At 39.5% G+C, this 144,179-nt stretch overlaps 1 protein-coding gene across 5 annotated transcripts; it reads right to left on the bottom strand.

Moving 5' to 3' along the window:
- Positions 1-40,955: 40,955 nt before the first annotated feature.
- LOC128640002 (membrane-spanning 4-domains subfamily A member 15-like) lies at positions 40,956-82,748 on the bottom strand. Of its 5 annotated transcripts, none has more exons than XM_053692293.1 (7): positions 82,625-82,748; positions 82,331-82,484; positions 81,527-81,646; positions 68,148-68,204; positions 55,549-55,689; positions 55,152-55,274; positions 40,956-46,139 (listed from the first exon to the last, which is right to left on the bottom strand). In XM_053692293.1, the coding sequence occupies exons 2-7, from the start codon at positions 82,475-82,477 to the stop codon at positions 46,005-46,007; spliced, it is 723 nt and encodes a 240-aa protein (XP_053548268.1). In that variant the 5' UTR covers positions 82,478-82,484; positions 82,625-82,748; the 3' UTR covers positions 40,956-46,004. The 5 variants fall into 5 exon arrangements, with proteins under 5 accessions (XP_053548268.1, XP_053548271.1, XP_053548270.1 ...); XM_053692296.1 differs by having other exon boundaries at positions 40,956-46,136; XM_053692295.1 differs by having other exon boundaries at positions 82,621-82,719.
- Between the last annotated feature and the right edge of the window lie 61,431 nt (positions 82,749-144,179).

The raw sequence follows: 144,179 nt of genomic DNA, 5'->3' as shown, positions 1-144,179 counted from the left end.
TATACTTCAGATTGCTGTATGTAAATATTTGTGCTCAAATTGTATTTTATAGATCATATAATATTATGATCTTAGACTGTTGTTGGAGCTAACTTGATTACATCTACAGCAGCCTCCGGCCTCTGTTCTATGTAACATGAGGAGAATACCCTGAAGCACCGCCTCCACTCCTCAAATGTATCTGGGCGCTGGATCTTTTTTGGTCCAGTCCCATCCTCACTACGCTCCTTGTCGTGCTGCGCTTCCAGCGACAGCTCAAACATATTAACATACTTGTGATCTCAAATTTTTTGCACCATCTTGGGCTTGAGATGCACATGCAAACAGTGAATCTTACAGGGGTAAGAGTCCCCCTGCAGAGCCACCTTCCTAGCGTTAACGGGAATGTCCTGTGGCTGTGCTACACTCTCCCCTCCCGCAGCGCTGCCCGTGGAGGCCGCCGCTGTGCTCTGCCCTGCCGGCAGCAAAGACCGATCCGTGGTGCCTAAACCTTTAGCCTGATTACGCTCTTCCACCAGCAGCTTTAACATTTTGAACATGCGGCGCTGCCCCTTGTTATTTAGCCCTCATTTCCTCCCCCCATCTGAGTCTGAATCAGTGCTGTAGTCAGTGTCAATGGTGTGTGACAAATTAAGTTAATTTCTCTCACCAACTGCAGATGTGGAAGGCATTGATGTTCCGGGTGCAGCTCCCGCTTTTCCTCCACCTGTAGGTTGAACTGATGTTCCAGCTCCTGCTGTGCTAGAGATCTCCGCCCCTGGCGCTGCAGCCATTGTATCCTGTGGGGGAGAAACAAACAAGAGGGGAGTATCCAGGCCTGCCACATGACCCCCTTGACTGCCGCCCCTAACTGGGGTAGAAGTACTGACCCCAGCCCTAATCGGGACCCCTCTAGCCCCTTCGCCATCCATATCACCACTCCATTCATTCAATGACCCTGCGACAGTGGCTGAGGCCCTGGCTCTGCGTTCCCTAACTATGTTCGCGCTCTGGGCACCTGTAGCCATAGCCCTTGAGGCCCCTTGCACCCCTGCATCTCCTTGCTGCAATGTCTCCCCCTGCGTGCCTTCCGCAAACACATTCTCTCCCAGCTGGGGCACATAAGTGTTACTTGCGCCCCCCCTGTTTGCCCACTGGCACCCCATCAATGAACTTCAAGCTCTCCCATATGCCTGCCTGGTAACTTTGGTCCCCAATAGCCTCCCCCTTTGCAAGCCGCGCCCCCTTTGCAGTGTTGTGGCCCTGATCACCAGGCCCGATGCCGCAGAGTGTTGCGCAGCGGAGCTGAGCCGGCTGGGTACTCCCCCCTCACCGGTGGAGAGTACCTGGCTAGGCCTCTTCCTGGCCCCAGGAATGCGTCCTAACGCTCCCTGTTCTGGCCGTCTGACTGCCCCCTAAGTGACGTCACGTGTGGCATGAGATGGACCGGAAGTAGGCGCGGCAGATGCAAGGCCGCAACCGGAGCCTGCACTGGAAGTAGCAGGCTCCGACTGAGCCACCAATGAAGGAATCGGGGAGGTAAGTGGGTTACGACCCGTAGCCCCACGTTAGCGGCATACTGCGCTACCAATGCAGCATCCGGACTGGGCCTGAGAGGCCCAGCCGGATGATGGGACACGCTAGGCCCTGGCCAATGCGAGGCACTAGGCCCAGACTGATAAGGGGTGCTAGGCCCCGCAACTACTTGGGGTATTACTGGTGGGTTAGGAGGGGCGCTAGGCCCCGCTTCCACCCTTGCTACAACCAGAGGCAAAACGGCAGCCGTAAGTGCCCTAAACAGGCCCACCACGGCCGCCGCCGCCTCCTGAGACATCCTGGAGGCTGTGAGAGCCCCCAGGCCTGCCTCCAATGCTAAATCCAAATTGGAGGGGCCCAAACTCCCAGCATCCGCCTGTCCTGCAACCATATCAGTACCAGGCCCGGCGGATGCAGTCTCTGAGGCTGGAGAACTGGGTACTGTATCACTGGGTGGGATAACAGATAATACAGGCCTGGTTTCTGCGTGTCATGTTACCACTCCTTATGCCTGCCCAGTTGACTCTCTATAAATACTCACCTCAGTCTCCTCTTCTTTGCTTGTTAATTTTGCTCATCCTAGCCTGAGACTCTCAGTCTCGCTACGCTGAAATCTCTGACAAGTCTTCTGCTGAGACGCTCTGACGTCATCAGCTACAGCCGAGTTTGTCTCCTCTCCCTCAGCCCTGACTGCACGCTTCCTGCTCGCTCCTGCTCTTCAACCATTGTCAGGTCTCTCTGCTCACCGCATCTTCCTAATTTCTACCAACAATATTATTTACTTGCCTGCACTACAGTGGAACTTTACTAAAAGGTACCTTATTAACAAACATTGTTATATATTTAACGGACTTTTGGCTATCAACATTAGAGCTCTTATTTTTTCTACTTTCATATTTTTATTTGTTACATTAGGGTACTCTGTTTATTATTTTTGATTTATATAGGATTTTACTAATATGTTGGGTGATAAGACTCTTACTTAACATTAGAATTCCTTTATTATATTAACTACAGTGCTTAAATACCTTGACCTTAGCTGTGGTTCTGGTTAAAGGCAACTGTTACACACCTTTTTCTCTGCTTCAGCCTGAGGTAGTTCAGCAGCTGAGTTGTCTGCATCTCCTTTTTTCAGAATATTCTACTTGGAATATTACATATTAACAAGCCTAAAATGCAAGTGGACCCAGCTGAACTCGCTCATGCAGTTTATACTTTATCCCAAAAAGTTGATAATATAAGTCAAAGTCTCAGGGAGACTCAATTAGAAATACAGAATGTAAGAGCTTTTGTAACTCAGGAGATTGCTAATAAAATGTCTGCTACTACACCTGAACCACAGCTTTTACACCCTGACATTTTTTCTGGTGATAGATCTAAGTATAGGGAGTTCAAAAACGCCTGTCTCCTCCTTTTTTCCCTAAAACCAAAAACATATAGTACTGAGAAACAGAAGGTTTTAACTATCATAACCTATTTAAGGGGAGAGCCCCGTGCCTGAGCTGATAGTTATTTTGAATCACAAGATCCAATACTAAATAATTTCCAGGTCTTTTTTGATGCATTATCAGCATTGTATGAGGATCCTTATAGACAGGTCACAGCTGAAAAAGCTCTAAGAACCAAACCAAAAACATATAGTACTGAGAAACAGAAGGTTTTAACTATCATAACCTATTTAAGGGGAGAGCCCCGTGCCTGAGCTGATAGTTATTTTGAATCACAAGATCCAATACTAAATAATTTCCAGGTCTTTTTTGATGCATTATCAGCATTGTATGAGGATCCTTATAGACAGGTCACAGCTGAAAAAGCTCTAAGAAATTTAAAACAAGCTAAAAGACCTGTGGAGGACTTTATTACTGAGTTCAAAAGATATGCTAGGGATTCTGAATGGAACGAAGTCTCACTAAGAAATCAATTTCGTTTAGGCTTAAATAAATCCCTAAAGGATGAAATAGCTAGGTTAGACTTACCAGTTTCCCTAGAAGCTCTTTATGATTTAACAATAAAATTAGATAGGAGATATAGGGAGAGAAGAGTAGAGAAATTCTCTTATGAGTCATCTAGTAAAAGATACAGCAATACTCCCCCCAACCCTACTCCAGCTATAACTCCTGAAACACCTATGGATTTGGGAGTAATACGAGGACCCTTATCTCAAGAGGAAAAGAATAGGAGGAGATTGAATCGTCTCTGCATGTACTGTGGTTCTAAGGAACATATTCTGAGAGACTGCCCAATTCTACTAAAACAGAAGTCAGTTAAAACCATCACTACTAATTCAGCTGTTTGCACTTCTCTTTCAGATCAGATGTTTATAAAACTACCTCTATCTTTGCAGTGGGATCAAAGACATCTGAATATTGAGGCCATCGTGGATACTGGGGCAACTGGTTGTTATATAGACATAAGTTTAATTGAAAAAAAAGAAATACCACTACCCAAGTACTTCATCCTGTGGCTTTTTTCTCAAGAGTTCTTTCAGCCACTGAGATGAATTATTCAGTAGGGGAAAAAGAACTCCTCTCTATAAAAACCTCTTTTGAACAATGGAGGCATTTGCTAGAAGGTACTACTGACCCAGTTTTAATCTATTCTGACCATAAAAATTTACAATACTTGCAATCTTGTAAAACACTGTCCGCCCGACAGGTTAGGTGGAGTATTTTCTTCTCTCGGTTCAACTTTGTAATTTGTTATAGACCAGGAAGAAATAATGGTAAGGCAGATGCTCTTTCCAGGTTGCCTGATAAACCCACCTACGTTCAATCACTCCAACATATCATTCCAGAGAATTGTTTCTTAGGTATTTCACAACTTACACCTATGCATCTGTTACACCAAGATGCTAACGGTATTCTTCTATATAACAGCCAGATTTATATTCCAAAATCTTGTAGACCTGCTGTTCTTCAGATGGTACATGATTCCACTTTAGCAGGCCATTTAGGAGTGACTAAAACTTTATCTCTACTGAAGAGATCTTTCTGGTGGCCCACATGTAATAAGGATGTTAAAACCTACATCTCTTCTTGTACCACATGTGCAACATCAAAATATTCAAGAGGTAAACCTTATGGATTGTTATTATCTCTTCCGGTTCCCAGTAAACCATGGTCAAACATATCAATGGATTATATTGTGGATTTACCTAAATCCTTCAATTATACTACCATATTAGTAGTAGTAGACCAGTTTTCCAAGATGGCTCATTTCATTCCTTGCATCTCATTACCCACAGCAAAACAAACTAGTTATCTTTTGATAAAAGAAGACTCTGCTACCTTTCATTCCCCAAAACAGACCAACACTAGCATACACACACTAACATATACAGACACCAAGAGATACTAACACAGATAAAAACTAACACACACAAACAGACACTAACATAGACACATATATTAACACATACACACATAGACATACAAACACAGACACACTAAGATAGAAACACACACATGCAGACACACAGAGACACTAACACAGACCTATACACACAAACAACATACATACATAGGTATACAAACAAATACAGAAACACAGACACAAACAGTGCACACATACTCACTGGGACCCTAACACAGACACACACACTACACATACACACATACAGACTAACACATGCACACATACAGACACACACATAGGTACACATACACATATACATACACGCTCCAGTGATGGCTAGTTTTGAACTCCTAGTGAATTTATCTTATTGCTGGAGCACGTAGTGACCTTACACATCTTTAACAGGATTTGGCCCCTGAAATGCTGTGTATTATGATTCAGCAATATAAATAGCTCTTCAGCAGAATGCCTGAGCTGAAGTAGATTCCAATTTATTTAGCAACATAATAAACATACTCAGTTCTCAATACTTTAAGGGGATTTACTACAAACTTCTAAGATTTGTTTTAATATTTTTTTTAATTTTTTTATTTGTTTATTAAAATGATGACCAGTTTCTTTCAAATTATTAAAGATGCAGGAAACCTAATTTTTTTTTTCCTTTATCATGCAGTGTTCAGAATTTAGTAGCCGTTGCAAAAATCTTGTAGCCTGGTATTTTTGTGTGTGTGTGTATATATATATATATATATATATATATATATATATATATATATATAGGGGGGTAGTTATCAAGCCGTCAACCTCAAATACGCTGGAATTCCGCAGCGTATTTGTGGCGAGGCTGATTCGCCTTAGTTATCAAAGGCTCGAGACCAGCAAAAGTAGAATTTTGTGACGTAAGCTTCGATCTGCCGGACTCAGTCCGACACAGATCGATTCTTACGTCACTCCAGATGTTCCGCACACAAGTGCGGCACATTCTCACTACTTTTGCTAGTTATCAAATGACTAGTCCCTTTCTCTGACTGTTTGGTGTCCCGAAACGTCACAAATAAATTCTTTTTTTCACAGATGACTGAAGCCCAGTGAGTGCTTATTCTACTTTTGAGACTATGGGGGGTAGTTATCAAGCCATCTACTTTTCTGACTTCGCCGGCCAAATACGCCCGCCTAAGCTCGCCTACCTTCGCCGCCGCGGACCTTGAATACGTTCGCCTAAGTTATCAAAAAAAGCTGTCAAAAAGCCGCGGGGCGATGAGCAGCGGACTGTGAGACTTATCACTCATCCGATCTCGCTGCCCTTCGGCTTTTTCCCAGCTTTATTGCTAGCCTGTCACTAAGCACCCACACTAAACTACACTGTTCTATCCCTATACCGGCGCCCCCGGAGCCCCCCGCAACTCAATAAAGTTACTAACCCCTAAACCGCCGCTCCTAGACCCTGCCGCAACTCTTATAAATGTATTAACCCCTAAACAGCCGCTCCTAGACCCTGCCGCAACTCTTATAAATGTATTAACCCCTAAACCGCCGCTCCCGGACACCGCTGCCACCTACAGTATACCTAGTAACCCCTATCCTGCCCCCCTACACCGTCGCTCTCTATAATAAAGTTATTAACCCCTATCCTGCTTATCCCGCACCTCTCCGCAACTAAATAAATAGTTTAACCCCTAAACCGCCGCTCCCTGAACCCGCCGCAACCTATATTAAACCTATTAACCCCTATCCTGCCCCCCCTACACCGTCGTCACCTATAATAAATTTATTAACCCCTATCCATACACACACGGACATGCACATACACACATTAACATTTGAATTATGCTTTCACAATTCTGCATACAGAAGATTTGTGTGCATCTAACTACATTTGAAAATAGAAGTGAATTTAAATGTGTATTAACATTGTGTGCTCTATCTGAATCATACAAGTTTAATTTTGACTTCCCTATCACTTTAAATTACTTATCAAAGGATAGGTCCTTGGAGTGTAAAACATATTTGCCTAACAAAATGACACAATGCTTTTTAATTATTCAGATCTTTTGTAATGCAGTGATTTAATTTGTATATGTGGATGTATAAATATATAATGAGGGTGGTGTCCCTTTAAGAGCTAATATTTAAACCCTGGAGCAAACTTAGATATATTTTATGGTTTTGTTTAAAGGGACAGTCAAGTTAAAAAAAAACTTTCATGTTTCAAATAAGGCATGTAATTTTAAACAACTTTCCAATTTACTTTTATAATTAATTTAGCTTTGTTATCTTGGTATTCTTAGTAGAAAGCTAAACCTAGGAAGGCTCATATGATAATTTCTAAGCCATTGAAGGCCGCCTCTTATCACATGCTTTTGTATTTGATTTTCACAACAGGGGAGAGCTAGTTCCTGTAAACCATATAGATAACATTGTGAGCATGCCTGTGAATTGTGGCAGACACTGCACTAATTGGCTAAAATGAAAGTCAGTAGATAATAAATAAAATGTCATGTGATCAGGGGGCTGTCAGAAGATGTTAAGATACAAGTTTATCACAGAGGTAAAATGTATATTAATATAACCGTGGTGGCTGTGCAAAACTGGGGAATGGGTAATAAAATGATTATCTATATTTTAAAACAACAAAAATTCTGGTGTTGACTGTCCCTTTAATTGGTAAAATAAAGGCACTTTTTACTTATACAGGCTGCTCCTACAGAGCAATCTGTCACAATCATCATTGTAATGGAGCTTTCAGATTTGCAGAAACATATGTGCATTTTACTTGTTTTTATTAAGCAGTGCTACAATAATAAATGTAGTTTTAGTTTTTTATAATAATAAATTATTTTACCTTCATTAACTTTTTAGTGGGTCAAAGCAACACTTTAAGCTTACATATAAGCCCGAGTTGTATCAAAATACTTAGTGAAAAAATATGTTGTTAGGTGTTCATACAGACTGTTATGCACACACTTCAAGGCTGTGACACACTGCAAGCGATGCGGCACATCGCTTCTGAAGTTCAAATATTTCATCTCTGAGCACTCAGCTACACGACCTGACGCAGCAGAGTGCTCAGAGATAAAAAGGCAGGACACACTGAGCTCGCACAACCGCATCTACACGCTGCGCGCCGCTACGCTTGTAGTGTGTCACGGCATTTAGTAGTCACTGCCTGCCCTTCTGATGATGTCGGCTGGGCCACGGACCCTGGGCAAGCTAAACGTAAGCCTAATCAATATTCAATTAAATAGCCTCTGCGCTAGCGTATGAAGCTTAGTAAGGACAGTAACAATATCTCAAGGAAGAGTGCAACAAGAACTAGGCAGGTAGGGTGCTCTGGCTCACGGCTTACTCAGATTAAATTGATATAGAGTTTTCCACCGCGGACCGGGCTGTGTTGAGAGACTGTCGCTGTCCTTACTAAGCTTCATTCACTAGCACAGAGGCTATTTAATTAAATATTGATAAGGCTTACATTTAGCACAACAGCACAGGTTGCCCAGGGTCCGTGGTCCAGCCGACATCATCACAAGGGCAGGCAGTGACTACTGAAGTGTGTGAATGACAGTCTGCAGTTAATTAACACCTAACAGCATAGGTTTTTTCACAGTACTCCAGCACCGGATGCACCTTCCTGGGCTCACAGTAGTTTTTACAACACAGTGAGTGGAAGAGACGAGAATGACTGAGATTAGAGTTGCTACCAGCACTACCTCCGCATGCAAAGAGACTCGCTTTCACGCTTTTAGCACCCCCCTGTGATCACATGCTTGAGTGGAGCCAAGTGCAGACTCCCTTGTGCAAATGTCACGTGATTGACATTACATTAAGCTGGAGGACCCAATAGGTTTTAAAAAACAAACAAAAAAACAGTGCAACGGCACATGGGTCTGGGGCAATGCGGGACAGACAACACTCTCACTAGGACAGGGGGACAGACCCCTCATTTCGGGACTGCCCTGCAAAAATCGGGACAGTTTAGGGAGGGTATGGGTTTGGCCTAATACTGAGCTACATTCCCTATGAACTCTTGGATGTATTCTATCTGGTCATAAAGTGTTATTTTAAAATGCCCAGTTATCATCTAGAATCAATCAAGTTATTGTATAGACTTGGAAGTACTATTTTGCTGTATTGTTTCTCCTATTGTTCCCCCTCTTGTGTATACATAAATAAGACATTTATTTAGCACCTCAACCTTTAACTTCTACACAGTAGATGAGGTGGAAAAACCTATACAACCTCAGCCTATACAAATCTAATATACTTACAAAAAAGTTCCAGTTGAGCTTAAATTAATCCCATTAAAAGGTGACCCATTTAGCACAAGCAATCATATCTCTGAATTCTGTTACAGCACAAGAACAATGGCACTACTCAGGTTTTTCATCAATCAATCAAAATCATATGGGAGTATGAAATACTGGATCCCCCAATTAATAAAGAGGAAATGGTGCTGATGCATCAATAAGTAATATGAACACAAAAAAGGAGAGACACAAAGAGTCAGTGTGCCAGTCCTCGCCAAGTATGCACATATAGCACTCTAGGCCCTAACTATAGGGCAGGGAAAATCCTCAAAGGTTTAATAAAATTTAACTTTTATTAATAATCTATAAAAAAGGTAGATAAACAACACACAAATTAAAAATGTCACAGACACTGGTTAGCATAGTTAATAGATAATAAAGGGATAACAATTTAAACGGACACTGAACCCAATTTTTTTCTTTTGGGATTCAGATAGAGCATGAAATTTAAAGCAACTTTCTAATTTACTCCTATTATCAAATGTTGTTCATTCTCTTGGTATCTTTATTTGAAATGCAAGAATGTAAGTTTAGATGCCGGCCCATTTTTGTTGAACAACTTGGGTTGTTCTTTCTGATTGGTGGATAAATTCATTCACCAATAAAAAAGTGCTGTCCAGAGTTCTAAACCAATAAAAAAGCTTAGATGCCCTATTTTTTTCAAATAAAGATAGCAAGAGAGCGAAGAAAAATTTATTATAGGAGTAAATTAGAAAGTTGCTTAAAATTGCATGCTCTATCTAAATCACAAAAGAAAAAAATTGGGTTCAGTGTCCATTTAAGTATGTCTGGCCTCAAGATAACCTGAATGAATGTGATCCCTCAACGTAAAGGATATATATAGTTGCTCTCTATATCCCAAATCTAGGATATTAATCAACCACTGTAGTATATAGGTTCAAATAGTAGTGTACTCCACATGTGTCACCTCAGATCCTGGTAATCCTGATGAGGTCCACCCATCTATGCACAGATCAATGGACTATTGGTAGTTCATAAGGGGATAGGAAACCAAAACTTAATCAATTATTTTATAGGATCTATATGATGAGGTGAAAACTTGAGTCTCAACCCTGTAAATTCTCCAAATAACAGAGAATATAATAGCTCCTACACTGTTGTCAATAAATTCATGTTGTGCTGCAGTTGCAATCAATGCACGGCCACTCTCACTTGTGTGCATAAATGTGAGCAGCTTCTGCTGCATATGGGAAAAGCAGGACCAGCACACACTTGACCAAATGTCCTGTATAGCTTAAATCGAATGGAGTGTGGTGCACACCTGAAGGACCTCCCTTTCCAAGGTCCTGTAACATGCAACAAAAAAGAACACTGTGGTGGCACTCAAAATATGGCTACAGTGCCTTTATTAAACTGAGCAACGTTTCGGGGCTCCTGCCCCTTTATCAAGCTTGATAAAGGGGCAGGAGCCCCGAAACGTTGCTCAGTTTAACCCCTTAACGACATACGTCGTACAGGGTACGTCTTGCACAAACTGGTCTTTAAAGACCAGCGACGTACCCTGTACAACGTTGGGGTTGAAAGCGGCTGGAAGCGATCCTGATCGCTTCCAGCCGCTTTCCGGTTATTGCAGTGATGCCTCGATATCAAGGCATCACTGCAATAAAATTTTTCCCCATCCGATGCAGAGAGAGCCACTCTGTGGCCCTCTCTGCACCGGACATCGATGGGTGCAATCGTTGGTCAGTGGGAGCCGACGTGGGAGGCGGGTGGGCGGCCATCGATGGATTGCTAAGTGCAGTGGTGGGCGGGATCGTGGGCGGGGTAGCTGGGGGGTGCGCACGGACGCAGGCACGTGCACGGGGGAGGCGGGAGGGCGCCTGCACGGGGAGGGAGCGGGTGGGAACCATTACACTATGGAACAGTTTGTTAAAATTTAGAGGGAGAGAGGGGGAATAAAAATTTATTATAAATAATCGAAGTGATCAGGGGGTGGGGGTTTAGTCTTTGGGGAGGGAAGCTACACTACAGAAAAGTGGGGAAATAAATAAAAAATATTTTTTTTTGTAAACTGGGTACTGGCAGACAGCTGCCAGTACCCAAGATGGCTCCCAATAATGTAGAGGGGGAGGGTTAGAGAGCTGTTTGGGGGGGGATCAGGGAGGTTTGGGGCTAAGGGGGATCCTACACAGCAGCTTTACCTTTTATTTTAGTACTGGCAGACTTTCTGCCAGTGCTTAAGATGGAGGGGACAATTGTGGGGTGGGGGAGGGAAGAGAGGGATCAGGGGGTCTGATGTGTCAGGTGGGAGGCTGATCTCTACACTAAAGCTAAAATTAACCCTGCAAGCTCCCTACAAGATCCCTAATTAACCCCTTCACTGCTAGACATAATACAAGTGTGGTGAGCAGTGGCATTTAGCGACCTTCTAATTACCAAAAAGCATCACCAAAGCCATATATGTCTGCTATTTCTGAACAAAGGGGATCCCAGAGAAGCATTTACAACCATTTGTGCCATAATTGCACAAGCTGTTTGTAAATAATTTCAGTGAGAAACCTAAAATTGCGAAACATTTTAATTTTTTTTAAAAATTTGATCGCATTTGGCGGTGAAATTGTGTCATTAAATATACCAAAATGGGCCTAGATCAATACTTTGGGTTGTCTACTACACTACACTGAGCTGTTTGGGGGGGATCAGGGAGGTTTGGGGCTAAGGGGGATCCTACACAGCAGCTTTACCTTTTATTTTAGTACTGGCAGACTTTCTGCCAGTGCTTAAGATGGAGGGGACAATTGTGGGGTGGGGGAGGGAAGAGAGCTGATTGGGAGGGATCAGGGGGTCTGATGTGTCAGGTGGGAGGCTGATCTCTACACTAAAGCTAAAATTAACCCTACAAGCTCCCTACATGCTCCCTAATTAACCCCTTCACTGCTGGGCATAAAACACGTGTGGTGCGCAGTGGCATTTAGCAGCCTTCTAATTACCAAAAAAAAACGCCAAAGCCATATAAGTCTGCTATTTCTGAACAAAGGGGATCACAGAGAAGCATTTACAACCATTTATGCCATAATTGCATAAGTTGTTTGTAAATAATTTCTGTGAGAAACCTAAAGTTTGTGAAAAAAATTGTGAAAAAGTGAACAATTTTTTTTTATTTGATCGCATTTGGCGGTGAAATGGTGGCATGAAATATACCAAAATGGGCCTAGATCAATACTTTGGGATGTCTTCTAAAAAAAAAATATACATGTCAAGGGATATTCAGGGATTCCTGACAGATATCAGGGTTCCAATGTAACTAGTGCTCATTTTGAAAAAAAGTGGTTTTGAAATAGCAAAGTGCTACTTGTATTTATTGCCCTATAACATGCAAAAAAAAGCAAAGAACATGTTAACATTGGGTATTTCTAAACTCAGAACAAAATTTAGAAACTATTTAGAATCGTTGTTGTTGGTGGTTGTAGATGTGTAACAGATTTTGGGGGTCAAAGTTATAAAAAGTGTGTTTTTTTCAATTTTTTCCTCATATTTTATAATATTTTTAATAGTAAATTATAAGATACTAGTACTAAAGCCCGTGTACACGGGCCATTTTTTTCAGAACAGCGGTCCCACCCCTTGCTCTCTCCCCCCTTTCTTTTGCTCTCTCTTCCCCCCTCTCTTTTGCTTTCTTTCCCCCTCTCTTTTGCTTTCTCTCCCCCCTCTCCTTTGTTCTCTCTCTCCCCTCTTTTGCTCTCTCTCTCCCCTCTTTTGCTCTCTCTCTCCCCTCTTTGGCTGTCTCCATCCTTTCTTTTGCTCTCTCTCCCCCCCTCTTTGGCTCTCCCCCCCCCCTCTTTGGCTCTCCCCCCCCCTCTTTGGCTCCCCCCCCCTCTTTGGCTCCCCCCCCCCTCTTTGGCTCTCTCCCCTCTTTTGCTCTCTCTCCTCTTTGGCTCTCTCTCTCCCCTCTTTGGCTCCCCCCCCCTTTGGCTCTCTCTCCCCCCTCTTTGGCTCTCTCTCCCCCCTCTTTGGCTCTCTCTCCCCCCTCTTTGGCTCTCTCTCCTCTTTGGCTCACTCTCTCCCCCCTCTTTGGGTCTCCCCTCCCCTTTGGCTCCCCCCTCCCCTTTGGCTCCCCCCCTCTTTGGCTCTCCCCCCCCCCTCTTTTGCTCTCCCCTCCCCTCTTTGGCTCTCTCCCCCCTCTTTTGTTCTCTCCCCCCCTCTTTGGCTCTCTCCCCCCCTCTTTGGCTCTCCCCCCCCTCTTTGGCTCTGCCCCCCCCCCTCTTTGGCTCTCTCTCCCCCCTCTTTGTCTCTCTCTTTGGCTCTCTTTCCTCTTTGGCTCTCTCTCTCCCCCCTCTTTGGCTCTCCCCCCCTTTAGCTCTCTCCCCCCCCCCCTTTGGCTCTCTCCCCCCCCCCCTCTTTGGCTCTCTCTCCCCCCTCTTTGGCTCTCTCTCCTTTTTGGCTCTTTTTCCTCTTTGGCTCTCTCTCTCCCCCCTCTTTGGCTCTCCCCCCCTTCTCTTTGGCTCTCCCCCCCTTCTCTTTGGCTCTCCCCCCCTTCTCTTTGGCTCTCTTCCCCCCCTTCTCTTTGGCTCTCTCTCCCCCCCTTCTCTTTGGCTCTCTCTCCCCCCCTTCTCTTTGGCTCTCTGCCCCCCCCTTCTCTTTGGCTCTCTGCCCCCCCTTCTCTTTGGCTCTCTGCCCCCCCTTCTCTTTGGCTCTCTGCCCCCCCTTCTCTTTGGCTCTCTGCCCCCCCCTTCTCTTTGGCTCTCTGCCCCCCCCTTCTCTTTGGCTCTCTGCCCCCCCCCTTCTCTTTGGCTCTCTGCCCCCCCCCTTCTCTTTGGCTCTCTGCCCCCCCCTTCTCTTTGGCTCTCTGCCCCCCCTTTCTCTTTGGCTCTCTGCCCCCCCTTCTCTTTGGCTCTCTGCCCCCCCCGCCTTCTCTTTGGCTCTCTGCCCCCCCCTTCTCTTTGGCTCTCTGCCCCCCCCTTCTCTTTGGCTCTCTGCCCCCCCCTTCTCTTTGGCTCTCTGCCCCCCCCTTCTCTTTGGCTCTCTGCCCCCCCCTTCTCTTTGGCTCTCTGCCCCCCCTTCTCTTTGGCTCTCTGCCCCCCCCCCCTTCTCTTTGGCTCTCTGCCCCCCCCCTTCTCTTTGGCTCTCTGCCCCCCCCCTTCTCTTTGGCTCTCTGCCCCCCCCTTCTCTTTGGGTCTCTGCCCCCCCCTTCTCTTTGGCTCTCTGCCCCCCCCCCTTCTCTTTGGCTCTCTGCCCCCCCCCCTTCTCTTTGGCTCTCTGCCCCCCCCCCCTTCTCTTTGGCTCTCTGCCCCCCCCTTCTCTTTGGCTCTCTGCCCCCCCTTCTCTTTGGCTCTCTGCTCCCCCCCCCTTCTCTTTGGCTCTCTGCCCCCCCCTTCTCTTTGGCTCTCTGCCCCCCCCCCTTCTCTTTGGCTCTCTGCCCCCCCCTTCTCTTTGGCTCTCTGCCCCCCCTTCTCTTTGGCTCTCTGCCCCCCCTTCTCTTTGGCTCTCTGCCCCCCCTTCTCTTTGGCTCTCTGCCCCCCCTTCTCTTTGGCTCTCTGCCCCCCCCTTCCATTTGGCTCTCTGCCCCCCCCTTCTCTTTGGCTCTCTGCCCCCCCCTTCTCTTTGGCTCTCTGCCCCCCCTTCTCTTTGGCTCTCTGCCCCCCCCTTCTCTTTGGCTCTCTGCCCCCCCTTCTCTTTGGCTCTCTGCCCCCCCCCCCCCTTCTCTTTGGCTCTCTGCCCCCCCCTTCTCTTTGGCTCTCTGCCCCCCCTTCTCTTTGGCTCTCTGCCTCCCCCCTTCTCTTTGGCTCTCTGCCTCCCCCCTTCTCTTTGGCTCTCTGCCCCCCCCCTTCTCTTTGGCTCTCTGCCCCCCCCTTCTCTTTGGCTCTCTGCCCCCCCTTCTCTTTGGCTCTCTGCCCCCCCCCTCCTGCTCCCTCTCTGGCTCTGTCTTCGCGGGACCCCGCCCGGCCACGCCCCATCGTGGCAACACCCGCCCGGCCACGCCCCTCACGACGCTCCCGTCGGCCACAAACAGCTGTGAGGTCTGGGGAGCGCGTTGCCGCTTCTCACGCAGCAGACCTCACAGCTGTTGAGTAGCTCGCGCTCCCTATCTCACAGCTGCTTGTATGCTGTGTAGCGCTCCCAATCTGTCAGCTGTCAGCTATGCCGAGGTGCGCGAGAATAGAATCTAAGGCCAAGTGTTTGTCTGTACTGCGCATGACGGCTTCAGACAAACACTTGTCTTTTATAATATAGGATTATGAAAATAATGGTATCTTTAGAAAGTCAATTTAATGGCGAGAAAAACGGTATATAATATGTGTGGGTACAGTAAATGAGTAAGAGGAAAATTACAGCTAAACACAAACACCGCAGAAATGTAAAATTAGCCCTGGTCCTTAAGGGAAAGAAATTGAAAAATGGCCTTGTCCTTAAGGGGTTAATAAAGGCACTGTTGCCATATTTTGAGTGCCACCTGAGTGTTCTTTTTTAGCTACTGCTGCATAGATATAATACGTTAGATGCTAAAGACTGTTAACAACCTATAACACTTGACCTTCTTCCTGTGTAATTACAGCAGATTTAAAAATATATATGGCAGCTGAAAATCTGGATATTATACATAAATATATGCAGGGTTTTTCAAGCACCTGTAAATCAGTGCTTGCATAAGGGATTAAAGGCTTACCCGGTCGCTCCCAGGGAGGAGAGGACACATAACCTCTAGACCTTATAACTATTATTTAACTTAACAGACCCCCAAAAGGGGGCCAACCCTTAAATAAAGACAGACGCTCAGTTTGGGAAAAAATTGGACCATCACTGGTCCCCTTTATTAACATAATAAATTAGTGCAGAAACAACTGACAGGCTATAAACGGATGGTGGCAAATAAGAAGCTAAGACCAACCCCGGACTGAAGAGGTAAGCGGCCCGATGTAGACAAGGCAGAGAAGAAATCTTCTCGGGCGGAGATGATACTAGGGGTGTTCCAAGTTCTTCTGGCCTACCTACCCCAGAGTGAGGGGCACTCCAGTTAACTGAAGTAATCGGCCCCACCCTCATCCACCTGGCCATCACTCCCCCCATTCAACCACTCTATTCGCTCCTGGCCGCTACCTCCCGCAGTTAGGGTGCTAATAGGACCTACCATCCAGTAGGCTCTGAGACCACCAGGCCGCTTAAGCCGGCTAGTTCTCAGAGGGAGGTCAAAACTACAGCTATGGGCTTACGTACACTAGGACACCTATCCCTGTTTCCGCCATAGCACCCTACCTACCGTACTCTTCTCATGCTGCCACAATAGGGAGGGAGGGAGGGCAACTTGACAGCTTCTTGTCCAGGATCAAACAGGAACAGGAACTGCAAACACCAGCATATGAAAGGTAAGTTACTCCCTGTCCCAGCAACATTGTTGCAACTCATAACACTCCACTCCACCTTCCCTCTCCCAGACAGCCTTAACCCTTATGACTCTGCAAGCCTATTTGGCTCTACACTTACTTAAGGGATTAAAGGCTTACCCAGTCGCTCCCAGGGAGGAGAGGACACATAACCTCTAGACCTTATAACTATTATTTAACTTAACAGACCCCCAAAAGGGGGCCAACCCTTAAATAAAGACAGACGCCCATTTTGGGAAAAATTTATTAACATAATAAATTAGTGCAGAAATAACCGACAGAAATCTTTTTGGGTGGAGATGCTACTAGGGGTGTTCCAAGTTCTTCTGGCCTACCTACCCAAGAGGGAGGGGCACTCCAGTTAACTGAAGTAATCGGCCCCACCCTCATCAGCCTGGCCATCACTCCCCCCGTTCAACCACTCCATTCGCTCCTGGCCGCTACCTCCCGCCACAAGGGATAGCATCTCAGGTATCACTTGCCGCCACCTACCCGACCTGACTTACAGGAAGGGAGCGAGAGCTCTAGTCAAATTGCCTAAGAATAAGTCTAAACCCTTGTCAGTTAGGTGAACCCCATCAGGCCTTGTCGGCCGTTATGGCTTCGTACCACAAAGCCCTGGGAACCAGTGACGGACACCCCCACATCCCGCTTAAGCTTCTTCTGAACTCTATAGGCTGCCCCTGAGGATGTCATGTAATGCCATTGACGTCTAGCTATAACATTTGACCACCCAATTATAACCCCGGGGATCCAAGCCCTAACCCAACCTAAGTCGGACTGGATGATCTTCGTGATCTCTAGTGAAGGGATAGCCCCCATGTCATTCCTCCCCAGGTGTATGATGATAATGTGGGGTTTACCCCAGCATTTGTGGGCATCGGTCAGGACCCCAGGGAGCTGGGCCAGCACATACCCCTGAAACCTAACCAACGGATGGACGCCCTGGATGTGGGAAACCCCAATTCTGCCTAATGGATGAAAGAGTGGCCGACGATCCAAACTCTTGATGCTGCTTTGCGATTACCTAGAAAACAAACAAATTCACATGTCATATTAACAGTGTATAAGCTGAAAACAAATAACCCCCAGACCAAAAAGACAAGCGCCATTATTATTGCTCGACTAAGAGCCGCCCTCTAATGGGCGAATATACAGCTTATAATGGTTTAATGGTTGGAGCGCCACCTCCCCAATTGTTTGATAGTATGTGGTTCCGCACCTTAGAGAGCGGCATTAGTCGCTGCCCCAATCCTAAATGAATGTGGAGAGATTTTTGAGGGGTCCAGGCCAGACCTCTCAGCCGATTGTGCTAAAACCTTGCGGAATTGAAAAACAGAGAGAGCCGTGCCATTTTCATGCACTAAAAACTGTCCCCTTATTTCGGCCTCTGTTGTAGATATGCCACTAGCACGGCCAAAGGGCAGCAAGAATCCCCTTGCGCCGGGAACGTGAGCAATACGCCTCTGGACTCCTGGTCAGTTTTTAACCGAGGAATGAAAAGCAAAACTGACGATGGATAAATTCTGACGTGGTCGAATTGCACCCCTTTATTCTGGTGTTTTTTAGAAGGGGATACCAATTCGTTAATACGTAGAGCTCCTGCAAAGGCCAATGTAAAGGCCGCCTTAAAAAGCAAAACTTCAGGTAAAATCGCTACCAGCCTCTCAAGCCGGTCTCGTGTTATGGGCTCCCTAGTATCACGCTTGTTACACTGCTCATGACCCCACCCTTTAATCATCTGTTTAATAAAAAAGGACCGAGTAGGATCCTTGTTCCCGAGGATTTTAAAGAAAAAGGAAAGTGCTGCTATCCGGAACTGGACTGCGCCCTTGCGAAAACCTGCCTCCCCCATACACACTAACCACTCGCACAACATCACCTGAGAGTAAATTGAAGAATCTGCCCCTCGAGCTTTGCAAAATTGGTCCAATTCCTTCCAAAGCCTAACGTAATTTCGCTAAGTTGTTGGGGCGAGTGAGGAGCGGACCAAGGGCAATAAGGAGTGCCAGGATCCACCAGCTGCCAAAGAAAGCTGGGACACATTAGCCCGTATTTGGCCGTCTGCGGCACCAGTTTTCTAAAAGTCACCCAGTCAAACCTGGACAAGGCATCAGCTAGAACATTATTTACCCCTGGGACATGGCTTGCCTGAAAGTGAATGTTAAGTTGAAGACATTTTAAAACCAAGTGCCGCAACAGCCGCACCACGGTTACAGAGGAAGCAGAAAGCTTGTTAATAGAGTGAACCACACTCATGTTGTCTGTCCAAAAAACCACTGACTTGTTCTGCAACCTCTGACCCCAAAGCTCGACAGCTACGACAATTGGAAATAATTCCGGTAGTGTGAGGTTCCTCGTGAGGCCGGATAAGATCCAATTATGAGGCCACGGCCCTGCGCACCACTCCCCTTGGAAATAAGCCCCATAACCCTGAGAACCTGCTGCGTCAGTAAACAAATGCAGGATCTGGCTGTATACAGGATTATCTCTCCACACACTAACCTTCAACCATGTCAGTGGTTACAGCTATTCTGTCTGATACACTTGGGTTACCTTTAAGGCGTTGTTCTAATCTCCTATTAAATACCCTACCCATGGGAATGACCCTGCCCGCAAAGTTTAACAAGCCTAGAAGGGATTGAAGCTGTTTCAAAGATAAGTATTTTTTGGATATGGCCGCACGAACCGACTCCAACATCGCCTGCACTTTGTCTATGGGTAGCCAACATACCATATCCAAAGTATCAATCTCTATGCCCAGGAAGATTAACTTAGTACAGGGGCACTGGGTTTTTTCCTCAGCCAGAGGAACCCCAAGCTGTGCCATGAGGGCCCTCATCTCCGTCATGAGCTGGCTACACGTGTCTGTCCCTTACTCCCCTACCAAGAGAAAATCGTCTAGGTAATGTGCTATGCGATCAAATCCCACTAGTTTGGCCACTGCCCAGTGCAAGAATGTACTAAAACATTCGAACAGAGAGCAGGAGATAGCACAACCCATAGGTAAACAATGGTCAACATAAAAACAACCTTCAAATTTACAACCTATAAGGGGGAATGACCTAGGATGCAGGGGCAACAGACGGAAAGCAGCCTCAATATTCAGTTTCGCCAACAATACACCTCTACCTGCCCCACAAACTAAGTCAAGGGCCTTATCAAACGACTGATAATGGACAGAGCTAAGGTCAGGATCAATAGCATCATTGACTGAGTTCCCTTTGGGGTAGGAGAGGTGATGAATGAGGCGAAACTTGCCCGGTTCCTTCTTCGGTACGACTCCCAAAGGGGAGACAACCAAACGAGGGAAGGGTGGCGATGTGAAGGGACCCACCATTCTCCCTAAAGCTATTTCTTTGGCTAATTTCTCTCTTACTACCTCAGGATGTTGGTACGCTGATTTTAGATTGCGATGGGTTAGTGAACCCCAGACAGATTTACTTACTGGGATCACAAATCCATCCCTAAATCCCGCCAAGAGCAAGCCTGCTACTTGGCGGTCTGGGTATGTGTGCAGCCATAGCTCAAGGGCGCCCACCCTCACTGGGGTGGGTGCCCTTAGCTGCAGCTGATGTACGGGCTATTGCTCTATCGTTGTTATTCTGTTTCCTTCTTGCGCAATCTGACCCCAGGTGGGAGGCTCTGCAAAACTTACAAACGTGTCGGTAGAGAAATGCACTCCCTTTATTGCACCTTTTCTCCTGAAAGGCCCAGCACTCCCTACCCCTGCATCTATTTTTGTTTTGAAAACGAGGCCCTGCTCTGTTACTAGTTGAGGGTGATCTCTCTGGACCCAGGCGGGACCACAGGTGCATTTCCTGCCAGCTGAATGATAATGACTCATTATCGGCCATCTTTCTCCTGAATTCTGAGTCATACTCCCTCCATACACCATCCTTATGATGCTCATAAATCCAGTGTATGGTGGACGAATGCTTCAGTAACGCCTGTCCCTGGTGTGGGTACTTATCTAGGTAACACAATGAGAGTATCCTAAAACATTTTAGCCACTCATCAAAGGTTTCTGGTCTTTTTGGCCTTTTTGGGCCTGTGCCATCAGAACTCTTCTCCTTTTGTCTATGTGCCTCTACTGAGAGTTCAAAGATATTTACGTATCTCCCTTCATGAATTCTTTTAACAATTTTCTGCTTTAAATGACCATGAAGTGAGAAAATAGGGCATGGCAAAGTGTTGCCCGCTAGCGCTGCTCTACGACTTTGTACTACAGGGGCTAACTGGGCCTGGTCAGTGACTAAAGGAGAGGCTACCACCACCGCCTCCTAGATAGTTGATCTGCCTTCATTTGTTTAATCATCTTGTACATCCTTTTCTGACCCTTTATTTTTAGACCTAAGGATGTATCACTACCTAAGTCTGAGTCTGTAGTGGAAGAGTCAGTTACGTGTTCATTTACATGTGGTGCAACAAATAACTCACACTTTGCACAGGGTTAACATTTCCAGACACACTTTGAGCGGGGTTAATAGTAAGCGTATGCCGATCATTTGCATTGAAAGACACATTCATAGAACCATTTGCTTGTGACATATTATTTTCACCTATCCCTAAATTAGAAACCACATTGTGTTGGCCAGCCTGGTAATTTATTGCATTAAATGTACTGCCTGGTGCATTTGTCATGCCCAGTTCATTCACCCCTGTATCACTAGCAGCATTCTGCATAACATGTGCCCGTAGTTGTGGCATTATAGCACCCCCTGCTGGGACAATTGAGGCAATGTTTTGCCTAATATTAACATCATTTTTATTTGCACTTAACGTATTAACCCCACTCTCCACCAGTATGAGAATGAAATGTATTAACCCCTTCACACCTGGATGTAGATTGAACATTTATGTGTCCATGTCCCTCCCGGTTAGTGTTAGCGGTAACAATACTGGCATTGCGCATATTCCCCCTTGCAGGCCCCCTTGTTAACAATCTATTTGCCCCCCTCCAGCGACCCGCCGGGCGGCCTCTGGCTAGTGAGCTCTTTCGGTACACAAATGGGCAAATTTGCCTGTTTGCAGCCACTTGATAAATTAGTGCTCCACTTGTAATTTTGCTCATATTTGTTTGTTACTGGCCATTCTCTGACACACAAAAAGGGGATGTATAGGACTGTGTAATTTGTTTTGGTGTAAACGTTGAAATATTGGAATAAACGCCTACCCAAATGCAACGCAAGGCAGGAGCCCACTCACTATCATTAAAGGGGTAGTCTAATCAAAATTAAACTTTCATGATTCACAAAGAGCATGCAATTTTAAGCAACTTCTTATTTACTTATAATATCACATTTTTTTTGTTCTCTTGGTATCTTTATTTGAAAAAGCAAGAATGTAAGCTTAGGAGCCAGGCCATTTTTGGTTCAGCACCTGGGTAGCACTTGCTGATTGTTGGATACATTTAGGACACCAATCAGCAAGCGCTACCGAGGTGCTAAACCAAAAATGGGCTGGCTCCTAAGCTTACATTTTTGCTTTTTCAAATAAAGTTACCAATAGACAAATTGGTAATAGGAATACATTAGAAAGTTATTTAAAATTGCCTGCTCTATCTGAATTATGAAAGTTTAAATTTTGACTAGACTACCCCTTTAAGTATAATGCCCCTACTTCAATAAAAATTTACTTCAGTAATGTATCGCTATTAGGGATAACTATTATTTTTGGCCACTAGGTGGTATTGTTTTGTTATGCCTTTGAAGAAAATGAATGTTCACTCTGTATAATAGATAAGGAAAATATTGTTTGATACTTGAAACCTTATACAGAGTTCTCAAAGGTCTCAATTTATTAAACAACAGTTACAATAGATCCCCCTTTTTATTGTATATGTTGGGAATTCCAAAAGAGTATTCTTTCTATATAAATTTTTATTCAGCAGTGTTAACACCTGCGATCGCGGACTTAAAAGCTCCGTAACGCAGCCCCATTGATGTCTATGGGGAAAATAAAACTAATGGTTAAACCTAACATCCTAACATAAATCCCAAGTCTAAACACCCCTAATCTGCTGTCTTCGACATCGACGCCACCTACATAATGTTATTTACCCCTAATCTGCCGCTCCTGAAATCGCCGCCACATAAATAAAACTATTAACCCCTAATCTGCCGCTCCCGATATTGCCAACACTATACTAAAGTTATTAACCCCTATTCCGCTTCACCCCAACATCGCCCACACTATATTAAAGTCTTTAACCCCTATTCCGCCGCTTCCCAACATCGCCGCAACTTAATAAAGTTATAAACCACGAAACCTCTGGCCTCCCACATCACTACCACTATATAAACCAATTAACCCCTAAACCGCCAGCCCCCCACATCACAAAAATCTAAATTAAACTATTAACCCCTAACGTAACCCTAACGTAACCCTAACACCCCCTAACTTTAACATAATTAAACTAGAGCTAAATTAAAGTTACAATTATTAACTAAATACAAACTTACCTGTGAAATAAAACCTAAGCTAGCTACAATATAACTAATAGTTATATTGTAGCTAGCTTAGATTTTATTTTTATTTGACAGGTAAGTTTGTATTTATTTTAACTAGGTAGACTAGTAAGTAAATAGTTATTAACTATTTACTAACTACCTAGCTAAAATAAATACAAACTTACCTGTGAAATAAATCCTTAACTACCTTACACTAAAAACTAAAATAAAAAACAACAACAATAAATTACAAAAAAATAAAAAATGAAATTATCCAACCTGTCAAATTAAAAAAACTAAGTTTAAACTATCAATTAAACTAACATAATTATTAAACTAAAATTAAACTAACTACCAATTAAATTAAACTAAAATACACATTAAAAAAATCCTAACACTACTCTAAAAATTACAAAGTATCTAATTACAAAAAAGTTACAAAAAATAAAAAACACTTAATTACCTAAAATAACAAACAAAATTATCCAAAATAAAAAAGAATTACACCTAATCTAATAGCCCTATCAAAATAAAAAAGACCACCCAAAATAAAAAAAACCCTAGCCTACAATAAACTACCAATGGCCCTTAAAAGGGCCTTTTGTGAGGCATTGCCCCAAAGATATCAGCTCTTTTACCTGTAAAAAAACACAAAGACCCCCCAACAGTAAAACCCACCACCCAACCAACCCCCCAAAATAAAAAACCTAATTCTAAAAAAACCTAAGCTACCCATTGCCCTGAAAAGGGCATTTGTATGGGCATTGCCCTTAAAAGGGCATTTAGCTCCTTTACTGCCCAAACCCTAAACTAAAACAAAACCCACCCAATAAACCTTAAAAGCCTAGCACTAACCCTTGACGATCCACTTACAGTTTTTAAAGTCCCGCTTGAATGATCTTCATCCCGGAGTTGAAGTCCTCAGCCAGGCGGCGAGAAGTCTTCATCCAGATGACCTCTTCAATCTTTATCCCAACAATGAAGTCCTGATCCAAGAGGCGAGAAGTTTTCATCCAGGTGGGCGGCCTCTTCAATCTTCATCTAGGCGGCATTTTCTATCTTGATCCCGGAGGCGCAGAGCGGGTCCAACCTGAAGACATCCGGCATGGAGCATCCTCTTTATATGATCGCGGCCGTACACTGAATCTTCAATGCAAAGAATGCCATTCAAATTAGCCAATAGAACGAGAGCTGCTTAAATCCTATTGGCTGATTTGAATAGCCAATAGGATTTTAGCAGCCCTAATTCCTATTGGCTGATTCAAATAGGAATGCAAGGGACGCCATCTTGAATCGAGTCCCTTGCATTGAAGATTTTTGTCGGTTTTTTTACAGGTAAAAGAGCTGATATCTTTGGGGCAATGCCCCACAAAAGGCCCTTTTAAGGGCCATTGGTAGTTTATTGTAGGCTAGTTTTTTTTTTATTTAGGGTAGGCTTTTTATTTTGATAGGGCTATTAGATTAGGTGTAATTCTTTTTTATTTTGGATAATTTTGTTTGTTATTTTAGGTAATTAAGTGTTTTTTATTTTTTGTAACTTTTTTGTAATTAGATACTTTGTAATTTTTAGAGTAGTGTTAGGATTTTTTTAATGTGTATTTTAGTTTAATTTAATTGGTAGTTAGTTTAATTTTAGTTTAATAATTATGTTAGTTTAATTGATAGTTTAAACTTAGTTTTTTTAATTTGACAGGTAAGTTTTAATTTAACTTAAGATAGGGAAATAGTAATTTTAATATAAAGTCAGGGGGGCGTTAGGTTTAGGGGTGAATAGTTTAAATGAGTTTATTGCAATGTGGGGGGCTTTCAATTTAGGGGTTAATAGTTTAATTTATTATATTTCGTTGTGGGGGCTTTCGGTTTAGGGGTTAATAAGTTTATTATAGTGGCTTGCGGTGTATGGCTTAATAACTTTAGTATAGCAGGGGCGATGTGGGTGGACGGCAGATTAGGGGTTAATAATATTTAAATAGTGTTTGCAATGAGGGAGGGTAGCGGTTTAGGGGTTTATAACTTTAGTATATTGGTGGCGATGTTGGGAGTGGCAGATTAGGGGTTAATAAGTTTATTATAGTGTTTGCGATGTGGGAGGGCCTCGATTTAGGGGTTAATAGGTAATTCATGTTTGTTAGTGTACTTTTTAACACTTATGTTAGCAGTTATGAATTTTATGTTACAGATTTGTAGCGTAAAACTCATAACTACTGACTTTAGATGACGTTACAGATCTTGTCGTTTTAGGCTGTAACACCGTTCTTTTTGCCGTACCGTAAAACTCTTAATACCAGTGCTATGGGAATCCCATTAAAAAATGTAATTTTTACGAGTGCGTTACTGACGATGCGTTACAGGCTAAAAGGCTTGCGGTACACCTATACCGACAAGACTTGTAATGGCTGCGGTGCTGTTTTACCATACCATATTTTCAGCGTTAAAAGATGAACGCCAAACTTGTAATCTAGCTATGTGTTTCTTGTAAATCTAAATACAAATTATCACGTCTGTAACATCTTTGGTTTTTGAGATATAGGTAATCCTCATAAATCACCCCCCCCCCCCTTTTGACCCCCCCCCCCATGTGGATTTTCGGGAAATGTTAAAACACGTATTTATTTATTTTTAAAGAAGAATCTAAATACCAATTTTTGTTTTTTCAAGATATAGTATCCTCATTAATCACCCCCGTTTGACCCCCCTGAAGTGTATTTTCGGGAAATGGTAAAACATGTATTTCTTTATTTTTAAAGGAGACTCTAAATACCAACTTTCATGTCTGTAACATCTTTGGTTTTTGAGATAAAGGTATCCTCATAAATCAGCCCCCTCCCTTTTTGACCCCTCTCAAGTGGATTTTGGGGAAATGGTAAAACACAGGTTTCTTTAATTTTCAAGGAGAATCTAAATACCAATTTTCACATCTGTAACATATTAGGTTTTTGAGATATAGGTATCCTCATAAATCCCCCCCCCCCTTTTGACCACCCTAAAGTGGATTTTTGGGAAATGTTAAAACACAATCAACGAAATTACGAGTTGTGCGTTATGACTCAAATTGATGCGTTATAACCCATAACGCATCAATTTCCATAACGCAGCCATTACAAGTTTGAAAAAACCTCTATAGCGCAACAAAAATCCCCATCTACGCACAAATACATAACGCTATCCAAGACAAGTAGTTATTGATATATCGCATCCTAAAACCTTCACTAATCATTTAAAAAATATTATACAAAGTACACTAACACTCATACAAACACTGTACAATAAATACATTTTTAATAACGGATCAAAGATACAAGAACTTGGGTGTTAGAAAACAATGCACACAAACCCATTTTACATTGACTCACATAGACATACATGAACATACACTCATTTAGCTACATCTCCGTACAAATATCATCACATACATACATAATTCGATACATACAAACAATATAAAGCAGATTACGTACACAAAACATATTTTAATTATGAAATTAACACAGTTTCATGTACCTTTTCACAGAATGACATGACGTCACTCACTTTGCGCTTAATAGGAGTGTTGGAAGTTTTTTTTTTCAATTTATCTCCTCCATCGACTTCAATGGGGAATACGTGCTCGTGCATGCGATCGGCCCCTTTCCGTAACACACGCGATAATTTTGTCTTTTTAAACTCATAATACGGGCGATCTACGGTGTGCGCTAATTCATTAATTCTTGTGTAGGTCCCGCAATGACAAATAGATCACAAAATATACTATTTGGCACTGTAGTTATGTGTTTTACATGTGTGAACATCAGTACAAGGTCAAAATCATTTAGGGAATTACATTACATCAAGTATAAATCACGATCAATTATATCATCACAAATAGGAAATCAGTTAAAAAAATGAACACATATTTAAAGGGACCTAAAACACAATTTTTAGATTTCATTATAGGCAATTATAAACAGTTTTCTCATTTACTTATATTATATCATTCAAATATATCATTAGAAAATATTCTATTTTGGTTATTTGGAACAATAATGCTATACTGCTTTATATAAATGAACATATGTGGGAGAGAATCACAATACATACATGTATGTACATAACACTTGTCACACAACAACAAAACACACATTTATCTTTTTAATCATCACACAATAATAATGTTGCAAAACTAGAACAAGGGAACAAAGATTTGGAATGTAGACAGGCATGTAGCTAATATGATGACATCATTCTAAACTTGAAACATAGGGATTGTATCATGAGTAGCCACAAATGCAATATGGTTGTCTGCTTTATGTAGATATTTTATAAGATCTCTTTTATTTTCTATGTTACAGAACTACAATGTATATGTATATAAAAAATCTTGCTGTTTTTGTTTTAAAAGGTACCTTTACATTTGACCTTAACTTATACAGGGAGTGCAGAATTATTAGGCAAATGAGTATTTTGACCACATCATCCTCTTTATGCATGTTGTCTTACTCCAAGCTGTATAGGCTCGAAAGCCTACTACCAATTAAGCATATTAGGTGATGTGCATCTCTGTAATGAGAAGGGGTGTGGTCTAATGACATCAACACCCTATATCAGGTGTGCATAATTATTAGGCAACTTCCTTTCCTTTGGCAAAATGGGTCAAAAGAAGGACTTGACAGGCTCAGAAAAGTCAAAAATAGTGAGATATCTTGCAGAGGGATGCAGCACTCTTAAAATTGCAAAGCTTCTGAAGCGTGATCATCGAACAATCAAGCGTTTCATTCAAAATAGTCAACAGGGTCGCAAGAAGCGTGTGGAAATACCAAGGCGCAAAATAACTGCCCATGAACTGAGAAAAGTCAAGCGTGCAGCTGCTAAGATGCCACTTGCCACCAGTTTGGCCATATTTCAGAGCTGCAACATCACTGGAGTGCCCAAAAGCACAAGGTGTGCAATACTCAGAGACATGGCCAAGGTAAGAAAGGCTGAAAGACGACCACCACTGAACAAGACACACAAGCTGAAACGTCAAGACTGGGCCAAGAAATATCTTAAGACTGATTTTTCTAAGGTTTTATGGACTGATGAAATGAGAGTGAGTCTTGATGGGCCAGATGGATGGGCCCGTGGCTGGATTGGTAAAGGGCAGAGAGCTCCAGTCCGACTCAGACGCCAGCAAGGTGGAGGTGAAGTACTGGTTTGGGCTGGTATCATCAAAGATGAGCTTGTGGGGCCTTTTCGGGTTGAGGATAGAGTCAAGCTCAACTCCCAGTCCTACTGCCAGTTTCTGGAAGACACCTTCTTCAAGCAGTGGTACAGGAAGAAGTCACCTGATCTGAACCCCATTGAGAACCTGTGGTCAATCATCAAATGTGAGATTTACAAGGAGGGAAAACAGTACACCTCTCTGAACAGTGTCTGGGAGGCTGTGGTTGCTGCTGCACGCAATGTTGATGGTGAACAGATCAAAACACTGACAGAATCCATGGATGGCAGGCTTTTGAGTGTCCTTGCAAAGAAAGGTGGCTATATTGGTCACTGATTTGTTTTTGTTTTGTTTTTGAATGTCAGAAATGTATATTTGTGAATGTTGAGATGTTATATTGGTTTCACTGGTAAAAATAAATAATTGAAATGGGTATATATTTGTTTTTTGTTAAGTTGCCTAATAATTATGCACAGTAATAGTCACCTGCACACACAGATATCCCCCTAAAATAGCTAAAACTAAAAACAAACTAAAAACTACTTCCAAAAATATTCAGCTTTGATATTAATGAGTTTTTTGGGTTCATTGAGAACATGGTTGTTGTTCAATAATAAAATTAATCCTCAAAAATACAACTTGCCTAATAATTCTGCACTCCCTGTATGTAGATATTGTTAATATTTCTATGAAATAGGAAGATGATAAAAATGTCAACCCAAATAATGTGAAAGAACTTATTTGCCAATTTCCAAAATGGAGAACGCAATTTCAAACCTGAAAACAAAATCCATCAATTAGCCCTTTATAATGGTTTAGGGACATGCGCACTTTCATTCCTTGACAAAGCATACCAGCGAAACGTACATCGGATCTGAACTTTTACTGCGTCTCTACATCAGCCGGGACACCTGGGGCAATAGCGCTGTTATCTTGTGTTTGAGTGGTAGTGGTTTCGGCGGCCATATATCGGCTGATCCATTTACCCCCTCACTGGAATAGCCCTTCCAAGCATTGGTTATATTATCTTTGCTCTTGGACCCTATCATATTGGTGTTTAAAAGGCTATTGTGACGCTTTTATTGATATTTTAATAAAATTTTATATCTGAGATTTGCCAAGTATACTGTTTGCCCTCCAGTATAAAGAGGGAGTGCGCATATCCTTGAGCTTAGTCGAAAGCTCCAACGAATGTGAGTAACCACTTGCTACAAAAGAATTATCTACTCACGAGTTGTTACAGTGTCACACTATGTTGCTATTTTCTGTTTCTTTCTCTATGAGATCCCACTGAGGAATTGGTTGCAGATTCGCAAACAAGCAGAATGCTCTATCAAGAAAACTTGGATATATCCTTATATTTGAACTTTTATTTGTTTTTACTTTATTTATTTTATCATCACATTTATTTCACAAGTATTCACTTGCAGTCATTTGAGCATGGACTTATGGTTTTTAATATAACATTTACTAAGTATGTGTTATGCATATGAACAAACATAATGAAGATACAATGTATATGTTATATTTTACACTTTAACAGTTTCACATTACGATTTATTGGGGAAAAACACAATTTCAACAAACACACCAAAAAAAAAACCGCCCACCTTGAAAGCATTCGTGCCGCTCAGATACAATCAAGTGTATACAATCATCAATTATTACGAACACGCTACCATGGGACATTTTGAACTATAAATCACCCAAACACCATGGCCAATATGGCCTTATGACCGACATTTGTATCAAATCGTTTTTGTGTGTTTGCATACCTTGTTACTCATTTCGTTTGGCTTGTGCTGCTTGGCTCTGCAAATATGGACAACCCCCAGTTAGATTGTGTTGGTGCTGTTGGACAAGTTATGTACAAAAGACTCAGGCGTGCCCGGCACCTCGTAGAGGAGCATGTGGAACGCCTGAGAATTAGGGCTCCTTGTGTTCACAGGATGAGGCTCATCTTGGATAACATGAGCGATGCCGAGGTTTTTGACAAATATAGGCTCAATAGACAGCAGCTATTGAGTCTTTATGATGTACTAAGACCTTATCTGGAGCCACACAGAAGTATGCACACTGCAATCCCTGGCATGTCCAAGATGCTTTGCTGTATACATGTCCTGGCGTCTGGAAGCTTTCAATCCTTAGAGGGGTACATATCTAGCTTATCGCAAGGCACCTTCTCTGTGGTTTTTTAAAGGTTTCTGAACGCCATGAAAATAATTTGTAGGCTTTTCGAAGGATTCCCTCAAAATGAGGACAATTGGAGACGCCTCAAGAGGGAATTCTATGGAATAGCTGAAATACCAAATGTTTTGGGAGCAATAGATTGCACCCAAATTGCTTTGCGGACTTTCTCTGCATGCACCTTATATGACTATCTGCCTAATCGCTTTGCTTGTATTGTTGCATTTGCATGTATTCTTTTGTGGCTTGGCTGTCGCTATTACTAACATTTTATTAATCTATGAAACCAAGCACAGTAGCTGTATTGAACAATAATGGCATTGACTGTTTCTAATATGGTTCACCATTTATGTCTTTTATAGCTGGCTAGGTCACGCTTCTGTTTGTGAGGGGCCTATGTGTTGTTTTGTGTGTCTATGTGTCTACAAATGTGTTTTTTGTTTATTTATTCATGATCTTATAAATAATTTTCTATTTTGCCTATTAACCTTTGTGTCTTTGTGACTGATTATTTATAGTGAGGTGCTGGTTATCTGGTCTTTTGGAGGCACCTTATATTGGTGCTTCCGCTTTTCTAATATACTGTTTTTGTATATACTTTTTCCAGGTTGCACCTCACTCTTAGAAACCATACTATTGATACTATTTTTCTATTATTATAGGTGAGCTTATTGCTTGTTTTTTCTCTTTTAAAATAAAATACACCATAAGAATGAAATTTTAAAATTAAGTATATGTGAATATTTTGGTAAATAATGACAATAAACTTGTTTTAAAAATAAATTATGTCCCTTCAATTTATCAAAGTAACGTCTATTTTAAATACAAATAACGCATTTTACCATTAGTGAAATATAGCGTGGTAAATGTATCTTTCAACACGAGATTCACATTTATGAAAAGTCAATTATAATTTCACACACTGTCACTTAGCACACAATCTATGTGCATTGTTAGGATTGTAAATAAATTAAAAAAAGAAGCACTGACAATACTTGACAATGAGTCACGATATTTATTTAAGAATAAAGAAATACATACAATATTAACATTATGGATTCTAAGAAATTAGTAAGAGTTAAAAATATTAAGATCTGCTGGTGTAATGATAAATGCCGACAGACACGGTTCGCTATAGCGGATCATTTCCGTCCGCACAATGATAAATGGACCCCATGGAATAGACTATTCCTTTAGAGGGACAGTCTCATTTATTGACATTGTATTTGTATCAAGATACAAAATATCTTTCTTACCCAAAATATATTTTCTTACACTGTTTTGATGAAACAATAACATTTTTCCCTCTAGGATTAATTTTACACATAAGCATATTCTAAAAGCACCATGATGACATAGTTTTAAATATATCTTATGTCTTGCATTGTGATCAATATGTGTTGTGTCAGCAACAACATTACTGTACATTGCACAAAGTTATCTATATGTCTCACATGTATTATCCTATAGTTGTCACCAGTTGTTATTCAAAGTGTTAATTGTCTGTCTGGATTGATTTTGAAACAGGGACCAATTGATCTTTTGAAATGTTCCATAACATACATAAAACATAATCATGTTGAAATTCATTGATTTAATTTCATGATGTATGATCAGTAAAGGGTTTTTTAACATGATTTATGAGTAGACTGTCCATTTCAATAAGACAAACATTAATATTTCTATAATAACCTAAAATGTTCGGAATGTGTCTATTAATATTGGGATAACATACATTTAATCCGAATGTAAAAGATATATTAAAAAAAAAAACTATGGAAATGTCAGATAGCATTCTATTGTTAATAGTTAATAGGAAAGGTACTGTCTACTGTGTAAATGTTTGGGATAGTAATTAATTGAACCATCAAGCTTAAAATAATTATATTTAACATTACCAAGGCAATCATCTTAATCTATTTAGTCATCAGTGATTACCTTATTTCAAAGCCTGGAGTGGCCATTTATATTTGCTCATATGACACACTCCCATATTATCAAATTAGTGGACTCTCATAAGTCAATCCACGGGCATGTGACTAAAAGTACTCTATGTTGGTCACATTTAATAATTGTCACACTGCTCTCTGATCTGCTGTGGCCATTCCCACGGATACAGGCACTCCTCCTGTTGCTAGGGATATGGCAGTGTAACATCATCAGTGCCCGCCCTGTCTTCCCTATGTAAAGGCCTCAGTCCCTCTCACCTGTGCCCAAGTATAGGCTTTTCTTTTTGTGCTTCTGGGTGCTGTATATTTGTATGCTGAATTGCTGTATTGATTCACTGTTGCTGAACGCTGCCTGTTTGACTACACTGCTTGCCTTAACCCCTGATTTTGCTGGACTGCTTAACTGTTGATGAACTCTGCCTGTTTGACTACACTGCTTGCCTTAACCCCTGAATTGCTGGATTGCTTAACTGTTGATGAACTCTGCCTGTTTGACTATGCTGCTTGCCTTAAAGGGACACTGAACCTAATTTTTTTCTTTTGTGATTCAGATAGAGCATGCAATTTTAAGCAACTTTTTAATTTACTCCTATTATCAATTTTCTTCGTTCTCTTGCTATCTTTATTTGAAAAAGAAGGCATCTAAGATTTTTTTTTGGTTCAGACTCTGGACAGCACTTTTTTTTATTAATGGATGAATTTATCCACCAATCAGCAAGAACAACCTAGGTTATTCACCAAAAATGGGTCGGCATCTAAACTTACATTCTTGCATTTCAAATAAAGATACCAAGAGAATGAACAAAATTTGATATTAGGAGTAAATTAGAAAGTTTCTTAAAATTTCATGCTCTATCTGAATCACAAAAGAAAACATTTGGGGTCAGTGTCCCTTTAACCACTGAATTGCTTGATTGCTTTATCGTTGATGAACTCTGCCTGTTTGACTACTCTGCTTGCCTTAACCCTAAAATATTGGATTGCCATTCTGTTACCGAACTCTGCCTGCCTGACCATTCTATTGATTTACCCTTGAACTGCCTTACTGCTGGATTCCCTACCTATTGCCATCAGAGACTATCCTGCCTGTTTCAGTCCTTCAAGTGGTTTACCCTTGAACTGCCTAACCCGCTGATTCCCACCTGCTGCCGCCAAAGACTACCCTGCATAGTGTGAGTACTGTTTACCTCATTCTGCAAACTTTCTCTGCTCTGGGATATTCCCTATCATTCCAGCTTGACGCCGGGATAACAAGACTACTGGCCAAGTTTGGTCTGATAGTGGAATATCCCACGAGCATCACAATAATGCATTTGAGATGTGATCTAATGATAAGTACATCACATAAGAGACAGACCTCTATGTCTTTTCTATATCAAATGCGTACTGATATATATTATCAAAAAGAGAAATGTAATACTGTAAAATCATAAGGATTAGCACATAATGGGGACTTTGCAACATATGCTTTTTTAATGTATTTATTAAACGTTCAAGAAAAAGTACCAGTTAGCAAACATTATAGTTGCAAGGATCAATTAACAAATATTAGAAATTAGACTTGATTCAAATCAATTGATACCTTTAAACATAGTCATTATTGTGACTTTGTCTAATTTGTGAGCAAAATAAATAGTTACATATTTCAAATGATGATGAATATTAATTTGAAATGTAAATAATATATTTTTAGATACTATATGTATTGAAACAATTGTATGTATTATATATTTCAGATGGACCATACACTTCTGGGTATCACCCTGCCGCACCTTCCTTACCTCTACCCATCATTCCCATCCTGCCTCTTCCCAAACTGCCCCCCTGCCGCTCTCCCCATCTTTCCCATCCTGCTCCTGCCCCACCTGCCCAGGCACCAACTGCACAGGCCCCACCTTCCCCACCTGAGCGTGCCCACCTTGCCACGCCCATCTTCCCCGCCAACCCATTTTCCATGATTCTCACCTTCCTCGGCCTGTGTATCCTGTTCTCCTTCCCAGCCACAGATGTAAGGTCATTACAAATCAACATTAGACCATACTTTCTTAAAGGGACATTATACTGATCTAATTATCCCTAAATTTAGTTATAATCAAAACATTTATTTCTAAAACTTTTAATTCTAATATGAATGTAAATGTTTCATATTTACATTCTTTGAAATTATCATCAACATTTTTTTATTTAAAAAATTATATAGTCTATATTTTGGATATCGAATATGTAAAAATGCTCTCTTTTGTTTGTTTTATTAAATCACAGCCCCTTTTCCTGTGTATCATAAACTAAAGAAATAATGATTTGGCGATACATTTTTTATTTTATTTTATATCTAAATGTTTTATCTATGAAGAACATATTTAATGTTTTTATTCTTCTTCGAAATAGTATATTTTATTATAATCATGATTTATATTTAAATTAGTACAATGTCCCTTTGATATATTTTAATTCTGTTCTGTCATTTATATTAATTTTAAATTAATTATTTTTGTTTAGGTTTTGACTCGTGGAGCATGGTTGACTCTTGTCAGATGGCTCCAAAGGGGCTATGTTGGCCTTTGTTTTCCCTTGTCAACTCTCTGAAAGGACTGTGATGAACTATGTCACCTTGTCAGATGGCTCCAAAGGGGCTATGTTGGCCTTTGTTTTCCATTGTAAACTCCCTCCAAGGACTGTGATGCACTATGTCACCTTGTCAGATGGCTCCAAAGGGGCTATGTTGGCCTTTGTTTTCCCTTGTCAACTCTCTGAAAGGACTGTGATGCACTATGTCACCTTGTCAGATGGCTCCAAAGGGGCTATGTTTGCCTTTGTTTGCCCTTGTCAACTCCCTGAAAGGACTGTGATGCACTATGTCACCTTGTCAGATGGCTCCAAAGGGGCTATGTTGGCCTTAGTCTTCCCTTGTCAACTCCCTCCAAGGACTCCCTCCATTGTACTTGTGGCCTCTTTTACGTTGGGAAAATGACAGATGACCTGAGGACGAGAATGGCCAACCATAGGTCGGCTATATGGTTGGCCATCCAGAAGGGGACCTCAGTTCAACCTGTGGCCAGGCACTTTGCCCAGAAAGGACATACAGTGATCAATTTGAAATACACCATCATTGATCATGTCCCACCCCTGACCCGAGGGGGGGACAGGGGGAGGGTTCTCCTCCAGAAAGAAGCCAGATGGACCTATAGACTGGGTACTCTGACCCTGAATGGGCTGAATGCCCAATTGGACTGGCACTGTTTTCTGTAAACATTTTTTTTGCAAACACTTGTTTTTTGGATCCTTTTGATACTTTTTTTGAAACCTGGATCTCTCCTTTTTCTTTTCTTTTTTTTCTTTTTCCTTTTTCTGTTCTTTTTTCTTTTGCTTTTTTCTTTTCCTTCTCCCCCTCCTTTCCCCTCACCCCCTCTCCTGCATCCCCCTTCTCTCTTTCTTCAATTTTGTTACTTGGACATTTTGGTGTATCCTATTGGTTATTTTTGGTTAAGCCCCATGGGGTTTCATAATTGTTTTATTTTCCTGTATTGCCCTTCCTGCTATGATTTATTGTCCTTCCTAGTTTTCCTCTGATGGTGTTGAATTGGACATTTGTTTGTTGTATCTCATACTCCCCTATGTTGGTAGGATGTGGATTTAACACCTATTTTAACCATATTGTATTGTTTGTATACTTTAGATTTCATGTCTTATTTTCCCTTTGTGTTTGTCCTTTTCCTCTTTTCTTGTCTACCTTGTTTCGCTTCTTGTATCTTGATATTATTCTATATCTGCCTGTTTGGAGGATAGCACTGCCGCACCCACTGGTCTTGGATCTGTTTGTTATCCGCTGACTCCAGTTCCTGAGTCTGGCAGGGCAATCTATGCTCGGTTACCTGTGGGTGGATGCGGTAATGCTGGCTATAGCTGAGATTATATTATATCTATGTTTTGTATTGACGTATTTACTTTTGCTGGCTATATCTGGAATTACATTTGTATAGACGTATTTACAATTGTATAGACGTATTTGGATGGGATGTTATACTTTTGTGGGAGGAGTCCGGGTTTCACTATTAGTATATGACGCTCCATTGTACATAGCCATGTTTTCAGGCTTCTGTTAGTGGTTGGCCTTTCTCTCTGCTATGGGCGATCTGATTGGTTTATGGGTGCCATACCTTCCACTATCAGGCTGCATGTGTACTCTGGTTGCTATGACAACCATCCGACAGCCGGAGGGTGTTAAGACACATTTGACCACTCGCATTACTTAGATTTTTGCAGTTTCAGTTGGCTGTTGCTATGCGGCCCCCTCTTTTTACGTGTTTTAGGTTTTTAAAGGTGTTATGGTTTATTTAGATTGCACTGGGGAGTACAGTTTGTGGGTCACCACAGGATGACGTCAACCAGTGGGAGAGGTGCTTCAGGTCGTGACCAGCAACTGTAGCACTTGAGATAGCTTAAAAGGTACGGTGGTAAGTAGGTTGCTCTTGTTATTTTGTATGTCTGACGAAGGGGGTAATAGCTCAAATGTTACATTAAAAGGTAAGAAAGAAATTCCTAGTGAGTGCATCCTTCCTTCTATCTGCTTTATCTATACCATGGAAGCACCCTGGGTAGCTGTCTGACAGAAACCGTGAGTGCTGGCCTACAATTACACACATATATATATATATATATATATATATATATATACAGTATCTCACAAAAAGTGAATACACCCCTCACACTTTTGTAAATATTTTATTATATATTTTCTTGTGACAACACTGAAGAAATGACACTTTGCTACAATGTAAAGTAGTGAGTGTACAGCCTGTATAACAGTGTAAATTTGCTGTCCCCTAAAAATAACTCAAAACACATCCATTAATGTCTAAACCATTGGCAACAAAAGTAAGTACACCCCTAAGAGGAAATGTTCAAATTGGGCCTAATTAGCCATTTTCCCTCCCCGGTGTCATGTGACTCGTTAGTGTTACAAGGTCTCAGGTGTGAATGGGGAGCGGGTGTGTTAAATTTGGTGTTATCGCTTATACTGGTCACTGGAAGTACAACTTGGCACCTCATGGCAGAGAACTTTCTGAGGATCTGAAAAAAAGAATTGTTGCTCTGCATGGCTTCGGCTATAAGAAGATTGCCAAAACCCCGAAACTTAACTGCAGCAGGGTGGGCAAGACCGTACAGCGGTTTCACAGGACAGGTTCCACTCAGAACAGGCCTCGCCATGGTCAACTAAAGAAGTAGAGTGCACATGCTCAGGGTCATATCCAGAGGTTGTCTTTGGGAAATAGACGTATGAGTGCTGCCAGCATTGCTGCAGAGGATGAAAGGGTGGGGGGTAAGCCTGTCAGTGCTCAGACCATATGCCACACACTGCATCAAATTGGTCTGCATTGCTGTCATCCCAGAAGGAAGCCTCTTCTAAAGATGATGCACAAAAAAGCCTGCAAACAGGTTGCTGAAGACAAGCAGACTAAGGACATGGATTACTGGTACCATGTCCTGTGGTCCGATGAGACCAAGATAAACTTATTTGGTTCAGATGGTGTCAAGTGTGTGTGGTGGCAACTAGGTGAGGAGTACAAAGACAAGTGTGTCTTGCCTACAGTCAAGCATGGTGGTGGGAGTGTCATGGTCTGGGTCTGCCGGCACTGGGAAGCTACAGTTCATTGAGGTAACCATGAATGCCAACATGTACTATGACATACTGAAGCAGAGCATGATCCCCTCCCTTCAGAGACTGGGCCGCAGGGCAGTATTCCAACATGATAAAGAACCCAAACACACCTCCAAGATGACCACTGCCTTGCCAAAGAAGCTGAGGGTAAAGGTGATGGACTGGCCAAGCATGTCTCCAGACCTAAGCATCTGTGGGGCATCCTCAAATGGAAGGTGGGGGAGCGCAAGGTCTCTTACATTCACCAGAACTGTGATGTCATCATGGAGGAGTGGAAGAGGACTCCAGTTGCAACCTGTGAAGCTCTGGTGAACTCCATGCCCAAGAGGGTTAAGGCAGTGCTGGAAAATAATGGTGGTCACACAAAATATTGACACTTTGGGCCCAATTTGGACATTTCCACTTAGGGGTGTACTCACTTTTGTTGCCAACGGTTTAGACATTAATGGCTGTGTGTTGACTTCTTTTGAGGGGACAGCAAATTTACACTGTTATACAGGCTGTACACTCACTACTTTATATTGTAGCAAAGTGTCATTTCTTCAGTGTTGTCACATGAAAAGATATAATACAATATTTACAAAAATGTGAGGGGTGTATTCACTTTTGTGAGATACTGTATATATATATATATATATATATATATATATATATATATATATATATATATATATATATATATCGAATTAATGATACCATCTACTCAGAGAATTAATTGCCGAGTACAGTGGATTTAAATTTTGTAAATCCTCTGGTGCATGGAGGTTACCAAGTAGTTAAATATACCGAAAAAAGAAAAAGATAAAGGGTAACCTTTCTCCAGGACTCACTCATCCAAAGGGATAAATAGATACAAAAATTAGAGAAATGGCTCATTATTGCAAACCACTGGAAACGGGATGTGGCTACTGAGGAATTTTTGCGGTAAAATATTTTCCCTTTTTTACATAGAGATGTTCAGGAGATATTTTCTAGTCAGCTTTTTACAGCTATGCTGCATCACTTTCAAGTGTTTCAACATTTGGGTATCATGGAACTTTAAAGTGTTCTTCTAATTTCAAATATATATATATACATTTTGTTACATTTTGTTGCAGTGGCTGTAAGTGAACATTGAGAATGTTAATAAACATTCCTAGTTAGTTCATTAAACCATGAAATACTGCTAGAGAGATCTGAATAAATTGCCATTCAAAATAACCTCATGTAACATTTCTTAAAGAAACAGGCAAAGATTTCAGGGTCACACATGATTATAATGTAAATTACAGGGTATTTAAATAGTGCTCGATGGTGAATTATCAATATTTATTTTCTTGACATAGGAATAATATCCTTATAGTATTAAAGGGATCAATCGAAACCATTTCATCTTATTTTAATCCAACCCCATACACAGTTAATACTTCTTAAAGGGGCATACCAGTTTCCATTCATATTGTTTTCACTTCCCACAATTATTGATGTGCAGTAAAATATATATTCCACTTTTATAATATTGCTCCTAGGGTAAAATATGTATCCCAGAACAAATCACCCTGTGATATAATTGCCACAAAAAAAACATGGTCAATTACATACCCTCTTAAAATACTTTCCAAAGCGGCAATGTATGTTTAAATACATTCACCCAAAAGGTCTATGTTTTAAAATATACCCTAAATCGCGGTTACATTTGGCAATTTATGAGTATCATGTCAGGAATGGGACATAGTTAAGTTCATCAGTCAAACCACTCGGTTGGACCATGTCTAGATTGAAGATCCACTTACATTCTGCTTTCAATTAGACTTGTGCGCACCGAAAAAAAATTGTTTCGGATCGATTCGGATGTTTTCGAATTTTGGTTTCGGATCGATTCGAATTCGGATACATTCAAATGCATTCGTTTCGGATTCGTTCGGATTCATTCGTATTCGAATAAATTTGGATGTATTTGGTTCGGATTCGATTCGGAAATTCGGTATGTGTTAGGTGGGATGTGCTGTGTATTAGACTAGTATTATGTACTGTAATATTTGGTGTAACCCATAGCAGAGTGATATAACCTAATATACAGTACAATACTAGTGTAATTGTGATTAGTCCATGGCCATCCGAATGTTACGAATGAATCTGAACTAATTCGGATTTATTCGTTAGATTCGGTGCTACGGTAATTCGGAAATTCGAATCGATTCGAATCTCCAAATTTGACAAATTCGTCCGAATTTAAATTCGGAACAAAACGAAACGCACATGTCTACTTTCCATGGCTGTTTGTCCCAGTCTCCTCCTCTCTCACTGACACTAACATTCAACACCCATGAATCTTAAACTTTTATCAATACTATTATGGTAATCACAGAAATGACGTGCAATGCCACTTGTTTTAATTTGCTGGTTAACAATATCTCATATACATATTTATTTCATGTGTATGTATGTATCTCTATATTAAAGCCCTTTACAGTCCTTTTTTTCTAACATCTGAGACCTCAAATCTTTTTTTTTTATTTAAAAAAAAAATATTTTTTATTAGACAGTGTTATTATGAGTGTAGCTGTACATTTAAATGTATTTTTGATGTGTTTTGTGACACTTTTTTGAGTGGCGTAACATTTAACCAGAGCTCTGAAGTCGCAGTAATCATTCTAGCGTAAATCAGGATTGCGCTCACAATTTTCGCATTTTCTTTCAAGTTGTAATACGGACAGAATTTAACTTGCGTGGAAACTGCCTCGAAAACCTAATATGCCTTGCGTGTAAAGTTTAAACAATAGCACGCCACTAAATGGGTTTGTTGGGTATTGTCTATGTCAGGGGTGTCCAAACTTTGCTCTCCAGAGGTTTTGGAACTACATTTCCGATGATGCTCAGCCAGCATTTTATCTAGCTGAGCATCATGGGAAATGTAGTTCCAAAACCTCTGGAGAGCAAAGTTTGGACACCCCTGGTCTACGTCTTTGAGGAAGTAGACTTACTGTAAGTAACTGCCTATGTGTACTTTTTTGGGGTATCAAGAATCAAACAACAATAATTTAAACATTATTCAATTTTGTTTATTCTTGAGTGGACTGTTATTTTTTTTTTATTGAAAATTTGAGTTAATAACAAACAAAGCGTAATATTATATGCATACAATTTATAGGCTTTAAGCAAAATGATTATATGTTCAGGGACAAAGTTTGTGTAGTAGAGGTGATTTGAAGATTAAAAAGAAATATAATATGACAGTACAATAACATAGTACAGTAAAATGAGTATAATGCCAATGTGTAAGTAGTTTGATATTTGTTTCTAATATGTTGGTAGAGATAGAAAATTTTGAGAGAGAAGTCAAGTTTGTTCCTATTGTTCTCATATGGCAAAGACATAGCTAACTCTTCCTCTCATTTACAAGAGTAAAATAAGAAGGATGGTCTCTGTATAATGACTCTAAGTGGTACTTAAAGGAAATATATACAATTTTATGTAATGAAAAATTAGTTTTATATATATTAAACTCTCAGTTAACCAGAACTCAAGCAACTAGAACTCTTAAGCAACCAGAAAAAAAAATTGAAGATACTGTATATTAAAATTAACACTAACTTTGCTCTGCTGCTTCCTTTTTCTATAGTGGGCTATCAAAGGTGAAAGCGCGCCCTTTTCATGCCACCAGACCCTACATAACTGCTCTTGAAATTTGTGAGCACAAGGCAGTCTGAGAATTAGACATCACACTGCCCCTGGGTGCCCGGGACTGAACGGAGGCGGCATTAATATTAATTAATAATTTGCTTTTATTTACTGTATTTAAATATTAACATCAAGTAAATACAGCATTTATAGTATAGTATGGGTTATAGAACCTAGTTAGGCCTATTTTTAATAGTAACTCTCAAGCAACCAGAAACGACACTTATCCGGAATCTACCAATCCCCATGGGTGCCGGTTAACTAGGAGTTTATATATAAAACAATATAAATTGTTGCACAGGAAATTAGCACATCTAGGCAAGTGTCCCCGCTTGCTTTCATCCAGAAACACTCCATATACATTGTTGCCAATGCACAAGAGGATTCTGGGTGATATATGCAAATTAGATATACAACATCTTAGATTTTTTTGCTCCAATACTGTGTTAACACACAGCAATTAAGTGCAGCAATGCAGAAATCAGGGCTATAAATATTACTTTAGTGACATGGAGGATTTTAATTTCAGATTTTTATCTCCACCATAATTTTAATGAATTTTTATATATATATAAACGCTCCGCTACCTTCTTGTTCAGGGAAGCCTATCAAAAAATAGACTTAAGTGACCAGCGCCAAAAAATATAAATGACTACAAACTCCAACTAGAAAAAATAGGTTACCCTCAAAGACCTACAGGACTCATCAATACAAAATACAAAGCACTAGGGAGTGCTGAAACCAGCTTAAGAGTAAGGATTATAGAATATATATAATAATAAAACACCTAACCTGATACTAATATGATACTACTATAATAGGCAATATGTATAATACATGTAAATATAAATTGTGAATTATGAATTATGTGTGAAAAAAATCTTTTCAAAATTGGAAAAAATTATATATGAAAAAAATTCTATGTGAAAAAATTCAATTCTATAGAAGATGCCAGCAACAAATACTAGAATTTCATATCTATATATAAAAAACTTTATTACAATATAGGTCGACCTATTCAAGACATACAATAATAAATCACAAAATTAAGAAAAAAAGAAAATTAGTATAAAAAACTCCTTAAACCAAAAGTTCATGCATAAGAAACAGTTCCCAGGAGTGGACGATTTTTCGGCTTGTTACTATGTGGACCCACGCTCATGCAAGGATGCCCGGGAGACCAATTGTATCCGGGATTAATTCCATTACTGCAAATCTATCTGAGTATATAGACTTGCATCTTCAGAAACATGTAAGAGCTTTACCTAGCTATTTACAAGATTCCACTGATGTACTTCGAACTTTGCAGACCATTGTATGGGAGGAGGGTTTTCTACTCGCCACTTGTGATGTTTCTGCGTTATACACCTGTATTAGACATGAATTGGGTATAGCAGCAATTGCTTTTTTTCTAGAAAAAGATTCAAGTTTACCTAAAGAACATAAAAAATTTATTATTGATGGTATAAAGTTTATTCTATCACACAATTATTTTAATTTTGATGGCAATTATTATTTGCAAGAATGTGGGACGGCCATGGGGACCCGATTTGCCCCCAGTTATGCTAATTTGTTTATGGGTTTATGGGAGCATATCTTCCTTGACTCTACAGACCTGGGGGCAAATCTGATCTCCTTTAAAAGATATATTGATGACATTTTAATTATCTGGCGAGGCAGTAAGGAAGACCTTGATTGTTTTTTTTCTAGAATGAATCAAAATGATAAAAATTTGAAATTCACATATGAAACTAGTGATACTTGTATAAATTTTCTTGATTTAAAAATATATGTGGAGGATGGTAAGATAACGACAAAAACCTATTTTAAACCAGTTGACGCAAATGGATATATCCATGCTGAATGTTGTCATTTGGAGAGGTGGAAATCCAATATCCCAAAGAGCCAATTCTTGCGCATTCGGAAAAAATTGCACAAATAGTATAGATTATATGAATCAATCAGATATTTTAGCTAACACATTTTTGCAAAAAGGTTATAATGCAGGGCTAATAGAATCAGCTAGATCAGAAGCTCTAATGATAGATAGAACTGACCTTCTAATCAAAAAGGAAGATAAAATAAAAAGGAATAACAATAGTAATAGAAATGATTTTGGAACTACAAATAATTTGAATATAACTGAAATTTTGAATATCCCTTTCATCACACAATATAATGATGATAAGAAAAAACTTGAAATTTTTTTAAAAAGGCATTTTTATGATCTGAGATCAGATGACACTCTAGGGCCTGTTTTACCCAGTTTTCCAAAGTTTGTTTATAAAAAATGTAGAAATTTAAAAACATGGCTCGCCCCAATGGATCTTAATGTAAAGTCCTGTATAAATAGGGATAGGGACCTAAAAGGTAATAGAATTACAGGTTTTTTTTCCCTGTTTGAGTTGTAAGGCGTGTAAGAACTCCAAGAAATGTAAAACTTTTAAGTCAAATATTACCAATAAGGAATATAATATTAAAGATATCTATAGATGTACTGACTCCAATGTTATCTATCTCCTAGAATATTCGTGCGGGGCTCAGTATGTAGGAGAGTCGACAAGAGCTATAAAAGATAAAATTAGAGAGCATATTAATTCTATTGAGAATATGGAGTCAGAGAGGAATAAGGTTTTACCTGTCCCTAAACATTTCAAAAAATGTAATAATGGGAATTTGAAACATTTTTTCATATAAAGTGATTGATAAAGTCAAACCAAATTGGAGGGGAGGGAATATACAGAAAGAAATTCTAAAACTAGAAGCTAAGTGGATATTTGAACTGAAATCTCTAGCCCCTCAATGATTAAATCTAGATTTTGATTTGGGGTGTTTTTTGTAAAGTTTTTTATAATGAGTTACACTTTATATACATACTTATTTAAAAAAAAAAAACCCACTCCCCATTTAGTATAGTATATAATATTTAAGGTCTTTCTTGTTATGATATATATAATCTCCTAATACAATTGGGATGATTGACACCCCCTGCTAGCGGCCGATTGGTTGTGAATGTGCAGGGGTGGGCATTGCACAAGCATTTCAGAGATTCCTGTGCAATGTTAAAGGGACATTATACACTAGATTTTTCTTTCTGTTTTGTAGATTATCCATTTATTTAGCCTATACAGCTTTAAAAAAAAAAAAATGTATACTTTTACTCATTTTAAAATAACATTGTGCTGATTTACAGACTCCTAACCAAGCCCCAACATTTTAGGAGAATACTGATGTATACCTACTCCAGCTTGCTCCTGTTTGCGAAAAGTGTCCTTTCATATGCTGCAGGGGGAGGGGGGAGTGTCTGCTATTTCCCACTTTCTGTGGGTGTTCCAGCTGATCTTTTTAACAGTGCTAAACTGGGAGATTCTAAATAAGTTTTTTTTTTTTTAAAGGTTTTATACCATATTTTTAGATCAGTATCTGTGCATATTATTCTTTATGGTAGTGTCTATTACATGCAGTTAAATGAAAATTGGTGTATGCTGTCCCTTTAAATGCCGACAGCATATGCTTTGATCGTACTAGTCAACTATATTATGTGCAAAGATATAGTACTACATTAGTGATGTGCAAAGATATAGTACTATATTAGTTATGTGCAAAGATATAGTACTATATTAGTGATGTGCAAAGATCGCTGATTCTTAACTTCTCCGCCACCCCATGATAGCAGACGATTGGACGCAAATGTGCAGGGGGTGGAATTGCACAAGCATTTTTGCTTGAAAATAGATTGTCATTGCAAGAACTTTTCATCTCTATGTTAAAAATAAGGCTTTTCTCTGTGAGTTGAAAATGTGATTGCAGCTGCGGGAAATAACCGAAAATGCACTAAAATGGCTTTTTTTTTCCAGAAAAAGACGGAAAGGCCTCAGCTAATAGATTGTGATCAATATCAGGAAGTGAATCCATCTGAACCACGTGTTTTGACTTTTGGTAGTTGTTAAATGTAGTCTAATAATTCTTGGTTAATTATTCTTCAGAAGAGATCATAAGAAGAGGTGTTTAATGCAGCTGGAATTTCCAACTGATCTCACATTAGTATTATTTAATGTTGTATCCATCAAAATGGAAAATTTGAAAGGTGTCTGTTATATGGTTTTTTTTTTCCGGGCTCTGGCCAGTAAGTAACCAGCTTTATTGTTTTCATCTATTTAATTCAATTCATTTATGTTTTTGTTCTTATCAAAAAGTGTTATTTCTTTGAACTTTATAGTCCCCTCAATTCATTTTAGGACACCATTGTATGTTCGGCTTGATTATTACAGTTATTTTTGTGTGTGTCTTTTCAAAGTTTTGCTCTAACAGTTAATGTTCATTTGATTTATTCTTATGTGCTTTCTGGTGCTGTAATAATATCTAAATGATGTAGAACGGTGTGATTCTGTATGATTATTTGCCGTTTTCACAGTTGTTTGCCTGGGTTGGTTGGAACTATGCCAATAAAAGTCTCAGGAATAAAGTTTCTGTTGTCATTTCCTGGAGGAAACTGTCCTGGTGTTACTACTGTATTGTAGTTATTGTTTATCACATAGACCTGCTGAAGAAAATAAACATATTTAATTTACAAAATTGCAAATTTAAACACAATACATACAACAAAGAGAAGAAAGCAGAGAATAAACACATAAGCCAGTGATAACATTTTAAAGGGACAGTCTACACCATAATTTTTATTGTTTTAAGATAGATAATCCCCTTATTACGCATTCCCTAGTTTTGCATAACCAACACAGTTATATCAATACACTTTTTACCTCTGTGATTATCTTGTGTCTAAGCCTCTGCAAACTTCAGTTCTTTTGACAGACTTGGATTTTAGCCAATCAGTGCTAACTCATAAGTAACTTCCAGGTATGAGAGCACAGTGTTATCTATATGACACGCATGAACTAACATCCTCTAGTGGTGTAAAACTGTCAAAATGCATTTAGATAAGAGGCGGTCTAAGAAATTAGCATATGAACCTCCTAGATTTAACTTTCAACTAAGAATACCAAAAGAACAAAGCAAAATTTGTGATAAAAGTAAATTGAAAAGTTGTTTAAAATTACATGCCCTATCTGAATCATGAAAGTTTATTTTTTACTAGACTGTCCCTTTAATAATGGGTTATCTATATTTATTAAGCTTTTCTCTTAACATTATGGGGCATATTTAACAAAGTGCGAGCGGACATGATACAAAGTAGTGTATCATGTCCGCTGCACATCACTGCCCATCGATAAATGCCGACAGCATATGTTGTCGGCATTTATCATTGCACCAGCAGTTCTTGTGAACTGCTAGTGCAATGCCGCCCCCTGCAGATTTGCGGTCAATTGGCCGCTAGCAGGGGGTGTCAATCAACCCGATCGCATTCGATCGGGTTGATTTCTGTCTGCCACCTCAGAGCAGGACGACAAGTTATGAAGCAGCGGTCTTTAGACCGCTGCTTCATAACTTCTTGATAACTTCTGTTTCCGTCGAGCCTTCAGGCTCATATTACAAGTCCAAAGTTATTTCTAAATAGTCTAGTTAGTGCTAATATCTGCATGGCCGGTGCTACAATAGAGGCAGACATGTAGTGTGAGGGTGTGTGGGTCTATCTATCTATCTATCTATCTATCTATCTATCTATCCTCCAATCATCATTATATAGGGCAGTCTGTTCTGTTATTTTAGTGTATGAATCCTCAACATAATTATACAGTGCAACATATATGTTATCACTGTATAGTTACCCTGCATTAATTATACAGTGCTGCATGAATATTAGTGTATAGATGCTTTTCATTACCATTGCAGTGCTGTGTTTATTAGTGTATAGATGCTTTTCATTACCATTGCAGTGTTGTGTTTATTAGTGTATAGATGCTTTTCATTACCATTGCAGTGTTGTGTTTATTAGTGTATAGATGTTAATTATCATCACTATATAGTGACAGTTTTCCAAAATAAGTGTGAGTTGTACTGGTCCACTGACCAACATTGCAAGTTAATGTGATCTGTTGTAGTGATTGAACCACCGCCATGAATATGAAGGGGAATGCCCCCTGGAGGACCGCTACCATGAAGAAAGAAGAGGAGCACCGCCGGAGTCAAGTTGGTGAGTACAAACATTGGGATTTAGTTTTGCGGATATCTGAACTGGAGCACAGGTAAATCAGTTGCTTAGTAAACCTAGTTATTTTACCTGCTCTCATCCAAGGTAAACTTAAAAACCTGGCCTGTTGGGGAGGCTTGAGGACAGGTTTGAAAACTAGTGCATTAGGGAAATGCCTTTTTAGATTAGGGATATTTTGGGGGCAGCAAAAGAGCTGTGCATACTGCCCTATCAAATGCCTTTTCAGCACAATCTTTTTTTTTTTTTTTTTTTTAGATTTGGCTTCTTTTGGGGGAGTGGGGTGAGAGGTTACTTTATGTTACAGAATGTGGTGGTAGTATTTATTTGGAAAAAGCTGTGACACTTTTGGGCAATATATCAAATGTGTATGGTTGTACTATTTCAGACCTACTTGACTCACTATGCTACCCCAATTCCGATATCCTCACAATATCGGATTTGAGTGTTATAATATTGAGTGGGGGTGGGGAGCGCTTTATCAGCTATGAGCCTGGACGTGGGCAATGACCTACAAAAAGCTCCTCTAAGGACTATGTTTCATGTGGTGTGAATAATGACAGTACATTAGTGTACAGAAGCCATGATCTTAGAGGACATTAGTGTACAGAAGCCCCGATCTTAGAGGAGAACCAACAGGAACAGGAAATGCAAAACAGGAAACAAGTGCAATAGAAATAAATCATAGAGTTGCATATAAACTGAACATAACACCCATAACATCTCACTCTTTTAGTGTTAATAAATAAACATTGTGAAATTTGGATGAGTCCTTGTAAAAACACATTCTACAGGTTGTCTCTTGGGCAGTTGTGAATGTCTGCCACTACGAGTGAAGACTGGCCCTCCTTGTACAAAGAGTTTCTTAGCCCTCTCTGAGGTTACTGGGCTCTTCTCAATACTTGCTGGCATGCTCTGTGCTTGACTTCTTTCAGGTATACCTGCTTGCTCAGGACTGTCATTAATATTAGTCTGTGGCATCACCTCTGTGTATTCCTTACCGCCAATGGGTGAGTGTGCCCTTGTAATACCAGATGATTCTGGTCTGTCAACTGGAAATTGAGAATCAGGCTGCTCAGCCACTCGCAGATCCATATGATTGCGGCGATAGAGGGTTCCTTCAATGTCCACAAAATAGGAGTGTGGTGCAACTTTTTGTAGACAGGTACCCAACAACTTGTTCGATCTACAGGCAGTGGTTTCATATGGATTTGTTCTCCAATATTCAATTCAGGCAAATCTCTGGCAGATGTGTCATATTGTGCCTTGAACATTTGCCTCTTAAGTCGTAACTATTCTGGTATACCATGTATCACAGAGGGTTCAAGTTGCTTGTTGGCAACTGGTAAGGAGGTCTTTAATCTCCTTGACATTAGTCTCTGTGCCGGAATACTATCCATGCCCTCGGTTGGAGTGTTTCTCCAATGTAAGATGACCTTCTACGGGTCTTTACCATCACTTTGTGCTTTCATGCATACATTTTTAACAATCTTCACAGCAGATTCAGCTTTGCCGTTAGCCTGTGGATGACGTGGTGAAGAAGTCAGAAGTCACATGCTCAAACTCCCATTCAGTGACAAATTTCCTGAATTGTAAGCTTGCAAACTGAGGGTCATTATCAGATTTCACTTTATCTGGTTGTCCATGATGTGCAAACTGAGCCTTGCACCTCTTAACTGTAGTTTCAGTGGATAAGTCAGGAAGAAGTTCAATTTCCCAGAAGTCTGAGTAATGATGATTGACTAATATCAGAAATTCTTTTCCTGCGTAGTTGAATAAGTCTATACTGACAATCTGCCAAGGACGTGTGTAGGTATCTCATGTGACATCTTGGTTTCTTTTTGTTGCATGTGCATACTCATTACAAGTGGGACAATTGCTGACAAAGTGTTTGATTTTACCTTGCATGTTGGGCCAGTAAAGAATATCACAAGCTTGTCTGTAGCATGCCTCACCCCCAATGGGGCTTGCGAGTATGCATAATTACATCTTTGCTCTTAGTGACTTTTGGTACTATTGGAACTTTGTATAACATACCATTTTGCACGCTGATCTCATCTCTGAAGGTCCAATATTCCTTTACAATTTCAGATGCTGCATCCTTTTCATCCAGCCACCCACTCAGAACAATAGACTTCAGTGCTTGTAAAGTTGCATCTCTGTCTGTGTGCTGTATGAGCTGATGTAGTCGCTGATCCATGACATTAAGATAGTCGGCTTGATTGACTTAAGCAAATAAATGTTGTTCCTGTTCCAGCAAACAAACTGTATGATGCTCATGCTCACCTCCGGGTGCCACATCATCCATTGTAGCTCTGCTCAAGGTATCCTTTTCAATTTGAGCATAATTCTGCTCGACTGATGAAAGAGCTCTGGACACATATGCAACTGACTGACCTTCTTGAAATAGACAACAACCTAGGCTATTTTTGCTTGAGTCACTTTGTATTGTAACAGGCTTTGTGACATCATAATATTTCAACACCGGGGTAGCTGTGATTAAGTCTTCTCAAGGGCTGACACATCTCAGACAAGTGCAGCATGAATTTTGCTAGGTGTGTGACAAAGTCAATAAAATGCTGTACTGCTTTGGTGTCGCCAGGCTGTAGCATGTCCACAATGGGGCTAATCTTATCTGGGTCAGCTTTTAAGCCTTGTGAGGACAGGATATGTCCATGGAAACAAACTTTTTGTACCTTAAACTGCAGTTTCTTTACGCTGAGTCTCAGCATCACTTGCCTGCAATGATCCAGTAGCGCTGTTAGCTTCTCATCATGGTCATGCTCAGCTTCTTCGTCTGTATTACCAAAGCCAACTGTAAGAATGTCATTGGCTATTGGCTCAATTCCCTGGAGCCCACATAATAGTTCATGCTGCTTATGCTGATACACCTCTGGTGCTACAGAGACTACAAATGGCAGTTTTAACTATCTATTTCTGCCCCAAGGAGTCCAGATGGTGGTCATGTAGGTACTCTTTTCATCCGGTTTGCACTGTAAAAAGGCATCTCTTGCATCAACAAGCATAAAAACCTGTGCTTTGGGTAGTTTGTGCAAAATGTTGTCAAGTGTTGGTATTAAGTAGTGTGACCATTACAGGGCTATGTTCATAAACTTGGGATTAATGCAAATTCTGATCTTCTCTGGCTTCCTAATAACTACCATGTTGCTTATCCAATCCGTAGTCTCTGATACTGAAGTAAGATGTCCTTCAGCTTCATACTTATCCAGTTGCTCTTTGACCTGCAGCTTAATGGCTACTGGCACATTGCATGGGGCACATTGTACTGGTGGAATGGTAGGATTGAGTTCAAAATGTACCTCTCCTGGAACATACTACTGGGTCATCAAATACATCACTATAGACACTGAGGATTTGCTGTGTTTTCAGTGGCCTAGTCAGGGATTTTGCAGGCTGATTATTGACTTTCTGTAATTTAGAAGGAATGGTGAACTGCATCAAACCCAGGCGCTCACATGTTGAACTAGACAATAGCGGTTTCTGATTGGCTTCAACATTCTCAAATTCAAGTTTGTGAATTCATTCACGTATGCTGCATTCTGTTTGGAAAAGTCCCAATGATTCAATTAATTCCCCTGAATATAACTTCAATTTTTGGTATATATTATTTAATCTGAGATTTACAAACCATTTTTGGCCCTTAGATTGTACAGCACCAATGCATTCTTTTAAATAAACCACATCAGTGCTATGTTAATGTGCATCCTCAAAATCTGACATTTGCTCAATTGTGTGCAGCTTTCTTACTTCCATTCTACTTGACAGACATACTCCAGCAAAATGATTTAGTCTACCACATGCTCTACAGATTTTCCCATAAGCAGGGCACTGTTCTTTCTCTCATACATGCACATGGCCACAGTACTTGCAGGATGCAAGCTTGCTCATAGGTTAGTTGCGTAGGTGATTTTTGTGCTGAAGCTTGTGCTGGTGGTTCTTCAAGCTTAGCTGTTGCTTGGAGGCTGCATTGATACTGTCAGTCTGTTTATCCTGTTCCATAGCTCTCATATGTTTGTCAGTAAGTTCTGCAGTGCGACATATCTCAATAGGTGGCGGCATGTGCTTTCACTATTAATACCTAGAACTATTTTGTCACAAATGAGTTAATCTCTCAGAGAGCCATACTCACAGCTTGCAGGTTTTTCTCTTAGTCGTGTGACAAAGTTGTCTATTGCTTCACCTTCTTCTTGCTTGCAGCTGCCAAATATGTATCTTTCATATATGACATTTTTAGAAGTTCTGAAGAAAGCTTCTAATGCATCTAGGATGGCTTTAGTGTCACTCTTTTGCTCCTCTGTGAGGTTCAAATTATGCTTGTAAACATGGTGGCATTCACTGCCCATCTTGCTCCTCAGTGTGGCTGCTTACACTACTGCAGGTTTCTCATTTAACCCTGTGGCTAGGGAGTAATCCTCAAACTCAGCTCTGAAGTTGTTCCAGTTACTGCTGCAATCCCCACTCACCCTCATTGCCTCAGGCAGTGAAATGCTGTTAGAAGCTGCCATGGTGCTGGTTTTCTTGCTGTCAGTGCTCAGCTTTCAGGACAGGACTGCAATTGCTACAGGAGGCACAATCAGCTCTAAAGGCTCTCACTGCAAGACTAGCAAGTTCTTAGCATCAAACGTGTAGAAACAGTGCAGATTCAGATACTTCTGACACCATGTTTCATGTGGTGTAAATAATGACAGTACAAGCATTAGTGTACAGAAGCCATTAACTTAGAGGAGAACCAACAGGAACAGGAAATGCAAAACAGGAAATAAGTGCAATAGAAATAAATAATAGAGTTACATATAAATTAAACATAACACCCATAACAGACTATTGTTTTAGTAACTTTTAGTGTCAGTTTAGTTTTTTTTTTTTTGGGGGGGGGGGTTAAGGGGGCCTTAGTTTTAGTTAGTCATAACTGTGGTTTTTTTTTTGGTAGTGTGGTTTCTGTAATATTAGTTTTTTTTTTTTGTAAATTTAGTGTTTGTTATTTTTAGTAACTTAGGGGGGTTTAGTTTAGAGGTCGGTTTGGGGGCTTAGTTAGTTAAGTAGTGTAGGGGTAGTTTGCCTTGGGGTTAATATCTTAGGGGGCTTATTGTTGTTGGGGTTGTGGCGGTGTAGGGGTTAATAGGTTAGGGGGCCTATAGTATTGGGGGGTTGTGGTGGTGTAGGTGTTAACTGGTTAGGGGGTGGTTAGGTCTTTAGGTTATGGCAGATAAGTGGTTAATAATGTAGGTTGCACTGGGGGTGTTGGCATAAAAGTGTTAATAGTTTATTTTAGTATTGCATTTATCTACAACTAGTCCTAAAGCCCGTTCACACGGGCCATTTTTTGCAGTACAGCAGTCCCACCCCTTGCGCTCTCTCCCTCCCCTCTCTTTTGCTCCCCCCCCTCTTTTGTGCTCTCTCTCTCTCCCCCTCTTTTGCGCTCTCTCTCTATCCCCCTCTTTTGTGCTCTCTCTCTCCCTCTCTTTTGCGCTCTCTCCCCCCACTCTTTTGCACACTTTCTCTCCCCCTCCCTTTTGCGCTCTCTCTCCCCCTCTCTTTTGCGCTCTCTCTCCCCCTCTCTTTTGCACTCTTTTTCTCCCCTCTCTTTTGCGCTGTCTCTCTCCCCCTCTCTTTTGCGCTCTCTCTCCCCCCTCTCTTTTGCTCTCTCTCCCCCCTCTTTTTTGCGCTCTCTCTCCCCCCCTCTCTTTTGCTCTCTCTCCCCCCTCTTTTTTGCTCTCTCCCCCCTCTATTTTGCGCTCTCTCCCACCTCTCTTTTGCTCTCTCTCTCCTTCCCTCTCTTTTTCTCTCCCCCTCTTTTGCTCTCTCTCTCTCTCCTTCCCTCTGTTTTTCTCTCCCCCTCTTTTGCTCTCTCTCTCTCTCTTCCCTCTCTTTTGCTCTTTCCCCTCTCTTTTGCTCTTTCCCCTCTCTTTTGCTCTTTCCCCTCTCTTTTGCTCTTTCCCCTCTCTTTTGCTCTTCTCCCCCTCTCTTTTGCTCTTTCCCCTCTCTTTTGCCCTTTCCCCTCTATCCCTCTCGCGTGCGACCTCGCCCGGCCACGCCCCCGCCATGCCCACTTTTGCCCACACTGGCTGTTCAGGTAGGGACTCTAAGGCCAGGTGTGTTTGTCCTTGCAGTCTCTACTGCGCATGACAGCTTCGGACAAACACACTTGGCCTTTTATTATATAGGATGTTAAAATTATGTGCATTGTCATGTATAATGCATATTATTTTAAGAATTGTATCTAATTTAAAATGTTTTTTTTTTTTATCTTTTTATTATTTTAAATATACTTATGTATATTTAAATAATATGTATTAATATATAAATTATAAAGTATATGTTTATGTTTAAAATAATAAAAAGGACAGTCAAAAATAACTACATTTTAAAATAAAAACAATACTTAAAATAATATGCATTATACATTACAATGCATATCAGTTTAACATTGTATAGAAATGTAGCGACATAGCTCCCATATTTATAATAGGGAGTTGCTGTTTTTTTTGTATACTTTATTAGTCAGGTAGATTGCAGACATTTCGTAGGCGTAGGCTTTCTGTGGGAGTTAGCTGGACATTCCAGGGGGAGTATAGGGAAGACATGACGTAGGTGTAGGCGATCTGTGGAAGTTAGCCGGACATTCTAGGGGGAGTAACCTGTAGTTTGATTGAGATACATCGGCAGCTGTGTAATATATTCCAATCTCTAAATTACAGGTTATGAGTAGTGTGTCAGCCATGTTTGAGAAGGTAACAAGACTTTACAATATGAGGCAGTTGGTAAAGATGTAGTTAGGTCACACAGGCATTATTTGAAGTGTTCCGACACAGAAACCATGTTGGGTTTCAGTAAGTGCACTGTCTGTGTAAAAATACTTCAAATACGCCCCCTTCACTTGCAGAAATTGCTGACAAGTGGCAATGTCGGCAATGTTTAGTTAACGTAGTGCCCCCCATTATATCATATGGGAGGAACATCGCCCCTCTCTGACACCTTGCGGGTCCGCCCTATTTTTTTAGAAAATATCTTTAGATTGACAGAGATAGATAGACATATGAGGTAGTCTTCATGAATATTCTCAAACTTTGCAATTTCTTATTTATACACTACGCAATAAAACAGCAAAGTTTGAGACATTTCCAGGACAGTGCCTTCTATGTGTGGAATTGTATTTGGATACTAAGTGCATCCTGGGTAGATGCTATGGAATTTTCCATGAGTGCTAGCAACGAGAGATGTTATATTGTTGTTAATATGATAAAAAACATTATTAAAACAATGGTTTTGGTTATGATTATTTTTTATAATGATAATGATATTAGATATTACAAAATATCAGTCATAAAAAGCAGCTCATTTTGTTTAAATTCTGGTTTCAGACAGAAGAAAAAACATCTCTTTTATGTTTCATATGATATTACAATCAGGCAGTAGATTAATCCTTACCTGTGGTTCTTGGATTGATGCATGATTCAGGGATTTACAGCCAAAAATAGCCAATGACAATGATAGAGAGAATTGAAGCAGAGACGCAATTAAAAGGAAAGCCAAAGAAACCGTTCGGATATTCTGCAAATATAAATATTCTCAATGTCAATAGCCTATTAAGCATTAGGTTATTGGAGCCTGGTGCTTTGTGCACAGTGTGTACGACATCACTCTAAAGAGATCCCTACACATTACAAAAACAATTATGTAACTATCTTTATAATATTTTATAGTATATAATGTATGTAATATTATATCCCAGCCAGACTGCTCACCATATTATCTACTATACATATATTCATTTAATTCCTTATATTGAATAATATTGTCTATCATTTTTATGTCTATTACATACCAGAACAGAGTAACTGGAGGGCCGACACTCATAAGATTGACAGCTGCTAGCAAAATAAATGTTAAAATCTGCAATAATTAAAGAGCTCTCAAGGAGCGCTGCTATGCAGCTAATGATATTAATGGACAGAGATCCTCTGACCTACAAAATAAAAAGAAGAAAGGGGAAAGGAATAAGTTAATATACTGACGGGAACTTGAATAACAGAACGACTTTGTACATCAGCAATTCTAGGCTTACAGGGCCTCTTGCAGATCAGGACTTTAAGGGTTAAAAAGATCAAACACTAAACTAAACGGGTGCATTTCAATTCGAAATAGATGCAATTTTGCTATATACCTCCATTAGCAAAAATGCTTCTAATAAAAGTTATCACTGGTTTTCTGAGGCATACACAGATATCCTGTATTCGAAGGGACAGCAGACACCTTCAAATTACAATTTGCTGTCTTGCTACATGATAACAAGTCAAAACATTTTAAAACAAACTAACATTTTCTTTGCAGCAATTGTTTTTCAATAGCTAAACCCCACCCTCCATTTGCCTTATTTAAAGGGGCTAATCCAGACTTGAGACGGCAGACAACAAGTGTCTATATAAAATGTCTTGTTTTGAAGTCTCTTATCTTTTAAAGCCAATTAGGGAGCAATACAGTATGTAGAAGGGTTAGTCTTGAGAAGGCAGCAGGGTGCATTTTGAGCTTTGCTAATTAGAAAACAAATTTCAGAGCTAAATTATGTGAAATGGTGGCAAAATAAATAATGAAAGTATATTGCAAAGTTGCTTTACTACTCATAACTAAACGTTTCATATTAAAATTTGAAAATATTTACTGGCTCTTTAAACATTTATTTGCTAAAAATTTAAACCTGATTAACTCAGGCAGGAAGAAGTATAAATCTGACATGTTTGTAGCCATGTATGATTTTATTTTAAAACAAAATGTATGCTTACCCGATAAATGAATTTCTTTCATGATGGTTTGTGCCCACAAGCCATCACATGTGTGATTAAAGTCCAGTCCTATAAGAGAACACAAAAGATCCAACACAGCAGAGCTTTAATGCCTCTCACTTCCCTGTGATTCTTTAGTCATACATATGGCCAAGAGAAATTAGAAAGTAATAAACAAGGAAAGGATTAGCAGGATAAAAGAAGTGCAAACTTGTACTGCCACCAACTGTTATGGAAGTCTTGTGCACTCTCACCATCATGAAATAAATAGATTTATCAGGTAACCTTGCCACCCGATGAGACTAAACTTCCTCATTTTCCTCAGTCTTTTTCTCTAGTCTCTACAGTTGTCTTAAATATATTTTACTGCAGTGCCTTCACTTAAAATAAAAGTTTTAAGAATAAAAGGTATAATATTTATACCAGTTTTTGATTACTAATAACAATGAGTAATACATAAAATGCCAGTTTAGAGACACAGATCAACCAAAATTAAAATATATATATATATATACACACCCATACTGTGTATATGTGTATATATATATATATATATATATATATATATATATATTTATGTATGCATATATGTGTATATATATATCAAGCTCTGTATATATTATATATATATATATATATATATATATATATATATATATATATATCAGGTTTGACCAACAATTTTATCTACAGCTAACGGGGACAGCGATGGGGTCCAATGTGGCCCCATCTTATGCCAACTTATTCATGTCTTGTTTCAAAGAATTTGAAACAAATCTCTTCAAGGTGGATCATATTATGTTTTTCAAGAGTTACATTGATGATCTCTTTCTCATCTGGACAGGGACCCTACATGAATTACAATCTTGGTTCACTCTATTGAATTCTCCAAACTTAGCACTAAAATTTAAGATGCAATATGACCAATTTGTGATTGACTTTTTGGATGTTCGGATATATAAAAGCAGGGGAAGGCTACAGTCCACTCTGTTCCGAAAAGTAACAGATCGAAATGCACTCTTACACTATGCGAGTAGCCATCCCCCGGCCCTCAAAAAAGCATTACTGAAGTCCCAACTGTTAAGGGTCCTAAGAAACAACACAGAGGATGTTAATGGAGATGCACAATTTTCAGAAATGGAAGACCGGTTCCAGGCACGAAATTATCCTAAAAAACTCCTTAATGAGCAACATGTGAAACTTACTGAGAACTCACGGATCACCAGATCTACTGATGTTAACAAAAAAGCAATAGCAGCTACACTATACAAACATTGGGACATTATTAACACCGACCAATCTCTTCCCTTATTGAATAGGGCAACTCCTCGGATAGGATACAAAAGGGCTAGATCCCTCCGAGATATATTAGTCAAAACTGACCCTGTGCACTGCTATAAGAAGACAACTTGGCTAGACACCAAAAAACCTGGAGTATCCTGCTGTCTGGGCTGTACAACATGCAGATGCCTCATTACTGGCTCATCTTTCACACATCCTTATAGGAGAAATAGTTACAAACACTGACATCGTTTGACATGCACTACCACACACATTGTGTATTTACTGTATTGTCAGTGTGGCTTATTTTATGTCGGAAAGACTTCTGATGATTTACGTACATGAATGGCTATCAGCAAAGGATCCTCTGAGCAACCGGTGGCCCGACATTTTCAAGAGCTACAACATAAAGTGACCGACTTGAAGTATATGGTCATCGATCATGTTCCTCCTATGAGTAGAGGAGGAGATCTAACAAATTATTACTTCAGTGAGAGGCAAAATGGATTTTTAATCTGGAGACTCTGATCCCAAAGGGACTTAACACCCACCTTGATTGGCAAGCTTTTTTATAACTTTTCCCTGGACAACTATGAGATCCATGATCTATAATTCCTATTGAGAGCCACAGTTTATTACTTTTATTTCTTTATCTTTATTTTTGTTTACTTTTATTATAACTTATTTTTTTATATTTATTTTTATTTTTCCTTTTTATTTATTTATTTTTATTTCCCCCCCCCCCTTCTTTATGGGTGTCTATGTTTATTTTGCTTTCTGATTTTCTGGTTTTGCTCATTTTGTTTTCCTCTTTTTTTATTCTCTTGTTCTTGGCTGTCTTTTTTCTTTTCGTTTCCCTTATTTGTTTGTTGTGCTGTTTTGGTTTGTCCTTCCACTTTTTATCTTTATTATTTTTCTTACTATTTATTTTTATTTCTTATTTATTTATTTATTTATTTATTTATTGTTTTTTGTCGCCCCCCCCCCTTTTTTCTATGCTCTTTATTCTCTCATACATATATCTTCTCACTTTGGTCGTTATGGTTCATTTGCTTGTTGGTCTTATATGGGCCAGTTCCAATATTGCTTTGGTTTTGCCTAGTTGTTTATGACGGTTGCTATGGCGACCCCTTTGCGATTTTCTGTATTCTACGTTTCTACAACTATGTTTCTACATCCTATCAGCTAGATTACGAGTTGTGCTTTAGGCTTAAAAAGCAGCGTTGGCCAGTCCCAATGCTGCTTTTTAACGCCCGCTGGTATTATGAGTCTTGCAGGTACAGGTGTACCGCTCACTTTTTTGGCAAGACTTGGAAATACCGCAAATCCACTTACGTAAATTGAGTATCCTCTTTTTTCAATGGGACTTGCATAGTCCGGGTATTACGAGTCTGTCAAAAAGTGAGCGGTAGACCCTCTCCTGTCAAGACTGGTACCGCATTTAAAAGTCAATAGTTAAGAGTTTTACACTACAACGCCGTAGCATAAAACTCTTAACTAAAATTCTAAAAAGTACACTAACACCCATAAACTACCTATTAACCCCTAAACCGAGGCCCTCCCACATCGCAAACACTATAATACAATTTTTAACCCCTAATCTGCCGAACCGGACATCGCCATCACTATAATAAATATATTAACCCCTAAACCGCCGCACTCCTGCATCGCAAACACTAGTTAAATTTTATTAACCTCTAATCTGCTGTTCCTAACATCGCCGCAACCTACCTACATTTATTAACCCCTAATCTGTCGCCCCCAACGTTGCAGCCACTATAACCCCTAAATCTAAGTCTAACCTTAACACCCCCTAACTTTAAAATAATTTAAATAAATCTAAATACATATTCCTATCATTAACTAAATTATTCCTATTTAAAAATAAATACTTACCTGTAAAATAAACCCTAAGATAGCTACAATATAACTAATAGTTACATTGTATCTAGTTTAGGATTTATTTTTATTTTACAGGCAAGTTTGTATTTATTTTAACTAGGTAGAATAGTTACTAAATAGTTATTAACTATTTAATAACTTCCTAGTTAAAATAAATACAAAAGTACCTGTAAAATAAAACCTAACCTAAGTTACAATTACACCTAACACTACACTATAATTAAATTAATTCCCTAAATTAAATACAATTAAATAAAATTATCTAAAGTACAAAAACAAACAAACACTAAATTACAGAAAATAATAAACAAATTACAAGATTTTTAAACTAATTACACCTAATCTAATCCCCCTAACAACATAAAAAAGCCCCCCCAAAATAGAAAAAGTCCTACCCTACACTAGATTACAAATAACCCTTAAAAGGGCCTTTTGCGGGGCATTGCCCCAAAGTAATCAACTCTTTTACCTGTTAAAAAAATTACAAATCTCCCCCCAATATTTACAACCCACCACCCACACAACCAACCCTACTCCAAAACCCACCCAATACCTCCTTAAAAAAAACTAACACTAACCCCTTGAAGATCACCTTACCGGGAGAAGTCTTCACCCAAGCAGGCCGAAGTCCTCAACAAAGCCGGGAGAAGTCTTCATCCAAGCCGGGCGAAGTGGTCCTCCAAACGGCAGAAGTCTTCATCCAGACAGCATCTTCTATCTTCATCCATCCGGCGCGGAGCTGGTCCATCTTCAAGACATCCGGCGCGGATCATCCTCTTACATCGAAGTCTTCTTACTAAATGATGGTTCCTTTAAGTGACGTCATCCAAGATAGAGTGCCTTTAATTCCGATTGGCTGATAGAATTCTATCAGTCAATCGGAATTAAGGTAGAAAAAATCCTATTGACTGATGCAATCAGCCAATAGGATTGAACTTCAATCCTATTGGCTGATCCAATCAGCCAATAGGGTTGCGCTGCCATTGTACTCTTGTAATCCCCCCTGTCCTATTCCTGGCTCTTTGAGGGAGATAATTAGTGATGTTGCAAACATAAAATTTTGGGTTCGCGAACGGCGAACTTCCACAAAAGTTGGTGAACCGGGCGAACCGCCATAGACTTCAATAGGCAGGCGAATTTTAAAACCCACAGGGACTCTTTCTGGCAACAATAGTGATGGAAAAGTTGTTTCAAGGGGACTAACACCTGGACTGTGGCATGCCGGAGGGGGATCCATGGCAAAACTCCCATGGAAAATTACATAGTTGATGCAGAGTCTGGTTTTAATCCATAAAGGGCATAAATCACCTAACATTCCTAAATTGTTTGGAATAACGTGCTTTAAAACATCAGGTATGATGTTGTATCGATCAGGTAGTGTAAGGGTTACGCCCGCTTCACAGTGCGCAGTGTAGGTGATATACCTGCCCTGACCATGCTTTGCAGACCAGGTATCAGTGTTCAGATGGACCCTTGCCCCAACACTGTGTGCCAGACATGCCATTATAGCAGACTTATATGGCTTTGGCATAGCTTTTTGGTAATTAGAAGGCTGCTAAATGCCACTGCGCACTACACATGTTTTATGCCCAGCCAGTGGCGGCTCGTGGGTTATTCAAATGGGGGTTCACAATACATGAACTGGGGCTAAATGCCACCTAGCAAGTATTATAACTAGGTGGTATTTAGCCCCATTCCTCAGTTGTTGGCTACACCTATTTGAATGTGTGTGTGAGTGTGTATATATATATATATATATATATATATGTTTGGGTGTGTGTGAGTGTTTGTGGTATATTTGTAAGGTGTTTGTGTGTACCTAAACAGATTAATTAATGAGTATGATTAGGAAGTGGTATGCCTGCTGTCACATTTTACACACAAATAATAAAGTATTAAGGAACAAATGGGTTTTCAGTGTCATCCCTTCTTCCTGTAGTGTTATGGCACATTCAACATCTAGAGTAAGTACCCCAGACCATGTGGTGAGTGTGACTTCCTGCCCTCTAGCACTTTACTGTCAGTGTACCCACTACCCCAGGGACTGCAGCTAAATCCTACCCATCAGTGCCAGTTCACCTCTTTCCCTATGTGACTGTCAGTGTACTGACTACCCAGGGGCACTGCCGTTTAAGCCTACCTATCTCTCCCTCTGGCAAGGAGTGCAATCACTTCTGCAACCCCTATGATGTGTGTAGCATACTGCAGCCTAGTGTCACTGCCTTAGACCATTCATAGAGAGTGCAGCACTGTGCTGTCAGTATGCCGGATATTCTAACCGGAGTAGTGTAGCCTCACCCTTTAGAACATCACCCTGCACTCCCTACAGGCCGGACTATGCACCCTGCTGCTTCCTGCATGGGTTATACTAGATTCCCTGAGGCCTTCCCGGCATTGGCACTACTCACAATTCTGATGCATCGCACACACTGACATACAGTAGCCTCCCTTGTCTTCCTCAGGACTGCAGTCTGTCTATCATTATGCCTGTCTGATGGAAGAATGCAAATATTCCTATACCCATCTCAGGGCTGCAGCTTGATAATCCCTAACTGGTCAGAACCTGCTTTCAAGTGATTCTGCAAACTGATGTAACAGCTATAGCAGGTTGTTTTGTCTCGATTTAAATTAGGTAGTTGATAAAGGGCCCATTGTAAGGCCATACAGCTAAGCATGTTGGGAGTTGTAGTCTTATTCTTGTCGTTTGCATGTGTGCTTAATTTGTAGCTTCTGCAAGTAAAGTATAAATTATATATACGTTATGTATTAATTTAGTTCATAGTTAAACTCCGTTTGTAAGAAAGTTTAGCTTAATGTTTTAATGAATGCAAAGGAATAATAATAAAAAAATATTATTTAATTAATATTTAAAGTCATTCACATTTTTGTGTACCTTTAATCCAGAATAATAGTAGTTCCTATTTGTTTCTGGTCACATCTTGGTCTTGGTGACCAGTAGGGTTGCTAGGTGAGCTCCAAAAAATTACTGTATGACAGGGTAGCAGGATTTTGAAGGTGCAGCAAATTTAGAGTACAAGCAGAAGCAGGATAAGGTTACATGACCATGCAGGCACCAATGCAAACTCCTGCTCTAGATATAGGCATTGGTGCATGCACAGTTATATTGACAGCAAGGGTCCCTTAAAATACAGTCACTGTATGAGCAATTGCTGTATGCAAGTTAAATTTACTACATTTTTTTATACCTGCCATGTGTGCTGTAAGGGGCTTACACGGAGCACACAACCCCCTCCTGTAGAATACTGCCTCTGAGCATTGCAGCTAACACAGGCAGCTAAAAAAGGAAGCATTAAAAAAAGTGCTCCCCCTGCTGCCCGCCCATAGCAATGAGTCAAATCGCACACTGAAGATTGTGCGATTAGGAAAGGTATAGGCTCAGTTATGGGGGGAGCAGCAGGCACATAGAAAAAATGTGCTAAGGGCTAAGGCAGGCTATACCTCTCTTACCGCACGTGCGGTAGACAGGTATAGAGATATATAAAAGGGATTTTTTTTTATTTTATTAAACTGTGCAGTAGACAGGAATATTTTTTGGCTAAATAAATATATTTTTTTCCAATAGGGGTGCTATTGGAAAAATTATATTTATTCAGCCAAAAAATTAATTTTCTTTCTTTTTTTCTTTTTTCTCCAGGGGGGCATGTGCGGTTGTGCACATATGGAGGAGCCTCCACTGTGCCCAGCAGTGAAGGGGTTAATTAGGGAGCATGTAGGGAGCTTGTAGAGTTAATTTTAGCTTAAGTGTAGTGTAGTAGACAACCCAAAGTATTGATCTAGGCCCATTTTGGTATATTTAATGGCACCATTTCACCGCCAAATGCGATCAAATAAAAAAAAATTGTCCACTTTTTCACAAACTTTAGGTTTCTCACAGAAATTATTTACAAACAACTTATGCAATTATGACATAAATGGTTGTAAATGCTTCTCTGGGAACCCCTTTGTTCAGAAATAGCAGACTTATACGGCTTTGGTGTTGCTTTTAGGTAATTAGAAGGCTGCTAAATGCCACTGCGCACTACACGTGTTTTATGCCTAGCAGTGAAGGGGTTAATTAGGGAGCATGTAGGCAGCTTGTAGAGTTAATTTTAGCTTAAGTGTAGTGTAGTAGACAACCCAAAGTATTGATCTAGGCCCATTTTGGTATATTTAATGGCACCATTTCACCGCCAAATGCGATCAAATAAAAAAAAATTGTTCACTTTTTCACAAACTTTAGGTTTCTCACAGAAATTATTTACAAACAACTTATGCAATTATGGCATAAATGGTTGTAAATGCTTCTCTGGGATCCCCTTTGTTCAGAAATAGCAGACTTATATGGCTTTGGCGTTGCTTTTTGGTAATTAGAAGGCTGCTAAATGCCACTGCGCACCACATGTGTTTTATGCCTAGCAGTGAAGGGGTTAATTAGGGAGCATGTAGGCAGCTTGTAGAGTTAATTTTAGCTTAAGTGTAGTGTAGTAGACAACCCAAAGTATTGATCTAGGCCCATTTTGGTATATTTAATGGCACCATTTCACCGCCAAATGCGATCAAATAAAAAAAAATTGTCCACTTTTTCACAAACTTTAGGTTTCTCACAGAAATTATTTACAAACAACTTATGCAATTATGACATAAATGGTTGTAAATGCTTCTCTGGGAACCCCTTTGTTCAGAAATAGCAGACTTATACGGCTTTGGTGTTGCTTTTAGGCAATTAGAAGGCTGCTAAATGCCACTGCGCACTACACGTGTTTTATGCCTAGCAGTGAAGGGGTTAATTAGGGAGCATGTAGGCAGCTTGTATAGTTAATTTTAGCTTAAGTGTAGTGTAGTAGACAACCCAAAGTATTGATCTAGGCCCATTTTGGTATATTTAATGGCACCATTTCACCGCCAAATGCGATCAAATAAAAAAAAATTGTTCACTTTTTCACAAACTTTAGGTTTCTCACAGAAATTATTTACAAACAACTTATGCAATTATGGCATAAATGGTTGTAAATGCTTCTCTGGGATCCCCTTTGTTCAGAAATAGAAGACTTATATGGCTTTGGCGTTGCTTTTTGGTAATTAGAAGGCTGCTAAATGCCACTGCGCACCACATGTGTTTTATGCCTAGCAGTGAAGGGGTTAATTAGGGAGCATGTAGGCAGCTTGTAGAGTTAATTTTAGCTTAAGTGTAGTGTAGTAGACAACCCAAAGTATTGATCTAGGCCCATTTGGTATATTTAATGCCACCATTTCACCGCCAAATGCGATCAAATAAAAAAAAATTGTTCACTTTTTCACAAACTTTAGGTTTCTCACAGAAATTATTTACAAACAACTTATGCAATTATGGCATAAATGGTTGTAAATGCTTCTCTGGGATCCCCTTTGTTCAGAAATAGCAGACTTATATGGCTTTGGCGTTGCTTTTTGGTAATTAGAAGGCTGCTAAATGCCATTGCGCACCACACATGTTTTATGCCCAGCAGTGAAGGGGTTAATTAGGGAGCATGTAGGGAGCTTGTAGAGTTAATTTTAGCTTAAGTGTAGTGTAGTAGACAACCCAAAGTATTGATCTAGGCCCATTTTGGTATATTTAATGCCGCCATTTCACCGCCAAATGCGATCAAATAAAAAAAAATTGTTCACTTTTTCACAAACTTTAGGTTTCTCACAGAAATTATTTACAAACAACTTATGCAATTATGGCATAAATGGTTGTAAATGCTTCTCTGGGATCCCCTTTGTTTAAAAATAGCAGACTTATATGGCTTTGGCGTTGCTTTTTGGTAATTAGAAGGCTGCTAAATGCCACTGCGCACCACATGTGTTTTATGCCTAGCAGTGAAGGGGTTAATTAGGGAGCATGTAGGCAGCTTGTAGAGTTAATTTTAGCTTAAGTGTAGTGTAGTAGACAACCCAAAGTATTGATCTAGGCCCATTTTGGTATATTTAATGGCACCATTTCACTGCCAAATGCGATCAAATAAAAAAAAATTGTTCACTTTTTAACAAACTTTAGGTTTCTCACGGAAATTATTTACAAACAACGTATGCAATTATGGCATAAATGGTTGTAAATGTTTCTCTGGGATCCCCTTTGTTCAGAAATAGCAGACTTATATGGCTTTGGCGTTGCTTTTTGGTCATTAGAAGGCTGCTAAATGCCATTGCGCACCACACGTGTTTTATGCCCAGCAGTGAAGGGGTTAATTAGGCAGCTTGTAGAGTTAATTTTAGCTTAAGTGTAGTGTAGTAGACAACCCAAAGTATTGATCTAGGCCCATTTTGGTATATTTAATGCCGCCATTTCACCTCCAAATGCGATCAAATAAAAAAAAATTGTTCACTTTTTCACAAACTTTAGGTTTCTCACAGAAATTATTTACAAACAACTTATGCAATTATGGCATAAATGGTTGTAAATGCTTCTCTGGGATCCCCTTTGTTCAGAAATAGCAGACTTATATGGCTTTGGCGTTGCTTTTTGGTAATTAGAAGGCTGCTAAATGCCATTGCGCACCACACATGTTTTATGCCCAGCAGTGAAGGGGTTAATTAGGGAGCATGTAGGGAGCTTGTAGAGTTAATTTTAGCTTAAGTGTAGTGTAGTAGACAACCCAAAGTATTGATCTAAGCCCAATTTGGTATATTTAATGCCACCATTTCACCGCCAAATGCGATCAAATAAAAAAAAATTGTTCACTTTTTCACAAACTTTAGGTTTCTCACAGACATTATTTACAAACAACTTATGCAATTATGGCATAATGGTTGTAAATGCTTCTCTGGGATCCCCTTTGTTCAGAAATAGCAGACTTATATGGCTTTGGCGTTGCTTTTTGGTAATTAGAAGGCTGCTAAATGCCACTGCGCACCACACGTGTTTTATGCCCAGCAGTGAAGGGGTTAATTAGGGAGCATGTAGGCAGCTTGTAGAGTTAATTTTAGCTTAAGTGTAGTGTAGTAGACAACCCAAAGTATTGATCTAGCCCATTTTGGTATATTTCATGCCACCATTTCACCGCCAAATGCGATCAAATTTAAAAAAAACTTAATTTTTTTTGCAATTTTAGGTTTCTCACTGAAATTATTTACAAACAGCTTGTGCAATTATGGCACAAATGGTTGTAAATGCTTCTCTGGGATCCCCTTTGTTCAGAAATAGCAGACATATATGACTTTGGCGTTGCTTTCTGGTAATTAGAAGGCCACTAAATGCTGCTGCGCATCGCACGTGTATTATGGCTAGCAGTGAAGGGGTTAATTAGGTAGTTTGTAGGGAGCTTGCAGGGTTAATTTTAGCTTTAGTGTAGAGATCAGCCTCCCACCTGACACATCAGACCCCCTGATCCCTCCCAAACAGCTCCCTTCCCTTCCCCACCCCACAATTGTCCCCGCCATCTTAAGTACTGGCAGAAAGTCTGCCAGTACTAAAATAAAAGGTTTTTAAAATGTTTAAAAAAAATGTATAGCCTATTTACATATGCTGTGGTGTAGCATCCCCCCTTAGCCCCCAACCTCCCTGATCCCCCCCAAAACAGCTCTCTAACCCTCCCCATCTGCCTTATTGGCGGCCATCTTGGGTACTGGCTGCTATTATTTCACAGTCAAAAAAGTGTTGTTTTTTTTAAATCTACACTACTGTTACACCAGATATGAGTGGTGGCACTGGGCAAGTGGGCACAGTATACGCTGTGAGCCTGACACACACGCAGGCAACTGCAATTAGATTACACAGGAAAAAAAAAAAAAGCAGACTGATATGCTAGCCCTAAAAAGGGATTTTTTGGGGTGCTGTCCTTACAGCAGAGATCAGATGAGTCCTTCGGGACTGTAGTAGACACTGAATACACTAGCCTAGCTATCGATTTCCCTATTAAATCAGCAGCAGCTACACTGTCCCTCCTCTCACTAAGAATGCAGCTTCCGAATGAATCTAAAATGGATGCTGTCCAGGAGGTGGGAGGGTCTGGGAGGGAGGGTCTGCTGCTGATTGGCTGGCATGTGTCTTCTGACTGTGAGGTATAGGGTCAAAGTTTACTCAATGATGAGGAATAGGGGGTGGACCGAACATCGCATATGTTCACCGTTCGCAGTGAAAGCGAACATGCTATGTTTGCCGGTAACTATTCGCCGGGGAACTATTCGCAACATCACTAGAGAAAATGTATCTCACAGTGGTCAGAAAACCCCTTTCAATCGAACTGTAGATCAGCACTTCAAGTTTAACCCTCACTCCTTGCTGGAGGCAAAAATATTGACTAAATCATGGGAAAGTGTGAGGGATTAAAGCTCTGTTGTTTTGGGTGTTTTGCCTCTTCCTGTAATACTGGACTTTAATCCCACATGTGATGGCTAGTGGACTCTCACCATCTTATAAAAGAAAATATGTTTTCCTCAGGTTATTTTCAGAGCCCTTGATGTAATCTTCAAGGATCAGAGCTACACCAGGGAAACTCACCAGACAACGAGACTGTTTGTTCTCAGCTGCAATGGACAGAGATCCTGAAATGAGATACTACAGAAAGAAAAAAAAAGAAAATTTATGCTTACCTGATAAATGTATTTCTTTTTTGACACGATGAGTCCACGGATCATCTAATTACTAGTGGGAATATCACTCCTGCCCAGCATGAGGCGGCAAAGAGCACCACAGTAAAGCTGTTAATTATCACCTCCCTTCCCTCCCACTTCAGTCATTCGACCGAAGTATAGGAGAGAAAGGAAGTAACAAGGTGCAGAGGTGTCTGAAGTTTAAAATAAACCCACAACCTTTCATATAGCAGGGCGGGCCGTGGACTCATCGTGTCTAAAAAGAAATAAATTTATAAGGTAAGCATAAATTTTCTTTTCTTTTTAATGACACGATGAGTCCACGGATCATCTAATTACTAGTGGGAATCAATACCCAAGCTTGAGGACACAGATGATTAGGGAGGGCTAAGACAGGGAACCTAAACGGAAGGCACTACTGCTTGAAGAACCTTTCTCCCAAAAGCGGCCTCAGCCGAGGCAAAGTGTCAAACTTATAGAACTTTGAAAAAGTGTGAAGAGAGGACCAAGCTGCAGCCTTGCAAATCTGTTCCAAAGAAGCTTTATTTTTGAATGCCCATGAGGAAAAAACAGCCCTCGTGGAATGAGCCGTAACTCTCTCTGGAGGCTGCTGTCCAGCAGTCTCATAAGCAAAACGTATGATACTCTTCAGCCAAAGAGAAAGGGAAGTAGTCGTGGCTTTCTGACCCTTACGTTTACCTGAAAAAAACACAAATAAAGCAGACGACTGACGAAAATCCTTAGTCGCCTGCAAATAGAATCTTAGAGCACATACCACGTCTAAATTGTGCAGAAGCCGTTCATTCTGAGAAGAAGGATTAGGACACAAGGAAGGAACAACAATCTCTTGATCAATGTTCCTGTTAGAAACTACTTTAGGAAGAAATCCCATCTTTGTACGTAAAACTACCTTATCTGAATGAAAAATAAGATAAGGAGACTCATACTGCAATGCCGAGAGCTCTGACACTCTACGAGCAGAAGAAATCGCAACAAGAAACAACACTTTCCAAGATAACAACTTAATATCTAAGGAATGCATAGGCTCAAACGGAGCCCCTTGAAGAACCTTAAGAACTAAATTAAGACTCCAGGGAGGAGTAACCAGTTTGAACACAGGCCTGATCCTGACCAAGGCCTGACAAAAAGATTGTACGTCTGGTACGTCATCCAGACGCTTATGTAACAAAATATACAAGGCAGATATTTGACCCTTCAGGGAACTTGCCGATAATCCTTTCTCCAAACCCTCTTGGAGAAAAGACAAAATTCTAGGAATCCTAACTCTACTTCAAGAGTAGCCCTTGGATTCACACCAATGAAGATATTTACGCCATATCTTGTAGTAAAATTTTCTAGTTACAGGTTTACGAGCCTGAATCATGGTCTCTATTACCGATTCTGAAAAGCCCTGCTTTCAATCTCCAAGCAGTCAGCTTCATAGAAACTAAATTTGGATGAAGGAAGGGCCCTTGAAGTAAGTAGAAGGTCCTTCCTCAACGGAAGACTCCAGGGTGGAAGAGATGACATGTCCACTAGATCTTCATACCAAATCCTGCGAGGCCAGGCCGGTGCAATGAGGATCACTGATGCCCTCTCCTGTTTGATTCAGTTAATGACCTGAGGAAGAAGAGCAAACAGAGGAAATAGGTATGCTAGCTTGAAGGTCCAAGGTACCGCCAGAGCATCTATCAGAAGAGCCTAAGGATCCCTGGACCTTGAACCGTGCCTCGGAAGCGTGGCATTCTGTCAGGATGCCATAAGATCCAACTCCGGCTGTCCCCATTTGAGAATCAGGCTGGAAAACACTTCCAGATGGAGTTCCCACTACCCTGGGTGTCTGCCTGCTCAGGAAATCCGCCTCCCAGTTGTCCACCCTGGGATGTGGATTGCCGACAAACAACAAGAGTGAGTCTCCGCCCACCAAAATATCTTGACTACCTCTGTCATCGCTATGGAACTCCTTGTTCCTCCCTGATGATTGATGCAAGCCTCTGAAGTTATGTTGTCCGACTGGAACCTGATAAACTGGGTCAAGGCTAACTGGGGCCAAGCTAGAAGAGCATTAAAGATTGCTCTCAGCTCCAGGATGTTTATTGGTAGAATAGACTCTGACAGAGTCCAAACCCCCTGTGCCCTTAGGGAGCCCCAGACTGCTCTCCATCCGAGATGGCTGTCGTCTGTTGTCACAATCACCCAAGAGGGTCTGCGAAAGCAGGTTCCCTGGGAGAGATGATTCTGAGACAACCACCATTGAAGAGAGTTCCTTGTCTCCTGCTCCAGAAAAAATTGAGGAGACAAATCCGTATAATCTCCGTTCCATTGACTGAGCATGTTTAACTGCAGACGTCTGAGGTGGAAACGAGCGAACCGGATGATGTCCATTGCCGCCACCATCAGCCCGACTACCTCCATGCACTGAGCCACTGATGGCCGAGGAACCGACTAAATATGTTAGACAAGAATCAAAAATCTTTGATTTCCTGACTTCTGTCAGAAAAATCTTCATAGATAGGGAATCTATTATGGTTCCCAAGAAGGTTACCCTTGTGTTTGGAACTAATGAGCTCTTTCCCAGATTTACCTTCCACCCATGAGATTGCAGGAAGTATAGCAGAATTTCCGTGTGGGACCTTGCTAGTTGAATGGATGGTGCCTGGACCAGGATGTCGTCCAGATAGGGAGCCACTGCAATTCCCCTTAAAAGAAGCACCACCAGCAGAGATCCCAGAACCTTTGAGAAAATTCTGGGAGCTGTAGCAAGACTGAAAGGAAGAGCCACAAATTGGAAGTGTTTGTCTAGAAAGGCAAACCTTAGAAACTTGTGATGATCCCTGTTAATGGGAATATGCAGGTACGCGTCCTTTAAATCCAATGTTGTCATAAATTGACCCTCCTGGACCAAAGGAAGACCGGAACAAATAGTTTCTATCTTGAAGGACGGTACTCTGAGGAATTTGTTTAGACTCTTGAGATCTAAAATTGTTCTGAAGGTTCCCTCTTTTTTGGGAACCACGAACAGATTGGAATAAAAACCCAGACCCTGTTCCTTCATAGGAACAGGAACTATTACTCCCAGGATGGAGAGTTCCCGTACACAATGTAAGAATGCCGCTCTTTTGTCTGGTCTACAGATAATTTTGAAAGCAGAAACCTGCCCCTGGGAGGGAAACGTTTGAATTCTAGTTTGTATCCCTGGGACACTATGTCTGCCGCCCAGGGATCCTGAACATCTCAAACCCAAGCCTAAGTGAAGAAGGAAAGTCTGCCCCCTACAAGATCGGGTCCTGGATCAGGGGCATGCCCTTCATGCTGATTTAGATTCCATGGCAGGCTTCTTGGACTGTTTTTCCCTTACTCCAAGACTGGTTAGGTCTCCAAGAAGGTTTAGCCTGATCTTGCTTGGGGGTGGAAGCAGAAGAATTTCCCTTGAAATTTCGAAAGGAAAGAAAATTACTCTGATGTCCCTTTTGCTTGTTTCTCTTATCCTGAGGAAGAAGATGACCTTTACCTCCTGTGATATCAGAGATTATTTCCGTCAACCCGGTCCAAACAAAGTCTTCCCTTTGTAAGGAATCGCTAACAGTTTAGATTTAGATGATACGTCTGCAGACCAAGGTTTTAACCATAAGGCTCTGCGGGCTAAAACAGAGAAACCTGAAATCTTTGCTCCCAGCTTGATAACTTGTAAGGAAGCATCCGTAATAAAGGAATTAGCCAACTTAAGAGCCTTTATCCTATTCTGAATCTCATCCAAAGGAGTGTCTGTCTTAATAGCATCAGACAACACATCAAACCAATAGGCTGCCTCACTAGTGATGGTAGCAATGCACACAGCAGGTTACCATTGTAACCCCTGGTTTACGTACATGTTCTTAAGTAATCCCTCTAATTTTTTGTCCATAGGATCTTTAAAGGCACAACTATCCTCTATGGGTATAGTAGTTCTCTTAGCCAGGGTGGACACAGCTCCTTCTACCTTAGGGACTGTTTGCCAATCCTCCTTGACAGAGTTGGCTATGGGAAACATCTTTTTAAATATAGGAGATGGAAAGAAAGGGATACCCGGTCTCTTCCACTCCTTGGTAATGATCTCAGAAACTCTGTCTGGTACCGGAAAAACCTCTATCGAGGAAGGTACCTCAAAATATTTGTTTAGCTTGCTGGATTTCTTCGGATTAACTACAACCATATTGTCGCTGTCATCTAATGTAGCTAAAACCTCCTTATGTAACAGACGGAGGTGCTCAAGCTTAAACCTGAAGGATACAACTTCAGTATCAGTAGTAGGTATTACTGTCAGAATCTAAGATTTCCCCCTCAGATGCTACCAAAGAATCCTCCTCCTCAGGCTTCTGGGAGGGAACATCCGAAATAGCAACAGCTGTGTCCATAACCTCACCTACTGAATGTCTACTTTTCCCCTTGCTCTTCCCCTGCAACATGGGGAAGGCAGATAATGCATCAGAAACTGCAGAAGACATGAGAGAAGCAAAGTCTTGCAACGTAACTCCAGGGGGAGTTAAAGAGGAAGCACAAGGCACTGCATGTGTGGGGGAAACAAGTTGGGACTCTTGAGGAGAAAGCTGCGGCATATATTAACCCTTGACATTAGACTTCTGAACAGTATCCTCCTTGGAGAATGAAGACTCAGAAAAAAGTATATCCCTGAAATTTAAAGTTCTCTCAATACATGAGGAACAGAAAGGGATTGGTGGTTCCACATTGGCATCAAAACACAAACAACAAGTAACATTTTTCAAGGTTTCTTGGTCCATATTAACTCACAATGTCAAATATCAGATAAAGAAATCAAATTTAGAACTAGAAAAAAACATTACTGTCACTTTAAATTTTAAACAGTAACTTTTTTACTTTAGCATTGCAGAAACTACAGTAATTTAAATAAAAATCTTAGATCACCTCTACACCTCAGCAGCTAAGCTGAGGTGTCTACCTTCTAATGACCCGTTTCTTTTCTGAGCAGGAGATGATATTTATTCACAGGTCTGGACTCAGCAACGGACCTCCGTTTTCAACCAGGCATTAGAAAAGCGCCAGAAACAGAAGCTGCACTGTCTCTTCTGAACAACAGGAAGTACAGGCAAAAGGCGCGCAACACAGCTTGGCGCCTCCTGTAAACCCGCCCATCGTGGGCATCATACAAGACTTCTCCCTGTTGGTCTATATTAACTAAGTGAAACCGCCGGGAAAATGAAAAGACCATTAGCCACAATAAAACTTTAAAGCCCCAGTGCCTGCTTTCAGCTGTCAATACCAAAGAGCCTCCCCTGAGCCCTTGTATGTGTCCATGAATAAAGTGCCCCTTTTTTATTCTGAGTCTCTACAACCAAAAAAAAAAAGAAAGCACTTACCTCCTCATCTGCCTGACAACAAGGCAGCACCCAGGTTTGAGAGGTACTCTCCCTCCCATGGACCTGTGAAAAGAAAGAACTGACTGAGTAATATTATCCAGTCTGTCAGGGTTAGGGCAGCATCAGTATATGGGAGGTGCAGTGAGAATTATGTCCCACAAGTTCCCATTGCTCAAAAGCCACCACTGCTCTACTGAAGAGACTGATATGGACTATGGCTACACCCTAGGACAAAGCAGCACAATCTTATTTAGAAAATAATAAACTCTTGATTGAAGAATCTTTTTCTGACACCTAACTTTACCACTTCCTTGCTCTAACATAGGCAAAGAGAATGACTGGAGTGGGAGGGAAGGGAGGTGATATTTAACAGCTTTGCTGTGGTGCTCTTTGCCGCCTCCTGCTGGGCAGGAGTGATATTCCCACTAGTAATAAGATGATCTGTGGACTGATTGTGTCATTAAAAAGAAAAGTATTTTACAATAGAATTAAACTCTTATAGAACAACTTACATTTTACATAGATCATTAGGTATATATTCTACATGTTCTATATATATATGATGTATGCAAACATAAAATACTACATGCTATCAGTGCTGTTGAGTGACACTTTGAGAGAGTGTGACACTATTTGAGGTACTACAGATGACATATATCAGCAAAATCACACTATGAAAACAAAAATCAATTTTTCTTTAAACTCTCAGTGTAACTAACTAAATTAAAACCCTTTAAATGCAAATGAAAAGAGAGGAACCTTTTTTGAATACGAAGGCACAAGGGTGCACAAACACTTTTTTGTTTGGAGTGTCAATGACTAATCTGGGGAATGTTTCAGGAAATGAGTATATTATACAGACACTTATGCTAAACATATTGCTTCAAAATTAAATTATTGAATATCATTTAATTAAATTTAAAGGGACATTAAACACCTCTTGCTTTTCGGTAAAAAGTGTGCTTTGTCCCACAGGCCCTAGAGAGGCCAAAAAGAAAAGTCTGTAACCTAGGTTTTCAAAATGCTGCAAATTGCCTAAACCAGCTATTTGATTTGCAGCATTTTCAGTATCAGGCTTTTTTACCTCTCTTGGGGATGTGAGACATGCACAGCATTTATACAAAAAGAGGAGATGTTTAATGCTCTTTTCTACTGTATACACTACCCAAATTAACAACATCTGATATAATCACATGCATAATCCCCTAATAATAATTGTGAAACTGCATTTACAATAACTCATTTTTTATGTCTTTTCTGCTCACTGGGTGCTAAGGGCCACACAAAAAGTCTTGGAGGGCCGGATGGGTCCAGCGGGCAGTAGTCTGGGCCACCCTGCTATAGTAGATTTTGTTCTGTGACATCATCAGATATGCAAATAAGTGACATGCGGTGAGGTCAGTGGCAAGTGAGGCACTGGCTAGTATAAGAGCCATACTATGCACCATATACAAACTATTCCATATGCATACAGCAGTAGAATATGCATTCTCATTGGTTCATTGGGTGAACCAATGACAAGAGGCATATATGTGCAACCGCAAATAAGTAGCTAGCTGCCAGTAGTGCATTGCTGCTCCTGAAGCTATCTAGGTATGTATATATATATATATATATATATATATATAAAGTTACAATTTATTTCTATTATCTAATTTGCTTCATTTTATTGGTGTCCTTTGTTGAAGAATCAGCAATGCAGATGAGTGAGCCAATAACACGAGGCATATTTGTGCAACCCACCAATCAGCAGCTCCTGAGCATACCTAGGCATTCTTTTCAACAAAGGATACCAAGATAACTAAGCAAATTAGATAATAGAAGTAAATTGGAAAGTTGTTTAACATTGCATGATTATTTCTATTTGAACTAGAGAGGCTGGAATGTACTCTGCAAGATCATAGACACCACAACATGTCACAGAATAACTGCTTTATCAGCACAGGAGCCAATCTTTTAGCATGTATAAGAAATTGAGAGAAATGATAGGTGGAACACAAAGAGCTTGGCTTAATCCAACCACTCCTGCAGCTCTCTCTCAGCATAGATCCCACAGAGCAGAGCAAGACAGGACCCATAGCACAAGTGTCTACAATGACATGGTTTACTCAGACTCCTACCTAGCAAAAACTACCTTCACTGCCCTACTTCGCCCTTCTCTTACTCCTAAGCACAGTACATTTATAGCTTTATAGTTATGTGCTTATAAAAATAAAAAAAACTTTATGCTGGAAAATAAAATAACAAACTTGCCGTTTAATAACTTGCTCAATTAGATTTTTCACTCCTCCACTTGTGTATTTTTCAAAACATATATATCAAATACAACTGAATATACCAAGGGTGGACTGGGGGAAAAAAAGTTAGCGTCCCCTTCACCCCACACTAGAATTGCCACCTTTCTTGGAAGAAAATACTGGCCATGCGGAAACCATACCCCACACCCAATGAGGCTCCACCCAACCATATCCACACATGTACAAACAACACACAGCATAAACAAATACACACGTACACACAATACACACACAGAAACACACTACTTAGCAGCCATACCCACATACATGTACGCACGTCGCACACTACACAGCATACACATATACATCTACAAACACACACAACATACACATGTACACCCCCCCACAGCAAGTAACACATACATCTACACAGTACACAGCACAGCATACACATATACATGTGCACACACACCATACACACACAAAATAAATATATACATTCACACAAACTACACAGGATACACATATAAATGTACACACACACACAGAGAAATACACTACTTAGCATACACTCACACATCATACACACATACATGTGTACACACTACACAGTATACACACACACCAGAAAGCATACACACATACATGTACACATCACAGCATACATATATACATGTACACACACAGAATCACACACTACACACTTATGTACACACACAGCATACACACATGCATGTACACATACTACACAACATATACATGTACACACAAGCACAACACACACACTTGTACACACACACAAAGCAACACACCACAGCACACATTCAAAATACACACATAAAACAAATACCAGAGCAATACACAATGCAGCACAGCATATACAATCATTTACACATTAGGCATAGCATACAGTACACACATTTATAATATACACACATTTTAGATGGGGTTTTTTTTAGACATTAGAAAAAAATGTGACTACAGTTGTGTATTTACAATATAAATGTGAAGTATTTCAGCCCAGTGTGTCATCAACCTGTAAGGGTGACTGCTGAGGTCCAGGGAAAAGAAAACAGTTTAGATCTCACTGACCTGATGCGATCTTCAGCTACAAGAATGACCTGGGAGGGAGAGGGTTAAATGTCAGCTAGTAGGAGCAGGAGGAAGGGGAGATATGAGAGGACAGCTCATGTTACAAGCCCTATTCAGTTCATAACAGCTAAACCTAACTAAGCAGTAACAAGTTGATCACATGTGCAGCTTTGAGCGTCCCTGCAGGAAAACCAACTACTGCTTTTTAGAAATACACAGACAGCCTGAGAAGCTTCCAATTAGGGGGGGGTCATGTCATTCTGCAGGTGGGGCAGTAGCCGAGCACGCAGAAGGGAAACTTGTGCAGTCTGCTCTAAGGAAGGAACGTTCAGAGGGTTGGTGCGGGAGTCAGGACACAGGACACAATAATAAAGTAAAAGTTAAAGGGTTAGTAGCCCTGCATAATCCACAGTACTGAGCATGATACAAGTCACTCACGGTTACTGAGCAGAAATCTCTGCCGGCTGCCGCAATTAAATAAAATTAGTGGAGTAAATAAATGTGTTTATTTTACAGGCTGAAAAGGACTATAAAACAATAGTCTATTGCATTTGCTCCCTCTGAGTGGGAGCCCCACTAGCCGCCGCACCTGTAGATCTGCTTCCCCTGGTTAAGTTTAGAACATATTATTGCAGCATGCAACATAAAAAAATTATCTTGCAGGCTGCAATAATATTCAATACACTTAACTGAATGGATGACAACTTACCGTGTCAGTCACAGCTGGAAAGTCTGTCTCTCGGTCTCCACTCTCCAGTCCAGTCCTCACTTGTGCACTTCTTGGTTCGCTAATTTCACTAGGTGTCCTCAAGTTCTGTGACCGTACTAGACAGTAACTTACAGCGCTGAGCTGCTGATGACACTGGGTCTTCTTCTTCTACTCTCTCTGCCAGGCTAGTAGGCTTAGGCTATGCTGGGACTGAGAGCAGTGACGCACGTGACAGACGCTCAATCCGCGCCTCACAAATTCCCGCCCGACAGTAGTCAGCCCAGAGTCAGACATGCTCATGTCTGATTGGTTGAGGGGCGGGCAGGGCTCCCGAGGCTTAAAGAGACAAGCCTCTGGTGGGAGCAGTATGGGCCACAAAAGAGACTGCATTAGATCTTATTCGCCACTGGGTGGCAGTCTCTAGCGGCCCATACAACCAAATACATTCATATTCCGCAATGGAAGGGTACTTTTTAATTATTAAAAAGGCTGTAATACACCACATTGGCCAGGGGAGGCGCTGCCTCACCTGCCTCCTATGAGTGCACGTCATCCCAGTGGCATATAAGATCTAATGCAGTTTCTTTTGCAGCCCATACTGCTTCCACCGGTGGCTTCTCTCTTTAAGCCTCGGGATCCCTGCCCGTCCCTCAGCCAATCAGACATGAGCATGTCTGACTCTGGGCTGACTACTGTCGGGCAGGAATTTGTGAGGCGCGGATTGAGCATCTGTCACGTGCGTCACTGCTCTCAGTCCCAGCATAGCCTAAGCCTACTAGCCTGGCAGAGAGAGTAGAAGACGAAGACCCAGTGTCATCAGCAGCTCAGAGCTGAAAGTTACGGTCTAGTACGGTCACAGAACTCGAGGACACCTAGTGAAATTAGCGAACCAATAAGTGCACAAGTGAGGACTGGACTGGAGAGTGGAGACCGAGAGACAGACTTTCCAGCTGTGCCTGACACTGTAAGTTGTCATCCATTCAGTTAAGTGTATTGCACATGTGATCAACTTGTTACTGCTTAGTTAGGTTTAGCTGTTATGAACTGAACAGGGCTTGTAACATGAGCTGTCCTCTCATATCTCTCCTTCCTCCTGCTCCTACTAGCTGACATTTAACCCTCTCCCTCCCAGGTCTTTCTTGTAGCTGAATATCGCATCAGGTCAGTGAGATCTAAACTGTTTTCTTTTCCCAGGACCTCAGCAGTCACCCTTACAGGTTGATGACACACTGGGCTGAAATACTTCACATTTATATTGTAAACACACAACTGTAATCACATTTTTTTCTAATGTCTAAAAACAAATTCATCTAAAATTTGTGTATATTATAAATGTGTGTACTGTATGCTATGCCTAATATGTACATGATTGCGTATGCTGTGCTGCATTGTGTATTGCTCTCTGGTATTTGTTTTGTGTGTGTATTTTGAATGTGTGCTGTGGTTGTTTGTACATGTATATGTTGTGTAGTGTGTGTACATGTATGTGTGTATGCTGTGTGTGTACATAAGTGCGTAGTATGTGATTCTGTGTGTGTACATGTATATATGTATGCTGTGATGTGTACATGTATGTGTTGCATGCTTTCTGGTGTGTGTGTATGCTGTGTAGTGTGTATACAAGTATGTGTGTATGATGTGTGTGTGTGTGTATGCTAAGTAGTGTATTTCTCTGTGTGTGTGTACATTTATATGTGTATCCTGTGTAGTTTGTGTGAATGTATATATTTATTTTGTGTGTGTATGGTGTGTGTGCACATGTATATGTGTATCCTGTGGTGTGTACTGTGTAGATGTATGTGTTGCTTGCTGTGGGGGGGGGGGTGTACATGTGTATGTTGTGTGTGTTTGTAGATGTATATGTGTATGCTGTGTAGTGTGCGACGTGCGTACATGTATGTGGGTATGGCTGCTAAGTAGTGTGTTTCTGTGTGTGTATTGTGTGTACGTGTGTATTTGTTTATGCTGTGTGTTGTTTGTACATGTGTGGATATGGTTGGGTGGAGCATCATTGAGTGTGGGGTATGGTTGCCGCATGGCCAGTATTTTCTTCCAAGAAAGGTGGCAATTCTAGTGTGGGGTGAAGGGGACGCTAACTTTTTTCCCCCCAGTCCACCCTTGGTATATTCAGTTGTATTTGATATATATGTTTTGAAAAATACACAAGTGGAGGAGTGAAAAATCTAATTGAGCAAAGTATGAAACGGCAAGTTTGTTTTTTTATTTTCCAGCATAAAGTTTTTTTTATTTTTATAAGCACATAACTATAAAGCTATAAATGTACTGTGCTTAGGAGTAAGAGAAGGGCGAAGTAGGGCAGTGAAGGTAGTTTTTGCTAGGTAGGAGTCTGAGTAAACCATGTCATTGTAGACACTTGTACTATGGGTCCTGTCTTGCTCTGCTCTGTGGGATCTATGCTGAGAGAGAGCTGCAGGAGTGGTTGGATTAAGCCAAGCTCTTTGTGTTCCACCTATCATTTCTCTCAATTTCTTATACATGCTAAAAGATTGGCTCCTGTGCTGATAAAGCAGTTATTCTGTGACATGTTGTGGTGTCTATGATCTTGCAGAGTACATTCCAGCCTCTCAGTTCAAATAGAAATAATCATGCAATGTTAAACAACTTTCCAATTTACTTCTATTATCTAATTTGCTTAGTTATCTTGGTATCCTTTGTTGAAATGAATACCTAGGTATGCTCAGGAGCTGCTGATTGGTGGTTGCACAAATATGCCTCATTTTATTGGCTCACTCATCTGCATTGCTGATTCTTCAACAAAGGAAACCAATACAATAAAGCAAATTAGATAATAGAAATAAATTGTAACTTTTTATATATATATATATAGCTATATATCTATATATATATATATATATATATATATATATACCTAGATAGCTTCAGGAGCAGCAATACACCACTGGCAGCTAGCTGCTTATTTGTGGTTGCACATATATGCCTCTTGTCATTGGTTCACCCAATGAACCAATGAGAATGCGTATTCTACTGCTGTATGCTTATGGAATAGTTTGTATACGATGCATAGTATGGCTCTTATACTAGCCAGTGCCTCACTTGTCCCTGACCTCACTGCACGTCACTGGTGCACACAATGGGGTCAATTTATTAAACATCTGTCTGTCATGATCCTCTCAGCGGATCATGTCCGCCAGACATTGCTGAATGGCGACAGCATACACTGTCGGCATTTAGCATTGCACAAGCAGTTCTGGTGAACTGCTTGTGCAATGCTGCCCCCTTAAAATTTGCAGTTAATTGGCCGCTAGCAGGTGGTGTCAATCAACCCAATCGTATCTGATCGGGTTGATTGCTGTCCTCCGCTCAGGGGCGGTGGACTAGTTAAGGAGCAGCGGTCTTAAGACCGCTGCTTCTTAACTGCTATTTCCGGCGAGCTTGAAGGCTCGCGTGGAAACATGGGGATCAGGGGCCATTCGGCCCCTGATAATTCGGCCCCAATATATGAGCTTGTAGGTTTGTGTTATATATATATATATATATATATATATATATATATATATATGTATTTCAGCTCACATAAAAGGATATTTCACATCTTCAAAAGATTAGCAGGCAGTATACACATTATTATTATACTTTATAATGCACCAACATATTCCGCAGTGCTGTCTATGGGTACAATTAATTTAAGTACAATTGACAAACATATACAGGAGGAATTGAGGGCCCTATTGCTTTGGGAACTTACAATCTAGAAGGGTAGGAGGGCGAGAAACAGGAGCTGAGGACTGCAAGAGTGAGATTGATGTTAGCACAGACTTAGATGAGGGCAATTGTTAGGTAAGTGAAATTTATTATGTTTTAAATGCATATATCAGATAGAAGATACACTTACAAAAATCGATCCCCAGAAGGTGACGCCACTGATAATAGTTATTGATAAAGTTTCGTACATGGTGACAATAAGTACAGCGCTAAGGGCCACATGTAAGATCACCAAAGTTATCTGCACAGTCTAGGAATGAAACACAACATAATATGACACAGGTAATCAGCTCAGCAGTAATATATCTTTGCACATTAATATAGCTGACTAGTACAATCAAACATTACTCATAGGGGCCTATCTATCAAGCTCCGGAAAACACCAGTCAAGCTTGCCAGAAACACCAGTTATGAACAGGCGGACAGACATCGCTGCAATTCAACCCGATCGAGTACGATCGGGTTGATTGACACCTCCCTGCTGGCGGCCCATTGGCCGCGAGTCTGCAGGGGGCGGCGTTGCACCAGCAGCTCTTGTGAGCTGCTGGTGCAATGCTGAATACGGAGAGCGTATTGCTCTCCGCATTCAGCGAGGTCTGGCGGACCTGATCCCCACTGTCGGATCAGGTCCACCAGACTTTGATAAATAGAGGCCATAGTCTGTTCTATGTTATTTTTTGAAATAACTCAACATAATTTATTCTATTTCTAACAATTCTCTGTATTTGCTTGTGAATGGCTATATTAAGCATACTGTACCAGCTGACTCCAACAAACAGAAAATGATGCCTTTATCATCAATATTGTATTCACACTTTCTGCTATCTTCATTAATTCTCATATTCTGCCATATTTTCTTTCTTCACATGATAATATGTTTTTATTTAATAATATGTCAAGAAATATTCAGTGTAATTCCTACACAAAAACTTACCCCCAAAGTCTTTGGTTGTCCCTTTAAAAATTCTTGGTAAAAAGGCTGTGTCTGTCCCTGTCCCACTTGGGGACATAGAGGAAGGAGACCACAGAATTGTGGTGGTAATAAAAATGGTCCATTGGGTGAATATGCTGGTAATGCCATTACTGAGCTGTTAAAGAAAATAAATAGATCTTAGCCATAGATAGCGCTGCAAAATATAAAAAAATGCAATATAATTATTAATGCTCTCTTGCCTTAAAAATCAAATCAAAGATAAAGTGTTATAAACCTATAGATTCACTTACTAACCAGCTTATCCGTAGCTGTTTTCCTCTGTAAAGCAGAAAGGTAAGATTGTGTATTCTTTACTGAAGTATAACAGGTTTCAATCCCGTGACATGAATCACACACATATTTTTTTACAGGAAGTAGAAATACTTTTATATGACAATCATGGTTACCAAACAAAAAAAAAATCTTTATTTTCCTCATTCTTTTGAGGGATGAAAAATGTAGAAACAACTTAAAACTTGATTTAAATGGACAGTCAACAGCAAAATTGTTATTGTTTAAAAAGATAGATAACAACTTTACCACACATTCCCCAGCTTTGCACAATCAATATTGTTATATTTATATACTTTATAACATTTACACCTCTAAATATCTGCCTATTTCTAAGACACTAAAGACCGCCTCTTATCACATGCTTTTTTTATTAGCTTTTTACAACAGGAGAGTGCTAGTTCATGTAAGCCATATAGATAACATTGTGCTCACGCCCATGGAGTTGTGCACAACACTGCAGTAATTGGCCAAAATGCGTCAATAGATAAGGGGGCTGTCCGAAGAGGTTTAGATACAAGGTAATCACAGAGGTAAAAAGTATATATATATATATATATATATATATATATATATATATATATTTAAAACCAAGTTGGTTATGCAAAACTGTGGAATGGGTAATAAAGGGATTATCTATTTTTTTAAACAATAACAATTTTGGAGTTTACTGTCCCTTTCACCTCATAGGTATATAAAAGTATATTGAATTTATGAATTAAGTTTAATGTATCCCTTGTAATTCCATTAGTATATCTATTGCAAGAATATAATAGATACAATGATTGTCAATCCTAGCATCTATAAAACACTAGGATTGACAATTAAAACAAATAAAGGGGAGTTTCATTCAGGTAGCCCACTGCAGAACGCTGTTTTGCTGAGAGGTGATGTTTTCACCTCTTAGCCAATAGCCGTGTGGGAAATACGGCTTGGTGCCGTATGTCTAGAGGATATCAGGGAAAAACTGGATAATAAATAAATAAAACTCCAGTCCCAAATGGAATACACCCAAGGGTTTTATGGGAACTAAGCACTGTTACAGACAAACCTCTACTCAAGACTCATTATCCTCAGGCATAGTACCCTCTTCAAAAAGGGAAGCAGGGCTGATCTAGGAAGCTATAGACCAGTTAGTCTGACATCAATAGTGGGGAAGATACTTGAAGGGATTATAAAGATTATATTGATAAGTATATTCGTATAAACAAAATTATGGGGCTGATTTATTAATGTCTGTCTGACATGATACGCTGTAGCATATCATGTCCGACAGACATTGCTGAATGCCGACAGCATACGCTGTTGGCATTTAACATTGCACAAGTAGTTCTGGTGAGCTGCTTGTTCAATGCCACCCCCTGCAGATTCGGTGCCAAGGCCACTAGCAGGGGGTGTCAATTGACCCAACCGTATAGGATCGGGTGGATTGATGTCTGCAGCCTCAGAGGCAGCGGCCCAGTTAAGGAGCAGCGGTCTTAAGACCGCTGCTTCATAACTGCTGTTTCCAGCGAGCCTGAAGGCTCGCACAGAAACGGGTATCAGGGACCATTAGGCCATTGATAAATCGGCCCCTATGAGTTCAAATCAGCATGGTTTTATGAGAAATAGATTATGTAAAACTAATCTAATTAGATTCTATGAGGAAGTAAGTAAAAATATAGATAAAGGGGAATCAGTTGAGGTGATATACTTTGATACAGTGCCACATGAGTGATTAATGTACAAAATTAAGGTACTTTGAATAGCTGAAAATGTTAGCTCATGGATAAATAACTGGCTAAAAGACAGGAAGCAACAACTAGTAGTAAATGGATCATACTTAGATTGGACAAAGGTAATCAGTGGAGTCCCTTAGGGATCAGTACTGGGCCCTGTTCTTTTTAATATTTTTGTTAATGACTTGGAGCAAGGATTAAATAGCAACATCTCTATTTTTGCAGATGATAAAAATTGTGCATGGTCATTAGGTCAGTGCAGGATAAACTTGTGTTACAAGGGGATCTGCAAAAATTAGAAGTATGGGCAGGTAAATGGAAAATGAGATTTAACAGGAAATTGCAAGGTTCTACATTTTAGAAGTAAAAATAAGCAGGCAACTTATTATTTAAATGGGGCTAGACTTAGCCAAACAGAGGAGGAAAAGGATTTGGGAGTAATAATAGATAACAAGCTAAAGATGGGTGCACAATGCAGGGCAGCAACTTCTAAGGCTAATAAAATACTAGCATGTATTAAAAGAGGCATTGATGCAAGGGAGGAAAGCATAATTATATCACTATATAAATCCCTGGTAAGACCTCACCTTGAGTATGGAGTGCAGTTCTGGGGACCGATCTCAAAAAAAGACATTGCAGACCTAGAAAAAGTTCAGAGAAGGGCCACAAAGCTAATAAGGGGAATGGAAAATTTAAGCGATGAGCAGAGGTTAGCCAAACTGGTTCTATTTTCTCTAGAAAAAAAGGTGCTTTAAAGGTGACATGATTACTTTATATAAAGATATATATACAAAGATGGCAGAAGCTCTATTTATTAATTGTTTGTGACAAGAGTTCACAATTTAAGGCTGGAGGAAAGGAGATTTAATATCCTGCAACAGAAAAGTTTTTTCACTGTAAGAGCACTAAAATTGTGGAACTCATTACCAAAGAAGGCAGTGAATGCCAATACCATAGATGCATTTAAAAATGGCTTGAATACATTTCTGTCTAGAAACAGAATTCAGGGATATGATTCATTGGGGCCGACTTATTAAGATGCGGGCGGACAAGATATATATATATATATATATATATATATATATATATATATATAACACACAGAGAAAGTCCAGCACTCACTTACAAGCTCTCAGCTAAGATTACAAGCAAAACTGGAAGAGTTAGTCACAGCATTTGGCCAAATGGGACAAGCCCAGGTACCACATCAAGGTCTCTTTCAAAACCTGGGTCCCTAATTCAGCCACACAAATACAAGCTCTCAATCAAATAAACTTGGAACAAGTCAGGGTTCACAGACTTTGACAGTGGAGGGCCCTCTAGTGGCCCTGTAACAACATTAAGGGTTTACCAACTTGAAGTCTGGAGTAATGCTAAGTTGTGTTGTTACAATGTTGCAAGTGGAGAGGAGGTGTCTGTTTCTTACCTTTATAGGGTCCTGCAGCAGTGAGATCAGCCTCTTTCGGTTTCCAGACTTAAAGGAGAAGGTTTCCCCGCCCACCCGTCCATGGAAGAAGAGAATGGCGGCTACGATGCAGCTGAATAGGGTGAGTTGGCTCGGCGGGGGTAGGTTTAATTGAGCTAGCCTGCAGTAAGACCGAGCCTTTAATGTAGCCATCCACCCCTGTGGTTGGGTTGTATGATTCGGCCGTCAGGGGGTGCCTTACTAGGTTGGTTGGATATGCCTCAGCGGGCGGGTGGTCAATGCCCTGGGGAGCGGGCACAAGGAGAGAAGAGTGACGGTCCTGGAAAAGGGAGGGGTTATGCCCGCCAGGCGCCGGCCTGGGGGTCCTCTCCCTCGCAATTGGACCGAAGACCTCTGAACATCACAGCTCTCTCTGAGTGCCATGGGGCGTGACAGCCGGGTGTCAAGCTGCAGGTATCGAAAGGGGCCTTGACCATCTGCTAGTAGGGGCTAGGTTAGGGTGAGATGCCGCCAACGTTTAGGATTATGAACTTGTTGCCAAGTTTCATTGATAGGTTGATTAAGTGCCTAAGGGTAATCAGAATAACGCTTAGGCACTAGTTAAAGCGTTTATTTAATAAACGTGAACCGTGACCGGTTCTTTCGCCCAAACAAGTGGTGTTGTGTCTTATTTATTAGATAAGGTATTAGACAGTAAGGAGGACGGAATAGATGGTTTAATCCTTAACCCTTTAAGGACACAGCTTTCAGTTTGCTCAATTGTTTTATGACGGAAAAATTCCATCATATGTCCTTAAGAGGTTAATGTAATCACCCTAGACATATACAAAACACGGAAGGGGCCAGCACTCTCAGACCGGACTGGTTACACATCCCATGAACCTGCAACATGACCAGATTTTGGTGCTATAGCACTCTCAGGAAGCTGTGCTATCTCTAGAGTCACAGGCAGATAACCCCAGACGAGCCTAGGTGCAAGACTCATAGGGAAAATTACAAAACCAACAATACAACACACAGAAAAAGTCCAGCACTCGCTTACAAGCTCTCAGCTAAGATTTAAAGCAAAACTGGAAGAGTTATTCACTGCATTTGGCCAAATGGGACAAACCCTGGTACCACGTCAAGGTCTCTTTCAAAACCTGGGTCCATAATACAGCCACACAAATGCAAACTCTTAATCAAACAAACTGGGAACAAGTCAGGGTTCACAGACGTATGTAATAACCCTAGACATATACAAAACACGGAAGGGGCCAGCACTCTCAGAACGGACTGGGTACACATCCCATGACCCTGCAACATACCTAGCTTGTTATATATACACATACATATCCATCTTTAAAGATAAAGGTATATCTATGAATAGCTATGTTAAATCCTTTTGCCTGCTTTTTTTTCTCTAACACCTGAGATCTCATATCTTTGAGTCTTTATAACTTTTGTGTGCAATATTGTTTTTGACTAATTTTTATTAGATAGTGTTATTGTGAGTGTGTGTTTTGTGCTACTTTTTAATTTTGCAAAACAGTTAACCAGAGCTCTGAAGTTGCCGTAATCATTCTAGCCTGAGCGCAATCATGTTTACTTTCAGCTCGTAATATGAGAGGTAAGATAGATCAGTGCAAGCCCTCACGATATACCCCTTATTGCATGGGCACAAGCATTTGTGCTCCACTCGTAATCTAGTCCTTATTTAGAAGAGTGCCTGGATACTTATGTAGAGAGCGGGTGGGACCGCTCTCTACCTTACACAGTTCCTAAACCAGGAAGCACAATGGGGCAGGAGCAATGCATGGTAAGAAGGAGATCATAAAACTTAATTTTCAAATATCTAGGGTTCAAATTAAAAACAAAAATTAGCGACTTCACTATATTTCACATATGCTACCTACAGAAGTGCTCAATAACGCTCAACTTTACAATCACTTTAAATGTAGAGCTTTTTCTATTTAGCCAATAATGTTTATTCATGTCAGATGTGCAATTATTTGTTTTATATCATTTTGATAAATGTTATAATTGGATAATAAATGAAGATGACAGAAAAGAAAAAGTCCACCAATTTTAACCTTCCCAGATCCTCTTTGATCCCTGTTTTGTAATAAAAACTCTGTCAAGTGAATTGACTACAATATATTTAAATATTCCATTCAACCTATTTAACACAAACAGCCTCTCTTTTTCAGTTATCTAAAGTTTAGTATCTAAACAGTAAAATCAGAATTAATCTTTCATGATTTGTATAGATATGCAATGTTAAACAACTTTCCAATTTACTATGATTATCTAATTTGCTTCATTCTCTTGCTATCCTTTGGTAAAAAGCATACCTAGGTAGACTCAGGACAGGAGCAGCAATGCACTGCTAGGAGCTAGCTGCTGCTTGGTGGCTGCAAATATTCCTTTTGTCATTGGTTCACCAGATGTGTTTAGCTAGCTAACAGTAGCACCCCCAACTGTCCCGATTTTTGCGGGACAGTCACGATTTTAGGGGTCTGTCCCGCTGTCCCGGGGTGAGTGCTGTCTGTCCCGCATTGCCCCCTGACCCCGGTATGCTACACTGTTTGTTTTTTCTATTCATATTGGGTCCTCCTTACCACATTGGTCGTCATGTGACAAAATTACACCCAATACCTGCAGTAATTGCCTCCAGTCACAAGTTTTTGGTGGCACACATGACTGCACATGGTGGTTTGACTCCAGTCCCTGCATGATGTGCGGGAAGCGGCGCTGAACTCGTCTCAACGTTCCTGAATGAATCTTAGCAAACTTCTCAAGTCTTTGTCTCCCAGCTCTGAGGCCGGTCAGGAGGTGGGTATGTAATGTGTGATCTGGGGGGCAGCTGCTGCAGCCAGGGTACAATGAGTGACCCCGCCAGTAAGTGCAAGCAGGGTGGATGACAGTGCTTTGGTCACGATCTAACTTGTCACTCAGAACTGAGATTTATTATTTTAGATTTTAAATACCCATTGTTTACTACACTGTACAGCTAACAATAAATCTGACTGCGACATGTGCTCAACCAGTTGAAGGGTCAGTGCACTGAACACACCCAGTAAATGCATATTTATATAATTGTGTAAGTAAAGGTGTAGTGTCCTGTAAAACTACAGGAAATGTAGATTGCTGTATTCCCATGATTAAAAAAAAACCATGCAAAAGACAGAATTCATTTTAAAATTAATGAAAAATATGTTGTTGTTTTTTAATATACGTATTCTGTATATCTTCCATTCAAAGAGATGGTGGTGTGAGATTGTTGCAGAGATAGTGTACTTATGGGGGGGGGGGGGGGCAGTAGAGCTCTGTTATCAAAGTAGAAAAGTGGCCCTCTTTGGCTCTTTCAAATGTTAGGAAGTATGGTAGTGCATTGCTGCACTTTCATCAAATGATATCAGCAAAATGAAGCAAATTTGATAACAAAAATCTATTTTAAAGGGATAGTAAAGTCCAAATTAAACTTTCATGCTTAAGATAGGGCATGTGATTTTAAACAACTTTTTAATTTACTTTTATCATCAAATATGCTTTGTTCTCTTGGTATTTTTAGTTGAAAGCTAAACCTAGGTAGGCTAATATTCTAATTTCTAAGCCCTTGAAGGCCCCCTCTTATCTGAATGCATTTGCCAGTTTTTCACAGCTAGAGGGCATTAGTGCATGTGTTTCATATAAATAACATTGTGCACATGCATGTGGAGTTATTTAAGAGTCAGCACTAATTGCCTGAAATGCAAGTCTGTCAAACGATCTAAAATAAGGAGGCAGTCTGCAGAAGCTTAGATACAAGGTAATTACAGAGGTAAAAAGTGTATTTCTATAACTGTGCTGGTTATGCAAAAATGTTTTTGTTTAAAAGGATAGATAATCCCTTTAATTACCATTAAAGGGATTATCTATCTTTTTAAACAACAACATTTTTGGTGTTTACTATTCCTTTTAAAGTTGTTTAAAATGATATACTGTATTTGAATAATCAAAGAAAATTTTCGGTTTTCATGTAATTTTAAGTTAGCTATTGTATTGGGACACATTACCTACCAGTTTGATTGCTCTAGCAGCAGAAACTGTTTTCTTGAAATAAACATAAAAAAAAAGAAATGTTCGTATAGTAAACAGATTGGGGTAGATTTATCAACTGTTGAGCGGACATGATCCACTGTAGCGGATCATATCTGCCCGACATCGCTAAATGCTGACAGCATACACTGTCGGCATTTAACATTGCACAAGCATTTATGGTGACATTCTTGTGCAATGGTGCCCCTTGCACATTGTATTAGATCGGAATGATTGCTGTCCGCCACCTCTTACGACGGCTGTTTCTTAACTGAAGTTTCAGGCAGACCTGAAATTTCGGGGGTAGATTTCAGCATCTGCTGCTTGATAAATCTACCCCATTGAATTTAGTAAACTTTTCCTCATAGCTTACTACATGTTATGGGTTCAAAACTGTGTTTTATACATAAGGTGAGGTCTTACCAGGTGTTTATACTGTGTAGGGGCAGAATTAGGATTTTATCCCTTGCATCCATACATTCATTATAATTGTCAATGTTATTTACCTTACGATCTGCTACTGTCTAGCATTACCTTGTAGTTTGCTGTCTAAGAAACTCTAAATCATTCCTCCACCTATGTTTTGCCAAAATATAACATGGTATCTTTATCAGTGTAAGTCACCTTTGCTATTTATAAACTTGCTCTTCCAGTTTTTTAAATCCTATTTTCTGAATAGTTATATTCTGCTGTGACTATAATCACTTTACACACTTTATTATGATCTTCAAAGACAAAAATTTTGCTTTTTAATTCCTACTGTAGGATTATTTAAAATAAATAAGAGAATTGTCCCAATATTTATCCTTCAGTGTCCCCTGTTTTTTCCACTTGAAGTATAATCAGTGTATGCAGCTAATATTGGGCTAATTTACAAGTGGAGCGCTAATTTATCACATGACCATAAACTGGCAAATTTGCCAGTTTACAGGTGCATGATAAATAAACAGCCATTATAAGTGGCTGGTTATTGTTACAGCGAGCTTGCGGTAGCAATTAGTGCTCTGAAAATTAACCAGAGATCAGATCTCTGGATAATTTTCTAAATATCCCACAATTGCCCCCAAAATACAGTGTAGTGTAGTTTATTAAAAATTAATTTAAAAAAAAAGAGTTACATTTTATTTTTTTTAAATAATAATTTTATGAAGCAATTATGAGGGATTAAAGTGAGCGGGTCTGAGGTGTTAGAAAGAAAAATGTGCCTTTAGATTGGGGTCCATTGGGAAATGTGTGTTCTCTATAAATATATACAGTATGTATATGCTATTTATGTGTATATACACATATAAGCACATAAATATATATGTATATAAGCAAATACATTTATATTTAAATTTGCTGTGCGACTTACCACCTTTGCTGCTCTAGGTTCTCATGCCGTATCTAACGCCATGAGAATGATGCTCCCATTGGAGCCTATAGAAGCGAGCTCTCGTGAGTGCAAAGCTTCCCTGCAATGTAAACGCGAGTTCGTGTTCGTATTGCACCTAACTTATAATGCCAGCACACATTTGCGTGCGCTGGCATTACTGAGTAGAGCACAAATATTGCGCTTGCGTAAGCGATATTTAGCACTCCATTTGTAATCTTGCCCATTATCAGTTATCCCCAGTCCCTTAACTGTCTACTATAATCTCTTGTATGGCACTGTGTCAAAAGCTTTTGCAAAACCCAAGTATATCACGTTACCAATTTATCTCTCCCTCTGTTTGCTTATAGAAACTAGTTAATTATATGGCTTGAGCTATTTCTTATGAAATCCTGATGAAAGGCAATTATGTTCCTGTTTTTTGTGAATATGCTCTAGAACATAATCCTTTATAATCCCTTCTAGTAGCTTTCATAATATTGATGTAAGATTTACTAGTCTATATCTTCCCAGATAAGCATTGGTTTTTGGCTTTATGCCAGGTATGTGGAACAACCACGCATATTCAGGCGTGAAAAATTAAGTATAGATTTGGCTTATTACAGAGCTATGTTTCTTCAAAAAGGAATGAAAACTCAGCCCTATGGTGTAATACCACTAGAGCTCCTTTAAGTTAGGAATCCTAGTTTACCTAAATGGAATGTACACTATCTAAGAAATGTTAAAGGCGTGTCTGGTGTGGCAGTGGTGGATATAACTAATTAACTGCATTTTGGAATCAAAACTTTTATTTCTTCAGAATAAGAATAAAAATAAAAACACTTAGATACATGTACCTGGTATTTAAAAATAATACGTGACAGACCTCTTATACAAAATGAGATCTGACTTAGAAGGTTGACAGAGAAAAAGTAAGTCCTATAAGCCTCCAAAGAGTTTGGAGTATTGTGCAAATATGGATGCGTTTCTTAAATTCAATGTGCGGTTTTTGCAATAAAGTGATATATTCCCAAGTTTGTGTTGGGCGATTCCAAAGTTGAGGAGTGTAGGATATCCGGTTGGAAAAACTGCTGGTGTAAAAAAAAAGTGAAAAAAAAAAAAAAAAAATGAAAAATCTGCAAAAATGTAAAAAAATGAAAAAGTGAAATAATTGTGAAAAACATAAATTATATAAAAATAAAAATATAAACAGGAGAAAAAGATTAAATTCCTTTAAAAATATAATTCACGTGAACCTGTTGGGAAAAGAAGAATATAGTGCAATAAAGCTAATATAAAAGTGTGTAAAACTCCTAAATTGGAGGCTTACCCAAAAAAAAAACATTTGCTGCCAAAGTGTTTCGTCCTGAACTCAGGCCTTTCTCAAGCTTGAGTTCAGGCCAAAACGTGATGACAGCAAATAGCTTTTTAGGATTCTTTCATATTTTTTCACTTTTTTCTTTTTAAACTTTTTCATTTTTTACATTTTTGCAGATTTTTTCTTTTTCTTTTTTTTTCATTGCAGAATTTTTTTTAAAAAAACTTACCTTTTTCTGCAGCCAAGCTGGACCAGCGATCCCCCGCCTGATTATCATGCTGTACTTAGCACAGCAATGACGAAAACGGCTTTCTCCAATCACAGCGTGGCCTCAGGAAATGTTTGCTCTGGGGTGCACGCCATGATTGGAGGAAGCCGGATTTGTCATTGCTGACGTAAGTACAGAGGAGCTGCGGTCAGGGGATCGCTGCTCCAGCTTGGCTGTAGAAAAAAAAAATATTTTTTTTAAAACACGGCATCAGAGGGAATGGAGGAAGCAGGATTGTGAAACACGTGTCAGGGGACAGGTTCTAGAGAGCTTGTCTCTCATGTTTTAACCTGCTTGCTCCGCAGTTATTTGATATATATTTCAGTTAATCGGTTGAATGGGAATTATTCTTTATAATGTGTATGTGACTGTAACAACTATAGATAGGTAAAGGTAATTCTTAACACAGCTCCCGGAATACAAGGAGCTTATCTGAGAAGAAAACCCATATCACTTTACCTATTACTATTACTAAGTGTGATTGTAATATAGGCATAGGGAAACGTAAATTTAAAATCAGCTCCCGCTATAGAAGGAACTTAGTCAAGAAGGGATCTCCTATTGTTGAATTGTCGTTTTTTTGATAGTATGACTGATTATATAGTTCTGCCAAGTATGCCAGTGAACTAATGGTCACTAATATATAAGCATCAAGCCATAATTCAATTTAATTCAATACCATTGCAATACTAGTTTTGGAACTTTTATTGTCTCCCTACTGGAGCATTAGTGAGACTTATCCCTTCTATGAATTAAGCTTTGCCTTCCAGATTAGTGCACTATTACACAGAACATTTCCAGTCACACAATATTAACCCTATTTGAATCCTATTGAACGATAATAACCACACATTTCTCTCAACTGTGATCTTAACTCTGCTGAGTTTAAGTGTTTTTAACGTATGAATGTGTAACGATTCTAACAAAGTATAAGGAATGAAAGGTTATTTTGTATCTATTTCGCTATTTGATGTAATATAAAATGCTTGAATAATACATAATTACTGAGGGGTCAGCACTCTTTTCTTTATTACTAATCTTGCAACTAATTTCACAGTGAGTCTCCCTACTGCTTTTCCCCCTATAGGTGCTCAGTATAATTTCCAAATAATTTCAGCACTTATAGTAAAATATTTTGGGTACAGCAATGAGACATCCACTGTAATCCACATTACAACCATTGTGCCAATTTTGCCCTTTAACATCTGCAGTACATGCATCATATCTTTTACAAACCAAGGAAGTGCCTTCACAAATGGCTGCAAGAGATTGTCAACCCATTCCCCAAGTCGTTTAGGCCACACTAGACACAATTGGCCTTCCTGGGTGGAGAGACAGGGTCTTTGTGAGTTTTCGGAACTATGGGGAAGTTGGCAGTTACTGGAGTGGGGTTATAAAAGTAGTTACACTGTTGTTTGTCTAGAATACCTAGATGTAGGCCCCAGTCCAGATATTTGCCAAGTTCCCTCAAGTATATATTTGTGGGATCCCATGGTAACTTGGAGTGTGTCTAGTTGTTTATTTGCTTCTTTATGATATTCTTGTTTGTTCTATATAACAATGGACCCTCCTTTATCTGAGGAAGTAACGACCATTAAATCCTTTTTCTTTCAAATTAGTTAATGCTAATCTTTGTTTAAATGTTAAATTTGGTCTATGTTTGGACCTATGTTTAGCTTTACACTTGATTGACTCATGTAGTTTAATAAGGTCACTATGGCCTAGATTTGGAGTTTGGCGGTAGCCGTGAAAACCAGCGCTAGAGGCTCCTAACGCTGGATTTAGGCTACCGCCGGTATTTGGAGTCATTCAAAAAAGGGTCTAACGCTCACTTTTCAGCCGCGACTTTTCCATACCGCAGATCCCCTTACATCAATTGCGTATCCTATCTTTTCAATGGGATCTTTCTAACGCCGGTATTTAGAGTCGTGTCTGAAGTGAGCGTTAGAAATCTAACGACAAAACTCCAGCCGCAGAAAAAAGTCAGTAGTTAAGAGCTTTCTGGGCTAACGCCGGTTTATAAAGCTCTTAACTACTGTGCTCTAAAGTACACTAACACCCATAAACTACCTATGTACCCCTAAACCGAGGTCCCCCCACATCGCCGACACTCGATTAAATTTTTTTAACCCCTAATCTGCCGACCGCCACCTACGTTATACTTATGTACCCCTAATATGCTGCCCCTAACACCGCTGACCCCTATATTATATTTATTAACCCCTAACCTGCCCCCCACAACGTCGCAGTCAGCTACCTACAATAATTAACCCCTAATCTGCCGACCGCAAAGCGCCGCCACCTACATTATAGCTATGTACCCCTAATCTGCTGCCCCTAACACCGTCGACCCCTATATTATATTTATTAACCCCTAATCTGCCCCCCTCAACGTCGCCTCCACCTGCCTACACTTATTAACCCCTAATCTGCCGAGCGGACCACACCGCTACTATAATAAAGTAATTAACCCCTAATCCGCCTCACTAACCCTATAATAAATAGTATTAACCCCTAATCTGCCCTCCCTAACATCGCCGACACCTAACTTCAATTATTAACCCCTAATCTGCCGACTGGAGCTCACCGCTATTCTAATAAATGTATTAACCCCTAAAGCTAAGTCTAACCCTAACACTAACACCCCCCTAAATTAAATATAATTTTAATCTAACGAAATTAATTAACTCTTATTAAATAAATTATTCCTATTTAAAGCTAAATACTTACCTGTAAAATAAATCCTAATATAGCTACAATATAAATTATATTTATATTATAGCTATTTTAGGATTAATATTTATTTTACAGGTAACTTTGTATTTATTTTAACCAGGTACAATAGCTATTAAATAGTTAAGAACTATTTAATAGCTAAAATAGTTAAAATAATTACAAATTTACCTGTAAAATAAATCCTAACCGAAGTTACAATTAAACCTAACACTACACTATCAATAAATTAATTAAATAAAATACCTATAATTATCTACAATTAAACCTAACACTACACTATCAATAAATAAATTAAATACAATTCCTACAAATAAATCGGAACAGCCAATAGAATGCAAGCTCAATCTGATTGGCTGATTGGATCAGCCAATCGGATTGAATTTGATTCTGATTGGCTGATTCCATCAGCCAATCCAAATATTCCTACCTTAATTCCGATTGACTGATAGAATCCTATCAGCCAATCGGAATTCGAGGGACGCCATCTTGGATGACGTCATTTAAACGAACCGTCATTCGTCATTCAGTCGTCGGCCAGGATGGATGTTCCGCGTCAGAGGTCTTCAGGATGCTGCCGCTCCGGATGGATGACGATAGAAGATGCCTCTTGGATGAAGACTTCTATCGGATGGAAGACCTCTTCTGCCCCGCTTGGATGAAGACTTCTACCGGATGGAGGACCTCTTCTTGCTCCGCTTGGATGAAGAATTTGGCTCGGCTGGGTGAAGACGACTCAAGGTAGGGAGATCTTCAGGGACGTAGTGTTAGGTTTATTTAAGGGGGGTTTGGGTTAGATTAGGGGTATGTGGGTGGTGGGTTGTAATGTTGGGGGGGTATTGTATGTTTTTTTTTACAGGCAAAAGAGCTGAACTTCTTGGGGCATGCCCCACAAAGGGCCCTGTTCAGGGCTGGTAAGGTAAAAGAGCTTTGAACTTTAGTAATTTAGAATAGGGTAGGGCATTTTTTTATTTTGGGGGGCTTTGTTATTTTATTAGGGGGATTAGAGTAGGTGTAATTAGTTTAAAATTGTTGTAAGCTATTTCTAATGTTTGTAAATATTTTTTTATTTTTTGTAACTTAGTTCTTTTTTATTTTTTGTACTTTAGTTAGTTTATTTCATTGTATTTATTTGTAGGAATTGTATTTAATTTATTTATTGATAGTGTAGTGTTAGGTTTAATTGTAGATAATTATACGTATTTTATTTAAATTAATTTATTGATAGTGTAGTGTTAGGTTTAATTGTAACTTCGGTTAGGATTTATTTTACAGGTAAATTTGTAATTATTTTAACTATTTTAGCTATTAAATAGTTCTTAACTATTTAATAGCTATTGTACCTGGTTAAAATAAATACAAAGTTACCTGTAAAATAAATATTAATCCTAAAATAGCTAATATAAATATAATTTATATTGTAGCTATATTAGGATTTATTTTACAGGTAAGTATTTAGCTTTAAATAGGAATAATTTATTTAATAAGAGTTAATTAATTTCGTTAGATTAAAATTATATTTAATTTAGGGGGGTGTTAGTGTTAGGGTTAGACTTAGCTTTAGGAGTTAATACATTTATTAGAATAGCGGTGAGCTCCAGTCGGCAGATTAGGGGTTAATAATTGAAGTTAGGTGTCGGCGATGTTAGGGAGTGCAGATTAGGGGTTAATTCAATTTATTATAGGGTTAGTGAGGCGGATTAGGGGCTAATAACTTTATTATAGTAGCGGTGCGGTCCGCTCGGCAGATTAGGGGTTAATAAGTGTAGGCAGGTGGAGGCGACGTTGTGGGGGGGCAGATTAGGGGTTAATAAATAAAATATAGGGGTCGGCGGTGTTAGGGGCAGCAGATTAGGGGTACATAGGGATAATGTAAGTAGCAACGGTTTACGGAGCGGCAGATTAGGGGTTAATAATAATATGCAGGGGTCAGCGATAGCGGGGGCGGCAGAATAGGGGTTAATTAGTGTAAGGTTAGGGGTGTTTAGACTCGGGGTACATGTTAGAGTGTTAGGTGCAGACGTAGGAAGTGTTTCCCCATAGGAAACAATGGGGCTGCGTTAGGAGCTGAACGCGGCTTTTTTGCAGGTGTTAGGTTTTTTTTCAGCTCAAACAGCCCCATTGTTTCCTATGGGGGAATCGTGCACGAGCACGTTTTTGAGGCTGGCCGCGTCCGGTATGGAGAGTTGAAGTTGCGTTAAATATGCTCTACGCTCCTTTTTTGGAGCCTAACGCAGCCATTCTGTGGACTCTCAATACCAGAGTTATTTTAAAGGTGCGGCCAGAAAAAAGCCAGCGTTAGATACGCGGGTCGTTACCGACAAAACTCTAAATCTAGCCGTTTGTGTTTTTTCTTGAAAAAGATCAATGTATTGGTTTCTGAATTGGATGGGATAAAATGTGCTTTTTTGTTTAAGAAGTTTATTATATTTTTTATGTTTTTGAACATTTTCAATCTCTCTAGCTGACAAAGCGCCCAGAGATTCCAAAACGTTCACAGTTTGAATGTCTTCAATTGCTAACTGGTGATCTGACCATAATTAGAATAGACAGGGTCTGAATTCTGAGTCAGTGGACTCAAGGGTGTATACAATTCACTATCTTGTGTGTCAAATGACATTACATCTTTATTTTCAATTTCATGAAATTGTCTTTTTAAGACTAATTTTGATGTTTGTGCTTTAACTGTATTCTTTGCCTTTGGTCTTGCACCTAAATTTTGATGTTTGTCTTGGGTATCTTCATCCGAAGGTTTGGAGCTATCAGTCAATTCCTCTTTTGGAGTTGATGTTGTTTGGTTCCTCACTGAGAAATTTGAATCTGAAAAGCTAACCCTTCGGCTATCTGTTGTTTGTTTTTTTCTTCTTTTGTTTTTGTTTATTTTTATTCTTATTCTTGGCTTGTTTGCCTGTGGTGGTAAAGGATGATGTATTCCAATTGTAAGCCACATTTAGTGAATAGTACAATTCATCCTGTAACACTCTTTCTTGAGACCAGATTTTGTTCCAAATCATCAAGGTGTTTCTTGAGTTTTGCTTTAAAGTCCCCATACTTTGTTTGTAGAGGCTCAAGTTTACTTTAAAGTTCTTTAATGTCTTTTCTCTCTTTTTATTTTTATTAGTTTTTAATTTGTTCATCAATTTTAATAAGCATATACTCAGAACCTGATTCCATTCATCCATAAACTTTTTTTCATCATCCATGTCCAAATTAGGGAATTTCTTGATTCTTAAGCCCAGTGGAATGATCTCTGAGTTTATGTATTTATCCAAGTAGATTAGTTCATACCACAGTTTGAATTCTTTATTAACTCTAAGATTTCCCATAGAGAGAAAAATTGGCGCAATTCACCTGTCTGTATTTGATCAGGGGTAAGCTCCACCCTATGCTCCTGGTATGTAATTTTTTCTGTTGAAAATGTCCTCCAAAGCAGTTGAATGTGCCATTTTAAAATCAATAAACAAATGAAGTGTCCGTTAGTGTGGTGGAGCCTTTACCAATTCAGTGGTTTTTGGCCCTTGAAATATAGTTAATTGTCAGAGTTCTTTCCAAAACTCACATATGTTTGATCTTTTGGCAGTTAACGTATACTGCAATTGAAAGATTTTTAGACTGATGAGGCAATGATTAGGTCCTATGTAGTGGAGTAAAATGTCCCATTTATATATGATTGTATTTAGTTATATTCATATCATTCTCCTTCTTATATGGGCTTATAACCAATCATGCCTGCTGACAAGCTTCTTGTTACAATCCATGTACTGAGATAAGTAGTCAAATCTCCTTCAAACTTTGAGACAATAAATCCGTTAGTGCAAATGTATAGTTCAAAGGAGTTAAATTACTTTATCTTACATGGCTTACCAAGAAAGGGTTTTTCAGATGTGAGAGACACCCCTGCAGTGTATGCCAGCATTGCACTGTAGGGGACTCCTTCACTTTGACAAATACAGGTCAAACTTTTAAAATAAATTATAGAATGGATTGTTGCTCTCATTATGTAATTTATTTAATCACCTGTGAAACATGTAAAAAACAATACACAGGGTGCACAAGCAGATTTTTGAAAGATAGAATTTGCAAACATTTAACCTCGTTAGACAAAGACCCCCCCTAAAACTCTGATTGCCAAACATTTCTGTAAACATGGAGAAATAAACAACAAAAAAGCATTAAAAATTTCAAGCCATTGATTTCATACCCCAGCATATAAGTGGTGGAGACAGGTTCAGAAAGTTATAAGATAAGGAAGCACAATGGATCTTTAAGTTGGGAACTAAAGAACCAAAGGGCATCAAATCTAAATGGGATCTGGATCTTTATCAGGCAACATAAAGCACATACAGTTATGTTAACATTCTTATTAAGCTCCCTGTTATAGATTCCTAGTATCCATCCCTAATTTGTGGCATAATTTATTTTCCTACACCAAGAAAAGTATCCTTAACTATAAATCGATTTATAAAATTAATATACCTGTTACCTAATATCTGACAATATCCAATTCCTACCTGATAACAAGCCACAATTCCTAATTAATATTAGGTGATAATAACTGTTGTAAACCAAACAACATAAAAAGATGATATAAAAAAATTGTCTTTAATCTATAGACCTACTTTTAAATTTAGTTAATACTATACAGCTAGTCTTTGTTCAGTTCTGTATTATTTCAGGGATAGCTATTATAACAGGTTATAATACTATAACAATATTGAATGCTTTTATGAACACAGCTCTGTTTAAAAATAGTAACATCTGTGTAACACTTTCGATTCTTATGACTGCTTTTCTAGTTAAACAATATCATCTTTTTTTGATTAACCCAACTTGATCAAATCGTCTTATACGAATCTAATATAGGATAGTTAGTCAGTGAGTTTATTCCACTGTTTTATGCTGTAAATAATGAAATTGAATGATAGAAACTTGGCAACCGTAGAACACACATACGCCTAGATTACGAGTTTTGTCGGTAAAGACCCGCGGTGCTAACAAGCCTTTTTTTCCAGCGCACCCTTAAGCCAACGCTGGTATTACGAGTTGTCTGAATGGCTGTGTTAGCCTCAGAAAAGGGAGCGTTGAGCAAATTTAGCTCCACTTCAACTCTCAATACCAGCGTTGCCTACAGTAGCGGTAAACGTGCTCGTGCACGATTTCCCTATAGGAAACAATGGGGCTGAGCTGGCTGAAAAAAAAACTAACACCTGCAAAAAAGCAGCGTCCAGCTTCTAACGCAGCCTCATTGTTTTCTATGGGGAAAGAAAAGTTATGTCTGCACCTAACACCCTAACATGAACCCCGAGTCTAAACACCCCTAATCTTACACTTATTAACCCCTAATCTGCCCCCCCCGCTATCGCTGACACCTGCATTATACTATTAACCCCTAATCTGACGCTCCAGACACCGCCGCAACCTACATTATCCCTATGAACCCCTAATCTGCTGTCTCTAACATCGCCAACACCTACATTATATTTATTAACCCCTAATCTGTCCCCCCCAACCTCGCTGCCACCTACCTACACTTATTAACCCCTAATCTGCCGACCGGACATCGCCGCCACGATAATAAATGTATTAACCCCTAAACCGCCGCACTCCCACCTCGCAAACACTATAATAAATTTAATTAACCCCTAATCTGCCCTCCCTAACATCGCTGCCACCTACCTACAATTATTAACCCCTAATCTCCCGCCCCCAACGTCGCCGCTACAATAATAAAGTTATTAACCCCTAAACCTAAGTCTAAACCTAACCCTAACACCCCCCCTAAAATAAATATAATTTAAATAAAACAAACTAAAATTACTATCATTAAATAAATTAATCCTATTGAAAAATAAATACTTACCTATAAAATAAACCCTAATATAGCTACAATGTAACTAATAATTACATTGTAGCTATTTTAGGGTTTATATTTATTTTACAGGCAACTTTGTATTTATTTTAACTAGGTACAATAGCTATTAAATAGTTAATAACTATTTAATAGCTACCTAGTTAAAATAATTACAAAATTACCTGTAAAATAAATCCTAACCTAAGTTACAAATACACCTAGCACTACACTATCAATAAATTAATTAAATAAATTAAATACAATTATCTAAACTCAAATCAGCTCTTTTATCTGTAAAAAAAAATACAATCCCCCACCCAACATTACAACCCACCACCCACACACCCCTACTCTAAAACCACCCGATCCCCCCTTAAAAAAGCCTAACACTACCCCCCTGAAGATCACCCTACCTTGAGCCGTGTTCAGCCAGCTGGCCACCGATGGAACAGAAGAGGACATCCAGACCGGCAGAAGTCTTCATCCTATATGGGCAGAAGAGAACATCCGGACCGGCAGAAGTCTTCATTCTATCCGGGCAGAAGAGGATATCTGGACCGGCAGACATCTTCATCCAGGCGGCATCTTCTATCTTCATCCTTCCGGAGCGGAGCAGAGCCATCTTCTATCCAGCCGACGCGGAGCCATCCTCTTCTTCCGACGGACTAACGATGAATGAAGGTTCCTTTAAATTACGTCATCCAAGATGGCATCCCTCAAATTCCGATTGGCTGATAGGATTCTATCAGCCAATCGGAATTAAGGTAGGAAAAATCTGATTGGTTGATTTAATCAGCGAATCAGATTGAAGTTCAATCCGATTGGCTGATTGGATGAGCCAATAGAATGCAAGGTCAATTCTATTGGCTCATCCAATCAGCCAATCGGATTGAACTTCAATCTGATTGGCTGATTAAATCAACCAATCAGATTTTTCCTCCCTTAATTCCGATTGGCTGATAGAATCCTATCAGCCAATCGGAATTCGAGGGATGCCATCTTGGATGACGTCATTTAAAGGAACCTTCATTCGTCGTTAGTCCGTCGGAAGAAGAGGATGGCTCCGCGTTGGCTGGATAGAAGATGGCTCCGCTCTGCTCCGGACGGATGAAGATAGAAGATGCCGCCTGGATGAAGATGTCTGCCGGTCTGGATGTCCTCTTCTGCCCGGATAGGATGAAGACTTATGCCGGTCCGGATGTCCTCTTCTGTTCCATCGGTGGCCGGCTGGCTGAACACGGCTCAAGTTAGGGTGATCTTCAGGGGGGTAGTGTTAGGCTTTTTTAAGGGGGGGTCGGGTGGTTTTAGAGTAGGGGTGTGTGGGTGGTGGGTTGTAATGTTGGGGGGGATTGTATTTTTTTTTACAGGTAAAAGAGATGATTACTTTGGGGCAATGCCCGGCAAAAAGCCCTTATAAGGGCTGGTAATAGAGCTGATTACTTTTGTAATTTAGTATAGGATAAGGAATTTTATTATTTTGGGGGGCATTTTTATTTTATTAGGGGGCTTAGATTAGGTGTAATTAGATTAAAATTCTTGTAATATTTTTTTATGTTTTGTAATTTAGTATTTGTTTTTTTTGTACTATATTTTAGTTTATTTAATTGTATTTGAGTTTAGATAATTGTATTTAATTTATTTAATTAATTAATTAATTTATTGATAGTGTAGTGTTAGGTATATTTGTAACTTAGGTTAGGATTTATTTTACAGGTAATTTTGTAATTAATTTAACTAGGTAGCTATTAAATAGTTATTAACTATTTAATAGCTATTGTACCTAGTTAAAATAAATATAAAGTTGCCTGTAAAATAAATATAAACCCTAAAATAGCTACAATGTAATTATTAGTTATATTGTAGCTATATTAGGGTTTATTTTATAGGTAAGTATTTATTTTTCAATAGGATTAATTTATTTAATGATAGTAATTTTAGTTTGTTTTATTTAAATTTTATTTAATTTAGGTGGGTGTTAGGGTTAGGTTTAGACGTAGGTTTAGGGGTTAATAACTTTATTATAGTAGCGGCGACATTGGGGGTGGGAGATTAGGGGTTAATAATTGTAGGTAGGTGGCGGCGATGTTAGGGAGGGCAGATTAGGGGTTAATAAAATTTATTATGGTGTTTTAGGGGTTAATACATTTATTATAGTGGCAGCGATGTTCGGTCGGCAGATTAGGGGTTAATAAGTATGGGTAGGTGGCGGCGAGGTTTAGGGTGTAATAAATATAATAGGGCAGATTAGGGTGTAATAAATATAATATAGGTGTCGGCGATGTTAGGGACAGCAGATTAGAGGTTCATAGGGATAATGTAGGTGGCGGCGATGTCCGGTCGGAAGATTAGGGGTTACATTTTTTTTAATATAGGGTTTGCGATGTGGGGGGGGTTTAGGGGTTCATAGGTAGTTTATGGGTGTTAGTGTACATTGTAGCACTTTAGTTAAGAGTTTTATGTTCCGGCGTTAGCCCATAAAACTCTTAACTACTGACATTTTTTTGCGGTTGGAGTCTTGGAGGTAGAGGATCTACCACTCACTTCTTCCAAGACTCGTAATACCGGGGTTAGGCAAATCCCATAGAAAAGATAGGATACGCAATTGACGTAAGGGGATTTGCGGTAGCCTCGAGTCGCGGAAGAAAAGTGAGCGGTGAGCCTGTACCTGTCAGACTCGTAATACCAGTGTTAGATAAAAAGCAGCGTTGGATCCTCTCAACGCTGCTTTTTAAGGCTAACCCAGAACTCGTAATCTAGGCGATACTTTTTTCAGGTGTGCTGGCATATTAATGAATAAAAACACGATTCTATGATAAGAATACTATTTCTATACCGTAGTTTCATTATAATTTGCAAATTGCCACTTTGTATACATGCAGCGTTCATATAACTTAGTTACTATTGAATATGTTTTTAATCGTAACAATGTAACACTGTTTTTTAAGATGAATAGTGATTGGTATGTTTAAGATGTTGAGAAGGTGCCTTACCTTGTTGTATTAGCGTATATGGAGGCATAGTTTATCCTCACACCTCTCTTTGACAAAGCACCAGAAGGGCGTGAAACGCATCAGATGACGTCACCCACCGCACTGTCTTGCCTCTTAGACTGTCCTGTTTGTTTGAAACTTTTTGAATAAAGGTATGTTTTACTATTTAACTTCCTAGCAGTTTTGTGCCTGTTCTTTATGTTCTCACTGCTCTTTTCGGTTGTCTCTCTTTGGTGCATTTATTTCACTGCTAGCACTCCGCTAAGCAGACTACTGGCTCGGGAGGAGACATCGGAGCGACTCCCCGGCCTACCATAAGGTAAGCCGCTTTAACTCCTTTGAACTATACATTTGCACTTTTGTCTAATTTATGCAGATTAATTATTCCCTAAATCACTAACGCCTATATTACAAGTCGCGATCTGACCGCAGTATTAAATAACATAAGGACTGGTGAGGCTAGCGAGGTTGAAGATGTTCGAGGGAACCTAAAAAAAACCATATTGCACGTGTGCTGCAGTCAGCGCACTATTTGTAATCTAGGCGTAATTGTGCTTTTTTTTTTTTTATTGAATGCCTTGGTTGGACCCTTGAAGCATTGTCAATGGAAACTGATTTCAAAAGTGACCATGTTAAGGTCATTATATCCTATTATCTTTTATGTTTAAAATTATATTCTGTATTGGGGGCGGAGTCTGGCCACGCAGGGAGATTGACGCAAAATAGAAGGGCTCCTAATACTCAAAACGGCAGTATAGCTAAAACCCGACATTTCCCTTTTTTTCCCTAACCCTATTCCTGGAGGACATTAACTAGCAAAGTGGGGACATTCGTCTGACAGAAGAAGATAATTAGGTCAGACATATTTTACAGTATCAGAAGCATCGCTTTGCAACGTGCGCATCAGAGGCCTAGTGCGATAGCAGTGAGCGTCCTCGGTGACGGAGAACACGGGTCGGAAGCAAATACCACTGGGATAAACCTACCAATTACCTACTGCATCAAGTGGAGCAGGTGCACTGAGGCGATCTGTGGATCGGAACTTCATATCGGAACCCGGCTGACTCACAGATGTTATTAGCCCCAACGGAGCAACGTCACAGGCAGAGGCCGCTTGTGTGAGCCGACAGAGCAGCGCAGAGGTTGTGGTGAGTGGCGATCTGTGTCGCCTTTACCCCATTATACTGCAAATTGTTCCTCCACACTATAACGGGGGTAGGCTAACACACAGGATACTTCTGGTTTAAAGAAAATTTAACACCGCCCGCAACAGCAGGCCCTCCCATTTAACTATTTCACTACTTACCCTAATTCAGGAGCTCGACCCCCTCTGAATAAATAAAAAACAAAGCAAAAATTTGCACATAACTTTCTATAAGAGTATAAGTGACCTCTGCTATTAGATACAGATTGAGTGGGAATTAAAACAAGACAAGGAGTACTCAAGGGGCAATACAGAAGTGTGACAAGGATTTCCTGTCTCCCTTTTTTTCTGGAAACAGGGAGAAAATTTTACTTTTGCCTTGCTCTTTTACACATTCTGGAGCCTTTCACAATATAAATAAGAGGTTAAATCCAACTAAATTCTAAGACATTATTAATATTAGGGTGCAGACACAGTCACTCTGAACCAAGATCAATATCCTTAACTCCACATGGTCACTTGCTTGGGGGATGCCTTGTAAAAGACAGAACAAAACTGGGAAAACTAACAATTCTAACCCTTTAAGCCATTACCTCAAACCAATTGACTCTAGACCTGACAATTCATGAGACACTATGGCACATAGTCAAGAACACAGAACAACACAAGAACCCCAACCTGATAATTCAAATTCTCTCTTCGTCACTAAGGAAGATATACAGCATTTGTCTTCAAAGGAAGATATAAAAGGTGTACTCCAAGAAATGAGGAATTTGTTTGGAGACTTGCGAAGGGACCTGAGTGCTCTTGATCAAAGAGTTTTAAAGATTGAAGAACATCATAATGCCTTAACTTTCAACCTCCAGAACAATTCAACAGAAATACAGAATCAATCACCTGCACTTTCTAACAAACAAAATGGAGGACCTAGATAACCGCTGAATGCGCAATAACCTCAGATTCAGGGGCATATCAGAGACGGTTCACCCCCCCAGCTACAGAGGGATATCTTCAGACATTATTCAGGGTAATGATGGACATCCCCTCAGCAAAAGAAATTCCCTTTGAAAGGGCCCATAGGGCTCTTAGGCCTAAGCCCCCCCTAAAGCGCCACCTAGAGACATTATAGTAAAGTTCCTCAGTTTTAAAGACAAAGAGGAAATTATAAAGTGTGCCAGATCGAAACATCCTATCTTTCACGCAGGTGAGGAAATGCAAATATTTTCTGATCTCTCTCCAGCAACTCTCCAAAAACGCCGGGAACTCTCTCATATAACTTCTCATCTTCTATCAAACAAAGTTCCGTATCGATGGGGATTTCCTGTCTCACTGATAGTCAACCACAACAACAAGACTGTCATGTACAGACCTGGGACTGACCCCCAATTATTCTACAAAGAACTGGACTTACAGGGAACTCCAGAGAAGAGCACGGATTTCACATCAAGAAGAGACATACACAGACCATCTACATCCCTCAGGGACTCTACCTCTGAAGCCTAGATAAGTACCCCTATTGCTGTGTAAAATGGTGAGACCCCTCAGAATTGTTGTCTAAGGGATATGTAGGTTCCTGGACCTGTAAAGGGGTATTTAGATACGAAGTGCTGTGTAATCATATGGAATATGCAAAGACTGTTCTTTAACATCTTCCCATTAGAATGAAAGACTCAAACAGCAGCCTGCTAATATGATAAATGCTAATATAATAAGAATAGTTAAGGATGGCATTTAGTATGTCTAGCTTAAAATGAAACAGATAGCTGACCAAGCGTCATATGTTATTAGAAGGGAATGGATCCTTAGGACCTCTTCCTTGAAATATCACAACACCCCCAGGGATTGTTATGATCTTACAATAGAAGGATGAGTTATAAATAATGTCCGCATCTTACATTCTGCCCTAGAAAAAAGTTATGGTTAGAGGAACAAGTTATAAATGTTCATAAAAGGTAGTAGTTAAATCTGATGGTATTATGCAAGGTATTTGTTCCATGTTAAACATGTACTCACTGTTCATATATACTGTTATTTCCTCCTTGGAAACTTTGAATGTACACTGTGTAATATGGCTCATTTCCTCTTTAATGTTAGCCTATGCCTCTCCCTGACCCTCACCCCCCATCACTCCCCTCAGACCCCCAAATATGTAAGTAGGGAGTGCCCTCCACCTCAGTACTGGTCTCCCCCACACAATCCCTATTCCCCTCCTCTTTCTCCTTCCCCTTTTCCCTCTCCCCTAGGTCCCCTAACCTTCCCCATCCTCTTTCCCCCCCTACCTGACAATGTCACTCTTCCCACAATACCGAGTGTTTAACTATTTATATATACATTGTTATTAAATTTCCCTTGATCTAACTCTTTTCTCCCCCCCTTCTCCTCGTTCGCCCCCCTCTCCCCCCCTTTTTTTTTCTCCCCCCCCCCCCCCCCCCGAGCGCTAAAAAGTACTCTAAGGTCAGTAAATTTCAAGATCATACGCTTCAGGTGACCACAATAAATGCTAAAGGAGTAAATAACCCCGGCAAACATTCCATTGCCTTCTGAGAGCTGAATAAGCTAGATAGCCACATCCTGATGTTTCAGGAGACTCATTTTCAGAGGGGGAAGGAGCCCAGATGGTATAATGTACAATTCCCATCAGCATTCTTTGCCTCAGGGCCAAACAAAAAAGCCGGAGTAGGCATACTCATACACAAGACACTACCACTACAAGTACTTCACATTGAAAGAGACCAAGAAGGACAATATATCCTCATAAAGGGATCACTTTATGGCCATTACATTACACTCCTCAATATTTACACTCCTAACACTGCACAATCAGGATTCTTTAAAAAAAATTGCTAATTTACTCCTTGATTACTCTCAAGGGATCACTTTCTTGGCAGGAGACTTTAATCTCTCCATTAAAGTATACTTGATAAAGGCTTGTGTCCTAAAAGCCGAAACGCGTAGAAGATAACCAGCTCCAGCATTTACTCTTCGAATAACTGGCCAGTTATAGTTTTCTTTTGCTCCCAAAACCGTCCACCTGAAAGTGAAAATTCTTCAACTCACTGGACGATAGGAGCTTCTTGGCAGATCGCGGAAAAGATTTCTTTCACCTATTTACCGATACTAAGGAAGGTATGTGAGGATCGGATCCTTCGTTACATAGCTATTTCCGGTCCAGAGAAAAACGCCACTACACACTATTATTGGCGTCGCTGCAAACAGAACTATTGTAGGATCGGGTAAGAGATTCTTTTCATTTATATGTCTATGAAGATAATATAACATACACAAGATTGTAGAAAGAATTCTTGCCCCATATGAAAAGATTTCATGCAACACATAAAAATATATGTCAAGAGATTTACCTTAAAACTGCAAGTGAGCCCCTTTGATACAACATTGGTTGTTCCGCTTTTAAAGGAATTGCACCTTAGCAAGAATTTGCAAGATTGCTATAGAAGAAGACTCATATATACCTTACTTTCAATACTAACATTGAAATTGACACACACTATCAGAATTTTCGGATTACAAATCTCTATGGCTACAGTGCAACAATAGCAACATTATAGACTTTTATTAACTCTTCAGGAGATGATATATAACTTCTAGGATTGTTGTGAAGATTAAAAGATCCACGTGGGAACCTAGAGACTTTACATATATATCCAGGAACACAGTCTTTTCCAAAGAAGTTGATTGCACACAAAGTCTCAAGTGTCAGCTTTTATTACCCCTTTTCTTGCTGCAGCATTTTTAAACGTAAATAGAAACATTGTATTTATATATTTTTTATTCTCTCATATATATTTTTTCATTTTTTTCAATATATTTTTTCTTATTTTTTTCTATTGTTCATTTTTTCTGAACTTCTTTGATATTTTCTTTTCTTTTTTTTTTGAGCCTTTTTAAGTGTCTATTGATATAATTATTATATCTTTTTTTTGAAGTATATTGCGCTCACTGGATTCTCAACCAGCATCTAGTAAATATACATCCATACTATAGAATCCAGCCACTAAGTAACGTATCCAGTAATTGTTGGGTTTCAATACATTTTTTATTATATTGAATACATTATATACCATCATTATTGTGTTTTAATATATTTATTTTCAATAAAATATTTTATTTATTCACTCTTCCAATATTCTTGTATGGTACATTTTTTTCACAAAACACTTTTTTAATATTATTATGTTGATTTACACTATTTGATCTTATAAAATTATTTACTTTTTTATTTATTTCAAGACAGCTAGCCGTAGGCACCACCTCTAACTCTTTCTGTTGTCCTGTCTAGCATCCATGGTTGCAAATTTGTGAGATTTTTTGCAAACCCAGAGGTAGGCCAGTCTGTCTCACAAACAGTTTGATACACACCCCTTGTTTCTTGGTTGCAATAATATCACTAGTGCCTGCTCTTTTCAGTGATATTATAGCCTTAGTTTAATTGATCCGGGCCACCTTAAGCCTTATAATAGATTGTTTTCTTTCAATGGGCTATCGCTTTATATAAGCCTGCACAGTGTTATAAGACTCTGAACTACCTCAGAATCCCATGTTCACCTGGAATAATCATACTCACCAGGGTAAAACAACGCAAATAGCACAACCAAATGCATGATTAACTGGGGTAGATACACAGTGAACAATACACGACAGACATCGTAAATCTGTCAATACTAGCAGCAATAATCATTTCAAACATCCAACTGTTGCTAATAGTATAAACACCCTGACACATAGGTGTTTATTACAAGTTTTTCCTAAACTCATCAGAATAAAACTAATCTGTGTACTACTAATCAAATTCACAAATACTCACAATCTTGTATTTGCCAAATAAGACTTTTCATTTAAACTGATCACAGTGTGACAACACCTTATCGTTAACATAACCCCATTAGTGGCTGATAAGTATAATTCATTGGTACAATGATATATGAAATGGGGAAATCTGAATGAAATAGACCTATATGGTATATTCTTATAAATATAATTGATGGAAATGGCACTTATACTTTCAAGTATTAGCATATAGTTAAGGATACTGATATCTACTTGGTTTCAACAGGACAGTGTGATACAAACTGATCCCTGTATCACATCTGAGAGGAGCTTTTGTGTATCGAGTACTACTCGGACACAATTTTAATATTGTTTGTCTTTTTTATTCATTGGTGGAAACCTCCACTCCTTTTTTAATGATTACTGAAATAAAAGTTAAATTTTAATGAATACACGATACACCACACAATCAATATAGTACTGGTTTTTGCCCCCCTAAGTGTGCCCAATATGCTTCACTCTCCCTGTCCTTCTTCTTAGCAATAATTCTATATTATTTGGCTTAAGGCACTACCTATTGGAAACACCCAGGTTTGGTTTCTATAGGTTTAAGGGCTCAAACCCCCAGTCCCCCCCCCTCTCTCCCTAGAGGTCATAGGGAATATATAATGAATTCTGAAAGATATCTGAAAGTATTTTCATCTTACAAAAAACTCTACATACATCCATATGTACAACCTTATTAGCAAGTGTGTATCATATAACTTTAAAACACTTCATAAAACTCTATAGAGACTATAGAGACTCTATAAAAACTCTATAAAAGACTATATAAAAAGGACTCTATAAAAAACAACCTAAATCAAATTCTAAATTTAAACCATATGGCGTCAAAGTTCTCAATTCAAAAATCCACGTAGCTTCTAATTTTACAATTTCTTTCTGTATATTGCAACCTCTCCAATTTGGTTTAACCTCATCTATTATAGTATAGGACAAGTGTTTGATATTACTATTATTGCATCTCTTGAAATGTTTAGGGACAGGAAGTTCCTTATTTCTATCTAAATCCATATTTTCAATAGAATTTATGTGTTCTCTTATCCTATCTTTTATGGCCCTCGTCGACTCTCCTACATATTGGACCCCACATGAACATTCAAGAAGGTAAACTACATTAGAGTCTGTGCACCTATAGATATTGTTTATTTTGTACTCCTTATTTGTAACCCTTGATTTAAAAGTTTTACACTTTTTTGAGTTTTTGCAAGCTTTACAGCTAAGGCAAGGGAAAAAAATCTGTTATCTTATTCCCTCTTAGGTCCATATCTCTATTTATCTGCTGTCCTACCTTTTTTAGTTCAGTGGGAGCTAGACGTGTCGTGAGATTTCTGCATTTTCTATACACAACCTTAGGAAACTTTGGAATCACTGGACCCATTGTATCATCTGACCTAAGGATATGCCAATGTTTTTTTAGAATATTTTCCAGTTTTCTACTATCCTCTTTGTATTGAGTTATAAATGGGATTCTGAATTCCTCCATATTATTTAATTTATTTTCATTTTTGCTATTTCTTCCTTCTTTTTTAATTAGTAAATCAGCCCTATTTATCTCCAACGCTTCAATCCTAGAGGACTCTATTAATTCTGGTTTATATCCTTTGTTCAAGAATTTCTTAACCAAAATTTCTGATTGGTCGATGAAATCTGTATCACTCATACAATTTTTTTCTGATGCGCGTGAACTGACTTTTTGGGATGTTATTTTTCCATTTCTCTAAATGGCAATTCTCTGCATGTATATAGCCATTCGTATCAACCGGTTTAAAGAAAGTTTTGGTTATAATTTTGCCATCCTCCACATCAATCTTAAGATCCAAAAAATTAATACTAGTGTTACTTATTTCATATGTGAATTTCAAATTTTGGTCATTCAAATTCATTCTTGTGAAGAACCATTCCAATTCTTCCCTGGTACCTCTCCATATAATCAAAATATCATCAATATACCGTCTAAAGGAGACCAGATTTGCCCCCAAGTTGGTTGAGTTGAGGAAAATTAACTCCCACAGACCCATAAAAAGATTTGCATAACTAGGGGAAAATCTGGTCCCCATAGCCATTCCACATTCCTGAAGATAGTATTTACCATTAAAATTAAAATAATTATGGGATAAAATGAGTCTAATACTATCAATAATAAAGTTTTTTTGCTTAATCAATAAACTTGGATCTTTACTCAGATAAAAATCTATAGCTGCTATGCCAAGGTCATGTTTAATACATGTATACAATGCCGACACATCACAGGTGGCAAGAAGGAAATTATCTTCCCATTTTATATTCTCTAGGATCCAAAGGACATCAGTAGAGTCCTTCAGATAAGTTGGCAGTGCTTTCACATGATCCTGTAAAAATAGATCAATGTACTCTGACAGGTTTGCAGTGATTGAATTAATTCCGGAGACAATTGGTCTTCCCGGAGGGTTTGATGTACTCTTATGGATTTTGGGTAGACAGTACATGAGTGGAATTTTTGGTTCCTTAGGAAGCAAGTAGCCAATCTCTTTATCGTTTAGGATACCAAGATCTCCAGCTTTTCTTACAAGATCTGTTAATTCAATTAGGAAATCACTTGTCAGATTTTTTGTTAACATTCTATATGTATCTCTATCATCTAAAAGTTGGTTACACATATTAAAATAATCTTCCTTGTTCATTAGGACTATCCCTCCCCCTTTATCTGCCGGCTTCACAACCACCTTATTATTATCTTCCAAATCCTTAATATCAGAGAGTTGGGCTTTAGTTATATTTGGTCTCTTATTTCTATTTTTTTCCAATTTGAGATTCTGTATATCGTTTGTAATTAGTTTTTCAAAAGTTTCTAAGGACCCACCTTTTATATATTTGGGATAAAACCAAGATTTTTCCTTTAGATTAGTATGTTTAAATAGTGGTGTATTTCCTGAATCTGTTCTTACAATATTACTTCTTTCACAGGGATTTCTAAGAAATCATTTCTTTACTGTCAGGTTCCTTACAAATTGAGCATCAATAAATGCATTAAACTTATTAATTCTTTGTGTCGGTGCAAAGGACAATCCTCTGTCCAATACTTCCTTTTGTTTAACAGATAATTCAATATCACTCAAATTAAAAATACTGTTATTATCCTCTACTAAAATCTATTTGTTTTTGCATTTCTGTAATCCACTCCCTCTTCCTCCTCGTTTCCGGAGGCCCTTCTTTTTCTCTGATTTATTTGAGGAGAGATTGGATTGTCTTCCATACAATTTTGATCTTTCTCTAAAAAATGAGTGTTACGAGTCCCTTGACCACTTGTACTTGGTATAGGCTCTTCATTTGATAGATGATGTTTATCATTCATGTTTTTATCAGGAAACGTAAGTGGTTAGAACCTATTCTTTGTGGGAATTGTTCTCGGGGATTCCCAATATCTATTCTCCTTATAGCCTGAATCATAGTGTGATCTCGTTTCCCATTTATTATCACTAGATGTATTCTGGATGTGTCCCCAACCATTCCCCCCCTTGTCTATCATTTTGATAAAAATTCTTTGTTCTATTCGGGGTAAATCTCCAACTATTATCTGGTTTTCTACTGTTTCTCCAATGTTGGTTTTTAAACAATGAGGGACCTCTATTAAACTCCCTATTATCATATCCATAGTGTCTGTTCCCTGAATATTGATAATCTAACTGCCTGTTATCTGATGGACCTCTATTAGATTCTCTGTTACTATAAACATACTGTCTGTACCCGATTGTTTATAGTCTGTGTGCCTGTTATCTAGTCGTTGTTGTTCATAATTGTCTCTTAAACGATATTGATTCCTACCTCTTTGATAATGTATTTGTTTATTATACGTATATTTTGTATTAATGCCGGGGACACTCAAATTTTGTTTCAGTTTCGGTTGAGGAGGGAGTGGTCTGGTTGCCAAAATTTGGTCAGTGGTTCCAGATGGTTTACTATTTGAGTGGTCTATGGTCTTAAAATTCAGAGTTATATTGTGTCTCCAAGTATGTGTGATATAGCAATCATTATTAGGTTCGTTTTCATATTTAGCATAATCATCCCTATCTCTTTTCAATTTCTTGCTTTTATTCATCAGACTTTCTTCCCTATTATTGCTTAAGTGGGTTTTTGTTTCTTGTTCCATATCTCTGAATTCTTTACTTTCTTTAAAGGGAACAAGTTTATTATCTAGAATATTAATTTTACAGTTAATATCCTCTAATAATTTAAATATAAATTCTTTTATAAGTAATTAACCCCTTGTACTCCAAAACCATAGAGCTATGTGTGTATATTTCTCAAAGGGATTGGACCATGGGTAAAATCAGTAGAGTGGGTACGTGTGTTTGATGTTATTATTATTTATTATTTTTCTACTTTCATTTATTAAGCAGGTAGGATCTCTATCTGTTTGGTTATGTTGTTTTCTAATGTCAGTCAATATGGCTGGGTTAGTTTCATTGTGTTTTGCTCAAAACCAATGTTACATTAGAAAACTTTTTGGGGTACCCAGTAAGAAATAACATTAAGGACTAGATTAGAAGTGGAGTGCTAAATTATTGCTTTCCCGCAAACTGGCAAATCAGCTAAGGCTGTTATCTGGAGACCTATTTCCTGTGCTGCCTGTCTCTCTGTCTCCACCTATCTGCTAGGTGTAGGTAGTTCTGTAATCAGCACAGACAATTTAAGGCTGCTTCCCCAACCACTCCCGTTCCTGACATTGCTTGTGTTGCTGCCTGTTATTTCTGAAATCTGATGTCTGCTTTCCTGATTTTCCCTTTATAATGTTTATAAGCCTGGAAGGACTGATTCTTGTTACTATGACCCCTTTGCTTGGACCTGGATTTTGCTTCTGCCTACTCAATTTGTGCTATTTCTGCTTAACTGATCCTGGATTTCCCTGAACATTCTTTGTTTGTTGTTTTAGATCTACCCTCGAAATTCTGTCCAGTGCCCTGAATCACCAGTACCCTGCACTCAGTTTCTGTGATTCCATTACCTTGAACTTTCTTCCTGTGTCCTCTATATCCAGCCTGTGCTCCTGTGGCACCTATATCTTTGAGTTTAGCATTGAAAAAGGCTGTGTATGGCCGAAACTTGTTTGCTACAATATCTTTTCTAACTTGCCTCTCCACTATCCCACCTGATGCCGAGGTTCCAGTATATCGTCCAGAACTCTTTGGGATTAGTGTGGTGCTTTCTTTTTTAACTTTTTCTATTTTCTTATTCACTCTGCTTTTTTTAGTACTATATAACTTTACACAGTGGGAGGGTGATATGTGAGCAGGGTGATTAGATGTGATATTACCTTCTGTTAATGATTTTAATTTATAAATAAAGGCTATGTTTTATTAGTAGGGAATAAACACTAGCCGAATGTTAAAAGTAGCATCACCATCTATAGCAAAGGTGTGATGTAAACAGTTGATGTAAATGTTCCCTTTACACAGCATTGAATGGCAATACCATTTACAGTGGCAAGAAGTAAGTGAACCCTTTATAAATGACTGCATTTATGTATAAATTTTGTCTTAAAATCTGTTTTGATGTTCATCTAAGTTACAGTAATCAACAAACACAATGGGCCAGATTACGAGTGGAGCGCTCATTAGCGTTTTTGCTAGATTGCTAATCGCGCCAAGTAGACCATTTGCTCGTATTATGAGTTGAAAGTAAAAAGTTATCGCTCTCGTGCTAACCCAGTGTGCACAAAAAGCCGAACTTAGAATATTGTGCACAATATCCTATTCCCTGATAGAAGTCAATGGAGAAAAAAGTGTATATATATATATATATGTATATATATATATATATATATCTCAACAAAGAAGAATATCCCCTATGTTATGATCCCAGACCAAATAAAATGTCCACTGTTTAAGGCACAACACAAGCACATAAGTCGAAGTAAAGTGATTCAATCATACCTTTATTATGGCATGTCGGACAAACACTCTGCATACAATAGCGGTGTGACTACCAGGAGACACAGGTGTGTGGAGTGTGACGTCACACTCCACACACCTGTGTCTCCTGGTAGTCACACCGCTATTGTATGCAGAGTGTTTGTCCGACATGCCATAATAAAGTTGGCTGGTGCAGCAGGACAATAATCCTAAACATCAAAGTAAATCCACTACAGAAGGGCTTCAAAAATGGAAATCCACCTTTTGGAGTGGCCCAGTCAGAGCCCAGACCTTAACCCCATAGAGATGCTGTGAAATTATTTAAAAAGAGCTGTTCACACCAGACATCCCAAGAATATGGCTAAGCTGTTCTGTAAGGAATAATGGTCCAAAATTCCTCCTGAACGCTGTGCAGGTCTAATCCGCAGCTACCGGAAACAATTGGTTGAGGTTATCGCTTCCAAAGGAGAATCAACTAGCTATTAAAACCAAGTGTTCACTTACTTTTTCCATAGCACTGTGAATGTTTAATGGGATGTGTACAATAAAGACATGAAAGATTATAATTGTTTGTGTATTGTTAGCTTAAGCACATTGTGTTTGTCTATTAGCACTATTAGAGCATCCCTCCCTCCTGCAGGCTTGTTATAATAGCGCTGTCTTGCCGCTGGCTGCGACACCACTCTATTAAAAAACACAACCCCATAGAAAGACCAGCAGGGCCGGACTGGGACCAAAAATGTGCCCGGGGATTTTAAGGCAAAACAGCCCACCCCGTTTTTTTTAACTGCACACATACACACACTTATATGCATGTACACCTTAAAAACACACACGCATATACACACACACCATACATACACACGCTCATATACACACTACACATACACACACTTATATACACACAGACTCATATGCACGCACACCACACATACACACTCATATGCACGCACAACACACATACACACACACCATACATACCCACACTCATATACACACACACTCATATGCACGCACACCACACATACACACTCATATACACACACACCACACACACTCATATGCACGCACATACACACACCATACATACACACACTCATATACACGCACACCACACACACACACACACACACAAACACACTCATATGCACGCACACACACACCATACATACACACACTCATATGCACACACACCACACACACTCATATGCATGAACACACACCATACATACACACACTCATAAGCACGCACACCACATACACTCATATGCATGCACACACACCATACATACACAAACTCATATGCACACACACCACACATACACACACTCATATGCACGCACACCACACACACTAATATGCATGCACGCACATACCATACATACACAAACTCATATGCACACACACCACACATACACACACTCATATGCACGCTTACCACACATACACTCACCATATGCATGCACACCACACACACACATACACCACACATACACACACCATATGCATGCACACCACACACACACATACACCACACATATGCACACCATTTGCACGCACACCACACATACACACACTCATATGCATGCTTACCATACATACACTCACCATATGCATGCACACCACACACACACATACACCACACATACACACACCATATGCATGCACACCACACACACACATACACCACACATACACACACCATTTGCATGCACACCACACATACACACACTCATATGTATGCACACCACACACACACATACACCACACATACACACACCATATGCACGCTTACCACACATACACACACCATATGCACGCACACCACACACACATATACACCACACATACACACTCATATGCTGGCACACCACACATACACACACCATATGCATGCACACCACACACACACATACACCACACATACACACCATATGCACACACACCACACATACACACACTAATTGGAAAAAGTAGCTTTGGACCATCCTAAAAAGCATAAATTGCACAAGCCAAGTGCCTAGGTCAAACATAGGCCTTAACACATACAAAAAAAAAAAATTGGATATATAGAATTTTATATTCCAGTAATTTATGTACCATTAAATACAAATATGAGTGTAACAACTATCAAAACAAAGTTATTTTCCTTTAAAACATGAGCCCATTGAATCTAAGTTGCGAAGCACATGAGAGAAGTCACTTTCTCTTTGATCACAGAAATAAGAATCAACCAAAATATGGACTGTACGTCTTAAAACAAACAACATATTACATGAAAAGTTGTTTTTAGAAAAGGCAGCTTTCAAAAAAACATAAAATACTTATGTATGAGATAAAAAAAATGTACAAGTCACATCAAATATATATAAACAGAGGCCACTTATAACTAATGTGTTTTTTTTATTACTCATAATGCACAGTCTGATGTTGGTTTTAGATATTTATTTTAATGAACTACAGAAAAAACACAATCCATTCTAGATTTTGTTTTTATAAATCTTAGTTTTAGAGCTTAACTCATTTAAATGTAAATGGGAACAATTAGTATTTATGTTCTTTTATCATAACCTAGTCCTACCTTTTAGAAATAAGTTAAATTCTTTGCTACAGCTGCACTGAGCAGTAGTCTGAGGCTGAAGTGCCGGTGTGTGGGCACCTGGGCAGTCATCACTCTTCCCGCCTTCAGTATAATCATGCAGAGAGTACCATGCGCTCTGTAACTAGCGCAAATATTTACACAACCATATTCCATTTTTTACAGATTTCCCGCGGATCTAAAATTATGGATATAATCAGTCCCTGCCCCTGGTGTGCATATGAGTCCTGGACTCCTGGGTGGGGATAAGGGACCCGGATGGTTGGTGTGGCTAAGGGACTCAGCGGTGGGCAAGCTAAGGGATCTTATCAGTGGGCGAGGCTAAGGGATCTGATCAGTGGGTGGGGCTAAGGGATCCAGTCATTGGGTGGGGGTAAGGGACGCGGTGGCCCACAGGGCATTTGCCCGGCATGCCCTATGGCCAGTCCGGGCCTGAAGACCAGCAACGTACAGGGTAAGGGGTTAAATCCCTGAGTGTTAGCTTAATATAAAAAGCATCCTATGTCTAAATGCATTACAAATATGAAGCAGAAAGAACAATTAGAAGCAGCATAACCCAACAATTCCCTTTGAGCTTTTTTTTTTATAAATATTTTTATTGAGGTTTAAAAGCATACATAACATCAAAAAAGGTAAGGTTACAAGGCAGATAGGAATTAACATAGTAATGTGACATTCTTTGGAAAGCATGACAAGATTCTAGACTTATTTTTTAATTTAGTCTAGAATCTGGACATAGTAGCGTTGTTAACCAGTAACCATAAGACAGAGTCCATATTGAACCTCACTTATATTTACCTTGACTATTTCCCTTTGTATTCAATGGCCACTCTAGGGCTGTTAGCAATGAGAATATAAGTATTTGGGAATAGTAGTGTTGAGTAATGCATAGCCTATTAAAATACAAGGGATAAATATGTAATGGTAGTATTATATGAGAACATATAGGGGGAAAAGGAAATATTGTTAGGAAATTTTCATAAGACATTTAAAATAGTAATTTGGGGGGACAGGTCTATATATTTTTTCTTTTGTTTACTTCAGTAAATTTTAGTGCGGGGGGCAATGCTTGTAATGTCTAGCTGAGGGCTAGTGAGCTATATGGATTTTAAAACCTCCCTATATACAAGAGGCCTCACTGAAAAGCACAGTATAACCCAGTTAATTATATAAGATAAGCAATATATGCCACAAACAATGTGGTGTCATATAAGATTATATAAAATATGGACACCAATGACAGGTTGCTATTTAGCCTGTGTAGAGAGCCCTGAAGAGTTTCATGTATAAGACGAACCTATATACTGTACATATATAAGTACTCATAAAACTAACATCAGATTTAAAAGGTCCCTTTGAGCTTTTATTAAGCACAAAAATAACAACATTTCAGGCTTAACTAACTGCCCTTAGTCATGTGAATATTTTAGCTGTACATGTATTTAAATAGTCAACAAACAGGTGCAATGATTAAAATTAACCTTCCTGTACATGATCATCAGTTTAAATGACCCCTACAAAAATATTGCATAGTTTAGATATTTCATCAAATCCTCACACTATTAACAAGGTTATTTTCCTTAAATTTTAAAAGAACACTCATATCAAAATAACAACCTGAAATCAAAACCATACCTATTTACTTATAAACAGAATAATAAAAGTAACCAGGTCCCCTATAACTACATCATAGAAAAAGCTGCCACTCTAATTGTCTATTTAATCCCTTAGGGTATAAATATTTTAGCCTTTAGATCATGAAACTTCACATTTTTAAATAAATCTCTATCACCCCCACATCTTAGTGTAGGGATATAATCAATTATCTGGAATCTTAACTGGGTTACTGAGCAGCCTACACTGACAAAATGGTTAGTTACCTCTGCTTTTAGATCTTTGCATCCAATGGTAGACTATCCCATACTCACTGACTAGTTTTTCCTATATAAATCCTGCCACCTATAACTGTAAGGGAATGGAAACGTTTCATGATTCCATGCACAAATAATTAATAAAGCAGCTAATGTATTAGCACGTCATATTCAAACTTTGCTTTTAGAGAACACATATAATTGCAGGCCAGCTAAGGCCTTCGAAATAAGGTTTTGTTTACATTCCTGCTCTGTGCATGACATAAACAATATAGGCTTTCAGTATTGCATAGTGATATGAGATATTAACTTTATTATGACTAATTAAAAAATGTTTTTATTTTAAACAATTGTCAGAAAAGTAGCAACATCACTGCTTGTTAATATATTTTTCATAGTCTTCTAATAAAAAATTAGTTCTGTGAGTCCATCAGATACTTAGGGATAAACTTACCAACCAACATATACACCCTATACCAAGCTAATTATATACCCATGTTCAAACATATTAGAGACCTAATTAGTAAATGGATTAAACTTAAAATCTCCCTATATGGTAGAATCATCTCCACTAAAATGACCCTACCTCCCTATTTCTGTTCCACTCTCAGCTTTACATAAACTTCAAAGAGACTTGTTAAGATTTATTTGGCAAGGGAAAAGAGCTTGAATTAACAAAAAAGTAATGTGTACCAATAGGAGTGAAGGAGGGGTGGTGGTGCCCAATTTAATCCCATACTATTATGCAGCAAGGATGTCCCAGACCTTACATTGGTTTAGAGGGTGTCAAAGAAAGCGATGGACTCATATTGAGTCAAACATTATAGGAACAGACTTCCTACCCAGATTGTTTTGGACTCCACACCTTACAAAACCCATGCAGAATGGTAGATACATCGCGATTGACCACACTATCTACTTATGGAAATCACTAAACTCTAAATTCTTACTCACCAGAGATAGATCTATATTAACCCCATTGGTGACGCTCGATTCCTCAGTAGATCTAGGGGTTCAACAGAAATGGTCCAATATAGGACTCTACAGAATAGCAGACATAGTTATAGGATATAAAATAATGTCTTTTGAGCAATATCAGAATTTAGACACAAACGATAAAAACATATGGTATCATTACCTGCAATTGAGATCAAGGGCAAATGAAATAATAGGCAAAGTAAAACTTCTCCCAAACACAACATTAGAAACACTATGCCTCGCCACTTCCCAGATACGAGGAGCGATATCAACTTTATACTCTATTTTCAATTCCTCCTGTAGTAAAGAGAAGACGCAAACCATGCATAGATGGGAGCAAGATATAGGCAAAACCTGGCCACTTAAAATGTGGAACACAAACCTACTGAACGGACTATCCTTCACACAGAACGCTTTACTCAAAGAAAACTATATAAAGGTAGCTTTTAGATGGTATCTCCACCCCACGAGGACACATGGGTCAGAGGGCTCGTTATTCCACCTATGCTATAGGGGATGTGGGGAAAGGGGTTCATATATCCATATGTGGTGGGAATGTGAACAAATGTAACAATCTGTTATTCTCTTTGAGCAAAGTTAAGAAAATATATGTTACTTCTTCACTGAGTGTATGCTGCCATAAACTCCCAATTATCATAACTTAGATGTCAGGATTTAGAATGGTAGCAATTTATCTAAATGGATTTAAATGGTGGAAATAACACAAGTTGTATGTCTTAACAAACACATGTTATCTTTAATAATAACAGATAATGAAATAGTAATTCTTGGTAAGATATTATAACTGATTATCAAGATGTGGATATGCACTTGTAGCAAGATATAGTTCACATATAAAGTTAGCGTTTTTAAAAGTTTGAAAACAAGCAGGATAAATATGGTTCAATCAAAGTAGAAGTGATATTCGAATGAATAATATAACGCTTCGATTTCATAAGGATATGCTGAGTCTAAGTTCATTGAGTATACAGTCATACCTTAAAGTTGAAATATTATCTTACTGTGCCTTATGGAGTAAAGGAGGATCGAGTAGAACTTTGTGTTTGCAAACACGGAAGCATCGGTCTTTGGGCGCGCAGACTACAGCTGATCTGAGCAGAGCGGGAGCTGCGTAGCACATCCAGCTGATCTGTGAAGAGCGGGTGACGTCACCAAGTTCAGACAAGTTCACGGAGATAGTTGCAGCGCTGTTGCTAATCCAATGGTTTATCAGGTTACAGGTTGAAATAATAAATGTAACAAATAAGTTCCAAAACACTGTTCAGATGTCACACTAAAGAGGAGGTATAAGGTTTGTAGAATTAGTACTGAAATGGAAATAAAAAGTTTAGGCTTTAAATGGATAATAGAAAATAAAGGGAGCAGCAGTACTTCCCTCAGTGATCCAATAATCAAGCAATGAATACTGGAAGTGATGATCTTAAATAGGGTGTAGGAATGGGGAGGAGATTTGACTTAAAGGCAAAGTTTAGAAGTCAAATCCTGACAGATCCCCCCTGTCAAGAGCCCCCTCCAGGCTTCTTAGGCCCAGGTTTTAAAGGATAAGCGGCATGGAAAGCAGACAACAAATCCGGGGCATGTAAGTCACGAACAGGTATCCAGGAATTCTCATCAGTATCATATCCCTTCCAGTGAACAATATATTCTAGAGTTCTGTGACGTCTCCGAGAATCCAGTATGTTATCAACCTCATATTCAAGAGGGTCTGTAATAGACATTGGAAAGTCACTTAAGCGAGGACAGTCCTTTCCCAAATAGGGTTTTAGAAGGGATACATGAAAAGATGGATGGATATGCATTGTAGAGGGTAAGCGTAAAGTCACAGCATTTTCGTTTATTATTTTCGATATCGGAAATGGTCCAATAAATTGGTCTGCTAGTTTTTTACTAGGAACCGGCAATTTTATGTTTTTGGTTGACAACCAGACTAGATCATCAACTTTATATACAGGAGCTTGTTTCCTCTTTTTGTCAAAGTAATACTTCTGAGTGGTTTTGGCAGTAAGTAAATGTTCTTGCAAACTGGAAGTGACTTCCCTCAATCTGTCAGTATATTGGGAGACAGAAGGAGATTCAGAACATTTTAGAGAAGACGGATAAGTGCGAGGATGATATCCGTAAGTTGCAAAAAAGGAGAGTATTTGGTTGAACTGTTCACTGAGTTATTATACGCAAATTCTGCATTAGATAATAATTCAAACCAATCATCCTGGTGAGATGAAATGAAACACCTGAGATATTGTTCAAGAATTTGATTAACACGTTCAGTTAATCCATTAGATTGTGGATGAAAAGCTGTAGTGAATTTTAAAGTAATCTGTAGAGTTTTACATAGATATCTCCAGAATTTTGAGGTAAACTGTGTTCCTCGATCCGACACTATAGATGTAGGTAAACCATGTAATTTTATGACATGATTTTTAAAAGCAATAGCTGTTGTATAAGCAGTGGGAGTTCTTTTCAATGGGATAAAATGTGCTAATCTGGTGAAATGATCAACAGCAACCATTATAGTATTATGTCCATGTGACAATGGTAGGTCAACAATAAAATCCAAAGATATTATATCCCACGGTTTTTGGGGAATGGGTAGTGGAGAGAGAAACCCATAGGGTTTATGATGTTCTTTCTTTTTGGATGCACAGATCTGACAATTAGAAATGTATTCATGAACAACCCATTTCAAATGGGGCCACCAATACATTCGCTTAATTAATTCAGTTGTTTTTTCAACACCTGGGTGTCCTGCTAGGGGGGTTTTATGATGCTGCTGTATAATCTGATTTCTTAGAGAGTTTGGTACGTATATTAAGTCTTTGTGCATGTAGAGACCTGTTTCTGAATCTGTTATGCAGATAGGAGGAATTGCTTTATCTGCTTGTTGAGCTTGATACAAATCAGAAGTTGTTATGGTTGTGAAACCAATTATTTTAGAAGTAGGAATAATATGTGATAAAGTATCATTGTCTTGCTTTAATTCAAAAGACCTTGACAGAGCATCTGCCCTAATGTTTTTTGTTCCAGGGATGTAAGTAAGTGTGAAATTGAATCGATCTAGAAATAAGGACCATCTTACTTGTCTGGATGACAAAGTCTTATTTCTCTTGAGGTATTGTAAATTCCTGTGGTCGGTGTACACCTGAAATGGTACACTGGTTCCCTCAAGGAGGTGTCGCCAATGTTCCATGGAGGATTTCATTGCCAATAATTCCTTATCACCCACGGAGTAATTCTGTTCAGCGGAGGTTAACCTCCGGGAGTAATAGGCAATAGGATGAGGTATAATATCCTCTTTTCTTTGCTGAGAAAGAATGGCACCAATCCCTACGTTTGAGGCGTCTACTTCCAGAACATAAGGTATCTCAGGATCAGGCAACCGAAGGATGGGTGCTGTTGTGAATTCTTTCTTTAAGCGATGAAATGCTTGGTCAGCTTTTTGATCCCAATCAAATTTTTTCTTTCCTGTAAGTTGAGTGAGAGGTTGTACAATTGTGGAGAAATGGTTGATGAATTTTCTGTAAAAGTTTGTGAACCCTAAAAATCTTTGTAGAGATTTTATTGAAGTAGGTATGGTCCAATTTTCTATTGCACTTAATTTATCTTGATCCATTTGAATTCCTCTTGGGGATATAATATATCCCAGAAACTTTATTGTGTCTTTGTGAAAATGACATTTTTCCATTTTGGCATAGAGTTTATGTTCTCTTAATGTTGCTAAGACCCATCGTACATGTTTCATGTGTTCAGCTAATGATTTTGAATATATTAGTATGTCGTCAAGATAAACTATTACACAAACATCCATCAACTCTTTAAAAATTTCATTAATGAAAAATTGAAAAGTTGCTGGAGCATTTGTCAAGCCAAATGGCATGACATTGTACTGAAACAAACCATACCTTGTCTTAAACGCAGTTTTCCACTCATCCCCAGATCTCATCCGAATTAAATTGTATGCTCCTTTTAAGTCCAATTTTGTGAAAATAGTTGCACCCTGGAGACGCTCAATTAATTCTGGGATGAGTGGTAAAGGGTATCTGTTTTTAATAGTAACTGCGTTCAAAGCACAATAATCTATGATTGGCCTCAAGGTGCCATCTTTGTTAGTTACAAAAAATATTGCTGAAGCTATGGGGGAAGATGATGGTGAAATAAAACCTTTTTTCAGATTTTCATCCAAGTAATCTCTCAAATGTTTTAATTCTTTATGTGATAAAGGAAATATTTTTCCAGAAGGTACTTCAACCCCAGGTTTTGTATCTATAGGACAGTCAAAATGCCTATGAGGTGGGAGTGTCTCAGCATTCTTTAGATTGAATACATCATTATAGTCGTTATATGCTTCAGGTAGTTTGGAAGTGATCTGTCCTATTGTTACATAGGGATAGCATGTGTTCTGACAGTATTGAGAATCAAAAGTGATGTTGTTTGTTAACCAATCAATTGATGGATTGTGTTTTTGTAACCATGGGAAACCAAGTATAATAGGGTGTATAGAACTGGGTATGATATCGTAAGATAAATATTCTTTATGACCATCAGGTGTTATGGTTAAAAGTGGTATGGTATGATGTGTAATAGGACCTTTTAGAATTTGTGAACCATCTATGACTCTCACAAAAACTGGAACAGATTTCTGCATAATTGGAATTTTATTTAACCTTACAACAGAATCTTCTATAAAGACACCATCAGCCCCAGAATCAATTATAGCTTCGTTCTGTACTTGTTGTTGGTCCCACTGTAATGACAAGGTAATGGATAGATGAGAGGATGTTTTGGTGTATTCAGAAGGACAGTTGTTTGTCAACTTACCCTTCTTTTGGCGTAATAGAATGGGACAAGAGGTCACCTCATGGTCTTTGTTGGCACAATATAAACATAGATTCGCCAAGCGTCTTCTTTGTTTCTCTTCTTGGGTGAGGGGAGCTCTGATAGTGCCTATTTCCATGGGTACAGGTGCTGCATGATATTTTTCTTTTTCTGGAAAGGTTTGATATGATTTTTTGGGGGTAACTTCTTGTTGAAGTTTTTCATATCTCCTTTCACGGTATCTCCTATCCATTGTGATACATACTTTGATTAAAGCTTCTAGAGTCTCAGGGAAATCAACTCTTGAAAGCTCATCTTTTAGATATTCAGATAAGCCCAACCGAAACTGTTTTTTTAGGCTTACTGAATTCCATTGTGAGTCAGTGGCCCATAACTGAAAGTCAGCTATGTAGTCTTCCACTGCTCATTTGCCCTGTCGTAGGGATCTTAAACGTTGCTCTGCTGTCTGTTGTTTATTCACATCCTCATATAAAACAGCCATAGTACGAAAGAAATCTTCCAATGAATTTAATATTGGATCCTCAGATTCCAAAAACCTGTCTGCCCATGCTCTGGGTTCGCCAGACAAATAAGAGATGGCTGTGAAAACTTTAATTTTTTCTGTGCGATAGGTTCTAGGTTTAAGAGAAAATAGCAAAATACAGGCGTTTTTGAATTCTCTAAATTTGGTACGATCTCCAGAAAATGGAATGGGAGGATTTACCTGAGGTTCAGGCATTTCATTAGTCTTTTGAGTGATAAATTCATTTATTACCCTTTTTAATGTGCTATTTTCATTTTTTAGCTCAGTTAATCCTTGAGCTAATATTTCAACTTTCTGATTTAATGTAGTAATTTGATTGGATATTTCAACAGGATCCATAATCAATTCTGTAATTGTGAAAAAAAATTTCACTATATTTAAGGCTTGATTATTCTGTAACAATCTGTTATTCTCTTTGAGCAAAGTTAAGAAAATATATGTTACTTCTTCACTGAGTGTATGCTGCCATAAACTCCCAATTATCATAACTTAGATGTCAGGATTTAGAATGGTAGCAATTTATCTAAATGGATTTAAATGGTGGAAATAACACAAGTTGTATGTCTTAACAAACACATGTTATCTTTAATAATAACAGATAATGAAATAGTAATTCTTGGTAAGATATTATAACTGATTATCAAGATGTGGATATGCACTTGTAGCAAGATATAGTTCACATATAAAGTTAGCGTTTTTAAAAGTTTGAAAACAAGCAGGATAAATATGGTTCAATCAAAGTAGAAGTGATATTCGAATGAATAATATTACGCTTCGATTTCATAAGGATATGCTGAGTCTAAGTTAATTGAGTATACAGTCATACCTTAAAGTTGAAATATTATCTTACTGTGCCTTATGGAGTAAAGGAGGATCGAGTAGAACTTTGTGTTTGCAAACACGGAAGCATCGGTCTTTGGGCGCGCAGACTACAGCTGATCTGAGCAGAGCGGGAGCTGCGTAGCACATCCAGCTGATCTGTGAAGAGCGGGTGACGTCACCAAGTTCCGACAAGTTCACGGAGATAGTTGCAGCGCTGTTGCTAATCCAATGGTTTATCAGGTTACAGGTTGAAATAATAAATGTAACAAATAAGTTCCAAAACACTGTTCAGATGTCACACTAAAGAGGAGGTATAAGGTTTGTAGAATTAGTACTGAAATGGAAATGAAAAGTTTAGGCTTTAAATGGATAATAGAAAATAAAGGGAGCAGCAGTACTTCCCTCAGTGATCCAATAATCAAGCAATGAATACTGGAAGTGATGATCTTAAATAGGGTGTAGGAATGGGGAGGAGATTTGACTTAAAGGCAAAGTTTAGAATTAGGGATATTTGGGAATACACTTCACAACTATTAAGTACAATTTTCCACAAACAAATAACACTAACAATAGAACAGGCTTTACTTCACTTTCCAATCCCAGGCATTCCAAAGATCCACCTTAAACTAGTTATGATGATTTGTACCATGGTTAAAATTAGCGTGGCTCAATTCTGGAAGTCTACCCCCCCTGACTTCTCCTTTAAATATAATAAACTAGAGTACCACTACAATATGGCAGGTACAGCCGCTGAAACCCTTAATAAAAACTGAGAGATTTCGGGAGGCGGAGCAAGCGGCTGACAAAGATGGCCGCTAAACACTAGGGCTCTTAAAACAAGCCGAGAGCTACGAAAAATATCTCACGCTATTCAGCACTTTATTGAATTGTAGAGGTGTTACCAGCTTTGGTAATAACGCAGGACTACATAGATGTCCTTTAAAAACCACACTGACCCACCCTGACAGAGATCTGCAATACAGCGGAGCACGGAGGACACATACATGTGACGCAGTTAACTTGCGATCCCTGGACCCGAGCTCAGCTACGACTCCAACTCCCCTCTTGCCGAAGAATCGAGTCATAACACTTAGTCCAAGAGAAGCAACACAGCCGAAGACATCTACAGCAGGCGAAGGCTTCTCACAGACATTTCGGAAGGCCGCAGCACCGGAGGTCGGGGCTCCGCTCCGGCGCGCAAGTGACAACTGCCATGATAATAGAAGCAGACCTGTGTCAGCTACCGGTAAGCAAACTTGCAAGATCGAAGTAATTTCATGACTCTAAATGATCTAAGTTGTGAGACAAGAGGGGCAAAGTTGGCAAATAAAGGAGATTTTATGCAGATGATATAACAATAAGCTTATAAAGCATAGCAAGGAAACTCTCTCTCCTACTAAAATAGATGGCAGTGGGCTGGGAAAACAAAGCAGTACACAGTCAAGATGCAAGTTAGTACACACATATGAAGGCCGGAGAGGACTCATAACTTTGCATAGAAGGCATGAATTATATTGCTTCTGATTATACAGCCCCATAACGAAGTGGATTACTAACATATAACAACATCTCGCAAAGAGGATATGCTACATAACCCTCTTGAAAAGAGGATCTCTTAATAATTAACCGGAGCGGGATTCTACACATATTAACACGTCCTTGGTAGATTGTGCGCACTCCCATTGCTCAGTACTAGCATTATAGAGGACTGATCTCACTCATATAACCGTCAACATATGGCCTTTGCTCAAGAGACAGTGCTTTATAGAAATATTTGCAGTCTTGCCAGAGTCTGAACTGTCTCCCTTAGACCTGAATTCAAGCCTCACTACGTGGAGACTATACTGTTTTTGCAGACCTATCAGCACATTTAGACACGGTTTTGGTCATTACCATCTGCCTATAATACAGCAGGCAGCGATATATCACAACCTGACCCCAAGTATAAACAAAATACGGGAAAGACCATAAGAAGACACATAGTATAACTGTGCTGCAGAGCCTAGCCTCAATCCCCTTCCCTTTCCCCCTGTCTTTAATGTCAGCGGGTCATACCCTCTCTCCTTTTCCCGTGATCACTCTGTGTGAGTAAAATCCCCGGGGATTGAGGCCTAATTAATTAATTGTGGTAAATTCAATCTTCTTTAATTTAGCCAGTACACCTAATTGAGAAAATGTAGCAAAGAAAGTTGGGAAAACCAGACAAACCACAGAAAGTGTCCCAAAGATCGCAGGAGGCCGTCAGTACCTTCTTCAAACAAGTAGATAAAAATAAACAAAAGAATGGCACGACCCCCCCACACCCCTCTGCCCCAGAAGATAGAGAGGATAGCACTGATACTTCCAGAGGGTCCACGCCTGAAGCTCCGGAAACAGCTACTGATCCCCCTATTACCTATAAGGCCATTAAAGCTTTAATAGACCAGGTCAAAACTTGCATAAAAGAAGAATGTGCTGACCTGAAAAAAGAAATTTCAGACTTGAACCACAGAGTCGACTCACTTGAGGAGCATGAATACGTATTCTCTCAGAAAATGGCAGACCTGACTACTAAAGTTTCGCACCAACACCAAGATCTCACAGAAATAGAGAACAAACTGGATGACCTCGAAAACCGCACCAGATGACAAAACCTGCGTTTTCGGGGCATTCCTGAAACGGTGCAAAATAATGAAATACGTGAATTTCTGCAGGGTCTCTTCTCAGAAATGGCTGGGTCAGAAGATATGGATCTGACAAATGTTGTTCTAGATAGGGCACATAGGGCTCTACGCCCCAAACCTGATGAGGACTCCCCACCCAGAGACATTATTGTAAGATTCCAGAATTACCAGCACCGTGAAGATATATACAATTTATCCAGAAAACAACAAACAGTGTCTTATCAAGGCTACCGTATACAGATCTACCAAGATGTATCCATAAGGACACTACAAAAAAGGAGAGAATTTGCGGCCTTAACACTTCACCTTAGGCAGCTCAAGATCCCTTACAGATGGGGATTCCCCACCTCAGTGATTACCACAAAAAATGGGAAAAGATTTGAATGCCGAGACCTACTGGACGCTGACAAATTCTGTCAAATGCTAGGGATTCCTGCCCCAATTGGAAACTCGGAACTACCACCTCAAAATTCCCTGTCAGGGAAAATGGCCCCCAGACCACAGAGAAAAATTGGGCCGGCAAAATCCACAAGTTACCTCAAGAGGAAGCAAACCAGCCCAGCAGACTCTGATCTGTCACAACCTGGTTGACCGAACCAGGTAACTCTGTATTACACCAATCAGCAAGCTATGTCCCGTGTGTTTAACAATGCGGGCTCTTTTATGTTTGGGCTTGGACTTGGACTATAACTACTGGTAAGCAGAAGCTGACTGACACTCCGTAGAAAGCGGCAAGTATGTTGTTTGGAGATGTTTTGCTGGACTGTATACAATCCAATTGTAACAATGTATTAGTTGTTTATTCTGATGTCCTTGTAGCTTAAACACAGTTGTGAATTTAGATCACCACTATCTTTTCACAAAAGTTCCTGAAATGTAATGTTTATTTTTTGTTACATGCTTAACCTAGTTTACCTAAAAGTTCAATTTGATTATTTATTGATTTTCTAAGAATGATTTTGCCTGATGTGATGATGGTGTAATTGGTTAATTTGATGTGCATACCGTCGTTTCTCTTGCGCCCCTGGGGGCTCAGTGGCGGATCTGAATCACTCTACCCTATAACATCACAATCTAACCCAGTTGCGGTCTGGGATATAGGGGGTCCGCCATGGGTCCCCTGGGGTGCGTTTGATCCGACTCTGTACACTTTTTACAGCTAATGAACGTGCTCGAAAAGTTATAGCGGTTGAGCAGATTAATTAAAACTAAAGCAGAAACATACACTCATGAGTCGACCTTGCACTGCTACATGGGTATATTTCTTGAATTGTTAGTACTGCCATCCATAAGCATAACAATTATTTCTTGAGTAAGTCTTTTTTTCTTTTTTTTTATTGTTTTATTCATGTTGTGCTGAATATAAGATATGCAATGAAAGTAGCTACTAGGCTTGTCAACCTGCCTCACCTATTGAAAGTTTTTCAAGTTTGTAAGTTATTCAATTTATATATACTTCCATACTACTGCCTGTGAACGTAACAGACACTAAAACACACTAAGACTTGTCCACAAATTACAGTTTAGTACTTTTGCTTTGATCCCCTCCAAGTTTCCTTTCCTCCCTCTTTTCCCTTTTTCTACCTCCCTTTGTCCTTTTTCAGTAACCAACTACAAAGAGAGACCTTCTCGACCTAAACACTAGACTATAGATCTTACATAACAGAAATGAATACCATTTCTGTAGCAAGCCAAAATGTAAAGGGGTTTCTATCCGCTGAAAAGCGCTCCATAGCTTACTTTGACTTCCATAAAAAGGGGATTGACGTGATTATGCTTCAGGAAACCCACTTTAAGAGACGAAGGGAACCTCGTTTGGCCGAGCGCTATTTTGATAAACACTTTTTTAGTTCAGGGTTAAGTAAGAAAAATGGAGTATGTATTTCTATCAAACGCAATGTCCCCTTCGAACTAATCCAGAAACATTCAGACAAAGAGGGAAGACTGCTAATTTTGGTGGGACGGTGCTATGGTTCCTTAATTACCTTGGTCAATGTCTATGCCCCTAACAGACCTACCCCCAGGTTCTATAAATCAATCATCAACTCCATTTTGGATGTCTCAAAAGGCCCAATTATACTAGGAGGGGATCTTAACTTTACCATGCACCCTTCCGTAGATAATTCCACGGGGAAGTCATATCTCAGCAACAGAATATTGAAAGCTAATTGCGCTGCTCTTCACTCTATCTCTCTGTTTGACACTTGGAGAATAGCTCATCCCACACAAAAAGACTACACATTCTTCTCCCACCCACAACATTCCTACTCCAGACTAGACTACATATTTTGTAGCCAGACGCTCTTAACCAACCTAGTCCAATCTAAAATATCACATACCTCATGGTCGGATCACAGCATGGTCTTATCCACCTTCCAATGGCATACTAAACCAATAAATATGTTAAATTGGAGACTGGATGAAACCATTCTGACGAACCAAGCTGCAATAGATGAACTGACTAAGGCAACGGATGAATTTTTTCTTGATAACAAACCTGAAGATACATCAGCAGGAAACAACTGTTATATCAGGGGGTTTCTTATAAAACATACGGCTAAGCTACGGAAAATGAGGAGGGCTCAGATGACATCCCTAACTGACACCCTGACCACAGCAGATAGGATACATAAGAATGACCCGACCTCGACTCAAAAACTTGCAGACCTTACATCAGCTAGAGAAAGTCTAAACAAATTTCTAATTCAAAGAGCACACCTAAGGGCCTTAACCACTAAAGCTAAATTCTATGCAGACAGCAACAAGGCTGGACGCCTTCTGGCAAGGTCACTTAAAAGACAACAATATAAATCGTTTATTAGAACTATTTCACATCCTTCTGGCAAAATGGTCAGCAGACATGAAGAAATAGTGGATACATTTGTATCCTATTACTCTAAGCTATACAACCTTAACCGCAGCACCACTCAAGAAGTTAACAATAAAATCGCACACTACCTCCACACTACAGAGACCCCTAAAATATCAGAGTATGATAATCGCATACTAGAGGCTCCCATAACAAACCTAGAAATAATGAATACCATTAAAGCACTCCCTAATGGGAAATCTCCCGGGCCAGATGGCCTATCGGCTAAATTTTATCAATTGCTTCAACCGCAACTATGTCCTCCTTTATATACATTATTTACATCAATAGACAAGGGAGAGACTTTTTCTAAATCTTTACTGGAGGCCACAATCACAGTAATTCCGAAGGCAGGCAAGGTGGGAACCCTGGCGGGCAACTATAGACCCATATCACTCTTGAACATTGATATAAAGATATATGCTAAGATACTGGCGAACCGCCTCAATTTGATCCTACCCAAGATTATACATCCAGACCAGGTGGGGTTTGTCAGGGGCAGGGAAGCCAAGGATAATACAATTAGAGTTCTGCACTCTCTATTGATTGCACACAATGACAAAACACCTCTCACGCTTCTCTCAACGGACGCTGAGAAAGCCTTCGACAGGGTCAGCTGGCAATTTATGTGGGGGGCCCTGTCGAGGTTTGGATTTTCTGAGGCTTTTGTAGATAGGATCCAAGCGCTATATTCTCACCCTCAAGCTAGATTACGAGTCAATGGAACTCTATCCCACCCTTTCCCAATTACTAATGGAACCCGCCAGGGGTGCCCCTTGTCGCCACTTTTATTTGCTATAACCATCAAAATTCTGGCTATTAAAATAAGAGACAGTAATGAAATATTAGGCATACACTTTAATCAGATACACCAAAAATGCTTACTATTTGCTGACAACGTGATCTTTACCCTCCGGGCCCCCTCTACTACATTACCTGCCTTGTTACAAACCTTGAACGAATACAGACAGGTATCTAACTTCTCCATTAATATGGAGAAGTCCGGAATCATATTACTGAACTCACCTCAAAGTGACAGAGACTTTGTTAACAGACATCTTTCCAGATTGTCGATAAATTAAAATACTTAGGACTGATAATTCCACATAATCACCATGACTTATTCCAAAATAATTACCTCTGCCTCCAAAACTCGGTAAAGACATTACTAGAAGGGTGGCACAAGTAGGGTCACCTGTCATGGATGGGAAGAATTAATACTATAAAAATTATGATAATTCCAAAATATCTATTCCTATTCCAGACATTGCCGATGGCCCTGCCGGTCTCATACTTAAAAACCCAACAGAGTATGTTTAATTCATTTATCTGGTCCTACAAGAAGCCTAGAGTATCCCAACAGACACTATATATGTCTAAAGCAGACGGTGGACTCAACGCCCCCAATCTCCTAAACTACTATAGAGCAACACACTTGACCAGAGTGGTCTCCTGGTCTCACTCTGACGACTCTGCATTATGGGTGCAAATCGAAAATTCTCTCCTGGGGGCTAAACCTATGAGAGATATAGCATGGCTCCCCAAAGCTCACAGACCACCGCAAGCATATCGAAACAACTACATTAAAGCTACCTTAGACGTTTGGGACCACATGATAACGCATAATATAGGAATTTCCACTCCAATATCGCCTCTTACCCCTCTGTTGCACAACCAGATTTTTTTTGAAGGACCCATCCTTTTCCCACACACACACAGAAGAACATTTAAAAAACCTACCGATTTACCTCATGGTAGAATCAGGAGGGATTAAAGATAGACTAAAATTACAAGAGGAATTAGGCTCACCCTTCCATAGCTGGTACCCTTATATGCAGATAAGACATGCACTATCCGACAACACTTACAAATCTAACGTGTTTAGACCACTGACCACATTTGAGAAACTATGTGTTAACTCTGACGTTAAAAAAGCACACTTATCAAAAGCTTATAAACTGTTACGAAACTCTTTCCCAGACCAACGCCCATCTTTCATTGGGAAATGGGAATCAGAACTGTCAGAAAGTTTTACGGATGAGGACTGGAGAAATAGCTTTATAAGGACACACTCCGCCTCTACTTCGTTGTTAATATCTGAGTTGAACTATAAAATACTCGCCCGATGGTATCTGACACCCCAACGACTTAGATATATCTACCCTACTACCCCATCATCCTGTTGGAGACGATGCGGAGGACAAGGTACCATGACTCATATCTGGTGGGACTGTCCTCTTTTATCTGACTTTTGGCGCGGGACAGAACAATGCATTAATAAAATTTTGGGTCTAGATATCACCCTGAACCCGAAACTCATCTTACTCAATGTTCTCCCACACCTACATTGCATATACCGCACAAGGCTCCTCCAACTGATGTTGACATGTGCAAAGAGATTGATACCCAGACTATGGAAGACCCAAAATACCCCGACACACACACAGTGGGTGGATGAGGTAAGAAACATACTAGAGTTAGAAAAACAACACTATTACTATGTGGGAAAACGAGAGTTCTTTGCCGATATGTACTTTATCTGGGAACAAGGCCTTTATAATCTGAATATCTAAAGGTGCATCAGTATTTCTGATTTTACAGACCCTTTCTCACTTATATAAAACTTCTACTTCTACCCTTTCTTCTTCTTTTCCTTCCCCTTCCCCCCCTTCCCCCTCCCCCTTGGTTAGGAGTATCAGTACTGGACAATATCTTATCAACTGATGGTAAACAATGATTTTGATGTCTCTTGTGTTCAACTTAATGTCTTTTTCTTTTATTTTTCCTGCTATGTATGGAAGATGTTTACAGTTATGATTTTGAATGATGATAAATACTACTGTATTTAAAAGATGTTTCACCTGTTGAAATTAACCATTTCTTTTTGATGTAATGTTTTGAAACTAAAAAACCAATAAAAACTATTGAATCAAAAAACTGAGAGATTTCTAGCAAGATGGGAACCCTTTATAATGTACTACGAATCCAATGGAAGGCAGAGAGAATAATGCTATCACTCTAGAAGCTGAGTTTCAGTATATGAGCCGGGACCCACGACGAAGACAACTGCAGAGACAGTTACAATTACATTTTTTTTTTTTAATAATTTTTTATTGAGGATATTATAAACATATACAACGTATGAAGAAATGCCAGAACTTAAATAATGCAAACATTGGGATATCATTCACAGTAGTAAACAGCGTGTAATCAAGTAAATACAGAATCAAAATGTAATGGGCAATAATAACGATATCCTAATTTTTATATTGATATATACCTCCTCTGAAAATAGTAGGCTACTCTTGGACCATGGTGTAGTGTAAATACTCGTTGGAGGTAAGTAAATTGGGTCTATAGCCACTTTTGGGCTTGGTATATTATATAACATTAAATATATATATCGACAATAATTATGAAATAAGTGTCAACCATCATGAATAACATGTCATTTTCCTGTTTTCACAGATATTTGTGTATATTTAATATCACAATTTTATGGAGATCATTAAAAGGAAATAATGATGATGAATGAATTAGATGGTTGTCATGCGAAAAGAAAATAAATGTTTCTATAGGATTCATTTTCCTTTGCCTATGAAATAGGCTCAATGGTGTCGGGGGGGGGGAAGGCACAGGAGTGAAATCAAAGGAGGTGAGGCTGAAATGAAAAATAGAGAAATATAAGTTTAAGACCGGGTTAGTAAGGGAAATGGAGGGGAATGGTGAGGTGACGAAGCCGGCACTAACCCAAGAGGCCAAGGCCAGGGGTATAAAGAAACAGATAATATTTTAATGCTTTAATGCTGGGCTGATAAAGAAATGATATAGGGCTCACCGTGATATCTCCCCTCAGGGGTTGTTGTCACCACTGGACAGAGCCGGAAAAGGGATATGGGATATGACCCACTCTCTTCCAAGACCTCAGTCGCTTTGTGTTGGCGTAACCCTGTAATTATATATACTGCCTAGAAGGTGAACCTATAATCTTACCATTGGCTTTGCACAGTCTATAGACATGCAATGATTCAGGAGTGGATCAGGGTTATATATGATTTCTAACTTGGCCAATAACTAGAGTAATAACTATCCAGATTTCCATCTATATAGTACATCAGATAAACTAATATCATGTGTATAAGCACCTAGCCGCTAATTACTCAAGTAGAGAAACAAGGAACCTTGTCAGATGCCAGTAACATACTAAGAAAAGACTACTTATCTAAAGTATACTTAGGTTATTGAACAGAACAGGCCTATTAAAGTGTATTCAAATTTAGCCAGTAATAGCAACTTGGGGTGCCTCTTTTAAATTGTCTGCTTAAAAGGTAGGATATGGACACATAAATACATTTCAGAACCTTATGGTAGTAATAGCATGTGGAATGAAATTTAGCGTGAGAATACTGTGAGGTGAGTCGCCAACAATTAATGATACATAGAGAACAGTATCCAGCCCACTCTCAATTTGCTATAAAAAGAGCCTCCTAACCCGCAGGACAAATGAGACCTTATGAGGCCAATCAAGAGTCATTCATAAAACTATAAAGGGAAAGTTCTGGAGGTGGAGGAATATAAGAACCTCTGTGAACCGGTAAACCTCTGTTAGCAATTAGGAACATCAACATAAATGTGTAAACATCCAACTGTATAGTCTAAAAAAAATAAAAAATTTAAGGGCTCTAAAAAGGGCAAGTACAATACCAAAGGAACATAGTTAGATTCAGGTTGTATGGAATCATAAGTGTCACAAAGCTCATAGCCGCAGATAGTTAAATGAAGTCTGTGGCAGTAGTCTAATCATATCTGAACCTTTACTCCCCTCTAGTGGCAAAAATAAAAAACTACACGTTGTCACCAGATATATCATATAGCTCCTGGGAGATATTCTTAATGTAGATTGTCCAGCACAGGGTATAGTATGTAATCTCTACCTCATTTTTCACACAGATATATTAAGAAAATATAGCTTACTAGTGTGTTGTCATTGAAACAGCTCAAATATATCATGCTGCAGATATAGGAGGTATGTTTGGATGCTGTCACTTTGAATTATTGTAAACCAGCTAGTGATTAACATTATTTAGCAATGGATTTTATCACCTGGGTATGGGCCCTATACCCAAGCAACTTATTGTTTACATTATATAGAAAGCGATGCACAGGAGACTTTCAATATACCTTTTACGGCTAAAACCTTGTAACCTATGACTGGGTTCCCGGCCACGCTTAGTTTACCCCAACAGTCCAATAAAAAAGAGTAGCTAGAATGGAGTAGCTTCCATATTAACATGTAGGGCTGATTATGCAATCTTTTCAGTTAGACTTTAAGTAATTTAGGCCTAGATTTGGAGTTTGGCGTTAGCCGTGAAAACCAGCGTTAGAGGCTCCTAACGCTGGTTTTGGCCGCCCGCTGGTATTTGGAGTCAGTGATTAAAGGGTCTAACGCTCACATTTCAGCCGCGACTTTTCCATACCGCAGATCCCCTTACGTCAATTGCGTATCCTATCTTTTCAATGGGATCTTCCTAACGCCGGTATTTAGAGTCGTTTCTGAAGTGAGCGTTAGAGCTCTAACGACAAAACTCCAGCCGCAGGAAAATAGCAGTAGTTAAGAGCTTTCTGGGCTAACGCCGGTTCATAAAGCTCTTAACTACTGTGCTCTAAAGTACACTAACACCCATAAACTACCTATGTACCCCTAAACCGAGCTCCCCCCACATCGCCGCCACTTGATTAAATTTTTTTAACCCCTAATCTGCCGACCGCCACCTACGTTATACTTATGTACCCCTAATCTGCTGCCCCTAACACCGCCGACCCCTGTATTACATTTATTAACCCCTAACCTGCTCCCCACAACGTCGCCGCCAGCTACTTAAAATAATTAACCCCTAATCTTCCGACCGCAAAGCGCCGCCACCTACGTTATCCCTATGTACCCTTAATCTGCTGCCCCTAACACCGCCGACCCCTATATTATATTTATTAACCCCTAATCTGCCCCCCTCAACGTCGCCGACACCTGCCTACACTTATTAACCCCTAATCTGCCGAGCGGACCTGAGCGCTACTATAATAAATGTATTAACCCCTAATCCGCCTCACTAACCCTATAATAAATAGTATTAACCCCTAATCTGCCCTCCCTAACATCGTCGACACCTAACTTCAATTATTAACCCCTAATCTGACGACCGGAGCTCACCGCTACTATAATAAATGGATTAACCCCTAAAGCTAAGTCTAACCCTAACTCTAACACCCCCCTAAGTTAAATATAATTTAAATCTAACGAAATAAATTAACTCTTATTAAATAAATTATTCCTATTTAAAGCTAAATACTTACCTGTAAAATACATCCTAATATAGCTACAATATAAATTATAATTATATTATAGCTATTTTAGGATTTATATTTATTTTACAGGCAACTTTGTAATTATTTTAACCAGGTACAATAGCTATTTAATAGTTACCTAGTTAAAATAATAACAAATTTATCTGTAAAATAAATCCTAACCTAAGATATAATTAAACCTAACACTACCCTATCAATAAATTAATTAAATAAACTACCTACAATTACCTACAATTAACCTAACACTACACTATCAATAAATTAATTAAACACAATTGCTACAAATAAATACAATTACATAAACTAGCTAAAGTACAAAAAATAAAAAAGAACTAAGTTACAAAAAATAAAAAAATATTTACAAACATAAGAAAAATATTACAACAATTTTAAACTAATTACACCTACTCTAAGCCCCCTAATAAAATAACAAAGCCCCCCAAAATAAAAAATTCCCTACCCTATTCTAAATTAAAAAAGGTAAAAGCTCTTTTACCTTACCAGCCCTGAACAGGGCCCTTTGCGGGGCATGCCCCAAGAATTTCAGCTCTTTTGCCTGTAAAAAAAAACATACAATACCCCCCCCCAACATTACAACCCACCACCCACATACCCCTAATCTAACCCAAACGCCCTTAAATAAACCTAACACTAAGCCCCTGAAGATCTTCCTACCTTGTCTTCACCATCCAGGTTCACCGATCCGTCCTGAAGAGCTCCTCCGATGTCCTGATCCAAGCCCAAGCGGGGGGCTGAAGAGGTCCATGATCCGGTCAAAGTCTTCATCCAAGCGGGGCAGAAGAGGATCTTCCATCCGATTGAAGTCTTCATCCAAGCAGCATCCATCCGGAGCGAAGCGGCAGGATCCTGAAGACCTCCAGCGCGGAACATCCATCCGGCCCGACGACTGAACGACGAATGACTGTTCCTTTAAGGGACGTCATCCAAGATGGCGTCCCTCGAATTCCGATTGGCTGATAGGATCAGCCAATCGGAATTAAGGTAGGAATTTTCTGATTGGCTGATGGAATCAGCCAATCAGAATCAAGTTCAATCTGATTGGCTGATCCAATCAGCCAATCAGATTGAGCTCACATTCTATTGGCTGTTCCGATCAGCCAATAGAATGCGAGCTCAATCTGATTGGCTGATCGGATCAGCCAATCGGATTGAACTTGATTCTGATTGGCTGATTCCATCAGCCAATCAGAAAATTCCTACCTTAATTCCGATTGGCTGATAGAATCCTATCAGCCAATCGGAATTCGAGGGACGCCATCTTGGATGACGTCCCTTAAAGGAACAGTCATTCGTCGTTCAGTCGTCGGGCCGGATGGATGTTCCGCGCTGGAGGTCTTCAGGATCCTGCCGCTTCGCTCCGGATGGATGCTGCTTGGATGAAGACTTCAATCGGATGGAAGATCCTCTTCTGCCCCGCTTGGATGAAGACTTTGACCGGATCATGGACCTCTTCAGCCCCCCGCTTGGGCTTGGATCAGGATATCGGAGGAGCTCTTCAGGACGGATCGGTGAACCTGGATGGTGAAGACAAGGTAGGAAGATCTTCAGGGGCTTAGTGTTAGGTTTATTTAAGGGGGGTTTGGGTTAGATTAGGGGTATGTGGGTGGTGGGTTGTAATGTTGGGGGGGGTATTGTATGTTTTTTTTTACAGGCAAAAGAGCTGAAATTCTTGGGGCATGCCCCGCAAAGGGCCCTGTTCAGGGCTGGTAAGGTAAAAGAGCTTTTACCTTTTTTAATTTAGAATAGGGTAGGGATTTTTTTATTTTGGGGGCTTTGTTATTTTATTAGGGGGCTTAGAGTAGGTGTAATTAGTTTAAAATTGTTGTAATATTTTTCTTATGTTTGTAAATATTTTTTTATTTTTTTGTAACTTAGTTCTTTTTTATTTTTTGTACTTTAGCTAGTTTATGTAATTGTATTTATTTGTAGCAATTGTGTTTAATTAATTTATTGATAGTGTAGTGTTAGGTTAATTGTAGGTAATTGTAGGTAGTTTATTTAATTAATTTATTGATAGGGTAGTGTTAGGTTTAATTATATCTTAGGTTAGGATTTATTTTACAGGTAAATTTGTTATTATTTTAACTAGGTAACTATTAAATAGCTATTGTACCTGGTTAAAATAATTACAAAGTTGCCTGTAAAATAAATATAAATCCTAAAATAGCTATAATATAATTATAATTTATATTGTAGCTATATTAGGATGTATTTTACAGGTAAGTATTTAGCTTTAAATAGGAATAATTTATTTAATAAGAGTTAATTTATTTCGTTAGATTTAAATTATATTTAACTTAGGGGGGTGTTAGAGTTAGGGTTAGACTTAGCTGTAGGGGTTAATCCATTTATTATAGTAGCGGTGAGCTCTGGTCGTCAGATTAGGGGTTAATAATTGAAGTTAGGTGTCGGCGATGTTAGGGAGGGCAGATTAGGGGTTAATACTATTTATGATAGGGTTAGTGAGGCGGATTAGGGGTTAATAACTTTATTATAGTAGCGCTCAGGTCCGCTCGGGAGATTAGGGGTTAATAAGTGTAGGCAGGTGGAGGCGACGTTGTGGGGGGCAGATTAGGGGTTAATAAATATAATATAGGGGTCGGCGATGTTAGGGCAGCAGATTAGGGGTACATAGGGATAACGTAGGTTGCGGCGGTTTACGGAGCGGCAGATTAGGGGTTAAAAATAATATGCAGGGGTCAGCGATAGCGGGAGCGGCAGATTAGGGGTTAATAAGTGTAAGGTTAGGGGTGTTTAGACTCGGGGTACATGTTAGAGTGTTAGGTGCAGACGTAGGAAGTGTTTCCCCATAGGAAACAATGGGGCTGCGTTAGGAGCTGAACGCTGCTTTTTTGCAGGTGTTAGGTTTTTTTTCAGCTCAAACAGCCCCATTGTTTCCTATGGGGATATCGTGCACGAGCACGTTTTTGAGGCTGGCCGCGTCCGTAAGCAACTCTGGTATCGAGAGTTGCATTTGCGGTAAAAATGCTCTACGCTCCTTTTTTGGAGCCTAACGCAGCATTTGTTTGAACTCTCGATACCAGAGTTAATTTTATGGTGCGGCCAGAAAAAAGCCCGCGGAGCGTTAACAGCCCTTCTACCGCCGAACTCCAAATCTAGGCCTAAGTGATTAAACATGTCCAATCTAAAATTTCTGCAATGTACTGATACCTGCATGTAGACCTGAACACAAAAAGGCCCCGTAACACAATGTTCACAGATATCGGGGGAATGTCTGACAATAGAGTTTCCTTACTTGCATATACTGTGGAATAATAAGCTTAAATTCAAGATCAATTAAATTAACCATCCCATTAACCTAGTGCCCCCTGGTCACATATAATCCAGCCTATTATGTTAGCCAGATCTCAGCTCAATGGGTGGAAAGGCAACCTAGGGAGCATGAATAGCCTCAAAACATGAAACATAAAACAAACAGACTAGGGAATATATGAAAAGAAGCTCCAAGGTCCGTATAAGATAAGTTCAGGCACATTGCTGTCATGAGGTCCAGACCTTAGGAGCAAGAGATATAGAGAATACAGTACTTTACTGAGGTCAATGGGCTCCAGCTATAGTAAATCCGCTGCAGCGACTATACTTCAACTTAGCCGATTCCGCTCTTGTTAGGGGGCTGTATAGGATCGTTGTGAGACAGTGCAAGGACTTTTTCGGAAAAACTACATGGTTCCAGGGTAAAGTTAGTCCACACTCCCCTCTGTTGAAGTTGTCCTTCTGCACCTTGAATGTAGGAGGTTGCTTCATGGCACAGATCTATCTCCCACGGGCCGCCGCTCCCCCTTGCTTCAAGTGTAGAGCTCTTCAATAGGGACATACATCCGGCTGACATGCCGATCACACATATGGAACCCGGTCTGGGCAGTAAATCTCTGTCGGTCAACGCGAGTGTGGAGGTAAGTTTGGTAGTCTGATCTCCAAACTCATGGTGCATCTCAATAGGACTGCCTACCACATTGGGTGTTATCTCTCCCGGACTCTGCGGCGTGTCAACTGTACTGTGGCTGCAGTCTTCTGAGGCCTCATATTCCTGTAGCGTAGTCTGGGGTGAAGTGAAGGCCTCCCTTAGCTCCCAGAGAAGACCACATTGGAGGTTACCCAGCATATGTAGTAGGCTATCCAGTAAGGTAGCATTCCTTATCTCCGTGGCTGGAGGCATCATGGCTCCCGGGGTAGTCGTTTTCTGGAAGCTATAGAGATTAATTGCTGTTTTCAACCTGTAATCTCTGAGAACCAGGGTGGGAGGTTAAATTGTGGTAAACAGCATAGTGTTCAAAGTAAACATCAGCTGGGCATGTATATGGCCATTTACTGGGAATAGTAATATACTGCATTCGTAGCTCA

The sequence above is a fragment of the Bombina bombina genome, chromosome 9 (genome assembly GCF_027579735.1).
Source record: "Bombina bombina isolate aBomBom1 chromosome 9, aBomBom1.pri, whole genome shotgun sequence".
Classification (NCBI taxonomy): domain Eukaryota; kingdom Metazoa; phylum Chordata; class Amphibia; order Anura; family Bombinatoridae; genus Bombina; species Bombina bombina.
This window is presented reverse-complemented; position numbering and strand designations above follow the sequence as displayed.

What these genes read in the sequence shown, in the direction of transcription:
- LOC128640002 (XM_053692293.1), bottom strand. Translation starts at nt 82,477, where the DNA reads ATGGCATTACCAGCATATTCACCCAATGGACCATTTTTATTACCACCA. An exon ending in CCTTCTGGGGATCGATTTTT is followed by an intron (nt 68,205 to 81,526) that starts GTAAGTGTATCT and finishes TTCTTTCTGTAG; the next exon opens with TATCTCATTTCAGGATCTCT. An exon ending in CATCAATCCAAGAACCACAG is followed by an intron (nt 46,140 to 55,151) that starts GTAAGGATTAAT and finishes TATTTTCTTCAG; the next exon opens with CAGGTCTATGTGATAAACAA.